General features: G+C 37.5%; 2 protein-coding genes across 2 annotated transcripts; one reads left to right on the forward strand and one right to left on the reverse strand.

Annotated features, from left to right (window-relative positions):
- Nucleotides 1–4651: 4651 nt before the first annotated feature.
- On the forward strand, nucleotides 4652–37255 carry SACS (sacsin molecular chaperone; the record flags this gene model as incomplete). Its single annotated transcript, XM_080364334.1, has 9 exons — nucleotides 4652–5632; nucleotides 8496–8583; nucleotides 11640–11725; nucleotides 15320–15431; nucleotides 16688–16834; nucleotides 17793–19275; nucleotides 21618–21709; nucleotides 24351–24377; nucleotides 25695–37255. 9 exons carry the CDS (start codon nucleotides 4652–4654, stop codon nucleotides 37253–37255), a joined length of 14577 nt encoding a protein of 4858 aa, XP_080220460.1.
- Nucleotides 37256–44640: 7385 nt separating this feature from the next.
- Nucleotides 44641–107390, reverse strand: SGCG (sarcoglycan gamma; the record flags this gene model as incomplete). Its single annotated transcript, XM_080363934.1, has 7 exons — nucleotides 44641–44814; nucleotides 46367–46490; nucleotides 67446–67518; nucleotides 74864–74983; nucleotides 84497–84584; nucleotides 88597–88698; nucleotides 107196–107390. The coding sequence occupies 7 exons, from the start codon at nucleotides 107388–107390 to the stop codon at nucleotides 44641–44643; spliced, it is 876 nt and encodes a 291-aa protein (XP_080220060.1).
- Between the last annotated feature and the right edge of the window lie 36789 nt (nucleotides 107391–144179).

Consider the following 144179-nt stretch of genomic DNA (forward strand, 5'->3'; position numbering starts at 1 on the left):
AGTAAGGGGTGGCTTTTCAACGAGTAGCACGTGTCATCAGCAAATGGCAGATTTATTCTCAAACTTCTTGAAAAGGCATTAGCAAGCAAGGATAAAGCAAACTCCTGCCAGTGACGACAAACCAATTCAACCCCTGGTCTCCAGCTAATGTGAAATATATACAACATAGTGTTAAAAACATCTACTAGAAACTCTTAAGGAATTAAGAATGAAGGTAAGTGCTTGCTGTGTCACAGCAAGTTTTGATTTCACGTTCGGTGTGCCCTGTCTCATGTCTAGCGGTGGTTGTTGAGTCACTGCTGCTGGGCTGCCAGCTCTGCAGGCTCTTCTGTGCTGCACTGAAGTGTGTTTCCTCCCACTTTACTGACCTAGTAACGCTTGTTTCTTATCACACCGCTCCTCTTGCAGACTCCATTCCACCTTTCTAAGCACAGTGATAAGGGACTTACATCCACCTCTTTTTGCTACTACACACTTATTTTAAATTACTGGAAATATGAGGTCACCCCACAACACAGTATTTTCTGTTTTCAAGAAAACGTCACTATGAAAATGGCTTTCATTTCATTTTATAAAAATAGTTTAATGTTGCAGAGACTCTTTCATTTTTTATTTTTAATTGCACATCCCTTCTTGTTGAGGTTATATGACCTCATTCTGAACACTTGTTTATAGCCACGGGAAAATTTTCCATATATATTTTTAAATCTAAATACTGTTCTGCTTGGAAAAATAGTTATAAAAATTATATCATAGGAATTTCTATATGTAGTATTTAAAAATTCTGAACTTAGTCCCAATCATTTTAGATTTAAAAGATGCTTTTTTTTCTAACTGCCATGGCTACAAAATTCTCACCTAGTCAGGTCAAATGGAATGTTTTACATTGTCATGTACAATCATTAATATTAGAGTAGTTCACATACAAATATGTATGTGATATATTTAACTTCACTAGGATTACACAGCTTCTGTAGTTCTGTTTCCTAAAGGCATAAGCAAGATTAAAAATTAAAAGAAAAAATTGTTTTTTGTTATGAAAATCTGCAGACTGGAACATGTACTCCTTTTTGGTCAGACAGTGTAATTTCTATATAATCACTTTTCTAGGACATTTTTATTTAGATATCAGGAAAAAAATAAGGTTTACAAAGGTCACTGTAGTAAGCTGTAAAAAAAGACAAAGGATAAGAGGATATGTATAAATCACTTCGTAATAAAAAGGAGATTTATATTCTACATTCCTTGCCAGATAAATGGCCAGAATGTTGCTGATAGAAATCAGCATTATAATTAATGCTATAGGAGTGGCTTTAAATTCCAATTATCTTTCTGCAAATAGGCTTCTACTGAAACTGTACTTGGAATACTTCTGCTTTTTGTGTCTGTTTGTTTGTAGAGTTTGAGAAGAGCTTGTTTTTCCCCAGCAGTGTTCACTTCACTCATCTTTGTTACTTAAATCAGTGCCTCCTCTTGTTAGGAGGCTATGCCATTAAATTGGTAATTTGCAATTTTAGCATCACTGAAATCAGTGTGTCTTGCTTATTATCATCATCAGCAACATCAAGCCAATAACTAAAATGGGATGTTGCCCCATGGAAGGGGCCAAAACTTGAAGGGTAAAGGCACAGCTCATGTCTAAAACACTTAACAGCCTTTGGCCCTCAAACAAAATGTCCTTGTCCATTCTGCCTGTGGGGAGTTGTGCCTGGTTTATGAACCATGCCTGATCATCATCCTGAAGACCGGTGGTGGTTATGGGACAAACTGTGCCAAGAAGCATGCCAACAATTAAACACTGCGGCTGATCAAAGGGCTGCATTGGAAAACATGCCCTAGTCATGCTTGCTCTATTAATACAGAGGTATTAAGAGGATGAGCATCTTTCATCTATCTGGATGGACAGGGAAAAAAACAACCCGAAGGCAGGAATTATTAAAAGGGGAAAATAGAATAGACAATGCATGATAAAAGAGAGGCAAATGAAAGATGCCCCATAGTAAATAGGAATGGGACATTCATTCCTGCCAGTATGAAAAAAATAGTCTCCCTTGTAACAAGAGGATCAGATTTATAAGTGGAACAGGTATGGCTAATTTTCAGGAGCTCAGGAGTTCAACTCCTTTGTCCAGAACCTTGCACAGTTTCAGTTCTTTATCACTGGTTCCTCCCAACTCCTCCACCTCTACAGCAGAGGTTCACATACTAGAGAGAAACTGTGGTACCCAGAGTTTTTTCCTCCAATATTAATGTTAAATCACCACAGGACATAATTTGGGAGTATTGCCTTGTCATATGATGTGACAAGGCTTGATGAACTTAAGCCAATCATTGACAGCACAATTGTTTAGGCCCCTGAATGTCCCACCATTTGAGATGTTCAGTATAGAGAGGTGGCTGTTAGGTGAGATGGCTGTTTCTCACCAGGGTCCCACTCAAACAACTATGCATGCTTCATTAAATGCTAAATCACTCCTGTGATCTCAGCTGGCAAAGAAGAACTTGATTTTGCCAGTGTGGCTTGGAGGTTCAACTGGTCTGGAGACTGTTTTAGTAGCTGATAGGGATCAGTCTGCATCAGGTTTCACCCCTTCCATCTGGTCCAGTCATCCACACTTGTACCTCTCCTCCCACACCCTTCTGCAGGCAGTATATTCCCTTGGTATCAAGACACAAAAGACCCCAAACCAACCAACCAACCACCAAAAACCCCACATTAAAGACTGGAAAGCAGCCTTCTCATTCACTTGGACATAGTATGAAAAAATCCATGATGACAGACTCTGAAGGGAATGTAACGATATGCGAAGTTAAAAAATGAAATGGTGCAAAATTGAAGGAAGCCCTAAAGTAAAGCAAACAGTTATATCCATCTTGTTTAAGTTAAAAAAGTTTTTATATTATTTCTGGTGAAGGCAAGATCAGACCCACAAAATTTCTAACATTTTCTTATAATCCTGTAGTATTCAATATACACATATTGCTGATTAATGAAATAAGATGTTGCAGCTCTGGCAAAGCTCAGATTCTGTAGACAGTAGATATTATGCCGGATCCTGATTAACCTGACCTTGGTGAGTTTTAAGCTTCCTTCCATTTTAGTGGCTCTTTTTTTCCTAGCTTGATACACTTTCTGCGAACAGGTACATTTTGTCTTTTCCCACCTCCACAGAAACTCTGCTGTCTGTTGCTGCCAAGTGGCAGTTTTAACTCCCTGACACTGAGTGAAGTCAAATGTTTTAGTTTAGTTATGCACTGGAACTGAGGACCTGTTGGAATTAAATTGAATTGTTGGCTGGAGGTCTGTAGTCCATCTTCTTGCTCAAAGCAGAAGGATCACCAATACTGGATCAGGTCAGTCACGGCTAAGTCTTGAAAATCCCATATGAAGAGTGCTTCTGGACAACTCATGCCAGTACTGTGCTACTCTCTCAGTGACAGGTTTTTTCCTATTGTCCAGTGTGAAACTCCCAAGCTGCACTTTGTTGCCACTGACCCGTGCTAGTCTTGCACTACTAAGAAGAGTTCAGTTCCATTGCCTTTGTAACTGCTCTTAAGGTAGTTGTGAGTTGTTACTATATTACACCTTAGTTTCCTATTCATCAGTTTAAACAAGCCCAGCTCCTCCATCTTCTTCTTGTAAGTCACATACTTGGGTGCCTGACCACGTTAGTAGTTATCTGCTGGGATCTGGAACTGAGGAAGTACACAACATCACATTCTGGTCACAATATTCTAGATCCAGCCTCATCAGAACTGAGCAGAAGTTCACTACCCTTGATATGCTGGTCATCCTTCTTCTGGAGAGAGCACGTTGTTGACTCATCTTCAGCCTGGTATCCCCCAATTCCTTTGAAGCAGGGCTTTTATTCAGCCCATCACTGATGCACAACCCATGGTCCCAGGTGCAGAACTTTACACACAATGAAGCTTGGAGGTTCCTGTTTCTCAAGGTTGCCTTAGCTCATTGAGATCACAGATAGATTAAAGCTCTGTTTTTCAGGAGAGAGCACACTTTCCACAAGTCTTGAATGGCATGAGGACATACCATACACCTTATGAGCCAAAGTAGAAGACAGAATCACAGAATGGTTGGGGTTGGAAGGGACCTCTGGAGATCATTTAGTCCAACCCACCTGCTAAAGCAGGTTCACCCAGAGCAGATCACACAGGAATGTGTCCAGGCAGGTTCTGAACATCTCCAGAGAAGGAAACTCCACAACCTCTCTGAGCAGCCTGTTCCAGTGCTCTGGCACTCTCAAAGTAGTTTTTCCTCACACTCAGACAGAAGCTCCTATACTTCAGTCTGTGCCCATAGCCCCTCATCCTATCGTTGGGCACCACTGAAAGGAGTCTGGTCCCATCCTCTTGATATCCACCCTTGAGGTATTTATCAACATTGATAAGATCCCCTCTCAGGCTTCTCTTCTCCAGGCTGAACAGACCCAGCTCTCTCAGTCTCTCTTCACAGGACAGGTGCTCTAGGCCCTTAACCACCTTCGTAGCCTGAATGCATGCCAATAAATATTCATGATCAATCAAATGACAGACAAAAGAGCAGAAAAATGAGGTTTCCTTCTGTGTTCTGCATACTTGAAAAACAAAAGGTTTATCAGGTGTAACTTCGCGTGCCCCATGCGGTGGTGCCTGAATGCCGAGAACTACGTGCAGTGTCAGCGCCGGCCTGCCTGGCTGCAGGAGGAACGCGGCTGCGGTAACGCCTCTGGCTCCCAGCGTTAGTCACGGCTCCGGCAGCCCCACGGCACACACGCACCGCCGGCCAAACCAAGACACCCCCTCTCCCGCCCGTGGAGCCCCGGCTCGCTCCGCCGAGAGCTCCGCAGGCAGCGGGAGCGACGAGTCCCACGAACCGGGCCGCAGGAAGCCGCCCCCAGCTCCGCGCAGCCGGGAAACTCCGTCTGCAGGGTCTCCCAGCGCAGAGGCAGAGCCCAGGGCGGCGGCCGGGCCAGGCCGCCATCCGCTGCGGGGACCCGCTGAGACCGGACCGGGGGCATCTGTCAGCCGCTGCCCCTGCTTTCACGGCTGCCTTTCCCTCCGCCCACCGTTTCCTCTTCCTCCGCGGCGCAGCCCCCGGGGCCGGCCCCTCCCTTTCGCCGTGTGCAGCCCCACCCCTTCCCCATGTGGGGAGCGGCGGCGGCCGCAGCGGCAGCGGCTAACGGTTCTTTGTGTGCCGCGGCGGGCATGTGAGTGCCGGCGGGGTGGGATGGGATGGGATGGGGCGGGAGGCTGCGGGCGTGCGGCGCTGCGGGAGCGGCTGGGCGCGCAGGCCCGGCTGGGCTCGCAGGCCGGGCGGCTCTTTCCCCGCGGAGAGCGGGCAGGCGCCCGCCCGCCCATCCCGGTACCCGCGCGTGCTCCGGTGCCCGCCTCGGGCCTCCCGGATGCCCGAGGGGGCGGGCGAGCAGGCGGCGGGACAGGGCGCTGCGTGTCTCTCCTCAGCTGGTGTCTCTCGTTTTGTCGCAGGCTGGCCCGGGTGACCGTCCTCCATGACTGCCTGGGCTGCAGGACCTTCGAGCTGCCGCCTTCCGCGGCGGTGCGGGACGTGAAGGCGCGGATCGAGGCAGAAGGCGGCTTCCCCCGCGCCGAGCAGCGGCTGTGGCACCGCGGGAGAGAGGTGAGGAGGGGCAGCGGGGACACCTCCGCTCAGCTGGTGGCCTCTCACACCGCCGTGGTGCTGGAAGTCCCCACCGGCTGCCGTTCGCATCCTGCCGGGTGCTCTGCTGTGCGTGGCCTCAGGTGTGAGCCTGTATTGCAAAGGAAGGAGGTCGTTTGAACAAGCAGCTAACCTTCCCTTGTAGTCGATGGTGCCAGCTTTAATAATTTGAGTTTATGTGACTTTTTCTGACATATAATCCATGTGCTTTATCCTTATTTCTTTTGGGGGTCAGCAGAAGATTCACGTGAGAGTGCTTATGTGCTTGTTCTGGCTTCCTTTTGGTCTTTAGTTGATTTTCTACCTGCTCACCAGCTTCAACAGCAGAGTTGACATCACCATGACATGTAAAAAATTGAGATCTGGATACAGGCGACAGAGTCAAGTGAATGACCTTGTTCTGTTGAAGGCATCAGCCCGGGGTTACTGTTTCAGTACTGCTTGGCATTCTTCTAGACACTCTTTTGGGAAACGGGAACCTGGAGATGTTGGTGGGATGGGATGAGTAGAGGCAAGAAAGGGAAAGGAGGTTGAAAATTAGGGTTAAATAGGGCAAGAGGACTTGCAAATGTGTAAAGGCAAATGGTTTTGTGGCCTTTCAATATATAAAGGGGGTTTATAAGAAAGGAGAGAGATTTTAAATTAAGACCTCTAGTGATGGGATAAGGGGCAATGGTTTTAAACTGAAAGAGGGTAAGTTTAGTTTGGATATTTTTATCATGAAGGTGGTGAAACTCTGTAACAGGCTGCCCAGAGAAGCTGTGGATGTTCCATCCGTGCAAGTGTTCGAGGCCAGGCTGGACGGGGCTTTGAGCAACATTGTCTAGGGCAAGGTGTCCCTGCCCATGGCAGGGGGCTTGGACTAGGTAATCTTTAAAGATCCAACCCAAACCATTCTATTATGCTAGGAAAGAACTAAATGTTAGTAGTTGTATTGCTCAAGAACTTAGATGGGGAACACAAGTAATCTTTGAGTGCTCAGGTTTTCAAACAAACCGTCCACATAGTTTATCTTTTATTTTCTTGCCTGGTTTGGTGTGTCCTTGAATTTGTTCTCTTCAGGCCTACCTGTTTTGGGAAGAATGAGATCTGTACGTCACTTTCTAAAATTCGTCTGAAAGCAAAGATCAGAACAGCACTCTGGCACAGAAAACTATATTTTGGCAGGGAACAGTCAGTAAGCAGACTGCAACAGCTATTCTGATTATTTTTTTTTTTTTTTTTAAAGATTAAACTAAGATACATATGGTAATATTTGTACCATATTAATTTTGAAAATATTTTATAAACTTTTGAACTTTTGATCAAATTATTTTTTAGTTTACTGAGGTAACAAAATCATCATCAGTAAATGTTTTTCCCTTAAAGCTACTGCATGCAATTTACAGATATTAAGTAAAATCCAGTATATTGTTCTCTCATAGTTCAAGTGTTGGATTATTAATTTGAATCTATTGATTCTCCTACTTTCTGCCAGTGTTTTGCTACAAGAATCCTACCTGAGAAAACTCAGGTATTGTATCCCTTTAATACTTGATGATGGATTACAGCGTTCTGTGGATTCTTTTTCATTTTAATGAGTCTGGAGTGGGTGGTATGCCCAGTTTAAGCTATGTTACACCTTGAGAAGATAATCTTAAAGAGTAACATTTCTGTAGGAACTTAAAATAAACACACTGTTGTTGTAAGTACTATTTAAAACTGGATTAAGCAAAAAGGAATATGACTTCTTTATTATTAATGTTTTTAAATTATGACTACATACTGTGGACTAGGACAGTCTTTTGCTTATTGAATGTAGTTAGATTCTAAGCATCAACATCTGTGTAAGCACCAGCTTCTCTCTAGTGATCTGCTTTTACCTGTTGAAGTGAGGAAGTAATCCTGAACTTTGTTATAAACGGAGACTAATAAAATAATATAATTTAACACAATAAAATTTTAATATAGTTTACTATAAGTGGAAACTCGTTTGGATTGGTTAAGTTTCTAATTAGCACAGCACAGCTTCTAATTCTACATTTGTTTTTGTGGTATGTGGTATCACATCACATTGTACCTGACTGTTTTAGCATCACATCATGACTGGGACACACATATAATATGAAACTAGAATTGCAACAAAACCATAATGTGCTATGATTACTGAATAGCTTTTCCTGTTAGGGAATTTATTGCTTAGTTTGCCCCAGTTTCTCTGTGGTCTTCCTGGTGAAGTCCGTAGGTCTGCATGGAGAGGTAGTGGAGAGATGAGGCTGTCCAAGTTTTCAGAGGTGTTTCTGTGACATACTTTTGTCTCTACGCATTCTGTATTACTAGCTGCTTTGAGCTGATACTACTTGTTTTAAAACTCCTATGAAATTGCACACTCCTATGTACTTTTTTGGAGTACATAGACCACATACTTCCTGTGTATCTTTATTTTTTTTAATGTACGTGCACCTTAGAACAGTATCTGCTTTAGTCGTATGCTTCCAGAAGTTCCCAGAACATAGAACTTTTCAAATGTGAAAACAGGAGGTCATGCCTTGCTCTTGATATGCTTCTATAGGTATTTTTTCCACCTGATTTGTTTGTGGCTGGTTTCTTTTGGTCCTGTAACTGACAAACTGATACTTCCTCTGAGGACTATCAATAGGCAAGGGAGACCAACCTAGACATGGACAAATGAAAGTGCTGCTCAAACTGAGTACTGAATGTATCAGAGTATTTGTGTACTTCTAGATAAAACCAAACTTAATAGAAAATATATATAGGAAATGAAGCTACAGTAAACTATGCTGCAGAATGTTCTGATCAAGATCCATCTTATTTTTTATTACAGTTATCTGATGGTATCAAGATTGTGGATCTTCAGAAGTCTCAAAATCAAGTTTTTCTGAATCTTCAGTCAAAAGGGTTAAAAGGAGGAGGTAGGAAAAATACTTGTCTCTGTTTATCAAAGCATTTTGTAGTGTAGTCTGGAGTTCATTGAAACTATTCTTCTCTTTAAATTGGAAACAATTTTCTCGCAGATCTTAGGTATCGTTTCACTTGTTCTTTTCATTCTGCTCCAGGAAAATCAAACTTCTCTTTTTAAGTGCCTTGGTGCTTTTAGTTTCTTTGTGATTTCATGTGTGCAAATTAGAATATTGCTCTCCTTTGCCACTAATGAAACTTGCCTCGCAGTAGTATTAATAGCTGCCTTGTCTCATATAAAATAAGTGAAGTACTTATAAGCAATTCAGATACTGAAAGGGTAGCTTTTCAGTAACCACTGTGTAGAAAACGATAGCATTAATAAAAAGCTTTTGATTTCTTCTGATTTTTTTGTTTGTTTTTATTTTAATTCTGTATGTTTAGTTACATTTTTATTACAAAAATTGCTGATATATCTGTATGATATCCTGGATTAGATTATGATACCTGAATATCTTCAGAAATGCTCTAATTAAAGTCTGCAATGATTGTGTTACTTGTTTGCTAATGCTAATATTCTTTTAATGATAAATTTATTATAAGGGAATGAAAGAAATGCTAATGAGATGGTAGGCTGAAGAAAGAGACCCTTTTCATGCAGATATGTTGTTTGATACCACAAAATGTTGGTGTTTTTTAGACTGTGTAAGTCATGAATGCACTGCCTGGTGGTTTTCTAGTGACAGAGAGTAAACAAGTGTCTGTATATTAGCCAGAAATTAATGTTCACATTCTCTAGAATGTGCAATGGTTAGAAAATATCTATGGAAATGGACCTCACGGTTCTATGGATCAAACATTTTTCTTCCATTCTTGACTGTATGATCTGATAATTTTTTGCTGTATATAAGCTGTGCTAGACTAAACAAGGGTTTTTTTCTTTCGTGAGCTGCTTTTTGCTGTGCAAGTATAGGGATAAGATAGTGTAGTAGTGCTAAGAAATCTTTAATGGGAGAGAAAAAATGTTGCTGTTTTTCATGCCTATGAGTGGAGTATTTGACTGAGATTTTCTTAGAGATATCACTCTAAGCAGTCCATGTTTAGGTAAAGCACTTAACTTTTTCTGGCCCACAGCTCTGATGTAAGTCAATGTAAAACCTCTGAAGGCTTTAGTACCACCAGCCTTTTGTGTTTCTTCTGGAGTCTGTCAGTTCTGAGATTTTTCCTTACAGCAGATAAATCAAGGAAGGCCCTGAATTTTGAACTGCAGGAAGTGCATGGTCAGCAGAGCCAAGCACATTGTTTGCAGAATTAATCTGAAGATCACCCATGTCACCTCTGTGTTCATTCATCACTGGTGGCTGTCACATAATGCATGATCTTTTCATAAGATCGCAGAATAATTCATGCTAGAAGGGACAACAGGAGGTCTCTATTCCAACCTTCAGCACCAAGCAGGGTCAGCTCTGAGGTCAGACCGGGCTGCTCAGGGCTTGGTCTGGTCCAATTTGGAAAGCCTCCATGAATGGAGACTGCACAGGCTCTCTGGGCTGCAGTTCCAATGCTTAACTGTACTTACTGTGGAAAATGTTTCTCCTTCAGATGTGTGGCAGAAGTTTTGTGTGAAATATGGTAAGCTCTAACACTTAACAAAAATCAGTTCAGCCTTTGACAGGGTGTAGTAAGTCATGATCTCATGATAAAGTAATTTTTGTGACATACATAGAACAGCTCTGCTATTAGATGTAAAGAGTTACAATAATGTCTATCTTAAGTGCTATCACTTAAAAGTTAGTTGTCTGGTTTTGTGGTTCCCATAGTGAAATGTGTTGTAGTTTCCATAGTGAAATGTGTTGTTCAAACACTTCCTCCTGCCTGCCCAATTCGGACTTAGAGAAGATTGGTTTCTTGATTTTAGAGAATTTCTCCTAAGAAAAGAAACACCAAAACTTTCTTACTATTCATCAGCTCACCTTATTTTGGAAGCTTGCATGTTGACTTACATGTACTTCTGTGTAATGTAAAAATAATAGGAGAACTTATAAATACTTCCAGCTGTGAATTGTCTCTTTTTTTTTTTTTTTTTAATTGATACTATTAAGCTACTTTAAATAAAGAGTGATAAGAAAATTTTGGAAAGAAAAGATGTTGGGTGTTTTCTCAGCAAATAGAACTCTCGTATCTGTTTCATTTTTTCTGCATTGCTGAGGATTCTGTGGAGGGGGTTTTTGTTTGTTTTATTCTACAATATATATAATGTATGTGTGTTTGAATCTATAGTTCATAAACACACGTATGCAGAAGGGGAGGTATGAATAACTTTAAAGGGAAGTGATGCAGCACCAGTAGAGTCAGTTTTCTTTGTGGGGATTGCATCATTAATATTTGTTTGAAGCACGTTTTAGAGGTTTGGAATTAGGGAGCTGCTCTTCAGTCTCAGACTGGAGTTTGAATTGAATCCTTTTATTCTGTGATAGACTCTTTCTCTTAGAGCAGAACTTCATAATGCTTGGTAGTACCTTTCTGAGACTCTTCCCTCCTGTGCTGAGCCCAGGGAACACCAAAGCCAGCACCAGGCCCAACATCACCATGTGCCAAAAGAGGAGGTGTCCAGTGGAGCCAAACTGTACTGTGCCTCTCTGTAGCTGTCAGGAGGGATTGTCACTGGCTACAAAAACATTACAGCCACTGCTGCCCTAGAATACTGTCCTGCTACTTAAAAAGTAGTAGTCCTTTACAAGTTGCTATATTTAACCTCCAGTAGTTGGAGCTGAGATATAACAAATGCAAAGACTTAGCCCCCAAATTTTTTTCATCCAGATATGAAATGGTATGCTGACATTAACATCAAGACTGCTATTTTATTTTTAATTCAAATGTTTATAATGTAGTGTTTTTGCAGTCGATTTTGGAAATAGCAAAGTTGTACAATATCAGCCCTTCAGTTAATTAAAAAAAAAAAAAAAAAAAATCTCTAAAGTCACAGTAATTGTTCAGGGAGTATTTTTTTAACCTGGAACTAAATGCATAGTATCATAATACACAGATTAATTTTTGTTTGTTTTTTTAGGTCGTTTTGGACAAACAACTCCACCACTTGTTGATTTTCTTAAGGATATTTTAAGAAGATACCCAGAAGGAGGACAGATTCTTAAGGTATACAACAAATGGTATTTTTAGCAGTCCTTTCGTATGCCTTACATAATATCATTAGTTTAACACTTTCCAGGAAACCTTGCAGTTCTCATATCTCATTAGATATTCATATTAGTGCAGGAGAGACATGTTTCCATTTCTGTGGACAATGCAAGTTGAATTGTGTGGCGTTTTATTTTGTGTGTGTTTATCTTCTCTGAGTTTTCTTGTCACAGATGCCATTGTAATTTATTAAAAAACAGAGATAAAATGCAGATGTTATAATTAAGTCAGGCTTTGTGCGGTACTTTCTGTAAGCAAGCTATCTAAAATGTTTATTTTGCTTGTTACTTTATTATTCATCTCTTCTACAAGCTATGGTAAACCCACATGATAATACATACAAATTTTTGGGAGAGGTTATCCTAGGATAAGATTGGGAGAAAATGAAGGCTTTAATACAAGATTTTGCTGTAGAGATTATTGGTAGCTAAATATATTTTCCCCAGTGAACTATGACAGTGTCACAAAGTTTTATCATTAGACTAAGAACACTTTTTAAATGAGAATCTTTGAGTAGCTTTTGAGAGACTTGCTCTAGAGTGATAAGAATAACAAACCCATCAGTTTTATGTGGCCTGAAAAACATTTTTAGTTTAGATATTGGTTCTTATAACAAAAGAATGTCACAGGATTTTCTGAACTGAGGTTGGTGTTCTTTATGGTGTTTTATCGTGGATCCAGGAGACTTCAAATTATGCAACAGTAGCGCATGTTATGTTGTGATGGTCCACATTTGAATGTTATGTGTACAAGCCTGACAATGGAAGTGACGACCTTGATTTAAGCACTAAAATTTTTTTTGGTAAATAGAATGGTGCACTGGTAGACTGCTGTTCCCCCCACCTTTACACATGGCTGGAGCACATCTCCTGTGAATAAAGGCTGAGAGAGTGGAGGTTGTTCAGCCTGGAGAAAAGAAGGCTCTGGGAACACCTTACTGTGGCCTTTCAGCATACAAAGTGGCCTATAAGAAAGATGGAGAGAGGCTTTATACCAAGGCCTGTAGTGACAGGACAAGGGGCAATGGTTTTAAACTGAAAGAGGGTAGGTTTAGATTGGACATAAGGGAAAAATATTTTTACAATGAAGGCAGTGAGACACAGGAACAAGTTGCCCAGAGAAGCTGTGGATACCCCATCATTGGAAGTGTTCAGGGCCAGGTTTTATGGGGCTTTGAGTGACCTGGTCTAGCAAAAGATGTCTCTACCCAAGAGAGAGAGGGGAGGTTGGACAAGATTATCTTTAAAGGTCGCTTCCAACACAAACTGTTCTATGATTCTATGATCTGAAACAATACAGATCATCTTAAATTCATCAGGTCCTGCAAGGGGAAAGACAGGTATCTGTAGAAGATGATTTGTTTTGTTTATCGTAGCTTCCTATGATAACATCTGGAAGTGTCAATTTGATTTTTTTGAAGAGCATCTGAGGTGGTTAGTTCATAGTTGGATATTAAACTTCTCATCCAGAATGCTTCACCACATGGATGTTAGGAGATTCATTTCCTTAATGTATGGGAACACTAGGCTCTAACTAATGGGGTTTGGTACAGATATAAGTGTGTATCTATTTGTATATATAAAACACACCCATACAAATGGTGACAGATGATGAGAGTTCCTGCTATATCTTGGAAGAGTGTATTTGCAACTGTGGAACTAGAAGTTGATTATTTTTAGTGTGAATGCTTAAGATAAGCATAACTTCAATTGTTTTGGCAAGCTGCTTCCTGGATGTGTTCTGAGCAGTGTCCGTTCATAGGATGGGTGCTTACATTTTTACTGTTTCCCAGTGCTAGTTAAATCTCTAAGATGTGTTTGAATCATCAAGGGTTCAGGCTTTCGTAACAACTTAAATCCAATTTTTCATTCCAATGTGAAGAAATAAGATAACATCTTTAGAAATCAGATAGGTACATTGAAAAGTAAAAATATTCTTGTTTTCATTATTTATAATTTAGAATTAAGAGACTTTTAGGGAGGGGTTGCTGTCAGGAATTTTGCTGATCTGTTAAAATGAATTTCACTGTTTGGAGTCTTCAACTATAATGCTATTACAGCTGAATGTACCAGATGCTCCGTGTGCCACAGCATGAATGCAAGTCTCTCACTACATGGTGGTTTCTGTACCTATTATTTAATGTTTCTAGAGGCTTTGTCTATCTTTTCTTGAATGATTATTCTAATTACTTTAGAAGAGTTGCATATTTTTTGTAATTAAGTACTTCATGGAGATCCTTTAAAATGTATTATGTATGCTGAACTGTGGGTATATTTCTTGCTATCTCATCTTGCTTAAAAATTATGTAGAAGTAATAATATAAATGTATTTTGGTTAGTTGTGTGATGTGCTTTATAGACTGAACACACTGTTACAAAGTGAAAAATTGAGGGGTTATAGTTTTGAAACCAGGTATTAGATAACAATGAACTTATTTTACTGTCAACAGTAGATTAGAATGCAGCCTAGTCTGAAATAACTGCTACTATTTGATGTATTTTTAAAGTAAATGTTCATCTTGCTTGGAAGTCTTTTATTTTTGTGCATAATTGAATGAAATTTATGTTGTATTAATACATTGGATGTGTTGTGATGTACCTACATAGCTTTTCAATTCAGCTGAGATACTTTCTTGAGTCAAACTTAAATATACTCCCACAAGCACACACAGGTGTATGTGTATATACGTATGTATAGATGTGCATCTTTGGAGCCCTGGTACACCTTGATTCAATGTAAACAGAGCACTTTGTGAATGTATTTTTAATCATGCTTGCATGTCTGCATTGTATAGTGCTATTTATATAAATGGGACTGGATAGCCATATTTTCTTAATGATACTATTTACAGAACTAGTTTATTGTCATTTTAGTTCCTAGAGTTCTCCATAGCTCTTACCACTACTAATTCTGTTTAACATAATCCTCTTCCCAGTCTATGGGCTTCATTCAACTGGTGATCTCTCTTGGTTCATGATTTATAGAGTTACTGTTCAGAACTGTTCTGCAGACCTTTGCTGAAAGGGTGCCGGGAATGGGCACTGTGGCTCTTGAACAACTGGTTCATACTGTGAAATGTTAACTTAAATGTAATCGAGTTGATGTAAAGCAGAGTGCTGTGTATTACCTTTTTATGACTTGTTGCCTCAGTTGTCTTAAGGCTGTTTTGTGGGCTTAACATTAAACTTTGATTTTTTTTTTTTGTCTTTTGCCATTTTGCACTGTTTTGAGAGTTGTACAACTCTGATTTGGGATAATATATTTATAGTAGTAACAGTTTAGTAGCTTATTTCTAAAGTATAACTACTGATTATGTATGGTATTGGAGCTCCAAATTCAAATCACTTTTATACTATTTATCTGAATATTCCTTTTATAATTATTTCTGTTTTCATTGAGGTAAACCAGATAAAATTATTTTGGTTGAAAAGTAGGAAAACAGTTACACCTGAGACAATTGCTTTATTATTTTCTACTGTTTAAGTTGGAAATCCATTGCTAGGATCTGTACAACATTACTGCATTATACTTTCTTTTTTTTCCCTGTCTCAGGAACTGATACAGAATGCAGAGGATGCTGGTGCCACAGAGGTTAGGTTTTTATATGATGAAACTCAGTATGGAACAGAAACGCTATGGTCAAAGGACATGGCACAATATCAGGGTAAGTAAAATCTGTATTAATTTTGGCCATTATTCTTCAATATGCATGTAGTTCTGTTTGTTTTCTCCTTTCCTTATGGAGATTACTTCATTGCTACTTCTACCTTACTAGGTGCGTATTTTGTCTGTGTTCTAATGTTGATAATTCTTTTCCAAAGCCACTGTTTCATATTGAAGGCCTTATGCTGTCTTCTTGCAGGTTGTCAGTAGCGTTTTTCCAGCTACTTCCAGTTAATGTTGGTTGAGAAGGAGTAAAACAGAACGTGAAGACTAAGTCAATTCTCCCAGGGTGACTGTGTGTCCTATAGTTCACTCTATATCCCAAAATACAGGAAAGGATTTATAGTAGAGCAAGTAAACAAGATTTAATAAGTAAGACCTAGGATAAAAGAATTCTTGGGGCATTAGACAACCATTTTCAGATTTTTTACATATTAACCTATCTCCAGTTCTTAATGTAAAAATGACCCTACCTCTCTACATTTCAGCACTTTCCAGGCAGTTCTGTTCTCTTCCCCATCTTTCATTCTCTCACCCTTATACCAAACTTTTCTCCATGCAAAGGTTTTTACATAATCTAATACAGCTTTGTGTGATAAGTGTCCATTATGTATTTATCAAACAAATTAATTTGCATAATAATCCCAAAAGGCATTCAGTTGTGATATGAAGATTTCAATGATGAATGACCCAATAGTTCTTTTTCTCTAGCTTTGTTTTTTTTCAGTTGTTAATCAGCCTCATTATGTCTTTTAATTTGAATCTGTCTGTCTTACTTTCTAGACACAGGTTATTGTCATATCTTGCCATGTATTCCCTTCCAGTGGAGGTATTAATAGACTGTGATGAGTACATCTTTCAACATCCTTTGATAGACTGAACAGATTGAGTTTAAGCCTTGTGCCACAGGACATGTATTCTTTCAGAAGTTCTGTTGGTTTCTGCTTTCTGTTCAGTTTTTCAGAATAATTCTTTTAAAATGTGGACACCAGAACTAGATACCACATCAGAATATAAACCTCTTAAGTACCTACCATATACAGATATAAATCCATCTTCTTGCTTCGGTTTTTGCTGCTACCCTATACCTCCCTTTCATCACTAAGCATAATTTGATGTCAGCTTGAGACATAGCTTCCCCATTGAATTTGCACATGCATAGTTTAGAGACATAATTTCTCAGTTCATTTCCTAGAAATTTTTAACAGTAAATAGTTTTCTTCTGTCATCTTTTTAATGCTTGCCTATTTATTATAGGGCCAGCATTTTATGCATACAATGATGCAGTTTTCACCCCTGAGGACTGGCATGGTATACAGGAAATAGCAAGAAGCAGGAAGAAAGATGATCCCCTGAAAGTTGGAAGATTTGGAATTGGCTTTAATTCAGTTTATCATATAACAGGTACTCTCAGTAGATATTTTAAAATGAAAATGTTGAAGCTTTAAATTGGTTAATTATTTTAGATATTCATCAAGCACTTAATATTTTCTCAATAGTGCATTTTTAAATTAGATCCTTGGCTAAGTTTCCTTAAGAAATGTTCTTATTTTTCTAAAAGTCTGTAAGGTGTCCTTTGGATTTTGAAGGTTTTTGGAGGAGATTTGTTTCTTCTAGTAACATCCTTATGTACTTAGTTCCTTATATTGAAATGAACATTCCTTTACACTGTTATTTCAGTTACGTACAGTTGTTCATTTTACAGAGACCCATAATACAGAGTAGGTATGCAAGTAGACATGAAACTTTAGACTAGACTCAAGTTTTATGCAGGTTCTTTGTGTAATTAGCAGGTATTGTATTTCATGCTAGAAAAGATATTCCATAATAGAGCTGTATGTACATTTACATTTTAGATAGTCCATACTTTTTCACAAGCTGGTAGTATTAAGTCTTGAAACCTATTATTCTGTCAAAATGCTTTACTGCTATACAGAAGAACCATATAGCATAAACTGCTTGGAGTCTATGTAGTAATTATAATAGTACAGGGTAAGCGGCAAATTTTTGCCATAATAACATCTTTAACTTGTGAAGTGAGTTTAAGACACAAGATGTATTTTTTTCACAATATTTTATATAGTAGAGAATAGAGTTGAAAAAAAAAATACTTCTTGTTGCTCACTGTTTGCTAAAATTCAAGTAGGTGAATGACTATTTATATATTTAATTGCAGAATAGGGATGTGCTTGTTTCTTCCTGTCAATAAGCACTGAACTATGTGTTTTCAGAATTATACTAAGTTCATCACAATTGTGTAACATTTGTTTTTCTTGCCCTTTTAAAATTTGTTCTCTAAGACTGTATTTGAAAAGTATATTGTCATAGGGTTATTAATGATTGTTGGTTTTTATGTATACAGATGTCCCAAGTATTTTCAGTGGTGACCAGATTGGAATGCTTGATCCCCATCAAACCCTTTTTGGACCTCATGAATCAGGCCAGTGTTGGAATCTAAAGGAAGACAGCAAGGAAATCAGTGAACTTACAGACCAATTTGCACCATTCATTGGTGTATTTGGCAGCACTAAAGAAACCTTTAAGAATGGAAACTTTCCCGGTACCTTTTTTCGTTTCCCACTTCGTCTGCAGCCTTCCCAACTGAGCAGCAATGTTTACGACAAACAGAAGGTTTTGGAGCTGTTTGAATCCTTCAGAGCAGATGCAGACACAGTGTTGCTCTTCTTGAAGAGTGTTCAGGATGTTTCGTTGCATGTTAGGGAAGCTGATGGAACTGAGAGACTGATTTTCAGAGTAACTGCTAGTGAGAACAAGGCCTTGAAACATGAAAGACCCAATTCTATCAAAATCTTAGGAACTGCAATAAATCAGTATTGTAAGAGAGTTCCAAGCAATAGCATAACCTGTGTGACGTACCATGTAAATATAGTTGTAGAAGATGAGAGTGTTAAGGATGCACAGAAAACATCTTGGTTAGTATGTAATTGTGTAGGTGGTCGAGGCATGTGTACTGAACTGGATTGTTTAGCTGATGACTTGAAATTTGTTCCTACTATTGGAATAGCCATGTCTTTGTCAGCTAATGGGGCAGAAGAAGGAGCCGTAGCAGATTTTTCAGGAAGAGCATTTTGTTTTCTGCCTTTGCCTCCAGGTGAAGAAAGCAAAACTGGACTCCCAGTTCATGTTAGTGGTTTCTTTGGTCTCACAGACAATAGGAGGAGTATCAAATGGCGAGAGCTGGATCAATGGAGAGATCCAGCAGCTTTGTGGAATGATCTTCTTGTGGTGAATATAGTGCCAAAGGCATATGCCACACTTATTTCGGAAGCGATCAAACGCATGGAGACTGAAAAGAATTCAGATTTTCCGTTGTCAGCTGAAAGAATTTATAGGTTATGGCCTGATGAGAGCAAAATCAGGGTACCTTGGAAACCAGTTGTAGTACCTCTATTTAAAGAGCTGCTCCAGCATACAGTTATTTACTCAATGAGTAATCAGTGGATAAAGGTGGAACAGGTGCACTTTTCTGAAATGGATGAGAGTTTGGAGTACACGCAGTCTGTTCTCAGCTACCTCCAGAATTCAGGGAAGCAGATTGCCAAGGTACCAGCAAATATTGCTAGTGCAGTGCATCTTACTATTTCTACTGCTAAAGCTGTGAAAAAAGTGACTCCTGCTGTGGTACGGCAAGTATTAAGGAAATCTGGACACAGTGGACCTGCTGAAGAAAAGCTTCATCTTTTAGAATTCGTGCTTTCTGATGGAGTCTACAGTGAACTGATTGGATTGGAGCTTTTGCCATTACAGAATGGAAATTTTATTCCTTTTTCCTCATCTGTATCAGAACAGGATGTAGTTTACATAACCTCAGAAGAATATCCCAGGTATACTTAATATTTTAAATACTGCTTTTTTTAGTTTAAATGCTAAACCAGAACTTCAGATTGTTATTTGCTTATTGGCAAACAAGATGATATGCAGCAGCCTGTAATATAATGAAATAATGCACAGATAAAACTTGGTTTTCTGTGTGTATGTACATGTTTGTGTGCATATGTCTCATTTGAAAAGTTTGACAGCTACTTGCCATTATAACTTTATAAAGAATCATGGGATCCAGGCTTTAGGGGAATACCTCAAGATGTATTTCAAATTGGCTTTCTTCTGAGAATTATAAATAGGAGAAGGTTAGAAACCTGATAAGTGCTTTTATTAAACTTAAAGCTTGAGATTACTTGGACTTTTTTATATAACACAGTTTCAGTGAAGGCTTTAATATTAATACTAAACACTTGCTGCTTTTAGGAAGTAAGTAGGTACTACCCTGGAAAGAAGTTGGCTTGTCTTCTGCATCTGCTTTCTCTTTGTTCTTTCCAGTTTCTCTCCAATAATTTCTTTTCCTTGCTTATTTCACAGCTGCATCAATATTCCCATAAAGTTCGCCTTTCTTTTGCCAAAAAAGCTTGCACGGACACTGGGCAGGGAATAGGAAAGAGCAGGGTAGCTCGAATAAGTGACCTTGGGGTCACTGGGGAGAAAGCATGACTACTGCTTTTTATGTCTGTACGGGGTTATGCATGTATAGAAGATCTCTTAAATCTGGACCCTCCTCCAAGCAGTCTCTGACGAGGTACTTCCTGAAGTCACTCAGACACACTGGATGTCCTACCTGGAGCTGTTCTTAGTGATGAAGTGTTACCTGTATGCATGGTCACAACCACCCCTCCTCTCCTTTCCCTCAAAGTTCCACTGGTTTTCAGATGCTCAACTTGAGAGAATGTGACACTTGGCATGTGTTTTGCTGCTTTTACTGCCCTATGGACTGGTTATAAGGGAAGTAGGGGCAGGTTGGTGCCAATATAGATATTATTAAGGTAAGAAGTGCTCCATATAAGGTCCTTATGTAAATTGTGGTTTGAATTTATTTATAGACAGCATATCTTCACAAAAAGCAGTTGGATGCAGGTAACTGGTCTCCCATGTTGCTTGAGAGGAGTTTCTTTTTTTTTTTTTCAGGTCTGCTACTAATCTTTTTCTATTATATTCTAAACCCACCATCTTTCTTGTTCTAGACAATGATGCAGTTAATTTATCAGGGAATTGACACTACTCAGAGCCTGTGATTCTAGTGTGTTCTTTAAAAATTTCTCTGGTGTCTGTTGTGAGATGATTCATCTTTTGCTATTTTTTCACTTTGTTAAGCCAGTACACTAATACCGAAAACATTCCCACAAGGACTAACAGATCACAGCCCTGCTTCAGACTAGTCATAAGACACTTTTTGGGGAATTTAATTATACCACTAATGGACTTAGTTTGGTTAGTCTTGTCAAACTGATACAAAAGCATGCTATACAAGGCATAAATCTACTTGATAGCTGTGATAATACAGAAATTTGAAATAGTAACGCTTTATTTTCCTCTATTCTTCCCTACAGTAATTATTTTTAATTCTAATTTTATAAATATGCTAAATGTTTTAAACCCTTTCAGCTTAAGAATTTGACTCTTTGTGTATTCAAATTTGGAATCTGCTTAAAAAGCTGAAATACGGTCTTATAAATTTCTTTCTGTTAACACTTGAAGGAGAATAGGAAAGATTCCATGTTGATTTATGTATAACTGACGTGCCTGCTCTCAGAATTTAACTGGATAGTTATTTTTGATTTCAGGAAGACCAAAGCCCTAAAAAACTGTTTAAAGTGCTAACAGAAAGGGGAGGGATGGGCAGGATGAGACTGACACTTGGCTACAATAATCTTAACCACTCTCTGCAGATCTTTTGGGATACATAGATCTGCATGAAGTCCTGTAACTACGTGTTTTATTTTTTGTATGCTTTTAAATAGAATCTTTATGAAACATAGAATAGTAGGCACTATTTTACCTCTTTTTTTGGTTAGAATACAAATAGATGAAAATAATTTTCTAATTCCAGTTTTTCTATCAAAAGAAAACTTGCTTAGAGCTTCTTTGAAAAGAAGAGTAGTTGGAAAAACTAGTTTCTTACTACTCTCTGCTTCTAAATGTATGATTTTCTTATTTATAAGCAAACTGCCCACTGAAAGCCCAATTCTGCATATGTAAGCAATTGCTTTGCATGCGACTGTCTTACCATGATGATTACTGTGCTGATAATTTCTATGCAGCAACATAAATAAATTAGATGCTTTGCTAAAGCATGTTCTGGGGTTTTTTGTTTTCTTTTTTTTTACGATGTGCTTAGATCACTCTTTCCTGGCCTGGAAGGAAGGTTACTTTCTGATGACCTGAAGCCTGAGGTCCTAGCTGCTTTGAAAGAAGCTGCCAAAAGCCGAGGTAATATGTCTTTTGTGTTCTCGTACAGTGAAACAGATTGCTAATGACTGAACAGGTGAATTCTAAACTCAAGTTCAAAGTAATGTTTTTTTGAAATGGAGTTCACATAAATAAGTTGGTAATCTAAAAAAATATTTAACATATGATAGACTGTTGTTTGAATTGGAAATGACACAAATGAAAATTATAAATGAGCAAAAGTGCAAAGGCAAGGGAAGAAGGATGAAAATGTACCATAAAATAGTAGATATTCACTTAGTAAACATGTATTGAAGGTTCAGTAATTTTGTGCAAATAGTATTCCTCCACTTAAGACAGTCTGAATTCTATTTTGCCTTCGTAGTATCGGCACATGCAGCAGTTATGTCATGGTTTTAGTATTATGAATCATTTTTTATCTCAGTATCACAAGTGTTCAAATCAATGCATTTTTAAAAAATCAGATGAAACTAGCTCAAGCATCTAGCCTCAAGCATGCTGTAGACCATATAATTTCATCCAGTGTTCCCTGAGTCTTAATTCATAGCTTATGTTTGTGTCAATGTGGGCCTACTGGAATACTTCCAATCATGACCAAAATGATTGGTGAAGTTTGCTGCATCTGTAGATACGATGCTTATTAAGACAATATTTTTGCCTTTTTTCTACTTGGAGTTTGTATTCACCCTTCCACTGTTGCATTTCATTATGCATTTGATTGGTGAATTTGAAGTCTGAAGTCTCAGAAGTCTTTTCATGTAAACACAATTTGCAAACAAGTCACTCTTCAGCTTATTTTAAAATAGTATATGGTGGGCAATTTTACTCTTCAATGTCTAGAAAATGTACTTTTGAGAAAAAGATCCTTGTCTCTTGTTCTTAAGTTGCTTAATGTATCAGAATTCTTTTTTAGACTGAAGACGTTAGAACCAGACATAGAATACTCTAAATCATTGTAATGATTTGGTTTTCTTGATACCCTTTATCATGGTCTTCATTCAGTTACAGTCTCTATTTCTTCATTCTACGTTGTGGCCCCTTCTTCCCCTTCAATCTTTTATATGTTCTGTTTATTATTCTTTCTGTTAAGTTGTAAACCCCCTCCTTCTCCGTTGTTTGATCATTACGTCATTATAAAAAATAATAGAAAAATAGGGTAATTCTGAGGCTATTCAGTGATAAATTTTTAAATTATGGTAAAAGATCTATGAAAAGATTTTAAGAATTGGGAGCGACTTATTGCACAGTGTAAACAGTGTAGATATTTAAATAATATTCATTGTATAGAAGATAATGCAATCAGTGCTGAAACTTTCATTCCGTATGAAGAACAGCAAGTCTGAAACCGCTATAAAGAAAAACTTCGTTCTAAAAGGTAGAATTGTCAAAGCCTTATTGCCGTATTATATGATGGGCATTGTGTTTATTGGTGCAGTAGAATATGCTTAGTTTACTTTTTCATGGTTAATTTCCCCCAGTACAGTTTTTAATTTATTTTGTTTTGCTTTAATACAGATAAGAAACTATTGAAAGTAATGACTACTTTAAATTGTGTATCCAAGCAATGAATATTCTTAATCTAGGGTAGAACAATAAAGAACTACTGTTCAGTCTAGTAGTAGTTGCTGAGACTTTAAAAGAACGGAAATATACAGGGATCGAGACAGCCATAGTGAGATTAAATGGATGAAAAATTGTTTGTAAGCCAGGAATGCTAGCTTTGAAAAATGTCATTTCCTTGTGATGATACCTTAAACTGACTTCGAAGATGTTTGTCCAGGGAATTTTCTCCACGTGAACATCACAAAGCTGTCCAAACGCATGCTTAAATTCAAAAAAATCAGAGCAAACCAACCAAAACAGAATACAGGTTTCATAGACTATTTGCTTGAATACATCTTAAACAGAAAAAAAGAGGTGACTGAAATGAAAAAACCCTGTATATTCATAGAGCAATCCCTTGCTGAGTTGTAGGACATTCTTTCATTTCTGGGCTTGGTCTATGGCTTGCAAAAAAGTCTATCTAGTATTTTAGTTCCTGGGAAGATTTTTGGTCACATTTAAGGTCTTGCTTCTGACTCTATTATTCCTCTGGCAGTTTCTTTGAACATTTTTCTAGGTACTTGTTCTTGTTACTCATTGATTCGAAGAACATTTGTTTAGTAAATGAATATGACAAGTATAATTCTTCTATATCTTCTAGAAATGCCTAAGGACTTTTAGATTATCCATTGCAAGATTGTAGTGGCCTACTTTTCATTCTACCTCCTCCTAAATTGTTCTCCATTCTAAGGTTTTGCATAATCATAAAGTAGAACTGCGGTACCATCAGAGTTGTGTGTTATTATAAATAATAAATATTAGAGGGGTTTGGGGCAGGTTTTGAAACCTTGCCTGGCAAGAACTTTTCTTATATAGCTGTAGAAATTGTATCAGGGAGATTCCTGATACAGTTGCAGAAATAAACAATTTCTTGTATTATTTCTTTGAGAAGATGGGATGCAATTTTTTTCTATTGTGTTGTGCAAAGACAACCAGATCTCATTTTTTTCTCTCCTAAAATGCCTACTGTATTTTTCTAGTTAATAACTGTTTCTATATCTAGTGTATTAATGTGTAACTCACAAGACTATTACTAAAAATAGATTTGATTATATTCTAGCCCAACAGCTTCTCTGGGGATTTTCAGGTATGGTTATTAACTAAAGATGTACTGATTTGGACTGAAGCTTGATATTTGTGTGAATTTGATGATTAACTGTTCTCTTTACCCCAGCTTTCTTGTAAACAAAACTTGCCAAATAGATAGCTACCAAAGATAATTAGGAAAAAAGTTCTAAACACAGTTGAGGGGAAAATTCATATTGATGAAAAAAGCCTTGTACTTATGTTACACAGAAATTATCACTATTTTCATTGTTTTAAAATATATTTTTAATAAATTCCCATGCCGTAGGAAGATTTCCAGTATTTTCAGATCACATGTATAGATTTTCAAACAGTATTTCTGAAGTTCTGTAATGGGATTTAAGCTTAGTTTATCAGTAGATTCTGCTCTTGCTGGCCCACTGCTGCAAATATTTCTCACTTCCACAAGGCTGCTGTGTTTCCCTGTGTTTTCTTTTAAGTAGAACTAACAATGTGTAGGTCCATAGGCATGAACTGAAACTTTTTTTTTTCTGAAGGATGTCTTACTACCAATTTCTAGCAGAGCAGGGACAGTAGATAACACCTTTAATTGGACTGTTGCTATCTAGATGGAAGAAAGATCTGAAATCCAAATAGATGTCTTGCTTCCATTTGTCTCATTGTTTTTGATGTTGGCAGGTAGTGGTATTTTTATATTCTATTCTATTTTCATACCCCCAGACATCTTGTAGTTTTTAAGTATAAGCTGTCTAAATCATAGAATGATTTTGGTTGGAAGAGACCCTTAAGATCATGGAGTCCCACCATAAGCTAATAATGATAATTAAGACACGAGAGTTAACGTTCGTTCTTTTAATGAAGATTTTTATTATAAGAATAAAAGCATATACTTCTAAACTTAGTTTCAGCATGCCGTGTACAACCAAGTTTTGTTGCTTGTCAGTTTTGCAATTATAGACAAACAAATAATGGACTAGATTCTTATTTACTGCTAGGCAAATAAGTAGTGCAAAGAATCAAACAAACAAAAAAATGTTTGAAGCTGCTTCTTTGATTGTAAATCAGTAGTTGCTACATATGCCTGAGAACTCGTGTCAAACTAACAAATGAGATAACATATTGATGATTTTCAATTTGTTTTTATTTTTATACTAATATGGAATGTATTCACTTGTTATTAACTCCTAAAAGCAAGGGCAGTTGGTATCTGCATTTCTATTTAACAAACTTTTTTTTTCCACAAAAAGAAAAGGCAGGGCACAAGTTAAATTCCTCCCCTTGGCCCACAAGCAAAAGCACTTTGTTATGTAACTCTGCTCTGTGATTTTCATGGCTTGCCCTTTTGCTGTAATTTCAGGAAGGCCATGCACTCAGCTGCAGCTTCTGAATCCAGAAAGATTTGCCCGCCTGATTAAAGAAGTTATGAATAGCACATGGCCTGGCAGAGACATGGTGGTACAGTGGTATCCAGGTTTGGAAGACAAAAATCACCCTTCAGTTTCCTGGCTTAAGATGGTCTGGAAGAACCTATATATACATTTTTCTGATGACTTGAGTGTGTTTGATGACATGCCACTTATCCCCAAGATGCTGCTGGAGGAAAACCAAACATCAGTGGAACTGGTTAGATTTAGGAATCCATCACCTATCATTCTGGAAGATGAATCTGAGACTCAGCTCCCGGAATATTTAGCTGATATTATTCAGAAAGTTGGTGGAGTCGTACTTAAGAAACTGGATATTTCTATCCAACATCCACTTATAAAAAAATATGTACATCCACCATTGCCAAGTGCTGTTTTACAAATAATGGAAAAAATGTCTTTACAGAAGCTATGCAGTCAGGTTGCATCGTTCCCGTCAACACATAAAGAAGCTCTTAGGGCATTCTTAGCTAGTTTAACTGATGCAAGTGAAAAAGAGAAAAGAATTATTCAGGAATTACCAATATTTAAAAAAATCGAAAAATCATCTGATGAAAGCGTCCCTGTTTTTACTGGGCTAAAAGGTAGTAAGGTATTACACCACACTGCCAAAATTCCTCCTGGTGTACGATTTTCTGTGCCAATAATTGATAGCAGTGATGAAGCTACTATTCGCTTAGCTAACCTGCTGAAAATAGAACAGCTAAAGAGCACAGATTGCTTGAAGTTTGTTATAGAAGACATAAGAAATGATTTTTATTCATATGATGAAACAACACAGATATTGCAATGGGTTCTTGAAAATCTGACTTTTCTGAAAAATGAGAATACAGATGTGATAGATTGGCTGACATCACTAAAGTTTATTAAGATTTCACAGGAAAAGATAATGTCAGCAAATGAACTCTTTGATCCTGAGGTAGAACTTCTGCAGGATTTGTTTTATGCTGAGGAGGAAGTTTGCTTCCCCCCTGTTATTTTTACATCTTCAGATATTCTTCACTCTCTGAGACAAATAGGCTTAAAAAATGAAGCTAATCTTGAGGAAAGTGATATTATAAGAGTGGCAAATAAAATTGAAAGTTTGCATGCTAACTCCAACACCAATCATGATTTACTGCTAAGAAAAGCCAGAACTCTCTTAATGATTTTGAACAAAAGCCATACTCTGCTTCACTCATCTGAAACAAAAACTGTGCTGAAAAAAATCAAATGGATTCCTGCATGTAAGGAAAGACCTCCAAATTATCCAGGATCCCTAGTTTGGAAAGGAGATACTTGTAATCTGTGTTCACCACCAGAAATGTGTGAAATATCTCACGCAATTTTAGTTGGTTCATCAGTTCCTCTTGTGGAAAATGTGCTATTGGATACAGCTAAAGCCCTTGGCATCCCCACCAAGCCCAGCATAAAAGCAGTCTTAAAACATTTCAAGGTGGTGGTCGATTGGCATGGTTCTAAAACCTTCAGTGATGAGGACTATTATCAATTTCAGCATATCTTGCTTGAGATTTATGGATTTATGCATGATCATCTAGAAGAAGGCAAAGAAGCTTTCAAAGCCCTGAAATTTCCCTGGGTTTGGACGGGCAAAACGTTCTGTTCCCTCTCACAAGCAGTAATAAAGTCAGTACCTGACCTTGATCTGCAGCCTTATCTACATTATGTACCAAAAACTATGGCGAAGTTTCACCAGTTGTTTAAGTGTTGTGGTTCAATTGAGCAGTTAACACCAGACCACGTTTCTATGGTCATTCAGAAAATATATCTAAAAAGTGAGCAGTCTCTCTCAGAACAAGAGAGTAAACAAAACCTTCACATTATGTTGAGCATCATCAGGTGGCTGTACAGCAATCAGATTCCTGCTAGTCTGCATACGCCGATGCCGCTCTACACCGGGAAACTTCCTTATAAACTTGCAATGAGGCCAATTCATGAGTGCTGTTATTGTGATATCAAAGTTGATGACTTAAACGATTTGATTGAAGATTCTGTTGAACCAATAATTTTGGTGCATGAAGACATACCGATGAAAACCGCTGAGTGGTTAAATGTCCCATGCCTTAGCACAAGATTGATTAATCCAGAAAATATGGGATTTGAGCAATCTGGGCAAAGAGAGCCTCTGACTGTAAGAATTAAAAACATATTGGAAGAATACCCTTCCATTTCAGATATCTTTAAAGAGCTGCTTCAAAATGCTGATGACGCTAATGCAACGGAATGCAATTTCTTGATTGACATGAGAAGAAATATGGATATAAGAGAGAATCTTCTGGATCCAGGAATGGCAGCATGTCATGGTCCAGCTTTGTGGTCATTCAATAATTCTGAATTTTCTGACTCTGATTTCCTAAATATAACTCGATTAGGAGAGTCTTTAAAAAGGAGTGAAGTTGACAAAGTAGGAAAATTTGGACTGGGATTCAATTCTGTCTATCATATCACTGATGTTCCCATTATTTTGAGCCGGGAGTTCATGATTATGTTTGATCCAAATGTTAACCATATCAGTAAACATATTCGAGATAAATCTAATCCTGGGATCAAAATCAACTGGAGTAAACAACAGAAGAGGCTCCGAAAATTTCCCAATCAATTTAAGCCTTTTATAGGAGTTTTTGGTTGCCAGCTGCCACTGACTGTAGAATCTCCGTACAGCTACAAAGGAACGCTTTTCAGGCTGTCCTTTAGAACTCAGCAGGAAGCTAAAGTAAGTGAAGTCAGCAGCACGTGTTACAATACAGCAGACATATACACTCTTGTGGATGAATTTAGCCTTTGTGGTCACAGACTGATAATATTTGCTCAGAGTGTAAATTCAATGGTTTTGAAATACTTGAAAATTGAGGCAGATGATCCTGGGATGGCACAAGATGTTGTCACTATAAAAAAAAATCTGTGTTCCTCCAAAGCCTTGACTGCTCCAAATGTATGCGTTTTAAAGGAAGCAGCTAAACTCATGAAGGTCTGCAGCAGCAGTAATAAAAAGCCTCCCACTGAAACACCAAAGTCCTCGTGTATCTTACAGATAGTAGTAGAAGAATTTCACCATGTATTTAGGCGGATCGCGGATTTACAGTCTCCACTTTTCAGAGGTACGGAAGATGATCCCGCTTCTCTATTTGAAATGGCTAAATCAGGACAGATAAAAAGATCAGCTGATGAATTACCGCAGAAGACAGTAGATTCAACAACATGGCTTATATGTTCTTGCATGGACACTGGAGATGCTTTAAAATTTTCATTGCATGAAAGTGGACGAAGACTAGGTCTTGTTCCCTGTGGTGGAGTAGCAGTGTTGCTGTCTGAAACCCAGGATCAAAAGTGGATTGTGAAACCTAATTGCAACAACATAGGTGAAATATTCTGCTATTTACCTCTACGAATAAAAACAGGCTTACCTCTTCATATAAATGGCTGCTTTGCAGTTACTTCAAATCGGAAAGAGATCTGGAAAACAGATACTAAAGGAAGATGGAATACAGTATTCATGAGGCATGTTATTGTAAAAGCTTACATAGAAGCACTTTGTGTTCTACGTGACATGGCCATCAATGGTGAGCTAGTTGACTACAGTTACTGTGCAGTGTGGCCAGATCCTGATTCAGTTCATGATGATTTTTCTATTATTTGTCAAGGGTTTTATGAAGACATAGCTCATATGAAAAGCAAAGAAGGGATCAGAGTGTTTTCTGATGGTTCCTCTTGGGTTTCCATGAAGAATGTAAGGTTTTTAGATGACTCCATTCTGAAACGACCAGATGTTGGACCATCAGCCTTTAAGATCTTTCTGAAGTACCTTAAAAAAACTGGTTCCAAAAATCTGTGTGCTGTAGATCTCCCATCCTGGGTAAAGACAGGATTTGAAGAAGCAGGATGCAAATACATATTATTGGAGAATACTTTCTCTGAGAAACAGTTCTTTTCTGAAGTATTTTTCCCCAATGTTCAGGAGATTGATGCAGAACTGCGTGATCCTTTGATGCGTTATGTTCTCAATGAAAAAGTTGAGGAGTTCTCAGGAATTCTTCGTGTTACTCCATGCATTCCCTGTTCATTGGATGGACATCCGTTAGTTACACCGTCAAGACTGATCCATCCTGAAGGAAGAGTTGCAAAGTTATACGATGCTGAAGATGGAAGATTTCCTTATGGCACCACTCAGGATTATCTTAATCCAGTTATTTTGGTTAAACTTGTTCAGTTGGGAATGGCTAAAGATGATATTTTATGGGAAGATCTGATAGAACGTGCTGAGTCAGTAGCTGAGATTAACAAGATTGATCATACTGCAGCTTGTCTCAGAAGCAGTATTATATTGAGTCTTATTGATGAAAAACTAAAATCTAGGGACCCTAGAGCTAAAGAATTCGCTTCAAAATGTCAAACCATCCCTTTCCTTCCTTTCCTTAGCAAACCAGCAGGCTTCTCACTGCATTGGAAAGGCAGTGATTTTCAGCCTGAAGCCATGTTTTCAGCAACTGATCTTTTCACTGCTGATCATCAAGATATAGTTTGTCTTATAGAACCAATCCTTAATGAAAACTCCCACTCCTTTAAAGGTTGTGGTGCTTTGTCATTAGCTGTCAAAGAATTTTTGGGTTTACTGAAGAAACCAGCTGTTGATTTGGTCATAAATCAGTTAGAAGAAGTTGCAAAGTCGTTTGATGGAATCACGTTGTATCAGGAAAATATCACTAATGCTTGTTACAAATATCTACACGAAGCAATGTTACAGAATGAATCAACAAAAGCTATGATAATTGAACAGCTGACAAACTGTAGTTTTATTCTGGTTGAGAATGTGTATGTTGATCCAACAAAAGTGTCTTTTCATTTGAATTTTGAAGCAGCACCCTATCTCTATCAGTTGCCTAATAAATACAAAAATAGTTTCCGTGAGCTATTTGAAAGTGTGGGTGTAAGACAGGCTTTTACAGTTGAAGATTTTGCTGTAGTTTTGGAACTAATAAATCAAGAAAGAGGGACCAAACAACTAACAGAAGACAACTTTCAGCTTTGCAGGAGAATAATTAGTGAAGGAATATGGGGCCTCATTAGAGAGAAGAAGCAGGAATTTTGTGAGAAAAAGTATGGTGGGATTCTGTTACCTGATACTCGTCTTGCACTTCTGCCTGCAAAATCTTTGTGTTACAATGACTGTCCATGGATTAAAGTTAAAGACACAACCGTTAAATATTGTCACGGTGATATTCCAAGAGAAGTTGCAGTAAAGCTTGGAGCAATACCAAAACGCCATAAAGCTTTAGAAAGATACGCATCCAATATCTGCTTTACTACTCTTGGAACAGAATTTGGCCAGAAAGAAAAACTGACAAGTAGAATTAAAAGCATTCTTAATGCCTACCCTTCAGAAAAAGAAATGCTGAAAGAGCTCCTTCAGAATGCAGATGATGCAAAAGCTACGGAGATCTGTTTTGTGTTTGATCCTAGGCAGCATCCAGCTGATAGAATATTTGATGAGAAATGGGCACCACTTCAAGGACCAGCACTCTGTGTTTACAACAATCAACCTTTCACAGAAGATGATATTAGAGGAATTCAGAACCTTGGAAAAGGTACGAAAGTAGGAAATCCCTGTAAAACTGGACAATATGGTATAGGTTTCAATTCTGTTTATCACATTACTGATTGCCCTTCTTTCATATCTGGCAATGATATACTTTGTATTTTTGATCCTCATGCTAGATATGCACCAGGTTCAACATCAACAAGTCCTGGCCGCATGTTTAGAGACTTGGATGCAGATTTCAGAACGCAGTTCTCAGATGTACTGGACCTCTACTTAGGAAATCACTTTAAACTGGATAATTGCACAATGTTTAGGTTTCCTCTTCGAAATGGAGAAATGGCAAAAGTGTCTGAAATTTCGTCAGTTCCCTGCTCAGATAGAATGGTCCAAAATCTTTTAGATAAGCTGCGTACAGATGGAGCAGAACTCTTGATGTTTTTGAACCATATGGAAAAAATTTCTATTTGTGAGATAGAAAAGACAACAGGAGCCCTGAATGTGTTGTATTCTGTGCAAGGCAAAATCACCGATGGAGACCGACTGAAACGAAAGCAATTCCACGCGTCCGTAATTGACAGCGTAACTAAAAAAAAGCAGCTAAGTGAAATACCTGTGCAACAGATTACTTACACAATGGATACTGAGGACTCTGAAGGAAATCTTACAACTTGGTTAATTTGTAACAGGTCAGGCTTTTCTGCCATGGAAAAGGTTTCCAAAAGTGTGGTTTCAGCTCACAAGAATGAGGACATTACTCTTTTTCCACGTGGAGGGGTAGCAGCTTGCATTACTCATAATTACAAAAAACCCCACAGAGCATTCTGTTTCCTACCGTTATCGTTAGAAACTGGATTACCTTTTCATGTCAATGGACACTTTGCTCTGGATTCTGCAAGAAGAAATCTGTGGCGTGATGATAATGGTGTTGGAGTAAGAAGTGACTGGAATAGTAGCCTAATGACGGCGCTGATAGCACCGGCCTACGTTGAACTGCTGCTTCAGCTGAAGAAACGGTATTTTCCAGGCACTGATCCTACAGTATCAGTGCTGCAAAACACACCTATTCATGTTGTGAAAGACACTTTAAAGAAATTTTTATCATTTTTTCCCGTTAATAGACTTGATATTCAGCCAGATTGGTATTGTTTAGTGAAAGCAGTTTACAGTTGCATTTATGAAGATTTGAAACGTCTTTTACCTGTTATGCAAGCTCCCAATATTGATGGTTCTGATCTGCATTCTGCCGTTATCATCACATGGGTTAACATGTCTACTGTGAACAAAGGCAGACCATTCTTTGACAATTTACTACAAGATGAGTTGCAACATCTCAAGAATACAGAATACAACATTACAACACGGAAGACAGTGGCTGAAAATGTTTACAGACTCAAGCATTTACTCTTAGAAATTGGATTTAATTTGGTATATAACTGTGATGAAACTGCAAATCTCTACCACTGTTTGGTAGATGCAGATATTCCTGTCACCTACGTGACACCTGCTGATGTACGATTATTTTTGATGACATTTTCTTTTCCAGACTCTAATTGCCACATTGGAAAGTTACCCTGTCGTCTTCAGCAGACAAATTTGAAACTCTTCCATAGTCTCAAACTTCTGGTTGACTACTGTTTTAAAGATGCAGAAGAAAATGAAATCCAGATTGAGGGCTTACCACTCCTTCTTACCCTTGACAATGTTTTGCAAATTTTTGATTCAAAACGACCCAAGTTCTTAACAACATACCATGAACTGATTCCATCTCGCAAGGATCTCTTTATGAACACATTGTATTTGAGATACAACAATATTTTACTTAGCAGCGAAGTAGCAAAAGTCTTTGATATCAGAAGTTTTTCTGAATTGTTATCATCTGTGTTGCCTAGAGAATATAAAACTAGAAATTGTATGAAATGGAAGGAAAACTTCGCAAGTGAATCTTGGCTTAAAAATGCCTGGAATTTTATTAGTGAGTCTATAAATGTTAAGGAAGAACAAGAAGATGCGCAAGCAAAATTCGATGATGTTGTTGAAACTTTGAAGGACTGGACTTTGCTCCCAGGTGTAAGGTTTACTGTCTCAGCTAATCACCTTGTTGTGCCGGAGTGCGATGTTTTGCTGCCCCTCAGCATTATGCATATAGCTGTTTTTCCAAATGCTCAGAGTGATAAAGTCTTCCATGCTCTAATGAAAACAGGCTGTATCCAGCTGGCATTGAACAAAATTTGCTCCAAAGACAGTGCTTTAGTGCCTTTGTTGTCAGGATGTACAGCAAATATAGATAATCCTTCAAGCATTCTGAAAGCCATACAACACATGGTACAGACGTCAGCTTTTAGGACTGAAAAGTTAGCAGAAAGTGACTTTGAGGCTCTCTTAATGTACTTCAATTGCAATTTATGTCATTTGACATCTCAGGAGGACATTAAAATTTTAAAGTCTCTTCCATGCTATAAATCGATTAGTGGCCGATACATCAGCATTTCAAAATATGGGACGTGTTATGTCCTCACAAAAAGCATCCCATCAGTAGAAGTAGACAGATGGACACAGTCGACTTCATCAGCTTTTCTTGAAGAGAAGGTTCATTTGACAGATCTGTATACTCTGCTTGGCTGTGTCTCTGTGGATGATCTTGAAGTGTACTTGAAACATCTTTTGCCAAAAATTGAAAGTCTGTCTTACGATGCAAAATTAGAACACTTGATCTACTTAAAGAATCGGCTAACTAGCATTGAAGAAACTTCAGAAATGAAAGAACAGCTGTTTGAAAAGCTTGAAAGCATTTTGATCATTCATGATGCAAGCAATAGATTAAAACCTGCAAAATATTTTTACGACAGGACTGTAAAAGTCTTTGAAGTTATGCTTCCTGAAAAATTCTTTATACCTCAAGACTTTTTTAAGAAACTGGAGCAACTTACAAAACCAAAAAATCCAGCTGCATTCCTTCCATCATGGGTAACTTTTCTACGACATATCGGATTGAAGTTCATCATTTCACAGCAACAGTTATTGCAGTTTGCTAAGGAGATCAGCATGCGAGCAAATACAGAAAACTGGTCTAAAGAAACACTACAGAATACTGTTGATGTCCTCCTTCATCACATCTTTCAAGAAAGAACTGACCTTTTCTCAGGAAATTTTCTGAAAGAATTGTCATTAATTCCTTTCCTGTGCCCTGAACGAGCTCCAGCAGAATTTGTCAGATTCCATCCTCAGTATCAAGAAGTTAATGGGACACTTCCTCTTATACGATTCAATGGGGCACAGGTGAATCCCAAATTCAAACAGACTGATGTGTTGCAGTTGCTGTGGACTTCATGTCCCATTCTTCCTGAAAAAGCAACACCTTTAAGCATCAAAGAGCAAGAGGGAAGTAGTCTTGGTGCGCAAGAACAACTTGAGCAAGTTTTAACTATGCTGAATGTTAATTTGGACCCTCCCCTGGACAAAGTTATCAATAACTGCAGGAACATATGCAATATAACAACTTTGGATGAGGACATGGTGAAAACTAGGGCCAAGGTCCTAAGAAGCATTTATGAATTTCTTAGTACTGAGAAAAGAGAATTCCGCTTTCAGCTTCGAGGAGTCTCTTTTGTAATGGTGGAAGAAGGTTGGAAGCTCCTTAAGCCTGAAGAAGTGGTAATAAACCTTGAGTATGAATCTGACTTTAAACCTTATCTTTACAAGCTTCCTTTAGAACTTGGCACTTTCCATCAGTTATTTAAGCATTTGGGTACTGAAGATATTATTTCAACAAAGCAGTATGTTGAAGTTCTAGGTCGCATATTCAAGAACTCTGAAGGAAAGCAATTGGATCCTAATGAAATGCGCACAGTTAAAAGAGTAGTTTCTGGCCTCTTCAAAAGTCTTCAGAATGATTCTGTTAAGGTTAGGAATGACCTTGAGAATATGAGGGATTTTGCCCTTTACCTTCCCAGTCAAGACGGTAGGTTGGTAAAGTCTAGTATCTTAGTTTTTGATGATGCACCCCACTACAAAAGCAGAATCCAGGGTAACATTGGCGTGCAAATGCTTGTCGATCTTAGCCAGTGTTACTTGGGCAAAGACCATGGTTTTCACACTAAATTGATAATGTTATTCCCTCAGAAGCTGAGGCCTCGCTTACTTAGCAGTATTCTTGAAGAACAGTTGGATGAAGAGTCCCCCAAAATTTGTCAGTTTGGAGCCTTATGTTCTTTGCAGGGAAGGTTACAGTTACTGTTGTCTTCAGAACAGTTCATCACAGGACTCATTAGGATCATGAAGCATGAAAACGACAATGCTTTCTTAGCTAATGAAGAAAAAGCAATAAGACTTTGCAAAGCTTTGCGAGAAGGTTTGAAAGTTTCCTGTTTTGAGAAGTTGCAAACAACATTAAGAGTTAAAGGTTTTGCTCCTATTCCCCACAGCAAAAGTGAAACGTTTGCTTTCCTGAAGAGATACGGAAATGCAGTAATATTGCTTTACATACAGCATTCTGACAGCAAAGACATAAATTTCCTGTTAGCATTAGCAATGACCTTAAAATCTGCAACTGACAACTTGATTTCTGATACCTCGTATTTAATTGCCATGCTGGGTTGTAATGACATTTACCGGATCAGTGAGAAGCTTGACAGTTTAGGAGTGAAGTATGACTCTTCTGAGCCATCAAAACTTGAACTACCAACACCTGGCACCCCTATACCAGCTGAAATTCACTATACGCTTCTTATGGATCCAATGAATGTATTTTATCCTGGTGAATATGTTGGTTACCTTGTCGATGCTGAAGGCGGTGATATATATGGATCATATCAACCAACCTATACCTATGCAATCATTGTACAAGAAGTAGAAAGAGAAGATGATGAAAGTCACAGTTTTCTAGGGAAGATTTACCAGATTGATATTGGGTATAGTGAATATAAAATAGTGAGCTCTCTTGACTTGTACAAATTTTCAAGACCGGAGGAAAGCTCTCAAAGCAGGGATAGCACACCTTCCACCCCAACCAGTCCTACAGAATTTCCAGCACATGGACCGAGGATGATTCCACCTCTCTTCACTGGTAGAGAGAGCCACAAACCAGTGCCCCCAAAACATCACTCTCCAAAAAAGATAAAGTCAAACTCATTGCCAGAAATATTAAGAGAAGTGACATCTGTGATTGAACAGGCTTGGAAGCTTCCAGAATCTGAAAGAAAAAAGATTATTAGGAGGCTGTATCTTAAATGGCATCCAGATAAAAATGCAGAGAATCTTGATATAGCTAATGAAGTTTTCAAACATCTACAGAATGAGATTAACAGGCTAGAAAAACAGGCCTTTATGGATCAAAATATGGACAGAGCCTCAAGAAGGCCATTTTCATCTTCAGCTTCTCGATTCCAGTCAGATAAATTTTCATTTCAGAGATTTTATACTTCATGGAATCAAGAAGCAACAAGCCACAAATCTGAAAGGCAACAGTATAAAGAAAAGTGTCCATCTTCCACAGGGCCATCTTACTCACAACGCTTTTTTGTCCCACCTACCTTCAGGTCTGTTGGCAATCCCGTAGAGGCACGTCGATGGCTTAGGCAGGCCCGAGCTAACTTCTCAGCTGCAAGAAATGACCTTCATAAAAATGCCAATGAATGGGTCTGCTTTAAGTGCTACCTTTCTACTAAACTAGCCTTGATTGCAGCTGACTACGCTGTGAAGGGCAAATCAGACAAAGATGTAAAACCAGCAGCCCTTGCTCAAAAAATAGAGGAGTACAGTCAACAACTTGAAGGGCTTACAAATGATGTACAGACACTGGAAGCTTATGGAGTAGACAGCTTAAAAACTAGGTATCCCGACTTACTTCCTTTCCCGCAGATTCCCAATGACAGGTTTACTTCAGAAGTTGCGATGAGAGTCATGGAATGTACTGCTTGCATCATAATAAAACTTGAAAACTTTATACAACAAAAATTGTAAGAGATTTGAAGAGGTCAGGGAACTGTTTTGTCAAGAGCTTGGGGGTTTGATGTGATGGCATACAAATGCGATTGTGCAGGTTACTGAACATCCAAGAGGTTACACATTGCCAAGCAGTTTAGAAGCATAGTGCACAAAGGCGGATAGTACTGAAGTACTTAGAAGTGAAATTTATTTAAACAGGATTTTTTAAAAAACTGAGCCTACTGTATAAGCAAACTATAAACCATGAATATTTTTTAAAATTTGCAAGGAAACTGAGCTGCAAAAATTAGCTGTATGTACAATATTGTGATTAATTGGCATATTATTGAACTGCACTTTATATAACCAAAGCTTAGCTTTCTGTTAGATGAAGTCTGTAATTATAACTCCTTATTAGATTTTATTTCATTTAATATAATATTTCCAAAACCATTATGTCCATTTTCAATGTACTAATCTTAAGACTGGAGATAGAATGAAATGGGAGGTGGGATGGAAATTAAGATAACTTTGGAGGTTATTGCTCCAAAGCATTTCTGTGTTCTTTTGTGTTCTGTGGACATTCTGTCACTCAGTAATACTCTTATCAGCTGGATCTGATTATAAATTTGCTGCAGCATCACATTGTGAACATTTAAAGGATAGTTTAGTACCTATGAACTGGTACTGGTATTTTCATGCTGAATAATGATACTTGATTTAACACGCAACTTCATGTCATGCATTGATTGCATTTACTGTATTATAAAGTAATTAAATATTTAATTTACTCTTTTTTTTTTTTTCTTTTTCCTAGAGCCTGTCATCTTTTGTTTAATGAATAATGCATGTGAATGATATAAAAATGGTGAACATTATATGGTGGTTTATGATTTTTGTTTTAAACACCAAAACTCAGTTTTCAGATGTCTAAATGCTTGACTTCTTTTTTTTTTCCTGTGTCTGTGCCTTTGTGTGTGTACATATATACATATATTTTTCCACAAACAAACATTGATAGTAGTACAGTTCAGTAACCCATTTTTGGTGTACACTGAGCACTGTTTTTTGTTACATGTTTAAAGGTGCTGCAATGTAATGCTCTTTTTATTTTGTTGTTCACTACAGCCCCAGAGAAGTCTGATTTTTAGTTCACACTCTTATAGTTTGTAATACTTTTGGTAATGTCATGCAATATGTTCAACATCAGCTATTTGTAAAAAAAAATAAAAAATAAAAAAATATGGAAGGATAATGCTATATGGAAGGATTTTTCTTTGCTGGATCAGACATATTTAACATAAACGTTAAAAGACTTTCCAGTGACATACTATCACAATGTTTACTTGACTGCACAGTGAAACTGTAATATAACTTAAAATAAACAACAGTGAGCTTGCAGGGCTGATAAAACTGCAGTAGTGTTGTAATCCCCAAGTAAAAAATCATGCTGGAGGCTTCTTCAGTTTTGTGCAAATTAGAAAGGGCTTGTTCTCTTCTGAAAAATCTTGCAAATGGTAGTGGGAAGAAATGTGATGTTTGGAAAACAATACTGCTGCTCATTGTGAAGGCCTATTATTATTTCTGCTATGAAATATTAAGTGCCATACTTTTAATAAAGAAAAATGCAAACATGTTTCAGTTTAATGTGTTTTGGTTTTCTAAAGGAGACCATATTTACCTATTATTTCAAGCCTTCTTTTATAAATACACAATTTCGTTTCAATTCATTCTAAAGAACTGTACAAATATTAAAATATTATTTAAAAGGAAAAATTATTTTTTCTTGCAATAACAAATGTTTGCAGTTTTCTCCAAGAAATGGTATATTTTGCTGATTTTTTGCAATAATTAGCATGTAAGTAAAACAGAAATCCAAGTGTGCCATGAAATAAATCAGTTTAGTTCATTTCCTATGTTTTTGAAACAGATTCCTTCGTGGCTCTTTGTGCATGAAGTCAGGTGAATAGTATTCAGGGTAAGCAAAATACTAAAAGAAACCATTCTCCTGTTTTTCAGTTTAAATGGAGCTAAAATGTAAGGCAGGACAGTAGCATGAAAAGAAATAACAGAGAAGCAACATGAACACTTTCCTGGTTGTAGGTGAGATCTTGAGGAAGGAAATCTTTTAAGCACATATCTGTGTTTTCTAAGCAATTTATGTTGCCTTCCCAATATTATTAAGAACCATTAAAATGACTGTGCAGAACTACTGAACTAGTTTGTTTTATTTTGTTTATTTTGCATATACTGTTGAGTGCTGACACTGTGAGAAGGAAAATGGTCCCAGAAGCTAATGGTCTGAAGTAACTTTAAATATTGAATTAAAGTGAGCAAGAAAACCTGAATGACAGAGAAAAAAATCATGTATTCTATTATTGCGGGGTTGATACTGTCGATCAGTTACAATAAAATTTACACATGGAGCAGAGACAGTCAACTGGAAGTCTCTTATTTTCTTTTCTTATTTGCTTACCTCGCTGTAGCAGCCCAAATAAAGAGGCCTTATGAGACCAGGAAGCCATATTGTGATAGAAATTGATTTTTTAAGTGCCCTTTAATCCCTATTTGAAAAGAAATAAATAAAATGCTTAGTTCATGCTTCCTTTTGGCTCAGCTGGGAGTCTTGGGCAGCGCAGAATAACATATTTGTTCCTAAGTTGGGCATAGCTCAGAGCAATGTGTGATGATTTCTAAGGGTCTGTAGAAGTAAGTAACGTGTAGGTTCCACGGAAGTGCGTGTTACAAGTAATTCTGCACATTACACAAGCTCACATGAGAAAATAGGTCTTTTCAGCCAGTTATGTGTCACAGTTACCTTCAACAGGTGCCAGTAATGTGTCCAGGAAAAGCAGCTTCAGCAATCCTGGCTCCTAGGACCAGAGCTGTGCGACTTAGCGACGATCAGTGGAACAAGAAGCTGATTTAACTGTAGGTTTAATAGCTTAAATCTGAGGAACTGTGGTTGTAACAAGCCTTGGCAGGTTTGTTACTATTTATGTTCTTGTGGAAGCTTCATATTTTTCCTCCAAACCAATGGCATTAGCATCTGTTCTAGAAAGCCTTGGTCACTTGCCTCAGCAATTAGTGACAAGACCTTTTTTTTAATCTCTCGAGGAAATAGATTTTTGTGTAACCAATCACCAAAAAAAGAGAAATGGTTTGTTGTATGAAGAAAAGCAATTTTGCGTTATTTGTACTCAAAATATCATCAAAACAAAGTTACTACGGTGATTTGAAGGATTTAAGAACTATTAGTATAAGGACTGCATTCATTTGGTGCTTGGGTTGCTTTAAATGAAGCTTTAATAAAATCTATTGTAATTGCTCCAGTTAAAGCAAAGGAGGGGTAGTATAAACTTCGAGATTTCCTGTTGCTAGATCTGAACACCTTGAGGATGGCTGGATTGCTATTGTGGAACATGGGCAGAAGTAATAGTTCAAAAATAGTTAACTTGACAGCCAAAGTAGATGATTTCATTGGAAGCAGCACATGGTTTTTGTCACAGGGAGGTGCTTGTCAATGAGTTTTTCATCAAAACGATTTATAGTTTCTTTGTTTTGCTTTCCGGTTGATTAATTCAGGAGCACTGGCATAATTTTTGGCTTACTTTCACCTACTAGAGATGAAGACAAGAGAATTCTATATGTCCAATGAAACCTAACTGTAAAGCATTTTCTAAATTCTGGAAAGTAGATTTTCAGTTGGGGCCAAGATTTTAATATTTTTAAATAATGTGCATTTCACATTCTTAAGAGTGTTGGGAAGATAATTGTGTTTTAAAAATGAAAACATTCATTTAAGCTGTGTTTTGTTCTAACACAAAAGGAGAAGCAGACTTTTCAAAATGTATAAAGTTTATTCAAGAACTCAGTTTTCAGTCAATTCTTGCAATTTCCTTTTTCATAAAGCTATATAAAGACAGACAAAAAGTCAATACTAAAGGACTGTGGAATGGAAACAAAGAGGGTTGTGTTCGAGCAGTCACCAATAAAGATTTACTATTATTTTGATATTTTTACTTTCCAGTGTATAACAATCCCAACAAGAACTGCTGTAAATAGTTATTTTTGAGGGAAAAAAATGCAAACAGTACAGTTCACTGTGCTGGGTAGTGTTTTGTTTTGTTTTTTTCTCCATTTGGATAACACTCCTGAAAATAAACTAGAGAAGTGTGTATTCTCACTTTCCTGTGCCATAATCTTCTGTTACTCTGTAACTTTACTAAACTTTGATTCAAGTTGAAACAGTAATTTTGGAGTATTGAAGAGAGATGGAAAGACATCCATATGGAGATAATCAGAAATGACAATTTAGTGGTGTATGAACTATATTGAGATGAACAATTCAGATTACAACATCAGCTGATTACACTGGTAATTCTAGCATAAACTTTGTTTCTCCACTAACCACAACTAAAAGAAAAAATCCCAAAAACATTCTTCATTGACAAGAAGTTGCTATCAATAGTTTAAAAAAATCTGCACAACTTACATAATGCAACACTATTTTCGATGTCAGTTTTGTAGCACGATGACAAGAAGAATTAAGTTTAAACAAAGAAGAGGGGGAAGTTGGTGACTTGGATCACAGCAGCGCTGAGGATGCAGCAGACCTGTTTAGTTTTTGGTACTATTCATAACCCACCTGTGGACTGAGGCAAGTCCAAGACGATCATCTCCACCAGAAAGGCAGTAATTACTGCAGTGTCTAACTGAGGTGCCATAATGCTTAGTTGTGTGCTGAGCCAGGGAACTGCACCCTGATTTTCCTAGCTGTACACCACAGCTTTGTAAAAATGTTAACTAAACCAGAGCGACTTCAATGCCAGAAATTGTAACAGAAGTGGCTTTCAAATACCCAGTAGTTTAGGGGTTACGTTAATCTTGCACTACAGGGAAAGTATGGATGTACAGTCCCTTGCTCTGTACTAACTGGCAAATCACATTTGAAAGTGTGCCTCCAAAACACAAGCTTGAAATGCATAACTTAAAATGCTGTTTCCATTGCCAGCATAATAAGCAGATTGTAACTAATGTACTTATTTACAGTATCTGGGTAACATGTAGGGATTAGATTAGGTGAATGAATAGTTTGGTACCACATGGAAGTGGACACATGTTCCTTGATGTCACACACATAGGTACGATGGCAATTGAAATGCCTTCGAAACTAGAATTCTCTAAGGACTGAGTCCCAGTTTTGCTGTTGTACATCCATAAAAGACTGTAGATGTCACAGCCCTCCAGGTAACTTGTAGCAGCGGTTTTTAGATATCTGGCACATGCAATGGAATTTGCAGTCCTTTATTTTAATACACAGACTTTCTACCCAATAAATAAGACAAGGCTATTAATAATTTGGATTGTAAAGCCTTGCACATGGAGCTGGAACCACCTAGGCTGACTTCAAAGGAATGCTAAAGACAGGTTTCTGTTTAAGCCTGTTTTGGCTGAGGGTTTAGCTGTAGAGACACAATTGAGAGATATAGTTGTACAATAGAGAGAGATTATTCTCTTTAGGGCCAACAGCCCCGGACTCATTCCTGAAGGTGAATGTCTACGCCCAGGAGAAGGCAATTTCAGAAATGGAAGTTGTGTGGCCTTCTACTTTGCCCTTAGGCAATATGTCACTAATCAGAGCACTTTCCAAATAACATGAGACACCTCCATTCCCTTGCCTCCTTTGCCTGAAGGGACCCAAAAGCTCAGCTTAAGCATGTCTTCTACTTTTCCTATTGAAACTTTTCCAGCCTGCATTAATTGTTGAAGGCAACACCCTGCTAATGAAGGGCAATTTCAGCATTGTACATTAGACTCGCTGGATAAATCGCAAAGGCAGCCCTTGAGGCAGGGACTACACAGGAGTTTATTACAATAGCAGTGGATGCTGTTAACTGGGGGGTCTTTCTCAACTCAGTATTTTGTGGTTATCTGGGATCATAACTGAGTGATGGTTTCTTTGTTTGTCCATCAGCACTGAAGTAGCGAGTTTAAAAACCGGCATAGTCTTAGTCATCCTTTTGTTCTGATTCTTCTGTCTTAAGGATGATGGTTCTTTTCTCTAAAGAATGGAAATTCTGTTGTTTAATAATGATTATAGGTAAATTTTTTCCTGTAAATAGACACCAAGGCACTATGTGATAGTAGCTCCCACCTGGTCAATAATATCATCAAGTATATACAAAACATCATCAAAGGAGTTAAAAACCCATGAGGTTTAAACAACAGACTACTAAATACAAATCCTGCTACCCAGAGATGTGCAAACAATTTATTTGTGTTCAGTGCAACACTGTACAGGGGAATGGGTCTCCAGACGTGTTTCTCTACAAGGTCAATAAATGGTTTGTCAACTCTGGTGAGCATTTACTTTGTATCCAAACTCCTAATGTAAAAAATAATCGAGAGTAGTTTTACTCTCTCAGTTTGTGATGGAGTCCCACTCTGACAGGACCAGAAATATCACTCAACAGCTGCAGATGTAAATGAAATAATCCTCTTAATTGAATCCTGTGGGCTGTACAAAAGTATTTTTTCCCACTGCCCGAACAGTTCCTTGTGTCAGACAATCTGGAGCCACAGTAAGGATTTTTTTTCTTTATACTTATCCAGCTGGCAGAGCAAATTGCCTTGTTGAATTAGCGTGTCCTAAAATATAAAGGGGTTTAAATGAGCATGATGGCACAGGCAGTACAACGAACTATTGCTATTATAAAATATGCTAACATATTTCTCTGTTGTATAGTGAACAGCTTTGAGACACTGGGAGGTGTAAATGACTCCTGGAGTTTTTTCTATTAGTTATTGTCATAGGAATATCAGTAATAAGCAAATCAGCATATATGTTGCCAAATTAAAAACAGAAAGCCATTAGCAAATTAACACCTTTTACACAGAACTTATACAAATCCATATTTTTCATATCTTGTGTTATTGCAAGAATGAAATTGCATAGACCATTTGCTGGCACTTCCTGAATTTCCCAAATAATGCTTTGTCTTAGCAAATAGTTCAAGTGGTTTCCTCAATTTAATTTCACCCACTAATGCAGTGTTTACATGTAGTGAGAGAAAAAAACCACAGAGCTCAAAAATGTTAACAATGACATAATCATCTGACGGAATAACAGTTGAGAAAGGAAACGTATTCCTTTTATTGTTTTTTATGCTCTCTGTAAGGCTGTTTTCAAAGTGACACTGACAGAACATATAATTTGATTCAAGTCATTCTTCTGAAGTTGAAATGTCATTTGTGCTTCTTCCCCTTTCACCCTGTAGTCCAGAATTGTAGACACAGATTTGTTTCCTAAAGTGAAGTACTTTGTTTTTCAAATTATTAAAATTCTGCTTTCAGTAATTCGCTTCAGCAATCATATAAAACTCAGACTAGCAAGGGGGTGTGTGGCCTGTTCCGGTGCCTCACTGGCAGACACGGCTGTATTCTTGGCAAGTGGAGCCCACACCGGCCACTGACAAGTAGAGCTTTCCGTCTGGACACACGCAGATTTCGTAGAGCCCCTGAGAAATCCCGGATCCACCCCTTGTACCCTCGGGCAGTTTGGGCAGTCGCACAGTTTCAGCATCAAGCAACAGCTGCATGGGAAAAAGCAGGATAAATGGGCTCATTAGAGATAATAATGCAATAGCGTGCCACAAAACAACTTGACTTTGTCTAGGCAGTGGTTTAAGAATAGCCTTCTGCCCAGACTTGTTATATACAAAGCTGGTCTGAGGCTTAGGGTTGGCAGACATGGGACATGGGAGAGGGATAAGCTGGTGCCCATCTTCTTCCTCAGCAGAGACCTCATGAAGTTCAACAAGGCCAAGTGCAAGGACCTGCACATGGGTGGGGGCAACCCCCAGTATCAATACAAGCTGTGCGGAGAATGGATTGAAAGCAGCCCTGAGCAGAAGGACTTGGGGATGTTGGCTGATGAGAAGCTCAACATGAGCTGGCAATGTGCGCTTGCAGCCCAGAAAGTCAAGTGTATGCCGGGCGGCATCAAAAGAAGTGTGGCCAGCAGGTCAAGGGAGGTGACTGTCTCTCTGCTCCAACCGGAGTGCTGCATCCAGCCCTGGGGCCCCCAACATAAGAGAGACATGAACCTGTTGGGGAGAGTTCAGAGGAGGGCCACGAAGATGGTCAGAGGGCTGGAGCACCTCTCCTGTGAAGACAGGCTGAGAGAGCTGAGGTTGTTGAGCCTGGAGAAGAGAAGGCCCTGGGGAGACCTGATAGCAGCCTTCGAGTACCTAAAGGGCGGCTACAGGAAAGATGGGGAGGGACTTTTTACAAGGATATCTAGTGATAGGGCAAAGGGAAATGGCTTTAAACTGAGAGTAGATTTAGAATAGATATAAGGAAGAAACTCTTTATCATGAAGGTGTTGAGGTGCTTGGACGGGTTGCCAAGGAGAAGTTGTGGATGCTCCAAACCTGGAAGCGTTCAGAGACAGTCTGGATGTGGCTTTGCACAGTCTGATCTAGTGGAAGGTGTTCCTGCCCATAACAGGGAGAGTGGAGCTAAATGATCTTTAGGGACTCTTGTAACCCAAACCATTCTATGATTCTATGGTAAGAGACAAGGATCGTGCCCATACACCACAGTGGGGCATGGGACCCAGATCTGTCCTGGCCTGAGTGCTGAATTCTCGCAGCCATGCCAGCTGGTTAAGGATGGACATACAGGTTGGTCTGGAGCCCCTCTGTGGAAGAACTGGCTTTGTACAGCCCCGCAGAGGGCATAAACCTACTGCTCCATGTTGCGTGCTGTTGCTCATGGGGCAGCTCTTAGTGATGGCAGCAGAGCTTCGCTCCTTGATTTAGCAGCTCTGGGGCTGAATGTCCACTCTGGCCAAGGTCCCCCCTGGGGTGCCTGAGGATCACTGTGCTACTGGGGAGCTGAGCACTATCAGAGTTTTATTAGAAAGCATTTCTTTAAGCTTATCCAACATTATGGCAGTCGGTAGTATTATTTAATCAGAGCCATAAATAAATGTCTTATTACTGGCACCATGAATTTTAATATCCCGCCTCCTAAATTGTGAGGAATTAAATTAACAGAACTTGAAAAAAGACTTGAAGTTATTAATTATAATTGGACAGCAAGATCAACCATAGTTATGGAAACAGAAGGGCTTGTACTCACCACACCATCACTGCTGTGAAGTTTGATATCCATCTGTGAAAGAGCTTCAATATTCCCAGCTTGCGCTTTCATATTGATTCCTCGAGGTGCATCCATGCTCAAAGATCGAGTCGGTGATTCCAGCCTGCAAGCAGGAAATCTGACAGTAGCACATTCTCATATGGTCCTTTATTTTTGAAAAATAAGTAAACTTTGAACAAGCACTCGAAGGATCTTGCCCAAAGTCACATATAAGATGCAGCTCCTTTTTTCTTCAGGCAGGCTTCAAAAAGGAGGTGGCTATTTAACAACAGCAAAGTTTCCCAAATGAAAAATATAGATGAATTCGTAACAGAAACGCAAGGTATTATTTCAGAGATAACTTCATATTATTTCAGTAAAATGGTAATTTATTCTTTACAACTGAAACCCATTTTTACATTCTTTAGTTTGAATTCATTTTCATTTTTGACATAATAAGTTATTGAAATTAATATAATTAGTGCAGTTTGGAAGTTTTTAATCAACATGAGTTTTGACACTATCAGTCAGATCAAGATTTCACTCTGTGTATGTTTTTTTAGCTAGATGACATTTGAAACTTAAAAACCGACAACTTCATTTGAAATAAAAACTATACAATATAGCAGAAAGTTGCAAACCCTACAGTGCCACAAGGTGGCAGGAAGGTACTGCATTAGCTGAGCAATCACCTTGTCAAGTCAGCTGTGCAGGATTAATGACTTTTATTTTCCAAAGAGATAAGGCTTTGTTTCTTCAGAATTTTGGTATCATTTCCATGATAAGTGGCAGAGAAGTACTAATTAGAAATCATGAGAAGGAAAGAAAAAGCCCAAGCTTAGCAACAAGCTAGTTGTTATATTGCTTCTTTTGACCATCACCTAGAACTGCTTCATGTGGAGGCGCTGGGAACACCACAGGATCAGAGTTGATACATACTGGGCTTTGCTCCTCTTTCCTGATGTCACCAGCCTGAATCTTACACTCTCAGCCAAAATTAAACAGGTGAATATTGAGGCTAGAGGAAATCAGCCAGCTGGTGGTCCCACTTTATTTACATGCATGTTACCTTCTCTATTCTGTACATTCCCTGGACACAGATAAAATAATGTGGGCTTCATCCATAACACAGAATTCAGACACGGGTCCCTGTTCCCAGGTCTGCAAGTGCTCTCGAACTGTGTCTTCTGGAAATGCAGGGGTGTGTGTTCGCACAAGTGTGTGTGTGCACACTCCCAGCAGGTGCTGTGCTGGCTCCACGCGTGCTCAGCAGCTGCTGCCCTGGGCGAGGGCAGGACTGTGCCCCAGCAGGTCCTTCCCTAGGTACGTGTCACACAGTGAGTCCAGATGCTGACTGCCAGTCACGCTAAAGGAATGCAACGATTTCACACACGATCCTGATGTAGCCGTCTAAAGGGTTTCATTTACTCAGACTGCTGCTCTTCTTTCTTTTTTTTTCACAGTTACTTGATTAAAACTAGAATTTAAAAGAAGTCAGTTTTCTGCTTGTGGGAAACTTCAGTTGTACCTTGGAGTTCTGAAGAAGATAAAGCCAGCTGATATCTCAAAACCTAAACCCATGATATATGAGCACAGTCAGGCACAGCCACTGAAGCTTTACTTTTTATCCCCAAATCTGAAAATAACTCAGGCAATATTGGCTTATCACTGCTGACCAGAGGTAACAGGAGATTTCTATCTTGTTTGATCTTCAAAGGTCCCTTCCAACCCAAACCACTCTATGACTCTATGTTTCTATGATCTGCCTCTCCTCGACATCTTCTGGCTTAGTCACCTTTAATTAATTTAAACTCCAGACTGATAATTTGAATCCTAACAATGGATAACTGCATCATGGTCCCATATTATAGGACTACATCCATAAAATAATTAGATGTCTTATCCCATGACTCTGAGATGGCACCAGCTACTGTCATGATCAGGCTGAGTACAAGGGCATGAGTAAGAGTCTGTTGTGCATCAGCCATCTAACATAGTATTAGTAATCTTTATTAAGCAATGTTTGTGATTTAACAGCTTTTCTATGACTTTTTGCTTTAGATCCTTAGATGTACACTTTTAGGAAACTGGAAGTCAGTTTTTCCTTGAGTGATTTGTATGGGAGGCCTGCTTCAAGAGACTACTTTCCAATGCATATATGTATGCATTATATAATGAAAAATTAATCAAAGTTTGTATTTTTAATATTTAAAGTTTAATACATTTTCATAAGTCAGTGTCAGGGTAGTTGAATACAGTTGTTACCCTGGTTTGTTTTAGCAAAAAGCTATAAACATTTAAAAAAAGTATTTAATCTATATAAATAATCTATAGGTAGCCATAAATTTTTATTTTTAAGCTCTATTGAATATTACAAGAAGGCAGATTGTGACAGATTTTTGAAGAGCATATCAGACTTGGAGTTAGAAAAGCATTCAAACATCAGAGAAATATTTCTTACTTTCTACCAAAATTAATGCTGGCAAGAAGCCTACAGCCTTCGGAAGCATTTACAGATTTATTGTATGACTTACATATTATTTAAATTACATGGCAGAATTACATTTGCTATATTAATCACAATCCTAAATTTCTGCTGTTTATACAGGTCCTATTTCTAGATTAACTAAGGGTAGATTTACCTGATTAAGTCACTGGAGCTTCCTGGCAATGGAAAGTGCAGTGAAGCTTCAGCAATGATTTTAAAGCCTTCCGGAGCTATCGTGCGTGAGATTTTAGCAAAGGCAACATGGAGTAACACTAATAAGATATTTCTTCACACAGCATTCAAAGGTTCAGTGCCTCAAGTCCAGATGTAATAAAAGGGAAACAGGCTCCTAGTGCAGACATGACATGACTGAGTTGAACCTTGACTTTACACGTCCCTTTTCAGTCCCCACTTGGTCTCGGAAGACAAGTGACTTCCTCAGCCCCTTAGACATTGATCTTAAAGTCACCTAAAAATCTTCAGTGGTCCTGGCCCGGAGGCACTTCTAGTTTGTCACTGGTGGGCAGGTGTGAACTTCTGTATGCTGCAGGGGGGACAGAGAACTGCCCTAGCAGAAGAGTTGACTGATGGAGAAACTTGCATGAACTCAGGGTGTCCCAGAAAGATATGAATAGAGCACTGCAATTATTAACACTGATGGTGTTTTAAATAGACATTAATAAAGTAAAAGGTGCTCTTTTTTTATATCAGTGAACAGATGACAGGAGGAAGTTGCTCTGCACTGTGAATGATTTGGTCAGTCACAAAGAAGACACATGACTGTGTGCAGATAATGGCTGATAAGGAAGTTTCAAGATCTATTCCGTAGGCAATAGAAAGAGACAGAGAGTAGGTTGGGCAGAGCAAAATGCTGATGTGCATCCCTCAAAAGTCTTTGCAAAGTAAGAATTCAATATGCTTCCAAATGCTGGAGGGTGCATGGACACTCACAGGACAGAAGTTGATGTCTTAGAGTTTTTGGTCCTTTTTTAGCATTTGTTTGAATTCAGGCAGTAGACTAATGAGGAAGTCTATGGTTACCTGTCACTTTTATATAATATTTTTAAATTACAGGCATATAAATTATATTTAACAGAATGGAGTGAGAATCTTTATCATCTAGAGGAATTAATCTTTGTAATGTGCTTTCCTAAATGAGACATCTGTCACAGCCTGTATCTCATTTGGGAAGATGGATTCTGTACTTCTATAGCTTTTAGGTACTGTGCAAGTGGTGTGGGGCAAGAGGAATTGATTGGGACAGCACAATATTTGATGTGAAGGACCTGACATCCCCATTATATGTGTTCTGAGGAGCACTCTGGACTAGTTGTTGCCTGAATTCAAAGACTGGACACCCAGAAAGGCTGAGCATGTTAGGTATTCTCCAGGAGAGCACAGCCTTCAGGTTCATTTAATCCAAATATAATCCAGTTCATGCGTCTCAAACACTTCCACAATGAGAAAAAATATTTGATGTGCTCAGGCAGTTGGGAGATTTCCCTCAAAAGTGTATTCCTCATTTTAAATTAAAACACTCATTTAGCCATATCCATGGAACATGAAGCAATGGAAACCATACCTCGGTCAACTCGCAGAGTAGGTGCTTTGCCTTTCTCTCCTCCACCCTGATCCCTGCAGCCACCTGGAGGTTTGTTGGCAAAGTGCAGGGAAACCACCTGAGCTAATGAAGAGCAGGGAGGGGTGGGGGAGTAAGTGGTTCCTCCTCCAGAGCAATTTCATAGCTCTGTCATCTGCTGGATATTGGTCCATTACAACTAAAGCAAATGATCACAAGGAAGATAATATTTTTATTGGTGTCTTCTTCCTTGTTGGTAAGATAGTTCCAGAAGTTGACTATACTGTCTTGGATGGCTGCCAAAGAAATTTGGTACTGAAGTGTGCAGAATAGTTTATGAAGGATTGTGTGAAAGTCTTCTGAGGGAATGTGGACAGCATCCCGGCTCTGGATCTGAAACTGTCCCAACAACCTACAACAGGGGTGTCAAACCCATTTTCACTGGGGGCCACATCAGCCTCATGGTTACTTTCAAAGGGCCAAATGAAATTTTAGGACTGTATAAATGTAACTACTCCTAGTTTGACACCTCTGACCTATAAGGAGATTCTCACCCTTTCCTATAGACATGTTGCTAGCTTGTGAAGATACCAGGTCACCAGAAATTGCTCAGCTGGCTGTGTTTAGGAGGATGTGAGAGGAGTGATAATCTGCTATGGCTGTGGTAAACAAGCAGCTGAGTTGAACCCTGACTTTGAATGTCCCTTCTGAGCTGGTGCACGCTGCAGGAATATCAATTTCTTCTTTCATCCTGTCCTGGCAGGAGATGGAAGAGTACCTTGTTGATATTATAAGTACCACAATTGTAAGTACCACTAAAACCTGTTTTTAGTACTGCAGAAAGAGTACCACAGTCTTACGGAGCCCAAGTTTCCTACTCCAGTGTGGCATAGTTTGACTCTTAGAGCAGGACAGAGGAACCAGCTTGCTCTTGTGAATTTGGGGTACAGTTTATTCCTTCCTTCTGGTCACTTCTTGTCCTTTCCATTTTATGAGTCAGCATCTCTCCTCAATTCAATGGGGACAGAATTCCTGGGTATGACTTTAGACAGAAGTTCCCCAAATGTATGAACTCCTCCCAGCACCTACCTGAGGAAGACCAGGGTTACTGTAAGTCGACTGGACAGATAGATGGACACTGCCTTTGAAATTGTGGTGCACCCCACTGGAGTGCCCACACATATATACAGTTGTTTGGGTTTTTTTGTTTGCTTGTTTGTTTGGTTTTTTTCCCCCCTTGCTTTTTGGTTAAAATAGCCTGATAAACCTTACCATACAGAGAAGATTTATGAAATGTAAACATGGCACTAAAGTTTTAAAGGCACAGTAAAGAATTCAGCAGTGTATAGTGTATTAAGTTAAATGTGTTCTTATATCAGTAAAAGAGAAACACCTAGGGCCCTTGTACACAGGAGAAAATAAAATGTCAAATATACTAGACTCGATTTATTTTACTTTATAGCAGATGATTATTTCACAGCAGTAAGTTTGTTTAGGTCATTAACAAGATACTTGTCTGGTGTTCACCTATATGGTGGGATTTTTGTGTGAAGCCCTTTTAAGCAACGAAATATCATGTGATGGGTCCAGATAGAACCTAAATGCTGGCTAGTTCAGAATGCCTTTTCATTAAAAGTTTTTCACAAAGCTCGCTAGTATTGATTTTTATGAGTTCATAAAATATACTAATCCATCACTTCCACTTCTCTAATACACTCAATCTTCCTCCCATAGCGCTTTAGTATAATTAAAATAAATGGATCCATGCAAAAGGGTCAAATAAACATCTATATTAAGGTTTGATTTAAGAACAAAGTCATATGAGGGGGCAGAAGATGGTGACAGATCTCATGCCCCTTTCTGTCATTCGGTATTTGTAGAATTGAAGATACTGCTTCAAACTTTTTCCTAAGCATTGGCGTGGGACCATGCACGAGAAATACACTATTAAATACTGAAGAATGTGAAGAAAAAAGAGGAGATTTAGAAAACGTAATTCAGAAGAGCTGGAGCTGGAATAACGGTACAGGCTTCACTAGTGTGTTTTTGCATATTGTTCTTATTTCCCTTGAACTTCCATGAAGATGCTAAAATCAAACCTGAATACTGTATAAAGATGTCCCCTACTCTTTTTTTTTGAGTATGTGGCTGTTAGACCCACCTCTCAGCAAACAATCTCTGTGACTTCCCAGAGTTAGAAAACATTTAAAAAAAAATGAAGTAGTTTGACTAATCTGTTCCGGGGCAAAATAAAGGCACTACAGTGAGCCTGCATTCCTGTGAAAGCACACACCATGTGCACATGTACTTCCAAGACTAGGCTCACCTTTTTCTGAGATGATGAATATATGGAACTTTTCTGTCCTACTTTATTTGCTTGAGAGAAATGTGAAGAGAGTCAGGAGAGCAATGGTGACAGGTCTTATCACAGTCTATGAAGATGCAGAAGTTCTGAGGCTGCATAGGGGACAAGCTGTGAAAATGGGGCACAGAGCATCAGATGCTGTTGGCACATAACCAAACCAGCTTTTTCACATTGTTAAGTATGGAAGAAACCCTCATATGCCTTTGGTGTGCAGGAAAGAGCCCTGTCATGAACACCTGTCCTTGAGTTCAAGTCCACTCGAAAGGTGAAAGGGGAACAGAAAGGAAATTAGGCAGTATTTGGAGGTCATGGAGCAGAGAAGGAATAGAAAAGGTAAGAAATAAAGGGAAAAAAAAAAGAAAAAGAGGGAAAAAAGGGTGGAAAGGAGAATCTTTAACTTGTCAAGAAACTAATTTCTTGAAAGTTAAAAAGCAACCTAGAGGATTCTGTGGGCTTAATTGGCCTTGGCTCTCTGTAGGTGTTTGCTTTCAGCTCTGCTCTTTGAATGCATGTTAACCTTTAAAAGGCAATAGGAGCATATTGGCTTTTCGATTAGTCTAAGAGCAGTCTAATTCACTGGCAATGAGGCTAGACATTGCAAGGGAGTAAACCATAGCCAGAGCATGCCCTAGTTACACAGGAAGAAGAGATTGTCAGCATTTATTTACGGGCCAATATACAGAATTTCAAACCATATTCTTTCTTTATGAGGAAGCTGATTCTTGTTGACATGATCTGAGCAAAAGTAAGCTGGAGCTGTGGAGGTGAATAGTGAGCAGCAGGCATGCACTAATGCCAGTTCCCACCAATATTCAATTCACTTATCTCCCAGTAGCCCACTGTTCTGAGGTCAGGCAAGTGGGGAGGGTGATCAGGGTGGGAGAAGAACACGATTACCCAGAGCTGTGGATTTTAGTGTTCTGCCTTGTTGCTTTTGGTTATTTGCCAGCAGGTCCAAAGGCAAAGAAGGCCAAAACAACAGGACTAAGATCTCAAAACTCAGTATATGCCTCATTTCTGGTTTGGTTTGTAAAATTATTCTATTTGGAATGGCTCCTAAAATTACATCTTCTTGCAAACAGGAAAGATGAGTTTTGCAGCCTGTTACAACAACCATGTATATCTTAAGGACATGGAAGTATTAATATTCAACAGTAAACTCTGATAGCTCTTACTGAATGCCCCAAAATACAAAATACTAATGACTCATTAAAGCTTCTGCCCTGATCAACTTCTGCACGGTAATGGAAACACAGCAGTTGCTTAGTTGAGCCTTGGCACAAAATTCTGATTTGACATAACTAATGTAAATCTTTCAAATGCTGATTTTTCTTTCTAAAATTTCCCATTTTGCATGACACATATTGAATTTCTTCATTTAAAGGTGGAATAATTGCTTCCTACCTGGATGATGCTGTCTTCCATATTTCTTCCTTTCACTTTGATACTCTGAGCTTCACTGAGTTAAACTAAATGAAGTATAATGAAAAAAATTTGACTGAAAACCAGCATCCATTTTCCTCTGGCAAGTCTATTAGTTGGTCAATGGTTATATTACACCATCCCAATTTTTGCAACTTAGTTCAAAGAAACCATTTTCCAAAGGCTATTGCTCCTGGGAGTTGCCTGCACTAGGACACATGTTCTGTTTCAGTAAGACTAATGTCAATATCTACAGCTCCCTTATACTGAATCCCATGTTAGTCTATTATTTGCACCACAATAAAATGTAATATGCAAAACAGTACACAATTTGAATAACAATTACTTAAAATGAAAAAAAGAACTTTTAATGCAGTTTCTTCCAAGTGCATCTGGCTACTTCACTGCAGACAAATTCATAGGAAAACTTATAATAGCACAAAATAGAGCTTAATATTAGAATTGTACTTTGAACTTAAGTATGCTAAAGCTAATACCTCTCCAGAATACAGTTACTGTCCCAGAAATGAAAAAGCAGATCACTGGCATCTTTTGAAATACAGAAAAGTTGTCTGATAATATCAGAAGAGAATGAATATGGTAAAATTTAATTCAGAGAAACATACTACAAGGGTGTCTGTTGAAAGGCAAGTGCACATACACAGGAACTGCATTAAACAAAACTTATTTGGCTGGAATGAAGCAGCTGTACATAAAGCAATTCCTTTTTCTAGTAATTATGAAGCTTTTTAAAATCTTCAGTGGCACTACATTGCAATTTAGAGGTGATAAAATAATCAAGCAATTTGTTGTAATTTGATTTCAAAAGTAACTTCTTTCTTGACTCTCTTCTGCATACTGCTTAAATGAGTTAATGAAAAAGTAATTTTGGAAGGTCTATCATTTTGTCTGCAATCACTCTGGAAAGTCTCAAGATGTGCTGGGCTTTGCTGGCAGTTTGTAACATCTCTGACCTCTAAAAAGCAGACACAAATGCGTATTGTAATGCACTGAAACATCCCAAATACCTCAATAACAGGACAGCTACTCCGAAATAATTACACAAGTATGTGAGGTTCTGCTTTTTCTGGTAGCCTTCTTTCTTGGGACAATAATATACATATATTGACAGTTCTAATGTGTGAAGCACTAGCAGTTGCTACAAGAGTGCTACTAATAGCAGGACAGGACTTTTGTATGGCATGTATCATATTGCTGTAGGAGTGCTTTAAAAAATCATTTTGGAAAATAATAAGATTAAACAGATTATTTTTGTCTGATATCAACAAGGCATAAAGTGTTATTAGTGTGTTGTTACTGAGCTCAAAAAACAAACTCTCAAATCTATAATGGATTTTATATGATCAAGGAAAAAAATGTCTTCTAAAAAGCTGCTGTTACTTTTATAGCTAGAATTTCTGGAGGGCACAAAGTTTATTAGTTTTTTCCCCCAGATGTCTGTGCCAGTAAGGACTAGGAGCACTTCATTACTCAACCACTTCAGGGCTGAGTTCTCAGCTCTGTAGGGGAAAAAAAGACCATTGCACCCCTTTCATGTTTCCCTTTCTGCCAGCTCTCAGGAAGGAGCTGTGCATGACGCATATATACAGATATACATGACACAGCTGGGTTTATTGTGCTGGGCTGGAATGAAGGGGAGCCACAGTGAAATGACAAAATCCCATTGACACCAATGGCATCGACACTTCATGAAGAGCCATATGATGGATGGAATTGAGAGACCAAGAATTCAGATCAGAAAAAAATCACTAGGCTCAAATAAGCATAGCTCACCTATAGGGAATGCATTTTCTAAAGCTAAAATAATCTTTTAATGACCTCATAGAATCATGAGCTGCTGCAGTAATGGATTCTTAGACCATGTGTTTTACACTAAACAGAAATTAAATCAGAATTAATCAGGCTCTGTGGATAAATTCATTTGTCCATAGATACATCTATCCATGGAGTCAAGTCCGTTACTTGCTCTAGTGCTGAATCATGGTCCTAAATTTTAAGACTTGCAACATCACAGAGTCATAGAATCATAGCATAGTTTTGGCTGGAAGGGATCTTCAAAAATTTAGTCCAACTCCCCTGCAATAAGCAGGAACATCTTCAAATAGATCAGGTTGCTTAGAGCCCCATCCGACCTGGAGGGGCCTCTGAGCTGAAGGACCCAAGAAACCAAAATGGATTGTGGTCCTCTAATGACTTATTTGTTAAGAAATCCATGAAAGGAAAACACAATATAAGGTTGTTTCATCCTCTCTTGTCCTTCAGGTTGTGGGCAACCTGAGGATCCAAGATTAGAAGAAAAGAGATTGTGCTGTTTTCCTCATACAAACTTGCAGACTTGTAAGCTTTAAGAAAGAAGTAAATTACAGGAAGACAGTGGAGGTGATTGGTGCAGAGCAGTTCAGAAAATCAGAAAAACCCTCAAAACAGGAATTTCTGGAATCAAGGGAACAGCTATAGAAGATAATAAATATACATGTAATTACAAGCATGGGAGGCTGACGCACAAGTATTAAGATTACTATGGAAAATGTCTGAATTTGCTGCAGAAGATATGCAGAAGGTTTTGAAGAAAGAAGGGATTCATCAAATTGATAGCAATGACAACATTAAGACCGTTTTTGAAATTCTCCGTGTCTTTAGAGAGTATAAGATGACTATGGATTTTTACCAACTTAGAAAGAAAAGACACATCCTTTAGGTAAATATGATGGTGTTATGATTTTCCTGAAAAGATAAAGTTCTAGCACGGCCAGGGACTCCAAGCTATTTATTAGCCTGGAAGGACTCATTATCTCATGCCTGATATCAACCAAGAGCCAGTAATTGGCAGCATTTGATAATCCTAGGCACAAGGTTATATAAACTATGAGTAACGATTTAGATGAATTTACGGAATATAGGGTTACAAGTGGAAAAGCTTTACTCTGGGATTTGAACATTTCCCAGCACAGTGCACAGCTTTGTTTCTTATGATGAATTTTTGTTTCTTCAGAGCTTAAGCAACCACGGCATAGTCGATAAGTGCGTGATTCCTCTAAACCTATGTAAATGCCTATAGAAAGGAGTGTAGGTGGTCCCCCGTGCACCTTTCAGAATGAATGGGGAGAAATAGGCACTACTAGGACAAAATTAATCTGATCTATTTTAGTTGTTTCTGTTAGGATAACGTGTAACGTGCTCTAACAGCACCTGTTGCCTTCCACCAAAATGGTGGGATCTGATGAAGATAGGTACGCTCTAGATGTCTAAATGAGTTGAATTAATTGCACCTGAACTCTTTGCCCGAGCAATTTTAAGCACTTAGGGTCATGCTCCAGGCATATTAGTGTCTCTGAAAAAAAAATGCATCTCTGTGGGAAGATTGTGGGAGGATGCCTTCCTACTTCAGTGAATGAATGGTGCATCAGTGCCTCTGCTTGCAGAGAGAAGGGAATTCTGAATCTGGATGAGCATCTGAGATGCATCTCCATATTCTGGGTACAAGGAAGTCCTCTGGGTTTGGACTCTGCTGTGTGAATGCAGCCTGAATATGGAAGAGCTGAAAGGTAACCAGAAGTGTGTGCTGAATTCTCAGCAGAATCACATGCAAGAATAATAAAGAAATCATTTAGGATCAGCTAAAGTGCTAGGCAGATACAGATGAGGTTTTTTGTTTGTATGTTTGGTTTTGGTTTTTTAACCCTACTCCATATGTATAAGAAGTGTGGCTGATTTTTAAACAAATAAGTCTATTTTTTTTATATTACCTTTTCTTATGCTAAAAATGATCAAGGATAAAGGGCAGATCCCTGAGGCACTCCACTGCTTTTGGGTGGCATTCTCAATTGTTGGGAGTATTTGCTGTTCTTGAAGATATCAGCTGGTATGTTCTTCAGCATATTTTCCTTTCCTTTAATTTAAACAAAAAAAATTCTCATAATAGTTTTATTTCTTGAAAGAGTCTGTGTTCCAAATTTGTTCCGTATTTATGTTCTAAATCTGAAATGAGTGGCAACAGATGATTCCAGTAAAGTTCAATTATGAGATTCTGGATTCAAGGGAATTGTTCAGCGTAAGCACGGCAGACACTGACTCTGCTTATGGCTTAGGGGGTGATCTCTGTGCACAAGCACAATTAAAAAAGCAGATTTGAGTAACAGATGTTTCCAGTTCCCAAGGTTTTAGTTAACAGAACTTATTTTATGTAAGCAATATAAAAGAAACGTTCAAAGTTCTAGGACAAATACACTTACATATTCCCTTAAAAAGAAAATAAAACAGTGCCTAGTTTTAATAGTACTTTGAAAAGACTATAAAAGCAATTGAAACCATCATTTATAACCTATTCAAAAACACAGTAGATGTGCTTATTACAGTGTAGTTATTTGTTTACCTATTCTCCATCCATCTTAAATATTGAGGTGTTTCTGCCTGTTTGTCCACTGTCACTCAATGCAGAGTTGTTAAAGGAATGAAGACTAAAGATCAGAACAAAGATATGATTAAAATAGAAGCTTCTCTCAAGACTGACAGTTGTGATAAAGAGTGGTAAGCAAAGCTAATTCAAAAGAGGTCTCTGTGATGACCTCGATTTTATGATGTGCTGACTCTCCAGGTAATTAAAAATGGCGAAGGCCCCAGTGAATGTGATTGAATGTGACTGAATCTGGCACATCACAGGTGTTTCCAGCATGGCTATCTTTTTCACATGACTTTAATGATATTATAAAACAACTTATTATATTATAAAATTTTACTCTTATAAAATAACACTTTTTGCACCACTGTTGTAAAAATCTGGTTAGTGTTTTCATTATGAGTCTTTATTTTCATAAAATTATCTTCCAGGTTGAAATTTGCCATGCATTTCTTTTATATATTTCAACCACATTTTACTTTCATATGCAGAAGCATAGAAATATTTCAAGTAAATGGAATTCTTCAGTAAGTGCTGCTCATAGTGTCCACTTGTTCTGCATGGAAAGAAACACTCAGGTGAAGAGGGCTTTGCTGACAAGCAGGTCCTACCCTTCCCCTCTTTCGATTATTAGTACAGTGGCTGAATGTGCCCAACTCCCATCAGTTTGCACACAACTGAAGTATCACGACTGCACACAGGCTGAGGGAGAGAGAGAATAGTGTGAGTAGCGACTGTGCACACGTACAATATACCCTGGAAGAATTACTGTTGTTAGGAAATGCTTCCTTTGCTTCTTCCAGTGTTTGCCACATGCACATCCCTATGGTGGGTGACTCCTGCTTCATGCCTCCCCCACAGCTCTCTTGATATAAGTGCAGACAGGTATGTAGGTGAAAGATAACGCAAAAGACGCTCTACCCAGCTCAACATTTCGTCTTAGACCAATGACAGGACAATCACAGACTCACAAATAGAGCTCCAGGTGGTCATCTGCAAGGTGTCTATAACTGCGACAGTCATTAATGAAGTTTTCACGGTAGCTTGCGCTCCAGTGCAGTATGCTATAATCACTGATGACAAGTTCACTTTAGCAATCTCACTGAGCAGTCTGACATTGTCAGGTACCTAGTTGAACAGTGTAGGCATAGAAATCATTACACTTTTGCACTACTGATATAAGCAACCACGGAAAAACAGGTAAATGGCTTCGTCCTGTACAAGCGGCAGAAACAACTATTGATTTTAATGTGTTAAGTGAAATCTGAAAAACTGAGGCTTTACACAGAATCACAGAATGGTTGAGGTTGGACGGGACCTCTGGAGATCATCTAGTCCAACCCACCTGCTAAAGCAGGTTCACCTAGAGCAGATCACACAGGAATGTGTCCAGGCGGGTTCTGAACATCTCCAGAGAAGGAGACTCCACAACCTCCCTGGGGCAGCCTGTTTCAGTGCTCTGGCACCCTCAAAGTAAAGAACCTTCTCCTCATACTCAGACAGAACCTTCTGTGCTTCAGTCTGTGCCTGTTGCCTCTCATCCCATCATTGGGTACCACGGAAAGGAGTCTGGTCCATCCTCTTGACATCCACCCCTGAGATATTTATAAACATTGATGAGATCCGCTCTCAGGCTTCTCTCCTCCAGGCTGAACAGACCCAGCTCTCAGTCTCTCTTTGTAAGAAAAGTGCTCTAGGCCCCTAATCATCTTTAGGAAGATCATCAGCGACCTGTCTGGCTTAAGGGAAGGTCAATGATGGCAGTGGGCAGAAACCTGACATCTGTTTTCAGGGAGATCTTACCTGGCAAAAGGGCCACTAACACTGGTGCATGGATTTCTTCTCCTCCTGTTACTGAGGTGTATTTCAATCTCTCACCGGTTTCAGAGGCCAGCAGTCTTTTGACACAGGAAAGGTGCTGCAGGTGCTCAGGAGAGCAGGTCTGACTGCCAACACATCTGACTGCCAACACAGGCTCACCAGGAGACCTGAGGCTCTGTTCCCACCCAATGTCCCTCCGACCTCAGGAGGGAAACATCATCTGTAAGAGCTGGGCAGAGTTCCTCTGCAGACTCAGAATTACAGAAGGGAGGATGATCTAAGTGGCAAAGGTGAGCCTGTGTCCTAAGGTCATATGGTCCATCCATACAATTACATATAAGCCCTGCAGCTGAAGCACTGTAGTTTGCAAACTCAACTGCAATGAACAAGATTTTGTAAGAACATGGGTGCACACGAATAGCTAGTAACACAAGACAGACAAAACAGATTGTATTTGGAAAATTCTTTTCACTTTAAGATTAGTATTTTCAACAAAAATCACTGCTTAAAAGATTACTAAATGTGAAGTATTACCCAATCCTTTGCTAATAAGGTATTTATAAATATCTGAGGAGTCAGAAGCATTTCTGAAATGTTGATAAACATGATGTCCTGTACCACATTCAATCCTTTTAATCTATGTCTTTTCATAGATTGAGTCCATAGGATGACTGGAAATAAATTTTTTAAGCTGGCAAGAGAAGTATTTGATTGTGTTCTTAGCTAACATGAATGCAGTAAAGTATATGAATGAAAATTTATACCTAGCAAATTAATGCCAGGGCTTATAAAATTACATTTCAGTAGAAATATCTCACTAGTCAGGGAGCAGAGATGCTTTACCGCCTCGGTTTTAGCTGGAGTAGAATTCATTTTCTTTCTACTATCTGGTACAGTGCTGTGTTTTAGATTTAGAATGAGAATAAAGTTGATAACATGCTGATGTTTTAGTTGCTGCTAAGTAGTCAAGGACTTTTCAGCTCCTCATGCTCTGCGAGCTGCACAAGAAGCTGGGAGGGAGCACAGCCAGGGCAGCTGACCCAAACTGTCCAAAGGGATATCCCATACCATATCATGTCATGCTCAATATATATTTTTTGGGAAGAAGGCGCCAGAGGAGGACGTTTGGAGTGATGGCGTTTGTCTTCCCATTACATGTGACGGAGCCCTGCCGTCCTGGAGGTGGCTGAACACCTGCCTGCCCATGCAAAGACGTGAATGAATTCTTTGTTTTGCTTTACTTGTGTGCGCAACTTTTGCTTTATCTATTGAACTGCCTTTATCTCAACCCACAAATTTTCTCACCTTTACTTTTCTGTTCCCCCCGCCATCGCATCTGGGAGGAATAAGTGAGTGGCTGGGTGGGGCTTAGTTGCTGGCTGGAGTTAAACCACGACATTTACAAATACTGACTCATAACTGTAGACTCAATTTTCTGTTACAAAATTCATTCTCTGCTGACTGACTGGGCTTTTTATTTGCATAATGAATGCAAATAAAAATCACTGTATTTCAATTAGTCAGATGGTATTTTTAGGCAATTAGCATGTAAGCATTAGTATTAGAAACATGATTAAGCAATGATTTAGCAAATGTTTTTACCCTGGTTGGCTTCTATACATCTCTTTCTAGATGTCCTTAATAATTTTTACTCGTATGCTCATAAAACCCCACAACTTCAGTTTCCAGCCTTTCTCTCTGTCTTATTATGCAGTTTACCGTAGCGAATCTATACTTTGAGTGCAAAAGGAACTCATATTATGAATGGGGAATGGAAAGGATAAAAGTAAAGCTTAGTAAAGAGAAGCAGAAGCTGTAAGAAAAGTGGAGCTATTGGATGCCACAGAAGCAAAAACTAAGTGAGACATATTAATTTTCAATATACAGATAGGGAGCTCTACTAGCAAGTAATCAGTACAGCAATTTACCTTAACCAAATATCCAGAAGGCATATAAGAATGCTGTAAAACTAATAATATTCTATAACACAGAGTTCACAAGCTAGCAAATATATATTTTAATGCTTTTCAGTGTTGGACATAGTTATTTCATTAAAATATGAAACAATGCTTCTTAAATAATATATTTAAAGTTTTGGTCAATGTCAATACTACACATTTGTTTATAATAGGTCTATTTCCCTAGGAAATACTGAAATCTTTCCAGAATATACCCATAAGCTGTTAAATGAGAGTATTTTATATATATTTATAATCATAGTCTGACAAATGTTGACTGTCTGGAACATCATTCCTGCTATAGTGCTTTGCAAATGCAAAAAGGGTGAAATGATGTGGGTCACTTTTGAACTTGGATGTAAACTCTCAGTTGAACTGGCAAAATACCATGAACTGACTGTACTAGAAGTGATTGCCCATGGGATTTGTGCTCAGAAGGTAGAGTTGCTGGCTGTCAGACATCCATTTATGGCAAATACAAGAACAAAGCTAGCACACATCTATGAACATTTTGTTAATTACACATAGTATACGGAGAGTTAATATATAGAAAGATGTCACTTTTGTAAGCACATTTCCTTTAGTTTGGGAAATTTGAGTCCTCAGTTCAAAAACGTTGAGATTTACACAGGTTTGCTGACCCATTGCTTTCTCTTAGAAAACCTCAAAACGTGTAGATCACAAGAAGCAAACAATATCAAAATCACAAAACTATGTATGAGATACATGTTATTTAAGAATATGAAATATAAATGAATAGAATAATATGCTAGATCATATTCTAAACTTCTATAAATTATTAGAAAAATATGTTACCATCAGACTGGAAAAATGTCTAAACTGAAACACTAATTTTTCCACAAAGAGATAACTGAGGACAAAAGGGTATACGTACTGGTCTGAAATTTTGGGTAATATCAGAAGAGGCTTCTTCCAGTACCTAAGATGGAACCTGGGGAGAAGCTGGCTTTTAGGGAATTGCTAAAAATGACTACAGCAGCTAGTTCCACTAGTAGTTGTTATACATTTCCCACTTATATTTTAGGTCACAAGTTACATGTCTGAATATGGGCTTCTATAATACTGTTTAAATTCCTTCTTTTGGAAAGCAAGGCATCTAGTTTCCATTAAAGCTCTGCTATGATCCAGTTAGAATCGTCAGCTAAAGTTCATGGAAGCCCCTAGAAGATCTGATTGAGGCAAGTTCTCAACATGCCAAATACATATCAAAGCATAAGGGCTGTGGCCACTTTCATGGAAATATATTAATATATATTACCTGTATTTACAAGACTACAAAACAGCTTGGAGGGAGTAAAGAGCTGGATTATGGCCATCCCTGGGTTGACTGTCAGTCTTTGCAAAACCAAGTAATATGTCAAGAAACAGAGCAAATAAAGAGTAGGTATCCTAGTTGTCAGGACATTCATCTGGTTCTTTTTCCAGGATTCCTTTTGAAACCGTAACTGCAAACCCCTGGTCTCCTTCTATTCTTGGATGAATGCCCTGAACACAAGATTAACTTGTGCTTCCTCTTGCTTGCTCTCTGGTGGTCCCATGACCACACAGAAGAACAGGATCAGCCAAAGGAAAGGAGAAATGTCCCAACAGATAGGTGCTTGCTGTCAAAGAAGCGCTCCTGCACCTGGACACTGTGTAACCACTTGACTATACCAGGCAACTGAATTGCACATAGAAGTAAGAGTTCAGACATATTTCTGTTCTCACTAGTTACAGTTGGCTCATTTTAACCAGGTACATCCTCAGTGGTGTTTGTCTCAGGAGGATACTTCCTGGATATACCCAAATCTGCACATTGACTGTAAATATGCCACTGAGATGTTTGCTGGATGTTTCTTACATGTAAGACCCTGTTTTTAGGTCTCCACTACGCCCTAAACTCTTAAGAAATTTTGTAAATGGAAACTAGGTAACTTACACAGAGACAGGAACTCCAGGAAAGGAATTCAAAGTAGGCAATGTTATTTTAAGCCTAGGAATGCTTCAATTTTGAAATGTAGATTTTGTTATTGTAATTCTTCCTGCCAGTTGGAAGTGCAAGCACATCTGTGTTTCTTTATGGGTGAGTCATGAATTCAATCTATTAGACAGAAAAGGACTCTATATATTTCCTTGAAATTATGGGATGAAAAGAGAGTTACTGACCACAATGTAATTGCATTGCTCTATCTCCATTACTTAGCTATAAAAAGATATGTTCTAACACACTTTCTCTTTGTTTCCAGAAAAGACATCTATCTTGAAATTTGGCATTTGGACAGGAAAGCCAGCAGAATGTGTAATTTAGAAGGCCATTTGTGTCAGCTTTGTTTGCGATCCTGCCCTAAATCTGAATGACAGAGAATGAATGTGGTCTCCGTTCATATGACAGAAGTTGAAAAGTTATGAACATTAACAGCTTTCTAGTCAGCTCCTTGAAACATGCAACTACATTTCTATTGGATGGATTTTCTTGAAGTGATATTCCCTATATTTAATGCTGCATATCGTGGCACCCGATATCATATTCACCCAGCATCTCACATTCACCCAGCACATCACATTCCCACGGCACAGCAAAACCACTGAAGGAAAAATAGAAGAAAAAATAGCAGAAGATTGACAGATGGAGAAAATGTGAAGATAAGGCTTGACGTGAGCAAATAAGTTCTATTACCTATAACCTGATACTACCTTAATCTGGAAAGGAAGCATTTTCAAATTTAAAATAGAAAAGTAATACCTAAAATAGCATTTAAGATTTTCATATTGAAGTGCTTTTCGGTAGGTAGCTTCCTGTACTTAACAGTGTGGAATGAAAGAGAATATTTATAAAGCATTACAAAACTGCCATTCATTGGTAAACTTGTCTCAGCCCTTTCACAACAGAATGCATGGATTTTGTTTGCACTGACGTTTAAGGTTACCCTTGAAAATAACCTTTTTCCAGCATGCAAATTGCTCATCTCTGTCTACATCTTAACTTAGCATCTGCAATGCAGACAACGCATTCGCTTCTCGATCCTCCCCAGAAATCCTCCATGCAATCATTGCCATCTCCGTTTTCAGACTTGACACTGATTACAGGTGGTAAAGATGGGGAAAAAAAAAGAAAACAAACAAAAAAAAGGAATGAGGCATTTTGAACTGCTCTGGGTGAGCATCATGTCTTGAGGGCCAGCTGGGACATGAGTGAGTGCTGCATTCATTGCACAGCTTCACGTCCTGATATTTAGCATTTTTCTTTGGGTGAAGCCGATTTGGTTTCTAGTGCAGCTTTTCAGCAGCTCTGGATTTATGTCAGATACTAATGTCAGTCACAAGTGCTAGTGTTGATGTGGCCATGTAGGTACTTTCCTGACATTATAATAATTACTAGCATAACTTCTGTATATTCTGGAAGAACCTGTACTTGTATTTTAGGTTAACTGGAGACAAAACTGAGTGGGCTTTTAACTGTTACATGCAAACTCTGCGAACAAACACCAACATTCTAGATCAAAATGTGCTTATAGTTAACAGGGTAAAAATTATAAAGAGATAAGCCATGAGTTAAACTCATCTATGCAGAAGAACTTTACAAACACTTTGAATTGATCTCAATGGTTTCCTTCAAACGATATCCTATTTCAAAAACAGATGAAAAATTTATAATAACAATAGTTTTATGTAATCTGAAACAGTGTAATTATTTTTAAACAAAATGTAGATAAGAACTTAAAATGTAACATAGCATAATGGCTTTAGGATAAAACTGCTGGCTTCAAGCTTATTAAAATATTATTAATAGATGATGCATTTGAAGCAAAGTAACAACCACAGAAAATAATGGATATGTTTCCTATTAAAATTGGCAGAGAGATTCTTGGCTTTGTAATTACAAAATTCGATGTCCTACTTTATTATAATTTAGATAATCACAGGAAATGACAAAATTGCAACATAATGAATCTAGTCCCTCCAAAACCAGACAATGTTCACTACCATGTAGAATCCTACTTATTGGTCAGTCACATCCAAATTCTACCATACTAGAAGAAACATCTTTTTGAAAGTGGAGATCAACATGTAACAATGAATGTCTTGCACTCATTCTGCCTTAAAATGCAAGCACAAGGTATCTTATTGTAAGTATATCTTATATATCAAGAAGAAAATTAAAAGAAGTATCTTAATAGTCTCTCTTTAATTTGCCATTCTTAATTTGAAAATTCAGTCACCAAGATACAGGCCATGTTCTTGAAAGCTTTAATCATCTTCTGCTACTCTCTAATAGTTATCCCCATTGGAAAAGAAACACTAAGAAGTGAAATTATGACAGAAAGTAGCAGACTGCCAAGGTATGAAAGGACAGAAGTATAATTGTTAAAGAGATTCTCTTTCATTTCAAATCTTTCTGTGAACTGGCTTATAAAATGAAACATAACATGTTCACGAACAGAGCATAAATTGAGTTTATTACCTCATCATAACCAACATATTATAAACTAATTTGGGATACTCTAAATTACATAGAATAATGCACAAAGAAATGCTATCCCAGAGTTAAGGGATTCTGAAGCATACAAGGTACTTTATAAATATTTTCTCACTCCAAGTAGCTTTTTAGTTATATAGACTTTTGCACGTTTCCAAATTTTTCTTGTTAGTCTGTTTCCTCAGATCGACAGTAGTTTCTAAAAATCTTCACTAATAATAGGCCGATGACCTACTGCAGACAAGCAACAATTATTGTAGAAAAAGTCATACTTAAATGTTTCAAGATTGAAAAGTAGAAGTTTACAGAAAAGCTCCACAGTATTTCATGTGGCTTTAAATATTCACCATCACCAATAAATCATTCATAATATACTTGAAAATTGCAGAGCAATGTATAATTTTCCCTCAAAACAATATTTTGTGACATAAAAAGGAAAAAAAGTTATTAGTAGTTCTGTAAATGCTGTTGAAAATCCCTTGTTTGGAAAAATACAGACATACCAAACAACATTTACTTACAAGATTTATGTTTTTATATGTAAATTCTTACCTAAGCTGTTTAAAAGCTTCTGCCTTTACAAGCGGTGTTTCTACAGAGTGTTCAAAAAGTGCCCCTTCAGGCCCTGAAAAGAAGAAAAATACTATATTGTAACAAGTTCAAATGTACAAAAAAAATAGCAACAGTGATTTATATGGCCACATTGATACCAGAAATTAAGATACAAATATATATATAAACAATTAATGAGATAATTGAAATACATATACAGTCCTACTATTACAGTATTGACTAGAACAACATTATACGCAGGTAATGTAACATATAGGTGTAAATTCTTAAAATGAAATCTAAAAAGTCTGAAGACAGCATAGTTTTAAAGTAGCTGGGACAACTAAATAAATAAATAAGACTTTTACAATGTAACTTTCATTAGACTTAATAATTAAAATCCCACAAAATCTTTGCAAATATTACAGACTTAAAACATCATATTTATACACAACACAAATTCTGGGATATAGCTTCAAAGCTTTTCCCCTATTTTAGGGCAGACTGCTGATTACAGAATTATATTTATGCACATTAAATGGTAAAGACTCTGGGCTAAGATAGTTTCCATCTTGAAATAAGAGTAGTTTCATCCCAACAGGGAAGATACAGTGATCACCTCTGTGTGGTGGGGCAAAGCAAGTCATTGAAGTCCTTGAAAAGCCTCTATCTCAGTGAAGTATTTTGAGTGGTACATTTGTAAAGCACCTTAACTGTTTGCATGTTATAGTGTGTCATTACTGTAGATGCAATCCTCAGATTGAAAGCACTGAAATAGCCAGTGCAGGCTGGAGTAGCTCCATGGAACCTAATGGTATGACACTGTTTTACTGCTGTAAAAAAATCTAGTCTTATGATTGCATTTTTATAGATTTTTCCTGTTATGTCCATGTGCAAAAAATCCTTTTTTAAAAATTTCATCCACTTGCTATAAACCATATAGTTTCAATTATTAGAAAGATTAAGGAAGGAAAAAATCACTTCCATTTATATTTTGCAAATGTAGCATTAATGGCTATTCCCAGAATAATGAAATGGTGTATCCAGCTATCAGAGTGATGATCAGAGTAATAAAAGGTAAGTGGAGCCTAGTAGTTTAACTATATGAACACAGTCTATTATCTGCTAACACCGACAAATTAATAAATAATTACTTCAAAAGGAAAAGACATGTCTCTAAAGCTCAGCTGTTGACTTTTGTCTCCACATTTGATGTCACCAGAACGAGCAGACTCCACTCTGTGCTCTGCCCAATTTTCATATAATTCCTCTGTCATCTTTAGGGTCCATACAATCACTATAGCTCATCATTATTAATTTGTAGTTTCAAAACTGATTAAAAATTGAATTAAAGGTTGTAAGTATTTGTATCAGTGGCTTCAGGGAAAAACATGAGAAATCCCGTTGCACTCTTTCTCACATACACTAAGGTGAAATTCAAGAAACCGAGGTACCAGAACATGAAAGGTAAGCACAACATACTAAAGTCCTCCAGCAGATTAATTAAACATAATCTTCTGTACTTCTTGCAGCTTTTTTGTATGAAATATAGCACTGGGTATGGCATTATTAAATTAATTTATATCTTTAAATTGATAATGCGATGACAAGCTTGGCTGATAAAGGTAATAGTATGGGTGTAATAAAATTCAGTAGGCATTTCCTTTGCTATCGCATCACATTTTGATTAAGAGATTGAAGCAATACAAATCAGCCTGGAATGCATTATTGACTGATAGGTCTTAAAACATAATTGCAAACAGAGGACTATGAGTGAGGTGATGAGTTACTAGTGGGGCCAAATGTGATGTAACATTTTATCATGGACTTGGAGGAAAAATTGTAATTACCGATTACTTCAGATGGTACAGACAGTGGGAAAGAGGTGATAGGAATGAAAAGGACAAGTCACTAATAAAGGGTTATCTCAATTATTTTGCAAATATGACTATCAGGTCAGCCAGGTTTAGGCTTACCTCTCCGTGCATGAGTTCCTGTCTCAATTATTTAAGCTCAAACTAACTTGTCCAATAATATTTTCTAATCCTGATTGCTTTGCTTTGACAACATTCCTGAGCTTTATTACTCAGAAGTCTTCTTCTCTTCTAACTAAAATTCAGAATGCCCTACTGAGTCTTGAGGTCACTTTTAAAACTGTTCTCAAGACTAGATCTCACAAGATCTCACAGTGCCAGGGCACCTGACAGCACACATGGGATGCCATGGCCAAAGGTGCCCTCAGGGTGTCTTGATATGGGACGTACAGAGCTGCAAGGTGCAAGCAAGGAAGAGTTCCTGGCAGTGGAGTTAACTCTTCCATCTCACAGGCTTTCCTAATTTCACTCTGAGACCTGTTGTCAGGCACTGGAACAGGCTGCCCAGGGAAGTGGTGGAGTCACCATCCCTGGAGGTGTTTAAAAGGCATTTAGACGAGGTTCTTAGGGACATGGGTTAGTGCTAGAGTTAGGCTAGGTTATGGTTGGACTTGATGATCCTGAGGGTCTCTTCCAACAGAAATGATTCTATGATTTTATAAAGGTCTGCAAAAGATGCAGGACATTGCTGAAATAATATTAAAGAGTATGTAACTGGAGTACAGCCTCCTACAGCACCTTTAAGACATCTGTTCACATTTGGTGACAGAAAAAAAAACCTCTTTGCTTGCAATTGAGATGTAGCTTAATGAGATTACAAAAGAAATTATATGAACTACTTGTCTCTCTATGAAAGGGATGTGAGCTGATAGATCAGATGCCTCTTCTCGTCCAACTTTGACATTCCTATCAAGGTTTGGACTCCTTGTGTTAAAGATGACTAGATACACACAGAGGTGTCATCAAGAAGAGCCTGGCAAAACTGAGTGAAGGAGAGGAGCACACATCTCTGCAAAGATACATTTGTGAGGTAATCATAGCTGCTGGGGCCTTGTGTGAAATAAAGCAGATCCTTGTTTTAGGGATCTGCTCCTCTCTATAGGTTCCAGATGGCATGTCTCTTGGTGTGAGCACCACTGTGCCTCAGAAACAAGGCAGAGAGACCAGAGAGAGATCAGAGAGACCAAAATCCCCAGAGAAGCCCAATTGTAATGCTGGTTCTCAGCGTGTGCAAACAAAGAGCACTGGAGTCATCAACAAAATTAGAGCAAAAATAATCTTCCTGAAAGCCTTTATAAAACAGCATTGCCATTGGAGCATTCCCTTCTCACTGGAGGAGACTGAAGTCCATGCTCAGCACTGAACAACTCCAGTGATCTCACCCACCCTCTTCTCGTTTTGAAGGCGAGCCCTGAAAGAGGAAGAAATGAGGGATCTTGTAGCCAGAGGCAGAGCTTCACTTTGCTGGCAGACATCAAGAGCGCTTGCTCCCAGCTGTACCCTCATGCTGGGCACCCAACATTTTGTACACTGAGCACTGACCTGGGAGGTGGGACTGCAGGATTGAAGTCTCCTGGGCCAAGGAGGGAATTCAACCCAGGCCTCTCACTTTCTAAAACAGGTGCCCTGCTCTGACAGACGGGGAAGTGGTAACAGAGACGGTGTGATTTGCATGGTAATGGAGGCTAATGGAAGAAAGTCAACTGGAAACACCAGTGTTAATGGTGTCACGGGTGGGGTGTGGTGTAAGAGGGAATGAGAAGGCTTCTTTATGTATTCTAGAGCTGTCATGTTTAAGCAAGTAAACTTGCCTTCCTGTGAGATAAATTCCTTCATCAAACAGCATTAAGATTGAACAGTATGACCCTAAAAAAAAAACCTCAGGGCAAATTATTTTGGAAAATGACCCTAAATTAATTTCACATCTTCATTACCTACTTTATATTTTAAACTTTAAAGATACAACATTAATTATTATATGCATATTCCTATATTTACTATTTTCTATACTATTGTTTATAAATATAACAAAATTTAATCCTGAAATATACAAGATCAGTATATTAATTTTCTTAATAAGAAGACTGAAGTCAGCAAGTTTCATTAACACTCCCCACACACATTATCATGCAAGAACTACCTGCCTCTTCAAAGTCTAACAGAATGTTTATTCATACCTTCAAATTGTCTCCTACTTAGCTTCTGAGCAGAAGTGTTTAAATTAAACACACATCTTCACATTGTGCTTCAGCGTTAGCTACTCAAACTGAAAAACCCTTCCTTAGAGTGCTAGAAAATCAACGACAATACTCAGCAAAATCTGTAAGAGATTATGAAATACAAGCAAGCAGATGGACAAGTAGTAACCTGGAGAAAGGGTGATATAAGATGCTTCTCCCTGAAGATACTGATCCCCTCTGCCTTGCCAGCTTTTCCTCAAGAAGAGGGAAGGGTAAACAGCTGCCTTCTCTTAATTTGTTATGCCCTCGTCACCAAAATATTACCTGATACAACAGTCATGATATATAAATTATTATTTATACTTGTTTAAAAAAAAATCGTACAGTAGTTGTGACCATTTTATAGCTGCTGAATGCCATTTATTGTTGCTTTGTATATAATTTTAGCTAATTAAGCCTGTTTTCTGCCTTCTATGGACAGTCTTCTAGTTGGCAAGTTTGCAGACAGTGCAAGGGAGTAGAAAAACAGGACTCCTGCAGTCATGGATTCTAGCCATTTGTGCAGAACTTTGTTTCCAGCCAGGGCTGTGACCCCACTCCTTCTGCCATGACTATATTTTTAGTTATAAAGCAATAGACTCTTTGCCACCTGTTACAAGGTGGATTTGACTGTCACCAATGCCAACTGAATATATAAAACCCTACCAGAACAAAATGCTGATGTTTGATACCTCTGTAGCAGTCTGTTCAGTCTGGAGACAAGGAGGCTGAGGGGAGACCTTATCGCTGTCTACAGCTACCTGAAAGGAGGTTGTAGCATGAAGGGTGTTGGTCTCTTTTCTCCAGCAACAAGTAAAAGGACAAGAGGAAGTGGCCTCAAGTTGTGCCAAGAGACGTTCAGATTGGATATTAGGAAAAAATTCTTGACAAAAAGGGTTGTCGGGCATTGGAACAGGCTGCTCAGGGAAGTGGTTGGGTCATCATCCCTGAAGGTGTTTAAAAGATGTATAGATGAGGTTTAGTGCTAGAGTTAGGTTATGGTTGGACTTGATGATCCTGAAGGTCTCTTCCAACCAAAATGATTCTATGATTCTATAAATGTCTGCAAAAGATGCAGGACATTGCCGAAATAATATTAAAGAGGATGTAATTGGAGCACACGCTCCTTCAGGTAGCATTGTCATGAAGAGTTAAGCTTCAGTTTCATACACTTAAATATCTGTGATGTAGGTGTCACAGATAAGCAATACACAGAATTTAGTTGCCTAATTATATGTACCTATTGTCATCTAAAATACCCTTGTACATCCTGCCATGTGGCATCTCACATACTCTATGGTGTTTCAAACACCACTGAGTGCTTACGTTTAAGCATCTGAACTCAGTCACTGTATTCAAGAGAGCTGAGCCAACCATTGAGCTCATCCTAAAGCGGACAACAGCATTTGGTTGGCAGAAGAGCTCTCTACAAGAGACTAGGTGACTCTTTCAAGGTGAGATGAATCATGCTCTAGGCTGTATTGACTGCGGGTTGAATTCACTTGTGTGAACATGGGCACCTGGACCCGTCTGTGACTCTGAGGAGTAGCCGAGACACTGCTGATCATGGCTTTCCCCAGCCATTTGCTCTTCTTAGGAGAGCAGAGAGAGTCTGCCACAATTCTGTTCTACCGTGTGGGCCAGAAAATGTCTCAACTGCAATAGTATGAGGTCAAACATACCAAATGTTGGAAAATGACAATTCCTGAGGTGTTGGGTTGGATTAGCTTATTCTTCGACTTTTCATTTTTCCTGAAGTACCATAAATTACATACATTTGCACTCTTCTGTATTATATTTTAGTTGAAAACTGTCAGATTTTCTTACAGATTGTTACTGAGCTTTTCATAATTCACATAAATAAGGAGAAGTAAAATCAAATAGTCTACTATATTGTACATAAAAACCTGCAAAATATTCTTTGTGTATTTTAAGCCTGAGGAAGTCTGTAGAACTTATCAAAATTTATTTCACATCGATCGTGTTCTCTATCTAAAATGTTTAAAAAATTCTCTCAGCAGCCTAAGTATTACTAATTTATCCTTCATGTGAATAGTATCATTTAAATCACAATTTTAATAAATTAATTTGAAGCAAAGTAGGCATGAATCTCCTCTCACTTGTATTAATTTTACACTGAAATAACCTCAATGACTTTAATGGATGTGCTTTCGAATTGTACTACAGTGTGAAAAAGAGGCAGGCGATGTGTCTTTCTGCAATATCTGCTAAAGTAAACAATTATCCTTGCAGCATAAAGATTAATATTGGACAAGTCGGAATACACATTTTAGCATAACAATTTCAACTCATGTATGAATGATTTTTACTTACTTTGAGCATAGATAGACCTTTTCCAAATCAGTTAATAATTACGCAGTTTTTCATATCTTTGTTAAACATGCTTTTCTATTAAAGTTTAGCATCCCTTGGGCAAACAATAATTATATGATATGGTTTCCTGGTTAAACAAAGTTGTAATTTCAATTAGGTTAAAAAGTAAAAAACCGAAGATAAGACCCTCAGGCGTAAACAAAATTTATTAACACATTTATCATAACTTAACTTCGTCTTTGAGACACTAATTGTATAGTTACTACCACATTCGTCGTTTTGCACAGTGAAAAAATATGAACATATCCATCCAAATTAAGACCTTAAGATTTCAGAGGACCCATAATTAGCAAAAGTTAAACATGATATTTGCAATCAGGATAAAAATATTAAAAATGTAACTGAAAACAAGTTACAGGATAATTTAAGCATTTCCTTTAATGGATTCTTCTGCTTAAAGAGAAATCACACCTTGATGTTATCTGTTTTAGCACAATCTTACACTTAGAGAGTGAAGGTTGACTTTATCAGGTCATATGAAAGGAAATACCTTTCATGTGATAACTTTGACATCTTACTTTGTAAATGAGTACTTTGGTGAGTTGCAGAAATAGCCTAAGACAAACTTGCCTTTTGACAGATGACATTTAAAATATACTACAAATACCATCCTGTGACATATGTGCTACACACAGAGCAGAAATACAACGTCTTTCACTTTGAAAGATAAAACTATAAAAAAATATCAGAGGAAGTCTAAAAAGTTTTCACAAATAAAACTCAATACAACTCAAACTGGAATATTTAGAATTTTTTCAGTGTCAGTTAATAGTGTGCACTGGAAACATTAAATAATTCAGAAAAATGCACCAGTACTAATGGTTTTAAAATAAAATACAATACACACAAACAGACATGCGAGTCTGTATATACATTTTTATTGTGCTTTTCTTATGGCTATTATTTGGGCATCTCTTAAACTGTTACAAACCTGTGACTCGAAGTTTATCTGTGCCAATTACAACCTCATTTTCATCCACTGTAAAAAGCGGCTTGCCATCCTTTGAGTTGATCTGAAATTGCTGACCGTGGAATTCTACCATTTTAGGACCTGTAAAGCACAGTAGAATAATGGAATAATTACATCAGTTTTCTTCAACTTCCTAAATAAATTGCTAATAATTTGAATCGTGGTCTTAATAATTTAGTGACTCATTTAAGTACATTAAGGATCATGAAGCACAGCTATTCTAAGGACAGTGGCCATGTAAGTACTTAAGTCTGATAAGTCTATTTACATGATCTGATTTGTTTTTCAAACTCTGCCTGGAGTCATAACTTCAAATTGGGTTTCCAGGGAATTTAGGAGATCCCTCATGAATTTATCAATGCAAACATTCATGTTCTTGGTGTTGAAACATCTAAGATCCTTTTATCAGTATGAGTCTATAATTTCTTTTTTTTTAACATAGAAACTAATTATCAAAATCTTCACAGCATTTTCCCTTTTGATTCTGGAGGCTCAAATGCTTTAAAATTTACAAGCATCCCATGTAAGGGCAGGGCCCTCAGCTCTTCGTAACAAATGCCAGTTTAGCTCCAGTTTATCTACCAAATGTTACCGATCATGTTCTTAGGAGAGTTCCAAAAAGCTGCAATGCTATTTACAATTGAATCTAGTACTCAAAAAATTAAAGTAATTGTATGCAAGAGAGTCTTTCCATATTATTAGATCCTAAATTCAGTAAATCATTCTGTTCTACAGTACTGTCTTGGTAGCAGGTATAAATCAAATCCTTAATATGCTACTTTCTGACTAGCTGATCAATTAAAAATTCGCGTCACATGAGTCTGAATGTCTATTGGATAGAATAATCATCTAAATCTATGTTCAGAATTAAAATTACAGAGAATGGTCAAAGCAGTTGAGATTATCTAGTGGAGTGCCTCAGGGGTCAGTACTGGGGCCAATATTATTCAATATATTCATTAACAATTTGGACGAGGGAATTGAGTGTACTATCAGCAAGTTTGCTGATGACACTAAGCTGGGAGGAGTGGCTGACACGCCAGAAGGCTGTGCTGCCATCCACCGGGACCTGGACAGGCTGGAGAGTTGGGCAGGGAATAACCTGATGAAATTTAACAAGGGAAAGTGTAGAGTCCTGCATCTGGGCAGGAACAACCCCAGGTTCCAGTATAGGTTGGGAAATTACATATTAGAGAGTAGTGTAGGGGAAAGGGACCTGAGAGTCCTGGTGGACAACAGGATGACCATGAGCCAGCACTGTGCCCTTGTGGCCAGGAAGGCCAATGGCATCCTGGGATGTATTAGAAGGGGGGTGGTTAGCAGATCGAGAGAGGTTGTCCTTCTCCTCTACTCCGCCCTGGTGAGACCACATCTGGAATATTGTGTCCAGTTCTGGGCCCCTCAGTTCAAGAAGGACAGGGAACTGCTGGAGAGAGTCCAGCGTAGGGCAATGAAGATGATTAAGGGAGTGGAGCACCTCCGTTATGAAGAAAGGCTGAGGGAGCTGGGTCTCTTTAGTCTGGAGAAGAGGAGACTAAGGGGGGATCTTATTAATGTTTATAAATATATAAAGGGTGAGTGCCATGAGGATGGAGCCAGGCTCTTCTCGGTGGCAAACAATGATAGGACAAGGGGTAATGGGATCAAGCTGGAACACAAGAGGTTCCACTTAAATTTGAGAAAAAACTTCTTCTCAGTAAGGGTGACAGACACTGGAACAGGCTGCCCAGGGAGGTTGTGGAGTCTCCTTCTCTGGAGACATTCAAGACCTGCCTGGACATGTTCCTGTGCGACCTCACCCAGGCGTTCCTGCTCCAGCAGGGGGATTGGACTAGATGATCTTTTGAGGTCCCTTCCGATCCCAAACATACTGTGATACTGTGATACTTTTCAGCACTTTTTAAAAAGGTAATCCACAGACGATCCACGGGGTCGAGAGGCACTGAGCTGCCTTCTGCCCAGGAAGAACCTGTCTTACCATGTGTACTCCCATAAACATTAAATATCTTCCAGGCAGTAATTCTCACAGCAAATAGGATATTTTATTAGCTTTTATGTTAAAATGGCATTAGGTGATGGATGATTGATCCTGCTAAGAAATACATTCAGGTACTTCCTAAAATCTGCATAGTAAGCTGATGCAAGAGATAAACAGCATAAGGTCCTATACAAATTGCTTACTACTTCACTCAGTAGACGCAAATTATTGCTTTTCATTGCTCGTCAAGCATGGAAAGGGTTATAGAGGCCATAATGTCCCAAACTAGGCCAGAGAGCCCAATCCCGATTCTACTTGAAAATGACGAGGGCAGAGGGCAGAACTCTTCAGCACATTATACTCTGTTGGACATGTGCACCCAGGCACCACCTCACCAATCTCCATGCAGCTGTTCTCTACAGCCCCTCCAAAGCACATGGCTTTATTTCTGAGAACTGTATTACAAAAAGTGAGCTGTGAAAACATCTTCATTCAGTGAAAACGTGTTATGCATTTTTTTTTAATTTTTTTTTTAGTGAAAGAAGCAGTTCTGGTTAAGTGAAGAAAGGATGGATCACTACCAATGCTTTCCTAGAAAATCTTGGTTAAGGTGTTTTGTTGTTTCTATTTCTGCCCAGCAGCAGTAATCAAACTGCCCATGTATGTAGTGTAGGTAGATCTTTGTTTATTCAAACAAATGAAAGACCTAAGTAAACTGGCTGTTATCGACTTCCCTGGTGCTGCAGGGTCCGGTTCCTCTTCTCATCCTTCCCATTCATCCAACACCATGATTACAGTGCTCACTATGAGTGTGAGAAACACAAATTAAAGCCTCTGCTGCCCAATATAGCACAGGTTGAGAGGTTCAGGCACACTGAGGGTACCACATGTTGGCCAGAAAGGATTTAAGGACTGATTCTCAGTCTCTTCTGTTGAAGATGTTTTATACTGGATAGAAAAGGAAGGTACTATTTGGAGTCTTGATTTCCTCCACAGGAAGGGACCTCAAGTGTCTGGTTTCCAGGGTCAATACGCTGGCTGTAGGACTGCTGGAGAAAAGTTGCTCTACCATCTCTTCTCCTGATGCTGCTTACTGTCAGAGCTCATTCTAAAAAGCAGGCAATTAAAATATCTGCTGGATTAGACCCAGTAGATGAGACAGAAATGAGAATGCTTACTCCGTAGGCTCTGACAAGGTTAAGTATTTTTCTTTTGAGAGCTGTCAATATTTTAGTAGGTCTGGCATGCCAGAAGTGAATATTTTTATATAGCAATAGAACATTTATTGATTAACATCATTAATAACTGAGTAAGAATCCTGAAGACTTACATTTTAGGTATATGTACTTTAAAGTAAAGTAGGTGCCCAAGAACTTCCGCAGACTCAGTTCTAAGCTGAGAGGTTTTATAGTGCGGGTAATCTAATTAAGAAATGCTGTAAGTATGTTTGTGCAAGCCTGTGTAAACAATAGGCAGCATATAATATCTCTAAAAGACAACTAAGAAATAGATATTGTTAGTTTATGTATAATTGCTAATTATTTGCACATGATCACAGAAAAATACTTTACTATGATAAAATATTTTATGTTTAGAAGGAATGCCTCTACTGACTTCCTCGGTACAAAAGCTTTGAAAATAAATTGCTGGACCTGAATAGCAGCACTTCTGTTCTTTCCTTCTCAGTACCTTGGTAGACACTGAAGTTTTAACTGATCATAAAGCATTGGAAAGAACAATGGGTTTAAAAGAACTGGAGAAGTGTGACATGATATGCACCAGCCCTAGCTTGATGTCATCTAGGAGTACATTTATCTTCCTGATATATGCTAATTTGCAGAATCTATTTTAGAAACAGTCTTGTCAAAGGAAGATTTTTCATGTTTCTCATAGTTAGAACAGGGAAGAACTACCTCAAACAGCACTAATCAATTAATTCAATTTTTACATCTGCATATTGCCAGAAAATTGACAGGTTTTTTTTGTTAATTGCATTGTTACAGAATGTAGATTAATTCACAGAGAGATGTGACATGACAAAAGAAAGAAGTTATGGGATAAAGGATCTGCTTTAACTGTTTGAATTAAGACGCATATATACACACTAAATAGCATTTACATACCTTGGACCAAATTATTTTCCTTTCACCTAACCAAAGTAAACAACGCATGTTGTGCAGACTGATTTTCTCAGCTGTCCTCTCAAATGCAAGTTTCAAGCATGGTATCCATACAGAACACCATACTGATACAACAGGAGATGCAATCTATACAAGTTTAATTAAATTGGTACATGCATGCACTAACCCCATTCCAACAGTGACTAGAACAAGGCTGGGATCCAGCCTTTCCACTCCCAGCTAATTGTTTTTATCATTAGACCACCTAAGCCCATCCTTGGACTTTCCTCTGTTCTTCTGCTCAATATCTCATTACGCCAGGCAAAGCAGAACACCTTTACCCAGATAAATTGAGGGAGTCCTAGTGAGACAGGGGAAAAACAGAGAAAAATCTCCTTAGAAGGGGAACAACAGGTATAAAGGATTTGTAGAAAAGTGCTCATCCTGGCTGAGCAGTAAGCTTTAGCAAACTAATCAATACATCTCTATCAACAAATTAGAGAAAGTCAAGGCAGAGGAGACACAAGCACTGCCAATCTCTGCTAATCTTGTGGCATGCACCTTGGCACAATCTCAACCTGTGCCACACAGTGGCCTCCCAGACCGTGTCCCTGACCTGGGGCTGTTCCTCGCAGACGGGATGGATGAAGCTCTCCAGCTCAGGAGGGCAGCACGCTGAGCTGTGTCCTGATTGCTGTGCCACACTGTGGGGCCTGGCCTGGCCTGGTCGCTAAGGCAGATGTAGTCTATTTGACCCGCTAAACACTTCCCTACTTTAGATGTCTCTGCTCATGCACTGAGTGAGTCATTAAAGTATGTAGGGGTTGTTATTGCTTAAGAAAAGTTTGGTGCCTATTGCTCTTGACACTTTTTATTTTTTTCCTTCACAAGAGTTAGGATAATCTAAACATTGAACTTAAGCATGTAGAGGGGCAATTAGGTAGGATTTAAGATGGGTCCATTATGACCTATCTGTATTATATATTGAAGCTAGACTTATATAAGAAAAAGCACTACAAGCACTAACAGCACTCATTGCACACCATATGCTTGCCAAAGGAGTCTTACCTGGAGGCTCTTTGAAACTACAACTCACGGCCTTGCCCATGCTGGGTTTGCATCCATAGTTCTCTTCTGGTTTATCCTGGCCCTTGCAGACTTGCATACATCTTTTACAAGAATCTTGTAATAGTTTTCTCAACATGAATGCCTCAGTAAAGTGTGACAAGGATTGTCCTATAGATAATCATTATTATAAAAGGATAGTATGCATAACAAATGATGCATATTAGCTTTTTAGAGGGAATGCTAGGGTAAACTGAATTCAAGCGTATGTGTTATTCATGCTAGAGATGAGACATCTCAGTATATGTGGAACAACTTTCAAAAACTAAAAATAGGCTTTCAAAGAAACGCAGATAAATTTAGGTAACCAAAATTAGCCATTAATTTCTCTTTGTTGTATTTCACAATACACATGCATTAGCTATATTGCAATAACATTAATTGTATTGTGACCCCAGTAAGACTAATTTTCAGCTCATAAGCAGCAGACAAATTCCATATCTGAAACTTTAATCTCCTAATTCCTAAATGCATTTTGTTTACAACCCTACTATACTAACGGCATGTAAATCAACTAATACTGTGTAATACTTGTTGATAAAATCCTACAATTAAAAACATAACACGACTGAATGCAGGTTATAGAGAGCATTTGAACTGTTTTCCCATTGCTGCCTGAGGCATCACAGGAATTCCCAGGACAATCAGTTATCCTCACTAATCAGGGTGACCAGTAATTGCTCATTGTTTCTTTTCACTTCCTTCTTTAACATGTGTAGTTCTGATACAGACCTCATATGTGACCATCACATCACACACCTGTTGACACTGAGGATGTCACTTTAAATGCTGAAAAATTGTTCCAAAACCAAATGACCTACTGCTTGCAAAAAAGCACACTGCTAAACAGCAGTATACTTTTCATTTGAGTCTAAATATTAAACTAAAGCTGTAATGACTAAATTACTTTTTTTCATAAATAAGTTTTCATAGTGATATGCTTAGCTAGTTTTAAATTAAATGTATAGTGATTTGCTACTTACTTTTTTCTGCGATTTGTTTAAGTTCTTTTCAATACTACATCCATTTAAATACACAATTGTCTCACAAAAAGATTAACAGCGTACGCATTTAATATAAAACAAAACATAACTGTGAATCAAACCAGGAAATTAGAGAAGAGGATCTGTTTAGAAGTCTGTAGGAAGTTTTAGCAGCCACTTGTCATTCTCTAAATTTTGCTTGATCTGAATCAACTAAATTTCACTATAAAATAAAACTAGCATTTATGTTTTGATATGATCAGATTCATGGATACCTAAATTTTATACTTCCAGAAGTAAAAATCCCTACTTTAATACCCTTGGAACAAATATTGTAAATTCTTGATCATAGGAAGACTTAATCACCTCAAAAATACTTCAATGAAGTTTCCAATTTATCTTTCTATTAATTACTCCTATGTTGTATCTTTCCTTCTTATAATCCAGTTGGAGAGCAATTAAAGTTGTGCAAATAATCATCTTCCTGCAGTACAAAGATCTTCAAGAAATATGTCCTGGCTTTTATCTTAAAGATAAAAAGTAACTTATTTGGACAAAAATGGAGTTTTTAATGAAAGCCTTCTGGGAAAAATAAAAGCTAAATGATTTTACAATGTCATTAATTAAGTCAAGTTTATGAAACTGGCTTCAGGGTTTTCCATGTAAAAACATCATCAAACTCTTCTTGCATACATCATGCTTCATTAACACTGTTCTCTTCCTATTATGCCTCTGATGAAAAAATACCGTCACTTGAAAATGAAATGTCAAAGCGCTGAGAAGAAAACTAGAAATTATTTGACATTGGAAAGTAGTAGTTTATAGACGGCAATTAATGCTAATGAAGCAATATATTAGGCACTGACATCTGTTTCCTTAGAATGTTGTTCTAGTTTGAAAAAAGAGGGGTGGGATAGCACAAATAGTCTCATTGTAACAGCTGTTCAGATTAATGTGATGGACCTGAAAACAGTCTCTAGGCAGAGTTTTGACTGTAATTGTGTTTTAGGCTACATAAAGCATTTTGACTTTTACCATATTCCCATGCTTTCTGAGTGGTGCTGATTTCATGTTTTCAAAGTGCAGAACAGCTTCATAATACAGCTGGATCTAAAAACTGATGTTACTGTTCCTTGGTGTAAATGATTGAACTAGAAAAGGACCAGCAGCCCACTGTATGGGATCTATTCTCACAGACCTTGCATGACTTTGGAAGACTCTTGGTGCATGTGGTGGTGCTGGTTTTGTTTGTTTTAAATTTTTGTTGTTGTTGTGTCTTTTTTTTTTTCCCTGTTTTGTTTTGGTTTTTCTCCTGAAAAAGACATATTTCAAGCAGAACTTAGGGTCTTCTGTAAGTTGAAGCTTCCTTACATAATCCTTGAATAACATATATTTTCGAAAACTGGTCCTACTTTTCAGTAAAGATAGTTGGAAACATGCTGCTTCCTTAATATGAGGCACTGCAACGCCATAGCAAAATTTTACTCTATTATATTAATCTGCTGGGAGGCTGTATATGTAAATATGCTTAGATGAAGAATCACTTACTGTTTGATATCAATGTTGTTCTTAAGTATTTGAAAACTAACTATATAGTCTATATGTTTCTTTTATACATATTATATATTTGTTATCATTCATTATTGAAAAAGTTTGATAATATTTTAAACTAAGTTGCTTTTATGACCCAGGGTATAAATCAGAGTTGCTGCATTTCTTTTTTATTCTAGGATTGAATAAGGCTTTGAAGCGGTAAGAACAGGAATCCTGGACGACAGTTAGCAGCTTTCTTCAACCGCTTGCTTGGATTATCAAAGAAAGTTCTAGACATTTCAGTTTTGAGGGCTGATGAGCAAGCTGTGATAATGACATCTGAATCTTATTCATTATTTTAAAGACAGGAGCTATTCTAATGAAAATAGTTACCATCTGTTCTGTAGACATCCTTGCCTTGCCTATAGGCATCTCTCTCCATGGCTTTCTTAATTCCCTCTGACTCTCCATCCTGAACCTTCCCACATCTGTGCCTTGTTTAGATCGCTTCCTTGCTCTTGGTTGGCCAACACCCTTTTTTGAAGCCCCATTTATCTCAGAAATATTCCCAAAGCAATCATATCCCTGTAATCCCTTAACTAAAAGTCCCTTCTTTTTTTTTGCTTTAAATTATTATTTTAATTATTTACTTGGTTTTTAATATGAATTTCTTTGGTCATATGTGAATTTCAAATGATTTTAAAGAGTAACTCAAAAATGGGCACCTTTGTCATCCAGAGCCAAGTCAAAAAAGAGTAAACCATGGAATTAGTTATTTTTTTAGTTATTTTCCCTATTATTTTGAAAGTATTCTCTTCCTGGAAAGCAGATAAATGCATTTGCATTAAGTGAAGCTGCTGAATGCAGAGTAATTATGGAACGCTGTCCAAAACACAACAAAATCCACAGCATTTTTCAAGAGCTACAATGTCCAGATAACTCCTGCAAGAGGTATGTCATGCAGGTAAACTGAGGAGAATGTAGAGACTTTAAAACAAGAGTGCTTATGGTGGAAGTTGCTCGCATTTTATATCATTTTACTGTATCTGTGATTCATGAGGAAAACCTTTTTCATTCTTGTGTAATATGTGCCTGTTATCCTCATGTGAGGAATTTCATAGAAACTCCTCAAGGAAAGATTAGTTTCACATCTCCCTTGTGAATTACTTCTGTTGAAGACTGGGTATTTAAATCACTCTTAGTAACTTATTAAAGTATTTTAACAGATCATTTGAATCACAATTTTCCATGAGCTAAAAGGTATTTTTGTTATGATCTTATGAGTGATATTATATTATATTGTCGCCTTTGGCATGATCCCAAACTTATCTGTACAGCTCCTTCACAATGGCAACTATTCATATTTATAAGATGAATAGAGTATTGAGACATAATTCCAGCATGCTGGCAACTGTGGAAGGCATTAATTCTTTAGCAAAGGCTTGTGCATATGAAGTTTTTAGGACATCTGCTTAAATGTGTTAGTTTCTGAAATACTAGGAAATTAAGAGAGACATACAGATCTCTCCAGCCATGTTCTCCTGTTGCATTTTCTTAGAAAATGATTCACAACTATCAACTGATATTTACACAAGAAAAAGAGTAACTTCTGCAGTGACCTTTTGTACATGACTCTGCAATAAAACAGTGCTTTAAATATTTACAGAACTAATGCTTAACTGAGAAACTGAAAATATATTGTTGGTTCATATTGAGTGGCAGCTGGACTACTCAAATCTGGCCACAGCAGTAAAAAAAATCATGTGCATAGTGCTTTATATCCTCAAATGTTCCTTGCAAATATTCATTACAATGTTTCCAAAACAGTGAATAAGGGAAAATCACTTAGACTTACCCACATTTAATCTCCCTGTGACTTCCCCATTTGAATTGCGAGCATTTACAGTCACATTGTGAGTAGACTGGAGAAGCAGTGATGAGTCCTGAAGTGTAGAGCAAAAAAAAAGCAGATACAGCACAGTAATTAGAATTGTTAACAATTTAAAAAATTTAGTCTAGTGTTTATATTAACTCAGTCACTGAAATAGCTTTGCAGCTACAAACCATCCACAGATGTCATCAAATAATTTGGGCAGAGATTTTTTTATTACTTCTACTATATCAGAGTTAAAATAAGAAAAAAAATTATAGAGAATACTTTGGGTAAACAAGGTCTGTGTTTTTGGCCCAACTAACATGGTTGCCAACATTTTATCATTTGGAAAAAATGTTTAAGTACTAGATTTACTATATTTCAATACACAGTTGTATGACAGATATTTAATTGAAGTGAGACATTTAAGACAGACATTTAATTAAAGTGAGAGTACCCCACTTTGAACATTTATACTGTCATACTAACTTGGTGAGAAACATGCATTTGCATTCTGCTTCCTCAACCTTCAATGTAGCCTATATGCTTTGGCTTGATTTGGGCACCTGGCATTGATCTCCTGGCAAGAAAACTCAGACAGTGGGTGATAACAAAAGTGAGACGCTGAGTAGCTCAAAGCTGACTCTAACAGGTGACAGTATAGATTAGGGTGTCACTCTAAATTAAATTGTCTCCCTGTCCTGCACTCAGAAGGATGACAGAAGTATAACAACAGACTAAACAGCGTCACCTGCTTGTCCACATCCCTGCACCACGACTTGAGGCTAACACATTCTGCACTCTTCCATATCTGGTGTCCCAGTACACAAAAACACCTGCAGGTCACAAAGCAATGGCACTCGCATTCAGTTTAACTCTCCTCACAGGTTGCATCACAGCTGGGACATCTGCAGAGCCTCAGGCCTACTCATTGCTTTGTGCTACTTAAGGAAGCCAGGGCACGTCAAGCAGGTGTAGTCAGTATCTTCATTCATCCCTACGACGATCCAGACTAGCTGGGGTAGGCAGTTCAAAATTTCATGTCATTCTTAGACTGCAGCCAGCAAGGAATTACTTCACCAAAACATCCCCTGGTGTTAACTCATGACTTGGGTGTTGTGCTTATTCAACTCCTTCCAGGTGATGCAATTTCCATTACTTATTCCGAGACCCTCCAACTCAAACTCCCTGTATTTCAGGCCCATTGGAGCCTCTCCAAACTGCTCCTTGTCTTGAAGAGCAGATGAATAACTGTTTTGAAAGACCTAAATGCCCTCTGATCTGTCAGACCAGATTTATGGACAGTAGTGAAACAGGCTCACGGCAAGAGATCTGGCAGGGGTCATTTGGAAGTGTCCCAAAAGTTTGTGAGGAGTGCATTGAGTGGGCTCTTCTTGTGTTTTTCTTCAATCTACCACATTAATTATCTTTAAATGCAGATGATTTTCAGGGAGATCATACTGGCCATTATCTTTACTTGATTTTAAGTATCAGAAGATAACCTGGGGTAAAAAAGGTCTGCTCACATTCATTTGGATCGGCCAATTGAGCCACATGGGCAGATCTAAAAAGAGGGGAGGAAGTTTTTTGCAGTACAGGTGCTTTCATACTAAAACATACTTTATATCTAAAGGACAGGAACCTAGTAACCGATAAGAGTGCCTAAGCAGATCTCAGTTTCTTACATGAGGATCAGGTAACATGTGATATGAAGAGAGTATTATCAAGCTGCTTGCAACCTCAGAGGGGATGCTCATTCCTAGATAAATGAGTTTTTAACTACTGGAATCTTCTTAAGATCAGTCTCTTTCACATATATGGCTTCTGGTACTTTTTCTGGACTCAAGAGAGACTATGCAGCACCTTGAAGGGCTAATCACTGAAAATCCCTCCCAAGTCATGTTCCCATCATAATTTAATGCTTAGAGTATAAGAGAACCTGAGAATTTTACGTGTGGAATTTTGCTACAAACACTTATCTAATAACAGTGATAGAAACAATACACAACTTGGAATCCAACATATGTTTTGTTTTGGTTTTTTTTAAAGGTATCTTACAAGCAGGAAGACAGGCTATCTCAAAAGAAGTCACTAAGTGACTGATATATTGTAAATTATATCAGGAAAAAGTGAAAGCTAACAGAATTAACACAAATAATGAAAAGTCTTAGGAAAAAAGTAAGCAGTGTGTCAGATTGAATATTAATGTTAATAAGTTAGTATGAAGTAGAAAAGGAAGGTCAAAGATCAGATAAATATATTGCATCTAAGTTCATGTGCTAAATGACCCATAAATCGGGGCATCTTTATTACACTTACTTGTCTACTGTTGGTTGATTTAGAAAAATAAATTAGTTATTTGTGATATCAAATGGAAGTGCAAATAAACTGTATTCTACACCTGCAGCTTTCACATGTCTGTTGTTGACTAATTAAAATCTAGTAACATATTTATAAATGCCCGTCTTTTATCTTTCCATGAATATTTATTAGCTAAGATGCAACAGTGTTGCCCGTAACTGTGTGTTGGACTCATAATGAAGGCATAAACTTGTAATAGGCTCCAGAGATGAGGCACAGCAAGTAGATTTTCTGCCACATATTTTCTCAGCACTTTGGAGACCTCATTAGGTGAGAAAAGCTGTTAGGAGACTGCAAGGGGAACACCAGTCAGGCAAGGGAGAAAGCTGCTCTGGTAGCTATGAGTGCCCCAATTCTTTAACAGACAAACTTAGAAATCATACCAAATAAGCAACTTTATGAGAATAAATACATAGATGGCACTCAGGAGATCAAGCTACAGGCAATGAAGCCTCTAGAGAGCTCAAGTATTTTTAAAAAGCAGGCAAACAAACAAAAAATTTGATGGACTATCAGTTCATAGGGGGCAGAGCTATGCAGTAGCCCGAAGGCTCTAATTAATGCATGCTACTAATGATCACAATGGGTGATTAGACAGCTAAGCTTATACTAGATGCTGCCACACCTCTTTATTCTGATTTTGTGCTAAATACATTAGGAGCTGGAAGGAATATTAAAAGAACACAAAGCGTAGCTTAACACTGCACAATGATTTTTTGGGACAGGAGGAGTTCTTAAGTATTAGCTATGCTGGTCTTAAAATGTTACATGTCTTATTGGATAAAAAACCTCTAGGGAAAGCCACTAAAAGACATAAATAGTATTCCCACTGCCTACGAGGCAGGAAAGAATACAGCATAAGAAATAAAATGGAAATATAGATTTAGCAATGGAATTTCACCATCTAAGGAGGAGCTGTTCCTGCTACTGGAAATACTGAGTAAGTTTCAGAGTTCACCTGGATAATTAAAAACCAATTCAGTTTCTCTCTTTCTTCCTCTAAACACTGTACTTCAATAAAAATCTTTCATACCATACCCATTCTCAGGGCTATTTTGAAGTTAGTTTGATGTTTCGAAGCTTGATAAATATTTTCTTTCTTTTTATTGATAAATATTTTCTTTGACCACGTATGTTATTTTTTTTTTAGCCCAATAATAATATTTTCTGTCTATGTAAAAAACATTCAATCCTAAATATTCCCTTTTAGTCTTGTATATTTTGTATACATAAATAAAGATATGATACGTCTATTGTTCTAGAAGTGACAAAAACTGAACTTATTAGTAAAATTCTAACTTTTCCAAAAAGATCCATTAATTTTAGAGATATTTAAACTATTCTGGAATGGATGAACAAACACAACAAGCAGTTTCATAGGGAAGCCTGCATTAAAAAATAATCTCAGTAAAAATAACAAACAATTTTCTACACACTCCTAAAATTTTAGCATCACTTACATATAATGACCTTTATTATTCCTTTTTGAGATATTTCTTATTGCATGCCTAAGAGAAAAACGTTAATTTTGCCATAGTATCAGACCAGCAGCCTAACGATCACGCTTATAAAGTAGGGAACAATATGTTTATGTACACACATATATACATACGCACACACATATATTTATTTCCATGATAGGTGTATGGACTTTGCCTAAATTCAAGTGTTCAGAAGTACATTAGTTTTATTTTAGCATTACTGAAAGATTATCTGCTTACCACTCGAGAATGGATTTCTTTGGCATAAAGAGGGAATAAGAATTCTGACTCCCCTTCCAGACGAAGGCCTTCTTTCGTAACACGCAGGTGACCCATTCCAGTCTGAGGAGAAGATGCAAGAATTACGCACATTTTATTATTATTCCAGCATTTAGTTTTTGTTCTTTTCATAAACTGGAAAATTCCAGAGCTGCCTGCCTCCAGTCTATCAATAAAGACATTAATGCACCTGAAATTTTGAGAATTCATCGTTTCTTCCAGTATTTTTCTTTAACAAATTGTAACTTTCAAGAAAAAACAAAAAGTTATTAAAGTGGTGTGCTTTTTTTTTTAATATACAAATACAGTATTACAGTCATTAACTTAAAAATAAATGCATCTGTATTGGCTGTGGTGAAATACAATTTGTACTTGCCTTCTAAAAGTGTCATGAACAATAAACGTTTACATGTAAGTACTCACATAAAACAAACCTTATGTTAACACCTCAAGGTTTATCTTATCAATAATGTATTTTACAAGGAATGTAATACTTTTATTTGCTTCTATTTTCAGTAATTACTGCTTTCTTTTAATTACATTTTTCAGTCCTTGGTTTATTTTTTTTCTTCTCTAATTGTAGTTCAAGGATCTATCACACTATCATCTCCTTTTTTCTCTTTCACCTGCTTCTGAGTTTTTGTACCTTCCTTATTCTCTCTTAGTTGCTCCCATCTGATTTTAGCCCAGTTGTGCTTTCCAGGCCATATCTTATCTTTTTTTTTCAATGTTTTCTAGAACTGATAATGTGAAAAATGAGTGAGGAATTACTAGAGTAAGTACATCTGAGGACCTGCAAGGTATTTCACAGCTATTTAGCTAATTTGTAAAGGATTCACCCCTCCCCCTGCCATAAAAAGTGAGAGAAAACTTGGTAAAAAATTTGCAGCCTTACAGCTCAGCCACACATGAAAATATTTTGAGTCGACTGCCTCAAACTACAAGTAATATGTGGGAGGACTAATTAATAAACAATAAATCCAAAAGTTATTTCCCCTCCAAATATTTTTTGGGTTACTCTCCATACAAGCAGAGAAGAAGAGATACATCACAGGCCACTGATGATATATCAATAACCTGTTCATCTAATGAATTACATCCATCACTGAAAAAAGTTGCAACTTTAAGAGACTGTAATTATTTTCAAATGTGGTATGTTCTCTCCAATGAGATTAAACATATGTTTTATATATACATATATAATGCAAATAATATGTTTAGCTATCCTTCAAAGAAAAGCTGTAGCTGTTTTCTTTCAACAGGCTTGAAGAGGGACAAAGAGAGAAACAAGCTTTGCTTGAATTCCATAAGGTAAGAAATATTCATGTCAGCAGTTCACTCCACTGGCAATTTGTCCTCAGTAAGGATTTATTTCAGGAAACAGGCTTTTAGAACAGCAATTTATAGAATCTGTTATTCAGTGTCAATTATTTAACTGCTCTGAAATACATAACGTACTGACTTTTCTCAGTGGAAGTGGATACAATTTCGAAATTCTAGACCATTGCAAAGCTTTTAAAAAGTATCTAGTATATACTGATATCTCATGAGGCAAAACCAAAATAACACCTATGATGAGCCCCTTATAGCTTTCATAATCACAGTTCTCAGGCTTAGTGATTTAGAAATATGTTTTTTCTAGTGAAGACTATGGACAGTTTTTTTCTAACCTGTAATACAAAACAAAGATCACTTCAACATCATAAATACATAAAGGTTTTAAAATAAACGCTTTTGAAAAAATATGACATGAAATATCAGGATATTCTAAAGAAATAACACTATCAAATGGGTCTCAATTAACTAAATTTAGGAATCTCATTATAGCTCTGATCCCATGCCTTTTCTCATCTGGTGAAAGTACATTATATTAACCATCAGGTTTAAACACAGTTTGCATATTTTTCTTGGAATATAAGGAACTAAATAAACAGTCTATTATAGAGTAAGTATAAAAATGATACTAAGATTAAAGAAGGCAGAGGAAGAAGTAGCAACTGATTCTTGCTCCGAAGCAGATCAGGGAAAATTAGAAAACCCCAGGGTGGCAGTCTCTATCCTGTCTTCGGCTTTGCCAGGAATAAATTCTTAGTAGAGGCAAAAAGCTATAATTGATTTTGAAAAAGAAGATTATTCCATTTACTTGGCATACTCTTTCTAATGGATTCAGATTTTTCAACAATGATTATTCTAAAAATGCCATATAGACAAAGGAATGTCGTTGACATCAAGAATAATCTGCCATGTCACAAAACTTAGCACTTCAACTTATAAATAAGTTCTTATTCTTCAGCAAATCCAGTCATATCACTCAGGATTATTTTGTATAAGTATGTTCTCAAGTATGTCCTATTTTCTTCCTCAAATATTTCATTTAAGCATGGACACAAAGCTCACATTCTCACATATTTGAATAAGAGCCTCATTATCCAATCTCATTGACCACTTGGCAAGTGCAAAAACAAGGAAATTTTGACTTGGGTTACTTGCAAAAGTGACTATCTGTGATGACAAACAGATAAACTCTGTAACATGCATGAGAACAACAAAAACGTGGATTTCGTATAATGAATCTCACTTCTATTACCATTGTGACTGTAAGCAATTATCATTTCCTTAGCATCATGATATTTGAGCACCTCAAGATTTCAAAAGTACTGAGTTATGCAGTACTGTGAGATAGGGAAATTCTATTATCTCCTGTTTATAACGGGCAAATTGAAGTTACATGGAATATAAAAGAGAGGGATTTAGGATAAACAACCACCCTAATGCACTGAGATTCAATGATAGGTTCCATAAAAGGAGGAGTATAATAGTTGCACATAATGTTCTCTCAACAACCACTATGCTTCTTACATTACCATTTAGGAGAAGCCAGATATTATTTCCTGAGTATTGCGACTCCCTCAGTGAGGAACAACCTTGATGCTTCCAGTTTCAAGGATCCGATTCTGTTCCTATTCTAATTGTTGAGTAAAAATATTTCTATTGACTGTAGGAAAGGGTCCAAATATCAGTTAGACATGAACTTTGATGCAGTTATACAATCAACTATTTTTTAGGGGAAAAAAAAAAAAGCTTCATTAAACATAGAAGATGTATGGCCAGTCTGGATTCTTGTTATCCTGATGCTGCTGCTTGAGTGTGCTTGGCCCTGAGTTGTAACACATTGTTGTGCATATAACCCCAAGATCAGTATTTTCTAATCACTCAAAGCTCCCAGTGAGGCAGAGACCGAACTGTATAGAAGAGGAGGATGAAATGGTCTCTCTGCAGACACTAAGCAGATTTTGCTATTGCTGCAAGGAGTTTACTGGCATGGGAACTACTGGCAGCTGCCAAACCCTTATGCACCAAAGATGCAATTTAGCATTAATGTTCACAAAGGTATGACCAGTCTTCATTTCAAAACTGCTAGGTGTATTCTAATTGGAGTAACAGGATGTCTTCAACTGCAGAAGCAGCATTTTTCATCATTTGAAAATGCTTTTGAGGAGGTAAGTGCTTGTAGAAACAGAGACCAGGCCTTCTACAAGGAATTCAAGCTCTTGGTGTGGGTTCAAGCCTCATAAAAGCTCAACAAAAGGCTCTTTGATTCAGAAATCATGGTCTAAAGGATATTTGACAGCTCTTCAGCAAATTGACTACATAGGGATACTCCAAACCACCTGCAACAAGTGAAACAAGCTACCACTACCAGAATCCCAGGCAAGATTAATTGTGCTGTGGAGCATCTGGATGGAAGGACCATCTTGGATGAGTTATCATTCTCTTAGGCTCTAGACAAAACAAATGTAAAATATTTTTCCTTTGAAAAAAGTAGTTCCTTTCTCCACGAAGCCAGTAGAGAATTGCGGTATGTCCACAAACTGTTGATAGGTCCTTAAGTTTCTTTCAGAGAGCTATGGAAGGACCAAGTCCTTCATCAGGACCAAAAAGTTCCAAACGCCATACTGCTGGGTCTGGTGGTATGGCTGCCTTCTTCTGGCTATGAGTATCTATGTTGAGGAAAATATAGGCAAGACTGGATAAAGCAAGTTTGACAGGATTGGTATAGCTAGTGTTAAAGACCTGTCTTCTTAAAACGAGATGCAAGACCTTTCCCTTTTTCACCTGTTGTCATAGTGGGACCTGCTGCTCTGTCTCAGGACCAGAAAAGTCACTTGGAAAGAGAGACACATTGCTGGGGGACTACCAAGAGTGGAAGTAAGCAGCTGTAGCTGTAGGGCTCTTGTGCTCACAGTGACTTGCTCTCAGGCAGCTGAGCCTCATGCTGTTTTTGACTTATGGAGTCAAAAGAGCATCAGATGATATATTTGGGATTTATCACCCAAGTCAATATAATACTATAGATGTCTGCTGCTGTAGGCATATGGTCCTTAGAAATTAGGATGAGGACAAGGAAGATTCATTCAGTTTATGATGAGTATTTCTAATCATCTAAATTCAATCAATAACTGTAGCTTGCGCATTTTATACCAACACAAAAACTGATCAAGGTGGGGGCTTCCTATATTGGATCAACAACGGTACTTATATCACCACTGTTTCTGCACCTTCTCACGTTAAGCAATTCCAGTCCTCAGACTCCTCTTAAAAATGGAAATTAAACATCTGGTCTATGTATCAGCTAGTAGCTGCACAGGAAGATGTGTATTTTCCTCTTCTGGGGAGAGAACAAATGCTGGAAAGACAGGCATATCCATATGTTAGCATGGTTCCAGCAACAAAGTTTCTAAATTTATTCAAGCATTCAGTTCGCATTGAACTAGCTCCTGACTCAGGAGTTAATAGCATGTTTGATTTGGAATACCTGCTACCTGAATATTCAAATTTTCCAAATAGTAGAAGCCTACACATACTGTAATTGCTGATTGGAACCAATAATGATATTAACTTCAGACTAGATAGGATGCAGCATTTCCACTCAGATAACACCTTTTCTTACTTACAGGATACTTACACCCTACTTTTAGGCCAGCCTAGGGAAAGACTTTGGCAAGTTCAGACCAAGGTATCATTTGTTGTGCCCCAAAGCTAGTTCAATTAATGGCTTTACAGATCCGGCTTTCACTGCAGTACTTCTTGCAGCAACTACTATTTAGAGAACTTGCTTTGCAAACAAGAGCATACTGTTTCATTGAGATAATAGGGCTGTGGGTTGAGATTGTTAAAGAGCAATCAGCAAAACAGGATTGGTAATGAATCTGATGAAACCCTCTGTTTGACTTACAATATCTATTTTGGAGCTAAGTACGTGCTTGGTATAATAACATTACTGACGCCTCATCTCATTTTGTGTTGCAAGGACTCTATTTCCTGGGCTCAGGCTGAGAAGGTTATCAGACTCCTCTACTTAGGCGACAGCAGAGTCTTTTCTGTCAAAGACATTGGTCAAATCAGAGCCGTAGCAACAGCAAGCACTCCCGGTATAGAAGTAGGTCTCAGATGGCTTTAGGGCTGGACACAGACTAAAACACTCTTTGCGTATATGACTAGAAAGTGGGTAGGTAATATTCCACGATCTAGAAAAGTAGATGGCAGTCTTGAACGCAACAGGTTTGTAAGGAAATGTCTATGAAAGATGCAAATTCATAATACCATTACCATCTGTTTAGATGAGATTTCTTTCCTAAGACAGGATTCATATTTAAGATGCATACTTCCAAGAAATTTTCAGCTCCTCTTTGTCCTGATATATAGAATAACAGACTTTCTTAAATAACGATATTAATTACAATATGTATTATTAAAGAGGAAAAAATAGCTTCTCAAAACAGCTTTAGTTACAGCTTTGTTTCCTTGTTTGGCAAAGGACCAAATTCTGTATCTGTTTCTGTGCTGCACAGACAGACATTTCAAAGCTGGATAATACTCTGCTAATAAAAATACCATTACATCTGGCATTACAATTTCTGTGACTGATTTACTCAAGATTAGAAAAATGCACTGCTTCTCCCACTGTTACAAGTATTTGTTCAGGATTTGAGTTTTAATAAATTGGTTAATTAATTTCATTGTATTAACATTTATAGTTAAGCAACGTAGTTAAATAATGGAATTAAATATTTTTCTTTGATTTGTAGAAGTTGTGAAAACGAGTTTCTGCTGAACAACAGTGCATAATGTTTATTTCTTGAATTGCTGTGAGGAATCAGGGATATTTGCATGGTGTATATGATAACACAGACTATGTATTGATTCAATATTGTAAATCCTATCATTTGTACTAGAGAACATTTCATCTTATGGTCTCAGTGCTCTACGCCTTCTGTAAGCACACAGTGACAAGCATCTCAATCCTGACAGAACTGACTGTCTAAATAGTCAAGATGACAAAAATGTGAGATGGAAAAAGGACGAAGAGACATTTCAGCCCTCACAAAGCACTGCTGAGGACGTCTACAGCTCTGTGTGAAAAAGAATGACCTAAATACTTTACTTTATGTTTTGTTTTGCAGCTATCAAGCAAATTTATTTTAAAATGATATGATCATATTAAAAGTCAACCACTGCAGTACATTGCAGTAAAAGACAGATCATCTTCAGTAACAACCCAACCTCATTTTGAATTACGCAGCCTTTCTCTCATCTTAGTATTACTGATTAAATAAGGTCTAAAAGCAGAGTTTTGGTTACATCTACCAAATGCTATCATGACCATATTTTTATTCATGGTGCAAATATTTATAGTGACCAGAGAGATTTTACACATAAAAATATAATCACCTACTATGACAATTGTCTAGTGATATTATTGATAAGTGCATTTTTCTAAGTCTTATTAAGCAAAATGGAAAACACTTTTTCCATTTTCCCTATCACAGCAAGCTCTACTCTAGCACTGAAAATAATATAGTCTTTAAAACAATGGCATAAATATATTCTATACATCAACAAGTTGACAGCTTAACATGTATAAATTAATTATACAATATACCTAAAAAAGTAACATCAATGACAAAGAAATGAAATACGAAGTTGGAAAGGGTGAGAGCTATTTGCAATTCCTGTCACGTTACATTCAGAATTTTTGACAATTTCCAATCCATGCCCTAGTCTGTAGGTAGGACCTGATCCCACATTTTCAAAGATAGTATACTTTTTGTTTGGTTAAAGATGAAACAAGAATATTTTGAAAACTAACACTGTTTTGCACTCCTGAAATAGATTTTTCAACATAAAAAGTCAGGAGAAAATTTTAGGGGAATTCACATATTTCCCAGCACCGGTAATTGAGGAGTTTTTACTCAACTGCATTTTCATTCTTTATTATTATACCTCCATAAATTACAATTTGCCCACAACTTTCTGTATACAGAAATGTATATTTGAAAAAGTTCAGTAAGCAGTTGGTAGAGCTACATATTAGACAATTTCAGTATAGAGAAACATGACTTCTTACAGTCATTTTGTCTGAGCAGATACTGAGGCACAGACAGCTTTTAACTGGAAGAAATTTTAAAAGCTGAAAAATAAATATCTTAAAATACATGAGACCATTGTAAGATGTACAGAGAATATATAAGAAGTTGTCACCTGGATGCTTACTGAAAAGGAAGAAGGACAACTGTTAGAACAAAAAATGAACAGATAAAACAGGTGGGGGTTGGGTCATTAAGGAGGTAAAGGCACGAAGATCTGACATGGAACCGTGGAAGGCCTTTGAGGAATCAAGAATGTAAAAATTTTCCATTTAGTTCTGTGGCCAGGGCAGGTAGGTTTCTTAAGGTGAAGGACTAACAGTAGGAAAAAACATGCTAGATAAAAAGGAATGGAAGAAATCACAGGAGTGGTCAGGTGCTTCTAGAATTCACAGGCTTGGGGATTTGTAAAAACAGTTGTAAGGCTACTAGTAAGATATTTATTAAATATCTCAAAGTCTTTGAAGACCTGTAAAAGATCATAGAAACCACTGGATTTCTTGTTAGTTTACATCAAGGAAAACAAAAATGGTGGTACAGCTTAGACACAGGCTATTGTATGATTCTTTTGAGGAGTGATACATTCTGTTCTGACTCTGCATGTCTTCTACATACTGGTCCTCTATGAAAAGCCTATACGGAAACACAGGTTCTGTGTGGGGTAAGAAAGAACCAATAAAACAGCAAAACTCCAAAGGTATAATTCAATATTAATACTCCTGAGAGCAGCCAGATCTCTACATTTTAGAAGAATGGATTTTTAAGCTTGGACTAATATTATGAGAGGTTGAGTCTGTTCAATGGGAAACTGCTTGTTACTTAATATTTATAGTATTTATATTTATTATATAGTATTTATATTGTTCTTTCCTAATCTTATCACGCTCACAGGTCTCAATCTGGATGGAGGTCCTGTTGTGATGGATGTTGCAGGAACAAACAGAAGGCACTCATTAGCTGCAGCACAACAGACAAGACATGAACTGGAACATGACATACGAACCATGTAAACAACGTATGTCTTGGGCAGCCATTGAGAACAGTGGTGACTTTTCTGTCTCACTGATTTCCACCAGAGCTTGGCAGGCTCAGGTCATTCCAGTTTCAGTCTCAAAACTGATGCATCCTCTGTGTCCCACATGGAAAAATGGCAGTTGAGGAACTCCGCACAAAGTTTCTGACCAGGCGGCTGGATTTTGTACACAAATACATATGCAATTATTTGTGTACGGAGCACAGAAATAGGAATTAAACCCAAGTTGTTAAATTTCTCCATATTGTGGTTGTTTCAGTAGGCTGGGCTTGACTCTAGGTACTAAACTGTAGAGTAGGCACATGACAGTGTGCCCCCATCACCAGCACTCCTAGGGAATGTGGCTTTGGAGCAGGAGAGGGCCAGCAGCACTGCCATGGGCACTTGGGCACCTGGGAAGTCCCTGGGTCTCACATTATGGAAATGCTGATTTGTTGTCATCAGCATCATTTGCTGTCTCCCATAATATACTCCTGCAAAAGCTGGTAGCCCGTGGCTTGGACAAGTGCACTCTACGCTGGGTTAAGAACTGGCTGGAGGGCCGGGCCCAGAGAGTGCAGGTGAATGGGGCTGCATCCAGCTGGCGGCCAGTCACTAGTGGTGTTCCCCAGGGGTCAGTGTTGGGTCCAGTCCTGTTTAACATCTTTATTGACGATTTAGATGAGGGGATTGAGACCATCATCAGCAAATTTGCTGATGACACCAAGTTGGGAGGGAGTGTCAACCTGCTGGAAGGCAGGAGGGCTCTGCAGAGGGATCTGGATAGACTGGAAAAGTGGGCTGATTCCAATGGGATGAAGTTCAATAAGGCCAAGTGCCGGGTGCTGCACTTTGGTCACAACAACCCCCTGCAGCACTCCAGGCTGGGCGCAGAGTGGCTGGAGAGCAGTCAGGCAGAAAGGGACCTGGGGGTACTAATTGACAGGAAGCTCAACATGAGCCAACAGTGTGCCCAGGTGGCCAAGAAGGCCAATGGTATCCTGTCCTGCATTAAAAATAGCATGGTCAGCAGGACAAGGGAAGTGATCCTTCCCCTGTACTCTGCATTGGTGAGGCCACACCTGGAGTATTGTGTTCAGTTCTGGGCTCCTCAGTTCAGGAGAGACATTGAAGTGCTGGAGCGGGTCCAGAGAAGAGCAACATGACTGGTGAAGGGACTTGAGCACAGGACCTATGGGGAGAGGCTGAGGGAGCTGGGGTTGTTTAGTCTGGAGAAGAGGAGGCTCAGAGGTGACCTCATCACTCTCTATAACTACCTGAAGGGAAGTTATAGCCAGGTGGGGATTGGTCTCTTCTCCCAGGCAGTCAGCAATGGGACAAGGGGGCATGGGCTTAAACTCTGCCAGGGGAAATTTAGACTGGATATTAGGAAGAAATTCTTTACGGAGAGAGTGGTCAGGCATTGGAACGGCCTGCCCAGGGAGGTGGTGGACTTGCCGTCCCTGGAGGTTTTTAAAGTGAGGTTGGACATGGCACTTAGTGCCATGATCTAGTAAACAGACTAGAGTAGGACCAAGGGTTGGACTCGATGATCTCTGAGGTCTTTTCCAACCCAGTCGATTCTGTGATTCTGTGTCCTCAACCTCAACCATTCTCTGTCAACTTATGCTATTCTAAGAAATGCTACAGTAGATTTTTTTTGAGTATGTGATTTTTGGTTAAAGTGTTGTTGAGTATATGATGATCTAAATATACATTAAAAATCTTTAGGGTGATTTAACTTCTTTTATGAAGTCAGGTCATAGCACTAGAAAAAACAGAATGAGTTTTATGGACAGAGAACTTTTTCAGGTCAGTCCTGAACTATACAAATTGTAAAATTCTCCATGTCTCTCACTCATCATTCCTATTTCCTACAGGACAACAGGTCTCCTGGCTCCTGGGAGCAAAAATATACACCAAAACCCCAGGAAAACACACAGCCGAATGTTAAAAAGTTACTGATTATGTCAAGGCTCAGAAAATAAGATGGTAGTCAGATCATAAGACCAGAACATCTGGTTTTCCTTTGGCAGATTTGCCAAAAGCAGCTTTGTTTAAGTTTCCACATAGAACTTAAAACTAGGAAAGCAGAATGAGAAGCCCTTCTGAGCTCACTGATCCAAAGTTCTTAAACTTGCATGTACATTATAATCTCACTGTATTTAGGCTTTTTAACTCTTTATCAATATAAATTATTCCAACAACAGCAAAGTTGTTGCTTTTTTTTTTTTTTTCATTTAAACAAGTGCTCTTCCACACTCTTTTACATACACGATTTGATTCATAAAATAATCCAGGTTAACCAAATGCTATAAGAAAATACATTATATATATGTAAGTATATATCATGGTACTGAGAAGTCTCACTTGCCTTGATAACAGATTTTCTGCAATAAGTATAGCAATATCTTTCTTTTCAGCTATTACTTTTTGCATTAAATATTTAAATATACACCATCTGATAGAGACAATGGGAAAAAATGTGGCCTAGTTGGAGGCAAATTTTGTTTTAACTTAATGGAAAAATAGCAAAATACAGCTGTTCAGGATTATTCAGAGTAGAAACTGGAATATTGCTATTCTGACATGAAAATATTTTAGTAAAATTTAAGATAAGAATATGCGAATAATTAAATAAATATTTTATTTCATTTGAGTATTTACAAATGTAACAATCTCAACTGACAACTAATTCCATGAAGCATACACTGTTAACGATAAAATGCATGGAAAGGCTGTACAAGTTCATTAGTGTATGTCTTTGCAGTGAAGGAGAACTCTTGCTGTGAAAGAGTGTTCTTTACCGTACATTTTTATTGCTGTCTAGTCTGGTTTTAAATGTTGCAAATGATTGGGCATCTCCAATTTAACAAGGCATGCTATTACACAGTCTGGTAAGTCTCACTGTCAGAAAGTATTACTTGATTTTCAGTTAAAATTTTGCTTTCTTTATTCATCACATTCATAGTTCCATATTTTTCATACTTCCTTAAGTAAGCCCATTCCACCTTTGGTGCCAGAACTTTTCATGTGCTTACATAGTTGTTTATGTTAGCTTCTGATTATAAAATCTATATAATATTTATAGATCTAGATGGGTATAATTATCAGCCTACTAATCACAGAATCACAGAATGTTAGGGATTGGAAGTGACCTCAAAAGATCATCTAGTCCAATCTTTAAGATTATATATCGTTAAGTTTTCAACATTTTCTTATATAATTAAACATAAATCAATTAGGATTGTCTTATGTAAAACTTTGGAAAATAATTAAAAATTATTTTTAATACTGTGTCTATATTAATTATTGTCCATGAGAACTCATGAAGATTAACAGAGTGATGTCTGTGATAAAAGTTTCTGGGAACGGGTATATGGGTATATACAGAGCACTCACTAATTACAAGTAAGCCATAAGAAAAAAATTGCTCTGAACAGTATTTGGAAAACCCCATTTGTATTTGTTTGTCCAACTGTAGCAACTGTCCTATTTATTCCAGCGCCAGAAACAGCTGTGCATAAAAGAGAAACTGCAAGTAAAGACGACTGGCTAGCCTAAATGTGCAGTGACCTTCCCAATTTTCATTGCCTATGTCTTTATGTCCAGCACAAGAGCAGGCTAAACATTCAAGGCCAGGCTGGACAGGGCCCTAAGCAACCTGATCTAGTTGAAGATGCCCCTGCTCATTGCAGGGGGGTTGGACTAGATGGGTTTTAAAGGGCTCTTCCAAACCAACCTATTCTATGATTCTCTGATTTGTGGTGTTCATAGGAAGGACATGCTTAGAATACGCATTGACAGACTGGACATTGTGTTTGTGGTCCTCCATGTACCAAGTTCATTCTTGTCATGATAAGGTGATCCACAGGCTATTCTAAGACTTAGAATTAGGGCTTGACTTTCCTCTTGTTAGTTACTCAAATCTAAGTAAGGTTTAACATGCATGGCAGAACATGGGATTGAGTGCAGATTGTTTGACTGACAGTGCATCTAAAACTATAACAACCTATCTGCCTCCTACTCATACTGTGCTTACAATCTTTTGTCAGAGAATAACCTTCATGCCAAACTCTGGACTGGAGAAAGGCAACTAGTTATCCTGGGAAACACCCCTGTTTAATGACTGCCTGTCCTAATCAACATGAAACAGGACAATTGCCTTGACCTTTCTCATTCCAGGAGACTGTGACAGCTGTGGTGTCCATGGAAATCTGGGTACCACCTTCAGAGGCTAAAAAAGTTAGCAATAATCTCTGGTACATTGCTGTTCTGGTGTTACGATAATGCAGCATAACTTGAATGATATAGCTGAATAAACATCGGGTTTCTGAACAAGATCTTCTGTTGACAAAAGCCTCTTGTTAATGCCTCCTACCAAGCAGCTAACCTCGATAAAGCTTTCATATGCTCACTGTTGTATCAAATATTATCACACAGATTAGCTGAACACTGTCCAGCTTTTCCAAATTGTTTGCCAGTTATGCAGCCTTGCACAGTCATGTCAATATGGAATTTGTATATTGGGCAGTTAGTATGGGAGCAACTTAAATAATTTAAGAATCAAATCCCAAAATATAGATCCTCAAATATTCTGCCTCACTTGTCCAACAGATCTAGGTATACTAATATTCTTGCACTCAAATTATCACCATTGGACACGAACACAACCAAAATTTCAAAAGTGACCGTCTTACGAATAAAGTCTACAACGATAAACAGTGACCATGTGAGGAGGTCCTGATGTCAACTAAGAACAAGTGGTTGCAGGACTCAGCAGGGCTGATGCAGTCCTGTATTAAAATTCCTCCTTTCTCTTCCTCCACAGTAACGATTTGGAAAAGGAATATGAGAGTAAGACATATTCTTGCATTCAATACATTCAGCATTTTACTAGTTAAATATTTTAGGATCTAATACTGTCTAGAAAGATGAATTTTCATCTCATATGATAGCATCTAGTCTAGTGTAACTGATGGACTTGAAATTAAAATGTTATACGCTAAGAGCCAGTGGACCATTTAAAAATTACAGAGTCATTTTAATGAATTAAGACAAGGTAAAAGAGGAAACGAATGTATTTTTTCCTGTGAAGTATTTCTGTTCTCTTTGTCAGAAGCATAAGAAAGATTAATAATGAGTTTTTCAGAGGAAATAATTAGTGTAATATTATTTATAGCAAAAAGGAGATTCTGTCTTAGCCAACATCAGATGGCCAACCAGGAGACAAAACTTAAAAACAAAAACTATACTAAAGTTTGTCAATATATGTCTTCTGTTGGGAGGCTCAAAACTGGAGGCTGTATTATACACGTGTCCAACGAGTGCTGTGTAAAGGCAGATGATCACTTCTCTTGTTCTCTGGCTCTGGTCCTGTTCAGGCAGCTCAAGATGCTGTTGGCCTTTGCTGCTGCCAGGGTCACTGCTGGCTCATGCCCATCTTGCTGCCCACCAATGCCCAGGGTCTTCTCCACAGAGCTGCCTCCTGCCAGGCAGAATCGGCATGTGCTGGTGCCAGGGGCTCTTCCTTTCCAGGAGCAGGATTGGCTTTTGTCCTCGAATTTCATAAGAATGGGCCATTCCTCCAGCCTGTCTAGGCTCCTCTAATGTCAGGCCAAGCCTTTAAAGTACTGAATGGCACACTCTAATTGGTATAATCTGCAAAGACTTGGCAAGCATTCTGTTACCTCTTATAAGTCACTGATAAAGTTGTTAAAAAGGGCCAGACCCAGGACAGACCCCTGTAACACTTATTACTGCCCTCCATGTAGAGTACGACACAGAATAACTACCTTCTGAGCCGGACCACCCAGCCATTTTTTTTTCACTTGTCTGGTTGTCCGCCACTCACAGCTGTACTATTCTAACTAGGGCACAAGAACATTGTAGGAGGCTGTCAAAAGTCTTGCTAAAGTCAAGGTAAATGGTATCTTGTGCCCTCTCATTGCCTACAAATCCAGACATTTTATCATAGAAGGTAATCACATTGGTCAGGCAACATTCACCCTTGGTAAATCCATGCTGACTGTTCCACATTACCCTGTTCTCCTTCTTGGACCTTGAAATGTCTTCCAAGAGGACTTGCTCCATCATTTTCCGAGGGACTGAAGTGAGGCTGAGCAGCCCATCATTTACTCGACTCTCCTTTTGGCCTCTTTGAAGACACGTGCAACACTTGCGTCCCCTTGCGTCCCCCCAGTCACTGAGGATCTCCCCAGTCTCCATAACATTCCAAACATGGCAGAGCGTGACTTTGCAGGAGAATCAGACAGTTCTTTTTTCACCCATGGATGCAGCCCACCTTGTAGACGTTGTTGTCCCTTTTAAGTCTTAACTAAAGCTAAGTTCTTGCTTTCCTGACACACGAAGCCTGGCACATTTCCTGGCCCAGATAATGTTTCCAAATCTCTTCTTTGTAGCGTGTTCTTGCTTCCAACTCTTCTATGCTGCTTTTTCCATTGTCCAGTATACAGATCCATAAGTTATCTGTGACACCCTCTAGAGATCTTCACTGCCACTACCCTGCCATGTTTGTCCTCTCAGCAGATGTCAGCGATGTTAAAAGTTCCACTCTTTCAGACCTACCAGACCCTATCTGGCATCCTCATGCTGCTGAAGCTGTAAATCCCTTAGGATTCTCGGTTTCTACACTCTTAGGACTAGCAGTCCCCTTTAGTTCTCAGAAAGCCTCAATACATTAAAAACAAAATCTGGAATTTCCATTTCATGCAAAGTTTTGATATGTTTTGGCCAGGGAAAAACCCAACCTCTTTTTTTTTTTTTTTTTTTTTCCCCCAAACTTTCTGGTTTTCATAAAAAACTAATTCTACTTTTAAAATTACTCTATTTCATTTTATTCACCAAGCTCAAGGCATAATTATTTGATCCCGTCTTCTGTAAAACAGCTGAATATAATGAATGAACAGCTTTCTTCTCTCACCCCCACAAAAACTTGAGAGCCCATTCCTCCAGACTCCTGGAGAAAAAAGGAAAAATGAGGCATATCTGATACCTGCAAATCAATGTACACAACTTGAGAATGCTCATATGTTACGTAACTGGGGTAGTATGAGAAAAGAAATATATTTTCTGTTCAGGTTGCTCCCTTTTAGTCTAGATTTTCTGAAATGATACAAAATTCTGCTCAATTTAGTCATGTTCAATTAATGCTGAAGGCCTCTTAAACAATGGAGTTTAGAAAAGCCTCCATCTTTCATCATCCACATTTCTACAAGGATATTAGAATTCATTTGTCTTGCAACATGACTATATCTGGTTCACGTTCTCCTTTATCAATTTAGCTTGTTTGCTAATATTTATCACATTGTCTATTTGCGTTGAGACAGTAGAAATGTGCATGGATTAATTCTATGCCAGATCTTGCTAAAACTCTCTTCATAGTTCGTTATTATTAATCTGGATCTATGAATAGACATAGCATGTGATTTTTGTATACTGCAAGTGATTATTTAGTGAAAGATTTAAGGATACTTTACAGAAAAAAACCCACATCATCCTATAAAATAAACTTTAAGGTCTAAATAACAATTTTGTCAGCTTTGAGTAGGCTCATGAAAAGGGTTGTGCTATAGTACTATGCTGATCAATCAGTAAAGCATCAATAACCCTACGCGGTACACTGCAAAACTATTTTTCTAATAAAAATGGATACTATAACACTGTTATAAGTTTTTTTTAGCATAAAATCTCTTCAGAATTGTACTATAAAGATACCTCTAAGAATCTTTATAATGTTTTTTTATAAATATATTTATCAACCTTAGAAAGAATACAACTTGTTTCTTGTATTACTTTACAGAGGAAAAGTTGTTAATATTTTATTAGCTATTAATATTCTAATATTGTTAATAGGGATAACATTTTACTGCATTTTTAAAAACTAGCACCAAATACTTTTAAAGTATTAGCTAAAAATACAATATCTATTACTAATATTAAACATAATAAGTAGTATAATTTCCACATAATATACCCAGAACACATAATTAATAAATGTAAAAAGTATTATCACAGCTGACAATAATATTTGCTAAATAACTGATGACTGCATAGGATAATATTTTGCAATTACTTTAAAACTCTTCCCAATAATGGGTGTGTTTAATTGCATAAGCAGGATACATATGAAACAATAGATTTCCTAAAAAGCAAATAGTTGTCGAGCTTGGAACTCAAGAACCCTAAAAATTTATTCCTGAGAATAAATCGTTACCTCTCCTTTTCAAACACTAACCAAAAACTTGGAGGCATAAATGCTGAATTCCATGAGGAAAAGGGTTTGATGATAGCGTTGGTAATTTCTACAACTGTTACCTTCATTCTTTACAAACAATGTTTCCTTAGACACAGGAAAGGACTGTGATGCTTCAATTATACTTCCAGACTTTAAACATGCAGTTAACCCATGTACTTTTTCTTAGAGGCTAGCAGTGCTTCTCTGGATGATATTTCTGGTATCTTCAGAGCGACTTCTTTTCTTGACAGATACACTATAAAAAATACCCAGCAAAAAAAGTTCTCTGTTCTTAATGATCTCTTACTTTTGCTGAGGATCGTGACATACACGTGTAATTTGCACAAATGTCCTTCTAGCTAATATTTATCTGAAATATAGATATTTCCCTAAAATTATCCCAAATGACCGAAGGCATTACAGTTAAGTCACTTTCTAACTAGGTATGTCAGAAATACAGATTATTTACCAGAGAATTTGGAAAACTCTTATAACCGTTCAATTCATATTCCACCCTGGGGGAGAATGTAAACCCGCGCTGCTTGAGCTGTTCACTGCTCTCGATGCCGAGGTAGGAGGACACTGAGCCTCAGCAGATCAAGGCATTTGGTGCCTTCCTCAGAGACAACTAGTAGGAGACAGGAGCTTCTACAAGTGGAGTTTCTGATGCTGTTTTTTAGACCTGACTGCTTTTGGAGAAGAAATACCCAGCTTTGTACAACGAAAACAAACCAATAGTAAATAATTTTTAAAACTCCTTAAAAAATATAAACCTGAGCCACACGGATAAACAATTTTAACAGTTATTCGTGTTCTTTGTGATTCACGATGTGCAGTCACTAAGTGCACATTTTCCATGCGAACTGCATAACAGAAAAATTATATGTGATCTAAGATGTTCTGCATTGTAATCTGTATGACAGTTACAGTGCTGAAAAGAATTTATGTGGAGGAAGAAACTTGATGGGAAGTCAAGCAGTAGTAACTACACTAGCAAGCAGCACTTAAAATTAACCTACTTTATAGTAAGAGAAAGTAGAGTACAGAAATGCTTCCATGAAGAAAAAAAGCCCTTTAATTTAGTGACAGAGGTACAATAACAACTGATAATGGGAACTTTAATATAGCACTTTATCCAGTAGCAGGGGTAGACCTGTAGGAATTTACTACTATTGTTTTCCTTGTAGCAAGTCTACATCATCTGTGTATCACACCTGCATGGTAGGAACAAATAACCTTAGCTTCAATATTCACTGATGCATTTTATCACATTCTGACTAAAGCCACACCTTGCAGACTTCTCAAAGTTATACTTTAATCTACTACATGCTAAATTACATTATAAAAATTAAAATATATAGCTGCTTAGCCTCAAGCACAGAGTAGTGATAATTATTAATACCTCTGAACTGTAATTAATTGGGCAAATGAATTGTTAAATTTTAGATGCTGATAAACAGTAGAAGGAAGCTACGAAAAACCAGCAAATGTCAGTAATATTTTAACACTAAGGAATTCTGCATGAGATAGAATGACAGAAACCAGATTTATAAAATATAAACTAAACACAAACTATGAGACAACAGTAAAACACATTATCTTAGAATGGTTAGAATTGACTTCAAGATAAGGTATCAACGGCAGTATTTTAAAGATTATTACGGGGATTACAGATCAGTAAATATGTTCAAAGATAGATATTTCTTATATACTTCCAATGAAACCAGAAATTACAGTTGAGAAGGAAGAAAAAAGAACGATCTATTACATACAGAGAAGCTGATGTACATATGAATTAAGTAAAGTGATGCAGCAGGGAAGAGAATATAGAAAAAAAAAAGGAAAATGAAAGGAAGGTACTTACTGGAGAAAACCACATCACTTTAAGAATCCAAATTGTCAAAGAAAAATTCACAACTAGGATGATAAGCAGGAGGAGAACAAACAGGTAGAGGCAACGCTTTCTCCAGCCATAAATTCCAATTTTGTAGATGTATTCATTCTTCGGCCTCTCTAGGCTAGTGCCTGGTGTTGTTGTAGTGTATTGTTCACGGACCATCTGCTATGTAAAGAAAGAAAAAAGAACATTTTAGTTGTTTGAGTTAAAGTAAAAATATTTATATAAAAACTCAAGGAAAATACAAAGATGTAATTATAACAGCAAGCTACTAGAAACTATAGGCTCTTATGAAGTTTTATCTGGAAAGCATTTTCATCATGTCCCATTCAAATTATATTTACATCTTATTTTTTGGTGCACACAATGTGATGTTTAAATATATGAACTGCATCAACTGCCATTTACAGGAGGCTTAAATTTATCCTACATAGAAAGGCAACACTTTCCTCCTGTTTTTCATAATATTCTAATTCTCCCATCACACAATATTTCATAGGATCATATAACAATCTGTGGCTCACAGAACAATATTATTTTACTGTAAAAATGGTTACAAGTGGTAATGGTACCTTGTAAGCACAGGTTTAAAAACACTTCTACATATTCTTTCCTTAATTCAGCAATAAAATGCATTGTTTTTGTTGTAAAACTTAACTGTGTATCATTGGAATGCCAAAATATATTAAACTTCAGAATCTGTATATAAAGAACTGAAACTGTTCTTAATAATGTAAAGGAAATAATGATTTCTTAATTTGTCTGCTATTCATATTTAAAGATATATTAGCAATAAAAACAACACTTACTGGGTTTAAACAACTTCCTTCACTTTATATTATACTATTTAAAGAAGCATTCTTTGAATTTGAAGAAATCTTACCAGCTTGTACTTCCTTAAAACATGACAATATTCACTAACTTTTGCCTTTACAGCACAGAGATTCAAATCATTGATTAAAGTTTACAGTTTCAGCCAAGAGGATAAAATCTCAGTGGCTGAAACTCTTTATCTAGAACAACAGTGAGCAACATCTGTCTCATTTCCACTGACACGAAACAAAGCAAAAAAACCCCAACCAACCAAGAAAATAGCCCAAAACCAACAAAACCACAAAAAAAGCTTACCCAACCAACCCAGTAATAGGTATTGGAATTTCAAGTACTTCCCATGAGACAGGTCTATCCACAGGCATCTTACACCCAAAAACTACAATAATAAGAGTGACTTCACATGGATTTCCCACAATGTCTCCTCTCAATACTGAATTTCCTTCTGGTAATGAGATCACTGGGCTCTGCACACAGCTTTCACGTCGTGATTAAATTACATCCTTGCCCAGCTGCTGAATTACTCCAAGTCATTAAAGAAGCTCTTTTCAAGTCTCCTAGAGAGCCAGCCTGTGTCTATAACAAGCTTGTGGCCCTCGGTTCTGTCTAACCCTCATCTTTGGAAATAGATCACATTTTTTGTTCCTGTAGCTTTTTATCGAACTACAAGACAGAGAATGCAATATAAGTTTACCATTGAACAGAAGTTCATGCATTATTGCTTGTCATATATGCAATCTTCATCTTATTTCTGCAGTTCCATTCAAAAATATTTTAATTTGTTATTTACTTATACTAAAAAAAGAGATGATCATCAGTAGTTCATAATGTAACTGCTACAGTATTATGGGATGACATTATAATAATTTGCTGCTGCTATCAGTCTCGGTTGCTCATGATAGTGTGTATATATATATTTTTTCATCTGCTGAAAATACAGATAATAGTGTAATGATTTATTAGTGGAGAATCCTAGATTCTGAAATAACTTGACATTACTGCTAAACTTTGTAAATTTACAAGATAGTACTTAATAGTCACCCCATGAACTACATTTAAAACTGTCAGATCATATTTTCAGTTCCATGTATTACTCAAGCACCTAGTACCGACTATAGGATACTCTTTTACTGTTTTCCCACTAATCATTGTATAATATACCATATCACTCACATAGAAGTTGCTTTTATTCTTAAACCTACTTTACCATGCTCTGCCAAGTAAAACACATGCTTGGAAAACATTTACCCTTACCTCCACACAGATTTCTCCTAAGCTTTGCTTGTTCCTTGTGTTGCTGTCCCATACATCTTCAAGGTAAATTTTTCAGTAGAAACACCATTTGATAAAGAGTAAATGAATTCTCAGATTTTCATGGTTTTATGTCAGCCTCATCAGAGGGGTCCCTGAGGTTGGGACTCATCTCACAGCGTTAGATACCAACAATTTAGCCTTCAATATCTGAGCCAGTCAGCCTGGACTCCCTTTATGGTTAATGGAGATAAACCTATCCCTGCTGGGAATTACTTATCTGACTTATTTTAGATGTATACTTTAGAAACCCAGTGAACTGCAACTTAAATGTGTTAAACTTTTCTCAATAAAAAGAGAAATAAATAGAGCCTGGTATTACTTTTTCAGATGTACATACATACACATTTTAAATGTAAGCATTTGGTCAAATTAATTCCAATGAGAATGATTTCCAGAAGCATGTACTTTATCAAGAAAATAGGATTCTTCTGATTCCTATTCTCATCTGTTCCATTTTTAGCCTGTTGGTAAAATGTTTATTGTGTGAGTACATAAGGTATGTACAAGCTGTTTAATGAGGCGAAATCAAAATCCATTACGTGTTTCACCAAAAAGCCTATGAGTTTCGTGATTGTTTTCAGCCCTTCAGAAATGCCACAGAGAACATCTGTGTGTTGCTCCCTGCACAAATTATTTTTTCCTGACAGAAAACAGTTCTGTTGTTCCTGAGCATTATTAATATTCCCCAAAATTGCTTTGGTCTTAGCAAATGGGTAATGCTGTCCTAGACAACCGACTCCTTTGAAAAGGATTCAACTTTTTTACTTAATATAATATTTCATTAATTTTAGGAGAATTAGTGGCCCAGTACCAAGTAATTATAGAGGAAACCCTTTAAGAATCAACACTGTTGGACTGTTTCTTCTGGAAGAATCACAGAATGGCTGGGGCTGGAAGGGACCTCTGGAGATCATCTTTCCAACCCAACTGCTAAAGCAGGTTCACCAGAGCAGATTGCACAGGAATGTGTCCAGGCAGGTCTTGAATGTTTCCAGAGAAGGAGACTCCACAACCTCTCTGGGCAGCCTGTTCCAGTGCTCTGGCACCCTTAAAGTAGAGAAGTTTCTCCTCATGTTCAGACAGAAGCTCCTATACTTCAGTCTGTGCCCGGTGCCCTTCATCCTATCGTTGGGCACCACTGAAAGGAGTCTGGTCCATCCTCTTGACACCCACCCTTGAGATATTTATAAACACGGATGAGATCCCCTCTCAGGCTTCTCTTCTCCAGGCTGAACAGACCCAGCTCTCTCAGTCTCTCTTCATAAGAAAGGTGCTATAGGCCCCTAATCATTCATGAGCTGAAAACACACAGAAGAATAATCTCAGACCTGCCTGAGGAAGTCAGAGCGAAATTCTTTTATAGGTTAGTGCTGTTTCAGGTAGCTGTGCTGAAAGGAAAGCCTTAGACAGGCAGATCTGACAGTTGGCTGGTGAAGTCTGCCAGGATTCAAGAGGGACAGAAGGAAAACAACAGATCTTTAGTACTATGATAAAAAATGTGATTTGTAAATGGAATAACTATGAAACTGCAGGCTGGTTGTGTAGGAGCACACTAAACAGACACCAAGAATGAAGTGGTTACTTAGACACTGGGCTGTACACAAGTTAACTGGAGAAGGAACAAGTCTGCACAATGAATGATGACTTCGGCCACTGTTCTCCTTATAGACTTTTACAAGGAGGCAGCACAGTGACCAGCTACAGAGAGTAAGAACAATCCTGGCAACCTATAGCATAGATAAAATGGCAATTTAGTTGCAGAACGAAAATTCTGACATAATTTAAATGGGCTGTGAAAACATGTATTATTTGGATCCTCTACTTAATTGAAAGCGTGATTTCTTGGTGTTCCTACTCAAGACCCACACAATCAGAAGTCAAATAGGATTAAGGTCACCAACTCGCATATTCCTTATGGATTTTTGTGTATGTGGCAATAATTCATGGGATTGAGCTCCATTATGGTACTTTGCTATTTGAAAGTATTTTCCAATTGTCATAATCTGTTTTATTGGGATCCATTTTTATCCAATTACTTCTTGCCCATTTACTACTGATACTGAAAGCTAATTAGCTGCCAAAAGATTTTTCATAGGTTTTGAATGACAGACATAACTTGTGAATTAGCTTGTACATTGCAGATAATTTGACCGTGTGAGATTTTCTAATGTATTCAGTGGTTACTTGTAAGTGTTGCACATAATGCATGGAATTCATGCCTACAGGAATATGCATATGAGCCGCCAATGAAAGAGCTCTACGTTATTTATATTGTGTTGCTAAAGCTGCCCTCTAAAAACATGTAGCTATGAGAGAACATTTGCTTGGATCTATTCTAGCTTTTTCCATGCAGAACTTGAAGACTGGCCTATGTGATTTGAATGATTCAGAGGTCCAGGAGATTTTTATATTAATACCTAGATATTGAGAAACTGTCCATCAATAACATTACTGTTGGATTTAGGTTAGTTTGAGCATCAAGTTCAAAAAGGTATTCTGACATCTCTGGCATATTCAGATAAGACAGCTGTGTTTTGAAGAAGGAATTTGCAAACCTATCAGTAAGCCTTCTTGGGAAAGCAAGCCTGAGTAGTAGCTTGTTAATTGCATTATTTTCAGGAATTATTTATCTGTAGGAATTACTGAAGACAGAACACTATTTCAACGAAATTTCATGACTAGATGAAAATTTTCTAATTCCTTTCAACCCTCCCTCATTCTAACATATTTAATCCCGCTCAACCTTGCTTTGCTGAGATTTGTCTATTATACAGTATATTAGAGTTTGAATTGTAAACTAGTGCCATCAGCTAGAAAGAGCTGGGTCCCTGCAGCATAATTTATGGAAAGCAGCAAAGAAATTCATATGGCCTAGTTAACTGTTTGCATACCCTGCAGTGCAAACTTACATAAAAACCATGACACAGTCACAATTAACACCTCTGCACAGCTTAAGTACCACTGTAATAGCTGAAAGGGAGTCACTGGCAGCATAGGAGGAAGTGCTATATTAAAAATGATTATTTGTCTAATATCTGTGTACTTTTGAATCTCATTTACAGTAAAAAATGGTTTTAAATTTTTGTTTTCAATCTTTCAACTTAACTAATTTTTCCACCTTTCACAAATTCCCAAAACATTAATCAGATCAGAAGAAAGTCATTTTCATGATACTTCCATCACAAGGACAAGTAAAAATACTACATAGATTTTTTTGTAAATTATTTCTAATTTTTGTATAATTTACAAATATTTTAAGAAGTCTGTTATGAGAAATCCCATGCCTTTCATGTGAAATGCCTTAAAATGCTCATTTTCTAAAAAAAAAAAGTGAACCTCCCATCTCTGAAACTCAGTCACCATAACAGGTAGGTTTCCTTGAGTGACCTTGAGTACTGTAATGCGCAAAAAAAATAAATCTCACAATTATTTACTTTCCTGAGATTTTCAACATGTTACTTTGCCTTGGTAGACAATAAAAATCTTTTCAAGAACACAAAGAGCTTAGAATATTTGATGTAAAAGTGATTTGATGAAGATGAGGGTGAGACACCCACAGACACAAGGCTACTGGCTACACCTCAGGGATCTCTCATTACTGTTACTGATCTTAGAAATAAGTCTTTCAGAAGAGAGAAAAGAGCAGGCTGTACAGCCATTGTTTTCACCTAACAATGAAAGACTGAGATCCAATAATGGTGTCAAGATCATTTAAGTGTTTACACAAAGGACTGCAAATCGACCAGGAGAATGGAAGATACATAATGTATTGCAGTCAATATCAGAACAGAGATCATTGCAGGCTCTTCTGGCCCTGAGGTTTCTCTTTCTCTTCCCTGGACTTAAAAATCTTTTCCATATGAAGCAGAAGCCAGAATAGATTAATTCCATTAGAGCCCTTTTTCCTTACTCATGCATTTAACAAACTGTTTATAATTAAGCTAGGTATAAACTAAATCACTCCCATTATGAGTAATTTAAATTCTTAGTTAAGGACTTCAACTAACACAAATAGACAAAGCAGAAGGAGACTGCTTAATTTGCTTTTTTGTCCTCTACAGTATGACAGAAGACAGGAATTTGTTATGGAATGATGGTATACATGTGTTACTGTGTTCAATTGTTCATGAGCTGATGAGAGGCAGGTCTTTGATTTATCATGTAACAGTTTTCCTAGAATAGAATCATAGAATCAGAAAACATGACAGTTGGAAGGGACCTGTGGAGATCATCTATTCCTATTCCCTGCTCAAAACAGGGTTAACTTTGACATCAGAACTGGTGCAACCATACATTACCATGAATTTCTTTTCCTCAATAGCCTTTGTGTCTCTGAATACTCTTGTTAAACTCTGAGTGTTTACAGTCTCTGTGGCACTCTTACATGCAATTTGAAAAACATACTTGAGTTTTTTTCCTAGTTCTTAAATACTGCTTGGGCTCCTGTACTGTGTTGTTACATTTAGCCTATTGGAGTTCTGATTCTTCTTACCCCATTTGACACAACTAACATGTTTTTGTGAATACCTTCCTGCTTTCAACAACTTATCTTGTCCTGCTTTTTAGCTATGCTGGTTTGGCCATGTCTTTTAAGTACATATTTTACTTCAGCATCTGATATTATATTTTGAAATAGTCACACACAAAAATTTGTTTTCTTTTCATAGGCTGCTTCCTTTCTACATAGTGCCCTTTTATAGGGGCTCTCGATACTCCATCAAAGATATTTACTCTAACATCAAAATGGCTGATGTTACAATACACTCCTCGACAACAACATGAAAGAGACTGTGTGCACTGCTCACAATTAAGTCAGGAAATTACTCTGCTTTCTGAGAAACTGCTCCCCAAAGCAGTCAATTATGGGATCTAAAAATGTGGTCTGAATGTTGGACCTAATTATGACTTTTATACTACAAAGGTAAAAGGAAAAAGAGTGTCGTAGTGCTTCTGATGCACTACAGTGAGTCACAGTCATTGTAATCACTCTGTTCACGTCATTAGCAATATAGTCCTTGATATTATCAATTTTATTTATACTATTACCATTATAATTATTATTCTGTTCAGAATGCATATTTCAGTCCATGACCACATTGATACAATTGCTGAGTAGTTGATGTAACTGCTTTATCAATCTGTCTGTACAATAAACTTCTGTTAACACATGGCACCACTTGCATGTCCTATTCTGTCTTTCCTGTATGTCCTTGGTGTTACTCACTGACTGCTTTCTTCTGTTGTGTTTTCAACATGACTAGCATGACTATTCAGGTTCATTTAGTTTCTTAGCTTCCTTAACACTAAGCATTTCAATTTTCCTATCTTATTTTGAGGCTACAGAAACACATATAATTTCCTTTTTTTCTGAGTCATCCACCTCCAATTTAAATAAGACTTTGTTTGTTCACCATCTCCTTCTGCCAGGGTTTTTTTTGGTACCTTGTAGCTGGGGATGTCTGCTTTTTATGACTTCTCTCTTCATATCATGCCAAATGTTCTCCTCTGCACTACTCAGCTTTCCCGCAAATTTAAGTTTAGAAAGCTCAAACCTCTTTTAAGTGTCAGCTGCCTGATTACATTGCTGCTAAAATGAAGATGTCATTCCTATTATTGGTTCTTTCTAGTTCAAAAATATTCCCTGCTCATGATGAATCTGAGCCCCCTTCCTTACTCATGTTATTTCTACATGGACTTGCATGTGGTAGTATAAATATCTCAGATTGCTGACATGGAGGTCCTGGTCTTCAGCTGCCCATATCTCAGTCTAAGCTTTGCCTTCAGAACCTCTTTGTTAGTTTTCTAGACTCTCAGTAGCTTTAGTGGTTCCCTCAATTTCAAGATTGCAGATTTGCACCCTTCTCCTCAGTGCAGTTGACTGAATCAGCAATTTTCCACAAAAGTCTCCTGCCTTCCTTCACCTATCAGCCAAATAGACAGAGTAAGGCTTCCTAGATTTTGATACTAGGTATTAATTATCACTAGTGTTACTCAACTTAAATCCAAGTCACTTGCGGAACAGCAGCTGCAACTATTTCTGACACAGCTTCTCCTGCCTTGCACGCAGTTCTGGAATTACTGGTGCTATAACCACATTCCAAGTCAAGAAAAGTGCTGCTTTCTTTCCATATTTGTTAAAATTCTAGATTATATGGCTCCCGCAGATCTGAAATCCAGTTGCCGCACCCAGATTTGGTAAAAAAAAAAGGAGCAAAAAAAGATAAATTAGCCAGCTATATATGGAACAGAGCTTAATAGGTGGTTCTGTTAAAGTCATAGAGGGATATGTTATTCCCATTCACTTGACTGAGATTCTATGCTTAATGACAAGTTCTGTTTCTAGAATAAAAATATACTACATTTCCTGAATCTGCAGAAAGTTTCATTCTACTTAAAGGTTACTAACATATATATAGATGATAAAATGGTGACTTCAAGTTTAGTATACTAACTTAACATGATCTTCACTCTCCTAAAATTTTCTTTCCTCTCCTCTCCCCCTCCAACTTCAGGACTTTACTAATGAAGGTTTTTTTTCTATCCCAAGACACTGCTGTATTTGATGATATTCTTGTCAAATTTGCCTTTTTGCGGGCTTGCAACTCATTTCTTCGAAGGCTGATTCTAGTAGCTGCCTCTCAAGGAAATCAAGAGGTTAGAAAAATGAATGAATCTGCCAAGACAGCATACGCAGAACTTGCCTGACATCCTCCTCTTTGTTCCTGCCCTCCTACTAAGGTACTATTTTAATTTAAGGTGCTTCTATTGTCTTGCAAATTGCACTGGGATATGATTAAATCATTCCAGCTCTCAAGTAACAGGGACTCTGGTACCAGTAATTTGTGTTAAGCCTTGCAGCACTCCTTAATATAAATTTCACTTCCTCTTAAATGGGGGAGGAGGAAACCAGGGATCTACACTTGTTCACTTCCCAGCTACAGAACATGCCGTACACTGGTGCTGTCTCCCAGTCAGGAATTCTTTAACTGTGCAGCTGCCAGGGAATTATGCTCTTTTGCAACTTGTCCATGATCCCTTTAAATAATATTTTAAGGAAATACTGCTTATAATTCAATCACCTGAAGGGTCAAGCTAGATGCCATCAACCATGCAAATTTTAGAAACTGAAATAAATAATTGTTTCCTTGAAGTATTTGCTCAGGATGGGAGAAAGCCAAGGGAACCTAGTGTAGTCCATTGAGACAAGAGGAGTCAAATCCAGGATAATAGTCATGCCTAGATTCTAAAAATCTCCTTAGCTCAGGATCCAGCAATAGCTCAACTGAAAGTGTGAATTCCAGTGAACTTCCGAGCTTGAAATTGCTTTCAGATTTTCTAGTCTAGGGTAGTTACACACAATGGATTCAGAAGTCATGCAAAGGCTGATAGTGGCAAGCACATAAAGACTGTCAATTCCACTGCCATAATTTGTATCCTTCACTCCCTGACTTGGTGCGTTTTCTCCCCTTCCCTCTTCATAATGATGAACAAGCCAAGAATTGAGGTTTCTGCTAAATAAGAAGGAAGGACAGTGTGAGGGTAGTGTGACACAGCTTGCAGGGTAAGAGGGAAAGGCAATTCCCACTGCTCATGCTGGGAAGTGGCGCCTGAAGCACAGGGAAGATGTTCCCGCGGTCACTGCTGCAGGAATACCTGCTCCACAAACTGAGGCCTGAAAGTTAAACATAGCAATTCACATACATTTATTATTTTAGCTGGTAAGAGTTGTAGAGCTCTGCATCTTAGCAGAATGAATTTTAAGGAGGTGGATTCGAAACGTTTGGAATTCACGGGGAAACAGTATAGACCAAAAGAGAGTTCCCTGTACAACTCCCTTACTTTTTCTTTCCTTTTTCTCCTGTATCAGGAGGAATACAAATGAAATATGAATGCAGAAAATGCTACTGTTTAAAAAAAAAAAAAAACAACACAACCTTTCTTGGTAGTGCTAATAGGCCTATTTTCTATAATTAAAACCACAAATGTGTTCCTGAATGATAAATAATATATCATATACTCTTAAAAAACCCCACAATAACAAATACCCTTTCTTAATATATAAACGATATATTTTGACATGGAAGTTACAAAACAAAAACAATCAAAGAAAACTAAATGGACTGGAAGAATAAGTAACATCATAGTTATATCCAACCCTGTTGTTAAGAGGAACTGTTTAACTGCCTGTGTTTACATGGACAGGCCTCTAAACGATTAGCTTGAGCCCTGCTGCACTTATCATGAGATGGGTGGAAGTAAGGATCAATTTTAGGCAAGGAATGCTGAGAGCTATGTTGCCCTTATGGAAAGGCTAGAGGAATCTCCCACTTCTTCTCCTTATAAGTTAATAAAAATACGGTCTTTATGGAAAATAAGAACAGTGTGGGTTTAGTCTACTGTGGAATAGGCTGACTCACTGAAGAGGACAAACCAAAATTAAGCACAGAGGGATGACTTGAGGTTCTAATAAGTTTTCCATCTATAATTTATAAAATGACTATAAATTACACAGAGAGCTGAATACTGTACACTCTCTTTTTCTGATCATTTGATCCTTCCGGGTATCAAAAGGCTTTTCTTCAGGTAGAAGTGGAAGGTTTCCCTTTGGGTTGTCTTTCTTCGCAAGTAGTATAGTTTTACAATGCAATCTAGGTATTATCTAACACTCCAAGAAGAGAAATGCAGAGAAGATGGAAGGCAAATTTACAGAAATTTTACTATAATGTACCAGAGGTAGGTTTTGTTCACTAGGATTTTAGTTCTTTTATTTAGTGACAGCTACATAATTCCTTTATTCAGAACAGACATGCACATTACCTTGAATACAGATAAGGCCTTTCTATTCTTATTACAGTAATTTACTGAAAAAGTCTGGCATTGAATTCCTAAGGTAGTTTGCAAGTAACTTGGTGAACAAAATTCTGAGTATAATATCAAATTATAGAATTTTGGACAATTTCAGAGATGTAGAATCCAACAATTGCTTTAGTTATCAGACAAGGCTGTGATAGTTACTGTCTATAGTACATAAATGATGTTCTTGTGATATGTGATACATCCCAGACATTCAATTTAAAATTATTATTAAAAAAAAATTAAATCAGGCAACACAAGAATCAGTTGAAATCAGAAGCTAAACATGACAATTAAAAGCACATATTTAGTCACACCAAGATTTAGCAACATCTTGCTGTGTATCTATCTACCTAAGTCAGTCAGTAATTAAAATTAATAACAGTACCAGTAGCTGTCAGCACAACTTGATGTAAAAAGTTGATTCAGTTCAGTACTTACCAACATCTTTGAAAGTATTCTGAATTTTTAATAATTACAGGGATTAAAATTCAAGGAAATTATTTTTAACTGGTTAACATTCATGGCAATAAAAAAAGGGAAAAAAAAGCAGAAATAATTCAGCACGAACTAAGAACTAGAATATGTGTCTAATGAAAAGATACTTCTTAGGATACAGTTGTATCTTGGAAATTGTTAAAGTATTGTAAAAAAATAAGTGATCCTTTTTATTTATTGATCTGCATCTTCATACGCTAATAATATTTCTAATACTAGTGTTAAAACTGTTCTCCTGTAATCTCCAAGATATATTACTTTTGTAGTTCCATGGCATTTGATAGTGAATTGTTTACTAAATGAGTGAACGCAATTTCTTACAAGTCAGGTCTTCAAGCATGTAAGTATAGAAGAAACAATTTCAGTATTTTTTCTGTAACAGAACACATTAAACCCCAGAAAACAAGCACTGAAGCAAATGGGAACACTGTAGTCTGACAGCTAGCAGTTTCTGAACTACACACAATGAGATGTTCTGTGAAAAGAACACAAATTAGCTCACAAGTAAGTCCTCTTCTCTCCTAAGAAAACTGTCATTCAAAAATAGATGGCGTAATTACAAATCTATGGAGAAGATTTCTTCACTGGTCCGCTGATCCCTGCTTGATGCCAATCAAGATATCATGTACATGGGCTGGAAGGCTGGGGTTTTGTAAATATTCAAATAAGATATTTAACATTGTCATTATTATGTTGTAATTAAGAAGGGATAGCATGGTTGTGGCTTCTCTGTTTTAGAGAATAAGGGAGTTTAATTGCATGAATGCCAGCCACTCTATTCCTGTTGGACTCCTCCATAGGCATGTTTAACTTAGCAGTACAGATGTAGCTCTTATTTTGGATTATTTTTAACATACTTGATTTTGCTACTTTTAGGATGCTCTAAAGTATAAAAATTTCTGTTTAATGTAACTTCCTAGATAAAAAAAATAAAAAAATAAATGCAAGAACCCCCCCAAACAAACAAACAAACAATCAATCTCCCCCCCCCCACCACCAAGAACATAAAAAGGAAATATGACCTACTATTCATATTGAACTGACTCATCTGTAGAGTCCGCATCTTTAGATCTATTAATATCACACAGACCTTGATAAAAGCAGTTGCAGCAGTAGATGTTAGTCTTCTCTATGGAACAGCACTAGGAGAGAATGAGATATTGTAGCAGTGCATTTCCTACTTATTTGTTTTTACAGCAGGACAGCAATAATACTAAGGAACCACAGATTCACTTCTATGCGCTGGGTGGAAGTATCTTATTTCTGTCCATCTGTCCCAGAAACTGGATCAGCTCTTCCCATGTAAAACAAACCTTATATCTGTTGTTTTCTTATTTATTTTAGCCAGCCCATCAGCTGATTTTCTCCCAGGTTTTGTTAAATCTCTTTCTGCTTCCCTACTTTCTTACAGTCTTAACATCTTTCTTTCACCTCTTGTACAATCTCAGTCTTCCTTCTCATCTCTTCTTTTCCACTTTCCATCTGCTCCAATTTTCTGACTCCTTCTCTCCAGCTATTTCATGTTTTCACTTATATCTTAAAAAGTTTCTTCTCCTTTAGCCTTCACATTTATTGGTAGCTCCAATCTCTTTGTCACATCTATCCCTAGCATTTCTTCCAAATCCAACATTCATAGCTCATCAGGCTAAGTTCCTCTGGAGGACTGACCCACTCTATTTATTTCCTATTCTTTCCTCTCTTTCTATGGCTTTTGTTCCTTCTGCTTTAAAATCAATTATTTCTCCATCTCCTTTGCAGACACTAGCAGAGGTGTAGGCAAACACCTCATTGAGTGTATAGATTCCTAGAGGAGACAAGATTAGGCCAACAAAGATGATTAAGGGAGTGGAACATCTCCTGTATGAGGAAAGGCTGAGGGAGCTGGGTCTCTTTAGCTTGGAGAAGGGGAGATTGAGGGGTGACCTCATTAATGTTTACAAATATATAAAGGGTGAGTGTCACGAGGATGGAGCCAGGCTCTTCTTGGTGACAACCAACGGTAGGACAAGGGGTAACGGGTTCAAATTGGAACACAAGAGGTTCCACTTAAATTTGAGAAGAAACTTCTCAGTGAGTGTGCCAGAGCACTGGAACAGGCTGCCCAGGGAGGTTGTGGAGTCTCCTACTCTGGAGACATTCAAAACCCGCCTGGACACTTTCCTGTGTAACCTCATCTGGGTGTTTCTCCTCCGGCAGGGGGATTGGACTAGATGATCTTTCGAGGTCCCTTCCAATCCTAAACATTCTGTGATTCTGTGATCTCAGCTCTCATTTCCCATTTCCAGACCCAAACCTATTGCAGGGAAAACGGTACTTCACCTCTGTATTCCTGGCAGGATTTTAACTAGTCATTCCATGGTGATGGCACATGATGATACAGTCTGGAGAATGGTTGCAAGAAAATAAAGTATAAGCAGAAACTTTAAAAGACTGACTGAAACTTTTCTCTTAGGGATGTGAAACTAACTGTGATTTTTAAGGTTAAAAAAATTGTTACATTTGGACAGATTTTTACAGGGTCATAAAAATGCATCCTTGATTTGTCAACCCAGGCCATTTTTTACGGAAAGAATTTTCCAACCTTACTTCTAGAATAATAAACTAAGCAAGGCCAAGGCGTGTGCTGTGAGTGCCGGTGCTGTGTCACTGACCGTGTGTGTCCTGGAGCAGCCCGGGCTCCCAAAGGGTTTTGCTGGGGATGAGAATTAGTCATACGGATGCAAGCTGAGTCATGCCATTTGTTGAGGATTAGCCTTTGCTAGCACATATGTGGCTTATACACACACAAAAAAAGAAAAAAAATAGAAAAAATATTCAACTCGGTTGAAGTGAACATTATGCTCATTTTCCACTTAAGCGAACTATTTCTCCTCCATTGGTTTGTGTTAATAAGAACTCGTGATACCATTTAAGTGGTCTTAATTAAATATATGGAACAGAATAGTAATGAGTTCTAAAATAGTAAGCGACACTCATTTTCCTATATAGATTAAATTTCATGAACATTTCAGTCTTTCTTTTGAGGAGATTACCAAGATTATGAAATCCCTGTGTGCTGAACAAGAATGCCATCTGTTTCACAGTTGCAAACCAACTTCTCAGAAAAATGTTCTTGCTTTTATAGAAGGGAATAATTAATCATTTGAAATAGAAAAAGTTTTCCCAAACTTGTGACAGTCCAGAGGAAGTGAACTGTTTTGCATCATGTGGTAGCTCCATTGGCCTATACAACAGAACTACAATTTATGTTTTTATTTAAATTTGCATGTAAGCACGAAAGATGGCGTTCTAACTGACAAAAATTCTGGAATATGCTCTGATATTTATAGATCCATTTTTCTTTCCTCCCAGCTACAGCATTTTAACAGCTACTCCAAATTGAAAATACTTGAAAATTCTACCAAAGGTGAAACAAGTTTGTGCTCTTTAAAGATATATTTCTCTTTTATATTAGAAATTGGAAGCCTGGCAAATAATTTGACTTTTATGATATTTCATGCAATTCAAATTCTTACTCTTGGTACTGTATTTTTATACCACAACCTGTTTTACCTGCAAAACCAATATATCCAGAGCTAGAAGAAAGTGCCAGACAAAAATACAAGAACATATGAGTCTGTAATTCATTTCCAGACTGCTCTACAGAACTATTCCTGTATTCTCAACTACAAATTAAAATCTCTACTGTCCTTTAGAGAAAACCTCTTTCACTTGGAATTACAACATTATTGACAAGTCTAGAAAACTACAGCACTTGTGAGACAACTATAGAAATACATATTTTTAAGACATTGCCTTTGTTGTTTCAGTAAAATGGTTTCATGTTGCATTACAATGGACTAGGAAGATGTCCACAATACCTTCAGAAGTCTAAGCTTGCAGGACTTTATCCTTTTATTCAAGGGTTGTAATGTAAAACATTCTTTCCCAATTGCTTGCATACATCGGATGGTGTTTATTTGCCTACTTTACATTTTACTTATTCATAAGAAACTCTTCCTTTAAAATCAATTTCTAAGCATTTTTAAACAAAATGAAGATCACATTTTGGCTTAAACTAACATTATTGCTCTTTCAAAATATCAAGAGAGGGATAATCTGCCTGGGGGTATTCTACCCACTCTGGCAATGCTGAAATTCTCCCTGAATACAAAAATTAATAGGAATTGCATAATATTTGAAGGTTTATTTGTGTTTCTCATCACTATTCTGCTCCGTACTGCAGCTCTTGGAATAACGGACAGTGTGAATATATTGTTTAAGCAAAGCTAGAATCGTGTAGTTAGCAATATCAAAACATATTGAAAGCTCTTGAGGCAGAAAATTAAGATGCTATCTTGCTTCTTTTACCAGAAAGGAACATAAAGAACATTTTTTTCTTCTGAACATGAGTGAATACAGAATCACAGAATGTCAGGGATTGGAAGGAACCTCAAAAGATCATCCAGTCCAATCCCCCTGCCGGAGCAGGAACACCCAGATGAGGTTACACAGGAAGGTGTCCAAGCAGGTTTTGAATGTCTCCAGAGAAGGAGACTCCACAACCCCCCTGGGCAGCCTGTTCCAGTGTCTGTCACCCTCACTGAGAAGTTTCTCCTCATATTTAAATGGAACCTCTTGTGTTCCAGTTTGTATCCACTGTCCCTTGCCCTATCATTGGTTGTCACCGAGAAGAGCCTGGCTCCATTTTCATGACACTCACCCTTCATATATTTGTAAACATTAATGAGGTCTCCCATCAGTCTCCTCTTCTCAGGAAGACGGCCCCAGTTCTCTCAGCCACTCCTCATCAGACTTGTGCTCCAGACCCCTCACCAGCCTTATCACCATGCCCTTCAGAGACGTAAAAAAAGACTGAGGTTGGCAACCTACACAGGCAGTTGGTAGGTGGTAGTCACTGGAGACTTCCTTTAGCAGGAGATAGAGGCACCCAGCTGCTGACTTTGATGTGTTAGGAGTTCTGCTGCTTGCTGAGTGATCAGATATAGGATATTCCAGAGACTTCTGAGGCTTATCCAGCCCTTGCTGCTCATCACACAGGCAGCAATGATACTCCTAAGGGTGAGCACATGAAGAGTGACTGTGGAGCTCTGGGGGAGGGGTAAAGGGGATAAAGGCCAGCTGCTTTTCTCCTCAGTCCTCCAAGTGAAAGTTTTGGACCAAAGTGAACATATCTGGCACATCCACATCTTACTAATTAGCTGGTGTCAGAGGCAGAGTTTTGGCTTTTATGACCACAGGAGCCTCTTTAGGGAATGAGAACTATTGACAAGACATGGGATCCATCAGACCAAGTTTGGCAAGGGCGTATTTGCTAACTTAGTGAGGAAAGCTTTAAACCAGGTACATCAGGAGAGGGTAGCTATAGTCTTAAGAGAAGTGAATGCATGGGGAGCAGCAAAGAAGCATCCAGGGAACAACATGATGGAGAAGGTCTTTTCCCTTTCCTGAGAAAAGCGGCGTGACTAGGGGCTCCATCTCCAGCGCCCATACATGAATTAACACAGCATGGCAGACGAGAGCAATTAGAAGTTTCATGCATAGATCCAGAGCAATGATCCCACCAGAAGTGCATTTGGACAGCTCACATGACGAGAGCGCTGCCATGGGGGGATACGAGCACTCGGGAGGGCAGGGAGGCAGGGGGCTGCAGGATGTGCCAAGGGCTGAGGCAAACGCACACCGTTTTGCGGTGAAACAGAAAAGGAGACATTCAGGAGCTTATGGGAAAGATCAAAGGACACGTGATGTTCTGCTAGGAGTCTCCTATAGATTCCCTGATCCAATACAGCAGGAGGATGGGCTAGTCAATCTCCAGCGGCCCTTTCCAATCTAAATTAATCTAGGATTCTGCAGTCTTCAGAACTGGCCTTCCATCACTATTAGTAGATGACTTATTTTATTCTTGAGTTCTTTCAGAGGTCTTTTGTCAATATCCTCTGATTTTGAAATATTACCAAACATTTTATCTGCAAGTCCCCTATAGATAAGCTTTTTCTATAGTCCTTTTAATCTCAAATAGACCCTTTGATGAGTATACCATAAAGTGGGGTTCTAGCACAGAAAGTGCTCCAGTTTCTTCCACAGTTAACAGAAACACAAATAATTCATTTTGCATACTTTTTATTTCCTTTCCTTCCCTTTTCTGATGACTCTTTTTACAGTCTTATCATTCATTTACCATACAAACTACCTGGCAGGTTTTGGTGGTTCTCCTGTGTGAAGAAAGATTTCTCATCACTTATGATGTTAATTGCTCCTTAAATATCTTTGCCCAGCTGGATTGTTTTTAGATTTAACCTGCCAGAGTTCACGATCTTTTCTATTTTGTCCATTTGCATACAACTTCAGATTTGGGAAATATGACTTCAAGCTTTTAATTACTACCCATAATCTGATGATTTGCGATGCTGAGTTACTTTCATCCTCTCTCAAACTTTTGTTGACAGAGAGCATATATCCAATCTGTCCTTCCAATATAATGCTCTAAATATTTCCTCAATACTTTCAGCTTTGTTTTTGGCAAGCATATTCATCATTACGAAGTTATTTTTGAAGCTAAGCACAAGCTGGGTGTGGATTTTGACTCTAACTGTACACACTAAGTACATTTTACATACTTGACACACATAATGAAATATCTTATTCTGTCTTGGTAAGAAGGTGAACCTAAATTAAATCTTAGATTAACTTTTGCTAATATAAAATATTGATAATTTTTTATTGCAATAACACCTTTCCATGAAGAATAGGTATTCTGCATTGTACATAATTTCACTAAAATTATTTTGCCTATAAACTTCAGAGTTTACATAGTTGTCCAAATGACAAACAGAATTTGCTATGTGTTTTTGACCACAATTTAAAGTGTTTCAAAGGATCTAACCTCTTTCTAGCAATGCTGTGCATTGCACCAAGTATTTCTGATAGTAGTTGAAAAAAACCTGTCTTCTCTAGATAAGCATAGTAAAATCATACTAATTGGAATTGAAATAATTTTCCTTCATGAAAAGATAAATAAAAACATCACAATTTTAAGAAACAAGAAATCTGGATTAATCTTAATACACTTCTCTTGCACTACAAGGTATACGGTTTTTTATTTATTTCAAGACTATTTTTTTAGCATACTTTGAATTCCTCCCTTATCATCAATGCACATTATCTTAAGAAAAGAAATACCACAAAGTTTTGCTTTAACACATGAAGTTAAACTTTGCAGACAGGATCTGGTAGTTTCTGAATTGCAGTGAAGATTAGGTTTCTGTGTACAAAATTTCATTTCTTAAGGACCATTAAATGCAACCAAGAATTGTTTTGTGGCATTCAGTTTTTCTTCCAGGAATCTCAAAACACTGGTAGGCATAAAACTTTTTAAATATTTTTTTTCTCATTTCTTGTGCTTTTTCTGGGTGTTTATATACTTAGGGGAAACGTGACAGATGTGCCAGAATTGCAAAGCTTCTCAGGAGGAGGAATGGGGAAATAATCTTCAATGGGGTTGCTGAACGTAATGAAAGGCTTGAAGTTCTTTAGAAATATGAAGGAAATGAAAGCAATCCCTCTGATGGAGAAATATCATTAAAGAATCTCTGCTATCATCATCTTCTGTGGATGTCTATCAGACAAAGAATAATTTCAGATACTTTAAAATAATACTTTTTTTTTTTAAAAAAAAAGCAATTACATGTTTTTTAAATTTAAAAATACTTTAAAAAATCTTTTTATTTTCTAGGTGTGTGATAGAGGATTCTTTTTATGATATAACAATGATAACCAGCAAAGTCAAAGTGATTCTTATATAAATACTGTTCCTAATGCAAGTCTTGCTTGGACAGAGCTTTTAGCAAAAGTCCTTTAACAATATCCTCGGTGTTGTTTGTTCTCAGGAAAAGTATTTTGTGTACTCAGTGCTTGCAGGGCATACTCTCTGTGAGAACAAAAAGAAACAGCTCTATTTAAGTATATAAAGACACAGGTGTTGGCATAAACCTTTCTCTTTTTCCTGTTCTTCCTGCTGCTTTTATGAAAGTGCTACTTGCAGGTCGCACTCTGTTATTTCCAGCTCACACAGTAGACTTCAGCACAATTGCAAAACAGATAACTTAACTCCTTTCTGCAGTGCTTTGGTTGAGGAACTTGAAAAGCTCTTTATTTAGCCTTGCTAAATGATTTCATGTAGTAAATGGAATCATACTGCTATTCTGTGACACTTTTTTTGAATAGTGAAGTGAAAATACACTAAAGAAACAAGAAATGGAACTAGATGCAGAGGCCGGAGATTAAAATTAATCCTCATGTTTTCCCTTCCACTTCAAGTGATTGATCATAGGTATGTTTTAAAAAATATGAAAGAACAATAACTTGACCTTGCATCTATGAAGTCACAACGGTACCTTGTTTGAAAAGTCACACAAAACTAAACTAAAAATTGAAAATTCACTTTGCTTTTCAGTAGCAAGGGAAGCAAAATGCTTTCCCATGTATACTGTGTCTCATTATATATTTTAAATCTCTGCCCTTTTCTGATGAATTTTAAACATCACTGAACACAAACTGATGTGCTTCTGTTGCACTGCAGTCCTGGTCACTCATTTTTACTTACACAGAGGAAAACCAGATAAATTTAAATGTGTATTAGACACATAAGGAAATCATCAAAAGAGATACTACGGCAGCCTTTTTTGGTGATGTTGACTTCAACTGCTTAGGCAGCAGCTGACTCCAAGTTTCTTCAGCAACCGTGACAAAGTAATAATGCAATGCAAGGAACACAGAACACAAAGAACATAGCAAAATGTATACTGGTTTTGATCAGTATGCCACTTCTTGGATTAAAACCAACAGGAAAGACACAGCTGATATTCCAATTAGCTGTAAATATAAATGAAGATTAAACAAAACAGAGAAGTACATGTGAAGCATATACACTCCTTAACTGGCAGTTGAAGAATAACCTTACACACATTTCTGGAAGGTAATAATGTGTCAGAAAGCTTTTAGATCAATATAAGGATAACTAAGACGTTTCCTTTCACCTCTAGTGTACAAAAGTAAAGAGTATCCTCATGGCTTTAAAATCTATTACTTCAATCTAAAAGAAAATACTCGATAACATTCAGCTGAAATTTAAAATCTTCTACCACAATGTTGAAATCTATTTCAGGACGTGAAAACCATCTTTGAAGTGTTCTCATTTCATTTAGCTGTGAACTAACAAAATATGACATCAGACATGTAACAAAGAAAGTCTCCACAGTATAATTTAAGTACACTCAATTAAATACTGTAAGTAGACTCTTGGGGATAAGAGAAAAAGGTTAAGTAGTGCATACACTCAGGAAAAAATGTGAAAGACTTATGTGGAGATTGTAAAATACAGGGAGAAAGTGCCCAAGAAATACTGAAGAAAGTCACAAAGAGAAGGGAGAGTTAGCAAAAGATGGAATCTTCTGATAAAGCAAAGAAAGAGAGAATAATTTTGCTTTCTGTTGCCTTTGTTTTCATTATTTTATATTCTAGCAATTTATATGCTTTACTTATTAAACAATCCCAAATCAAAGCTTATTTCTAGGTGTTTTTTTTGAATGTTAGTTTTGAATTTTCTCCTGAGTTAAAGTCAGATGTTACTAGATACCTGAGGATTTCTGATATAGGAAGATAAGTCATTTTAATGTTATTAATTTAAATAGCATTTTAGATGTTTTCAATATGGCTAAGGGGACATAGCTTTGTCTTCCATAAACATGACTAAACTCAGTTAAATTACCAACTGTGAATCACAACACCATCAGTTCAATAAATGTTCAACTAAAAGCAAGATTAGTAAAATATATTAATCTAAACCTAAAAAGGCAAGTGCTTTTCACAGATCATGAAAATTGTTACCAACAGAATTTGAATTAAATACACAATTAAAAAAGAATGTGTGGTACTCAGATAAACACAAACGGTAATATGTAGCTTACAAACTGCTTCTTCTCTGTTATAATACATTAATAAAGTCTTATACAATGTCATGAATATAAGAACTTTATTTCTGTTTGAAAGAATTATCTTCACACATGCATTGAACATAATTATTAAATGACTCATGAAACCATGCAGAATGAAATATACTATTATGTAATGCAGTTCTGTGTTTAAGCAAGATAACAGTTTTCAGAAGCCTTCTTCAGTACTTTCATTAAATGGAAAATACCTACCATAACACAACATAACTAAAAGTAGAATGTTACAGAGAATAAATGTTTTGTGGGCAAAAGAATTATCTTTCATTACACCGAACAGCAGGACTGAAAAGGTAGACAAGTTTTTTCACATATAGGATCTTCATCGAGTCTATTTGAACCTTTAAGCCTAGAAAAATAGCCTGAAAAGTAGCATGAGCAGCATAGGACTACCATCTACTGTCCAGATCTTGCTGCCCACCCTACATAAAGTTTGGCTCCATCTCCATAAAACTCTATACTACATCCATCCATACTACACAAAACTTGGCTCTAGGTGCCCTCTGGGGTAAACTTTCACCTCTTTAGCCCTCAAATATAACTGTCTTTTTGCAGAACCAGAACATAGACTAGAAGCCCTGAGGTGTAATATGGAGGTAGAAGCTTATCAGGATATTGTTACAGGAATATGGAGGGAACCAAACCTGGCACAGCCTGTCTGCCTCATCCATGCTGACTTTTGGGAGTGTTCACCATGTCACCTGGGCCAATCCCCAATCAATTTCTTTGTCCTCTACATTACGAAATCTATCTTATAATTTTCTTATCCCTAGTATGAAAACTTTCACTCAGGCAAACAGTCTTTTCTGCCAGTCTCTCAAATATCCTCCTGTGACTTTTCAGTTCACAAGGAATGCTGATATCAAAGTAATACTCACTGTTAATTCTTGGGATTTAAACTCTGAATTCATAATTTTCCTTCCTTTTATTTCCAAGTAAAATTAAATCCATTATTACAGTCAATTCTTACTGATTTACAGATACTTTATGGATGTCCATCAGTGACTTGAGAATACTGCTAGCAACCAAACTCCCCAGATATGTCTTATTTGGTAAACTGTGATGCCCTCCTCATACGGAAAGTGGACATTAAATCTGACACATTGCAGATTGGATCAGCTAGTAAGAGAAGCAGTGGAGTAATCAAGACCAGTAGGTAAATAATAATAGTAAGGGGAATATCCAGGAGAATATTTATGAACAAATTCTGGGAATGCCAAAAAAAAATTAGGCTGCAATGGACCTCTGCAGATCATCTATTCCAGTTCAAAGCTGGACTAGACCAGACCTTTGGATGCTGCTTTCAGCAGTCCAGAGTCACAAGAACATGTTTTTTACTTACCTATTATTGTCCCTCACTTCGATCTCTGTTTCCTCAAAACTGAGGAAATAAGGTGCAGCGGAACTTTGCAGACACATCTCCTTCCATCAGCAGCCATCAGTGACAGAGGCTGCACACTTGGAAATTCAAAGTAGGACCTATGTGAAACTTTGACAGAGGCTGATGGACACTACACAGCCAGCCTTTCCTGAAAGCCACTAGTATGCAGAACTAACGAGCCAATGATGCAAAAAGCCCATGTAAAATTTAGTATCTTGCACTACGGGAAAAAACTAATGTGAAGAAAATGTACTGAGTCTTCTTTTCTTCCTCAGAGTACTGACCACACAGCAAATAAACAAGGAGGAACTGAGGAGTTTCAACAAGCTTTACTACTACACGATTCCACCTCTACAGCCCATTATTGAAAATACATATAAACATGATTCTTACAGAAAACCTTCAGGATATACATACACAGGAATAAACATATTATATGTTTTAGTGAAAACCATACGGTTTTTGGCTAATACCAGCAATGTCCAACACTTAGCACATACCATACTCAATTTTTTTTTAAAAAATAATGTACTTTAATGTATATTCCTCTTCACTTTCTTATACAGTAGTAGTTTTCCATCCACCACAGAAACACAACCAACCATGGCATGAAATAAAGGAGCTGTTAAACAGCTTCTGGCAAATATACAGAAAGGTTTAATGAGAAGACTGGCCCAGGTAGCCAAAGCTACGGATGGATTAAATAGTGAGAATATTGTTACCCAAACTGAAAATTTGTCCAGGATATTGAACTAAACTGTTATCCAAACTGCCATAATGCTTTTAGCCTGGTTTAATAAACAAAAAAGCAACCACATTCTATATCACTGTCTAAATTGTCTGTCTCCCATTTATTTCCCTCTGTCCTACAGTATAGCTGTAGCTATACTGCCAAGAAGCTTTTGAGCTTCTTGGGCAATTTCAACCAAATTCAACAGACAAGCAGAGGTCTCAGAAACACTACATACCTACAAAGTTTCTGACAATGAGAGAGAACAGAGAAGAAGAAACGCTGTTTATGTCTCCACTGAGAGACTGCAGTGGGCAATAAAACCTTATTAGATATCAGAAAACCTGTATGAAAGACCTTGTAAATGTCTCTGCTACAGAAAACCTTCAGTCACTGCTCATTAAACATCTAAGACAATCAACCTTGTGAAATAAGTTCACAGGAAATCCAGCTTACTTAATTCCAAGTCATGAAAATAATTAAAACCTGTAAGAGGTCAGGACCTGGGATTATCATCTCATGTAAAAGGTATTACTTTTCACAGGAAGGAATAAATCTTAAAAGGCCATTCAAAAAAGAGGATCTTTGTACACCCAACATTTCTGTGCCTGTCGACAGAGGCTTGGGTTTGTGTGATACAATACATCCATTTCTTCCTTCCAACGGTTCCTCCAAAGCTCTTTCCCTTAGCTTAAAACATTCTTGCATGAGGATTCTCAACACAAAGTATAGTCACACATCTGTATAATTACCTATTACAGTAAGGATGAATATTGTATCTTCATATTGCTAGTAATATAAGCCTTAGGCTTATGAATGAAAACTAAAATATAACGTGCTTTTAACCAGGGAGAAGTTGCACGTTATTAGCAAAAGGGTAAAGGTTTAGAAAAGAGATTTTAAATGGCTTCCTCTAATGCTGGGCTTAATTTAGATCCTTTTATTTTTAATTTAACACCATGCAGTTGTTCTTACCCTTTGGTGGTATTCTAGGACCATTTGTTATTCATTACATAGTAGAAAGGAGGTCTATCTCTAATATGTGAATAGCACATTTGTTTAGAAGATAAACGGGCGTTCATTTCAGATGAAGTGGCATCAGTTGTGACTATGCATCACAACTAAAACTTCCAAAATCCTAACTGATTGCGAACTTTCATAACTCGATGGCACAAAGTTACTACTGTCACTCACACAGATTACTCATTTAGATGTGGCTACGCAGACCAGAATTCATCTTGCCAAACACAGACAACATCAGGGACATTTCCCTAGGACCCCTCCACAGAGGGTCAGTAACCCACTGATACCCAATTAGTAATTTGCTTTCAGTCAGTGAAATTATCCAAGAAAAAAAAATGTATTTGAATTCCAGGAGATTACAAAGTTGGAAAAGGAGTTCTGCATACACATAATTGGACGGTCCATATTAATGCAAGTATGCTTCACAGAACTTAGAACTGATTTTGGTCATAGCTCCTCAGACGGAAGGTCATTATCACACTGTCAAGCCAAAAAGTGTTGAGCAGAAGCATGAATCCATTCTTGACTAAATTTAACTTTCAGTATGTGATAGATAAACTGAGAAAAACTTAGACCTACAAACAACAGAGATTTGCTATTTCAAATATTTATAAAAGCACAGAAATATGATATTGCAAGATATTTTGAAAGTACTAAAAGTTAGCTTCTTAGTATTATACAAGTGCAAGTTTAAGCTATGCAAGTTAATACTGCATTTAATTGTAAAAATAAATACAATTAAACTGTCAGAATCTAAAATAATAATTGTATATAAGTATGAGCACTTAAATTTAGGTCCTAAAATAAATTACACAAGCATCAACATGATCCTTAAATGAGGAGAGAATCAGCCTGAAGTGCTGAACAGAAAATCAGATGGGGGAGAAGCTCAATACATCTATCTAATAAGAAAAGAACAAACGACACTCAATTCATCTATTAGTATGCTAATATTTTAATACAGATATAAAAAGAAACTTTAAAAATTGTTACTTACCTTAGAGATCTGAAACAATGTGGACTTCTGAATAAACTACAACCAGTCTCTTCCCAAGAGAGAATTGTCTAACTTTTCCACTACTTTCAAATCTGGAGTGGAAGATATTTTAGGCCTGGCCAAATATCACTGGAAGAAAATTCGTTCACATGTTTGGCTGTGTTTTGCATTCCATCTTGTTGCTCTGGCATACACACGCAGCTAATTATAATCTGTGACATAAGCGGCTAATTCTACTGCTAAAATGGTTGTGTACTGACTCCAGAAACGAACTGCCCCACTGTAAGACACAACCAATCCATAATTCATACTACAATGGCCCAACTGGTCACATAACACCAACTGCTTTATTAAAATCTGAGAATATGCAGCACTTCATAGAATTTGCACGTAAAACTCTTACCACAGTTAGTTACTGACAGAACACGATGCAAAACTAGAAACAAAAGATACGTCTGCTTTTATTTTCTGAGCCTATATGTAACATCCAACTCAATTTTAGTAGTTGTTTTTCTGAATACTTTTAATTTTAATGATAAAAATATTTTAACTATAATCTATACTAGCTGGTATTTGAAGTCTCTAAAAAAAGGAAACATATTAACACAGCTATAATAGCACATATAAATTTTATACAATAGCTACACTAACAATTATCAAACTTTCTAAAAAGTTAAGCCATCCTTAGTATATAAGAAAGACGCATACATATAGTAAGAAATATATTTAAAATGTTGCATGTATTACACATTTTAAGATGATTTTATAGAAATTATGAGACCTATTTTTTCAGTGCCATTTAAGCTTTGAGTTCTCAAATGCAGAAGCAAGAATTCCAGCCCAGCACTGCTTACATTAGACTGACTACACAATGACCAACAGACTTTTTGTTCAACCTACTATATTTTAGAGTCTATGCTGGTAGCTGTCCACAATTCAAAAAGCATTAAATCATACATCTGTAAGTTTTACAGAAAAAAGTTCAGTGCTATGTGAAGCATTGCAACCATCATTTATATGTTTGGACAATTTAATTTCTCAAAGCATAATGTTTCATTTTTTTCTAGCCATGTACTCACGTTGTTATCATGCTTTAAAAGATGAAGCTCCTATCAGACATTTAACAGCTGCAGATCATAAATTTAGGACTGACACAAATCCAACTGATCACAGGCTTACAAGATACTTTTTTCCCTTTATGAATTCTGTGGCCATTAATCCTTTATCAGACTCTGTTTACATATACAGATGCAGAAGTTCTTTTCTATACAAAGGAATTAATTCACAGGTATCTGACAAAAATGACAAATATTTTTCATAATAAAATATTTATCAATATCTTTAAAACAGCTTTTAAATTTAATCTCATGGATCTATTGAAGATAAACTAGGATGAAAGCATTTTTATATAGTGTTAACAGCAAAGCTTTTGTTTAATTGAAATTTCCTGTTAAGTATTAGAGGAAGAAAACTATAAATGCCAGATAATTTTGAACTGTTTGTTATTTGCCATTATTTTGGTGATTGCGTATTCATGTCCAGGGACTTCCTACAAAATCTTCTGTCCATTCTTGGAGAAAAGCAGACAATCAGATAAAACTAGAAGACCCCCAAACATTTAAACTCCATTTTAATATGTTTTCTTTTGTCATATTTGTAATTATTTGATTTCTCAATTTATAAAATAGTGCCCAGCTATAGAAAGAGGTTAGATTGTATCACCTGGTACCTCTCTTTATGGACAGAACTTTTGTGTTATTTTCCATGTATGATTACTCTTCTTGGCCTAGATTTGTGATGTCTGTTGTCTGCTCTTCTACCTATCTAATACCCGCAAAGTAGAAATTCTAAAAATGAAAAGAACAAATAAATACCTTAGTTAGTATCTTCTGAAGTTCTCATGAAGTAGGACTGAAGCAAGAGCAACTGTCAGTGAGTTCTGTATCATTTGAAGGCAGCTGTCTTCCTATTTAAACGCAAAGAATGGAAAGACAAAGAAAAAATTGTCATGAATATAGGCAAAGAACAAGATATATTCCTGAATTGCTCTCCTAATTGCTTTAACTGACATCATCTTACAAGTGATGGATTGAAATCCACTGTGGAACATAAATGAAACACTGGACATCCAACGCCTGTTTGAACTGCAAATATTCATGACAGCGCAGTTTACAGGAAATGAGAAATGAAAATTAGGCAAAAATCTCTGTGAAAAGTAATAAAAAAATATTTCTGTTGCAATGTTGAAATTCCATGTAGCATTACCATGCATTAGTACAATGAACAATGACTTAAATGATGGTGTTTCATTGCTTTCATACAAAACCTAAGTCTTTCTCTCCATCAAATAATTATCTTCACCACTCAAGAATGCTGATGTCCTATTCCTCATCAAAACCTGCCAACCTCCTTTTCAATTGGATTTTGAAAGTCAATGACTGACAGCTTAGTCCTGGAAAGGTAACTAAGAAAACGTATTTATCTTCCACATTGTCCGAGTCCACTCATACCAGCACCTGACTAACTAGAACTATTGGCAAACTTACATCATGAAAAAACAATGGAAAAAGATATTGTGGATTGAATATGCTGCCATTAAAAGATGTCGCTTTCTAGAGAAAAAAATACTAAATTTTGACAAAAAATTCTGTGTATACCTACAAGATTTTAAGAACACCTACTTATCCTTCAGAGTACAAGACAACACAATGGTAGACAAAGACTATCTGGAAGCCTGTTCCAGTATCTCACCACCCTCATGGTGAAAAAATGTCTTCCTTCTGTCTCATCTTAATCTCCCCTCTTTCAGTTTAAAGCCATTACCCCTTGTCCCACCACTACATGTCTTTCTCTCCAGCTTTCTTATAGATCCACTTTAGGTACTGGAATGCTGCTGTAAGGTCTCCCTGGAGCCTTCTCTAGCTTATTCATTTTTCAAGTCTGTGACAAGCTTAAAGAGTCTGATGAGGATTTGTTAAGCAAAGGGCATTTAGGGCAAAAGAAGAATATTCTAGCCTTTGTGGAAAACAGAGTTCATCTTAGAAATAAAGTACTACACAAGAATTTTACAGTTAATTATAAAAAGAAATTTTAGGAATAGAACATTTCATATGGACAGGACCCACAATGATCATCTAGTCCAACTGATTGACCACTCCATGGCTGATCAAAAGTTGAAAGCCTGTTGTTAAGGGCATTGTCCAAATGTCCCTTAATCACTGACAGGCTTGGGGCATCGACCACCTCTCCAGGAAGCCTGTTCCAGTGTTTGACCGCCCTCTTGGTAAAGAAATGCTTCCCAGTGTCCCATCTAAATCTCCCCAGTGCAACTTTGAACCATTCCCATGTGTCCTGTCACTGGATACCAGGGAAAAGAAGTCAGTAATTATTAAAATAAAAAATTAAATTATGCATGTTAGATTTTTCTCTATTTATCAAAAGGCAGTATGCTTCCATAGAGGCTTATATACTGTAGTCAGGAAATAGGTTATTAGATCATGTGTGCAGCCAGAAGAGTATCTGGCTAGAACTCAAATCATGCTCTTACTTCATTTGCAGCATCTTTCTCTTTGTGGTCTAAAACTAGTCACTCACACTCCCTCTTCAGAAAAACAAACAAACAAATCCAACCAACCAAAATAAAACAAAAAGCCCCAACAACAACAAAAAAACGCAATAAAACATGGAAGATACCCAAAGCCTCTTGTATCCCCAAATATTCATTGCAAGACATAGTTAATAATGGAGTTAACTAAGAAGTCTTCTAATCCTGCACAACTATAATTATGTGGCAAACAGTAAATATAGCTCAAATTAGGTTGTGTGGATGTGTAACTCCAGATGAAACTGAAGGTTTGCCATGTTAAATATTAAGATATCTTGATAAAGGTTCAGAAAGGTCAGGCATTACAGCAAAAGCAATTTATGTTAATGATAAAATGGGACATACTTTGGGAAAAAAGTAAAATTCACATGAAAATATATACCTATAATGATGCAACAAAATAATCACCATTCAAAATATTTTTTCCAGTTCTCCTGACTTCCCACTGTTGTTAGAGGCTCTAATATGACCTGAACTAAGAATTGTTGGAAACAATTTTTTGTTTCCGTCCAGACCATTTGGAGTTCACTATGTCCGATGTGCTTTTTAAATCTGTAAGGGATAGGACGGCAGGCCATTTATGGATTCAGAGCTATGGTGAACATCTAGAAAGGGATGTCATCTTCTAAACTTGAGCAAAACAGTGAACTAAAGGAGGATTTAATCTTTCACATATAAAAAGGAACATTTGAAAGTTACTGTCGCACCTATTAAAGCTATAAAAATGTAATTGTTTTAAAAAGTTACTGAAACAAGGTGGAAATTACTCCAATGGGAACCTTTTGGAATATAAGCACAGGACTCTCAGATATACAAGGCTTTAAGGGAGAGCTCTCCAGACTCTTTCCATTACAATGATATGTATAAGGAGATTCAAAACAGCTCCGAAACTCAGAATATTTGTTTTATTAGAGTATAAACAAACTAAACCAGGAAAACCTGAAAATGACTATGCAAGACAAGATAAAAATAAAAGGACTTATAAATAAGTATCCAACTACCCAACGTGTCAGTGCACAGCAGGTCCTTATGTCGTTTCTTGGAATTTTTTCCATCTGTGAGCACAAACAGCTGGCTGTGGGTCTGTTCCCTGTTCATCTCAGCAGTATTTCAATCTGCTTCAGCTGCCATCTCCCAGCTCCTGGCTCCCACACTCCTCTTTCTCTATCCCTTTTGTCACATTCTGTCATGTAGACTCTCCTCCCCAACACATTCAGTGGCTCTAGAACGGGAATCTTTTTCACCTCCTGTTCTCCAGCTCTGCTCACTCTCTTTTCAAAGTAACTTGGGCACAAAACAAATTCATATAAAACAGATTCCAACTGTCACAGAAAGCTAGGTGGTTTGTTGTTGTTGCTGCTTGCTTTGTTGTTGTTTGTTTGTTGGGGGGTATGTTAAACACTAACTTCTGCTTGGATTTGCATCTTCACACAATCTGATTAAAAACTATTTCATTTCTGTGGGTTTAATCCTTTAAAGAGGTTAAGTAGTGAGGCAGCCAGTGAAAAGCTGCGTATGTACTTTGTGCTCACTGCTATACTCTGTGCAAAGATGAGCCTGGCAGGTGAACTGGGATAGATGTAAGATGGGACAAATTGCTTTTCTAAAAGCAAACAACCAGGCCCAGGTTTGTTGACCCTTTCTAAGAGTTGAGGAGGGAAAGACTAATTTGGAGTCTGCAGCTTGCATGCAAACTGGAAGGCACAAGGGAGAGACCTTGCTATAGTAGTATCTTAAAGGCAGAAGATGTTGCCTAACTTAATACTGATGAGAAAAAAAAACCCACAAAACATTAAATGTCCAAGCAGATTTGGAATTATTTTATCCCATTGCATGGCTGGTACAATTTAAGCATTCTCCTAAGCATGAAATTCAACTACTGTTGGCTTGAGGAAGTTAATTGTTAGATTTTCTCAGGAAGTAAACAAGAAATGTGTACTTTGGTTTATATGAAACTCTACATTATTCTGGACAGTAGAGCAGAGTAAAGCACTTTAATAGGTTCATTGTTTTTGGATTGGGATTTTTATTTTAGGATATGTTTTACTGTGCACCTACTCACAGCTCCGTCTGCAAGCACTCTGTGACAGGCAGCATAGTATCTTTACAGTTGTATTCTGTACAGCATGTCAAATCATATCCATTATACAACAGATGCCAACAGGACTGACAATTAATAAAGAACCACGTTTCATGTTCTTTGGTCATAATATTTCCTTTTACATCACTTGTCCTTCACTAAAAACAAAAGCAAAAACCCCAACCCCATTAAACATCCCAAACAGGATAGTGTAGTCTTCTGCCTTCTGAACTCCGAAGCATTCCAGTGAAACACATGGCTGTAACCCAGTATAGGCAGCTGTATAAAACCAAACACTGAATGACTGTCCCTCCATGGCAGAATACGTTAAATAGGACTGCGTCTGTACCCATATTCTCATATTACATAAAGGTTTGTACAGATACAAACCCTAAAGAATATTACGAGTTTACCACTCTCTTTTCCTTCCTTTCTTTCTATTTCTTTGATCTCCTTTCATTTTTCTTGTTTGCTTCCCTACTCACAGATATATTAGAAGTACAGCTGATCGAGAGATAGAAAAGTGTCTCCATTTTCTTTTAGCATTAAATATTACTTTTCAGTAATATGATATATATTTAATTCTGGCATAATAAAGCAGGTGTATCTAATCTGCACTTGAAACAGAAGCATATAAAAGCATCTAAAACTCTGTTTAAATCCTCTGATTCAGAGTCTACTTCATTAGTTAGGATAGTTTTTCCATTCAGTACGAGCACGCATCTTCCCAGAGAGGAAGCATTAGAGTTAAGACACACAAGGAAATAGCTTCCTTTTCCAATAAGAAAATTACAATACTCTGGCCAGGACACTATAACAGGAACCACAGTCCCAGAGCTCATTCCCCAAAAGACTCAATGCCCAGAAAGTTTTAGTGGATTGCAATTTTATATTTGAAGCAACTGACTATTGAATTCTTTTCACAGAAGGAAAACTGCAGTCATCAATAACAGTGATAAAAAGATGGAACACTTATTCCCTGTTAAAAAACTGGAAAAAGTTATTGTAGGATGGTCACACTACAGAGCAGTATGCATGCTCCAACAGAGAGAATGAGTAAGACTGCCTGTTTAGCTAGTATAACTTAAACTAATACATTCTTAATCATTTGTTATGAGTTCTAAAGAGAAATTCTTTCATTTCTTTTGTTGCACAGGTACAGCTTTAAAAATGTCAGAAGTATTTCCAAATAATGAACTAAAATTTAAAATCTAACAGAACAAAACAGAAAAAAATAAAATTGAAGGAGGAGTTAACACACAGGTATGTCTTAGCTAATACATAAATGTGACCATTTACCCAACTAAATCTTGCTCCAAGAGAAATGGGGATGTTAGTATAAATCAAGAAGTGAGCAAAAGAAGCATATACAGATATTCTTATTTAGCAATTATCTAGACAAAAAGAAGTTTAAAATGTTTTTGTTTTATACGATTGCTTCCGTTCACATATTCTCACGAAAATTCAGTGTAAAAGAAAAATAGGAATAATGAAGACTTCAGCTGTATAAGAAAGTTACATGAGTTTACATGATCTATTTCTAAACAATTTGTCTTTATATTTACACATATAAACCAGAACTTTGAGGGGGGTCTGCTTAAAACCTTCCTTTACAGTGATCTCCTCCAAGTAAACCAGAAGTTTTAAAATCTCAATTACACTATAAAATATAACTTTTGTTTCTGTGTTTTTGTTAGAGAACCTGTAAGCAGCCAGGTGAGGCAGAATATAAACAGAAGACAGCTTATAAACAAGCCATTTCCTGTCTATTTCTCGTTGTTCAGAGAGAATCCTTGTTTTCAGGCCTGGTATCTGGCCCCTCCGTAATTTTATAAGTTGCAGAAAACTCTGAAGTTTCCTCCAGCATCAAGGTTTCCATTTTACCATCTGTGGATTGTTACTTGCAGCTCTGTGGCCTTTGCGGCAGCTTCTCCTCTTGCCTGCTCCTCTGGAGCTGCGGGCTCCCAGACCCTTGCTGACTTTCTCTGCCTTTTTACTCCTTGGTAAACTTCTGTTTTCTGAAATCAGTTTTTTTCTGGAGTATTTTCCTATGTCCTTAAAGCAATAACCAACCTTCTCTGCTTCCATAAGGTCTTACCTGATTCAGCCACTCTTAATAATAGAACACAGCAAGTAAGAAGAACAAAAAGCCCCACAAGTAAGGCAATCTGCTGATCCACCTCTGTTCATTCACATTCACACTGTATGCAGTACAATGAATTAGCTAACAGACAAAAGGATACACTTTGCTTCAACAGTTTGCACAGTATACACCACATTATAACCAAATCACCCGTTCTCTGAAATCAGATGTATTTCCACTGTTACTGAATGAAACAATTTCTTGTGGACAGTGTAGGAAAAGCTTTTATCCAATACTGATTATCTCCTGTGGTTTTTTTTTTGGTAGCTAAGAAAATGCCATTTTTCCCGAAGCATTTTACTTTTCCTTTAAAACCATGCTGTAAAACACTGAATGATTAATGGTTTTCCATTTTACAAGTCGCTATTGTAAAGTGTTCTGAAGTCAATTATTCTTAATTTTGCACTCAAAATCATGCTACACACTATGACTCACTAAAAGAATGTCAGGGGAAAAAAAATCGCAGTGTTTTAAAATACCAAAAATGAGGGAGAGAGTGAGAAAAGGCACAATGAAAAGCATTTTTAGTGCTATAAAGCAGCCTAAACCACATATACATTAGCTATTATTTTGGAAACTAGAAATACATGGTATTTTGTAGTGCTTCTATTTTTCACTCTGGAACCAAGTCCCTCACTTCTGAACTGCTAAGGTCAGTTCAGATCTGTACTGTACCAGTACAGAGTCAATCCAGCAAAACAGTTCACAGAAAGCATTCCTCACCTTGAAGGCCTGGGCAATGTTTGATTAACAAAATGAAGGTACATTTAAAAATTGATGATTTCCTCAGATCACTCCATGGAGGCTTTGTACTGAACCATATTTAAGAATGCCAGACTGATGTACTTAATCCAGAGTCACTTTTCTGGATCAAGATGATCGTCCTCATCAGACAGACTATGGAAGTTCAGTGTTTAGCTGAGGTTTTCCCCAATGGAAAGGAAGGAGAAGGACAAACAACTTTTCTCACCAACCACCATAATAAAGTAGCAATTTGTGCTCTGACCTTCTGTGGAAGAAACTCAATTTTAAAGAGCAAGAACAGAAGTGTAGGGCAAATAATTTTTAAGAAACTGGTTTGAAGATCTGAAATTGTACAGAAGTAGAGCCTTAGTACCAAAGGTTAAGTCACTGCCCTTGATCCAGCCAATCTTTTTGAATTATCATTCACCACAAACACTGGAAAAATAACAATTATTAATGTTAATAATATACCCCCAACAATCTGTTGGCCCTGCTGAGATTTTAGCTTTGCCAAAATGCAAGCAGAAAAATTAGGCACAGGAGAAGTGTATTTAATTAGGAACTTGCCATCTGGCATAAGCAAGTAAATTATAAATGTAACCCTTTTAGGATAGAAGAAGCTATAATCAACCAGGGAATAGACCATAAGCTATTTCTTATTTGATTGAAACACATAAATTAGGTATGGGAATAGTGTAATTATCTAGTATTTTGAAGGGTTATCCACAAGGCTGAGCTGTCGGCAACCACAGCAAGCAGAGTAACCATAGTAAAACTGTTGACTTAAAACTGACAGATGCAAACTAATGATCTTAGCAGCCTTTAAGAATCTGACACCCCACCTTATTAAGCAAATTTAGAAAATACTGGAAAATAATTAGCTGAATTATTTTAAACAAGGAATAAAAGCATGCTTAACATTCTTTCTGGAGTGCTATCTGGAACAATGTTTATTATAATTGGGCATCTCATTCTGACAGGCTGTTTTGAAAAAAATGAACAGAAGTCAAGTACAGAAATGGGCAATAAAATGAAGTAGGTTATATGCAGCTGATCTTGTAGTGCAAAACAGGAGAAAATTGCTTTGATTTTAGTAATAAACATCATCAACAAACGCCTAAGTTTCGCCTCTACTGAACTTGTGATTTGTAAAAAGGTTCAGAGCAACTAGTCAAAGTAACAGATGTTATGATTAAAAGCATTTTTCCCTGTTATTTAGTCAAAACATTTTACTTCACATGTTTACTCTTTACACTTAGTTAGATTTGCACTGGCTAAAATGAGAACAGCTGCATCGTACTTTGTATGATCACCTCATTTATGCTCTGGAACACTATGGTACTCAGGCAGGTTGTTTCATTTTCAGCTGCACAGTCAAACTCCCTGCCCATCACCTGCCAGCAAACGGCAGCAGGACCAAACAGAAAGCCAAGCCACAGACCGCCCCCTCCAGCAGGAAACAACTTCCAGAAATTCAATGGCCATTTCCTAAAATAAAGGTGTCTGACAGACTCTCACCTAATCTGTTATCGATTTTTAACCCCTCAAAGCAGTTAAGCATCAAAATCAGTGTAAAATAGTGCTGTCCTGGTCAGCTACTGCACAAAACAGATTAGACCCTTTTATTCACAGTATAATCACCTGCACAGCCAGTTTAACCATGACTTAGAGCTATCTGTACTGTGCGTAGCATTTTCTGAGGAAGTATCCTCCATGTTTCACAGAATCACAGAATGTCAGGGATTGGAAGGGACCTCAAAAGATCATGTACTTCAATCTCCCTGCCAGAGCAGGAACACCTAGATGAGGTTACATAGGAAGGTGTCCAGGTGGGTTTTGAATGTCTCCAGAGAAGGAGACTCCACAACCCCCCTGGACAGCCTGTTCCAGTGTTGTGTTACCCTCACTGAGAAGAAGTTTCTTCTCATATTTAAGTGGAACCTCTTGTGTTCCACTTTGAACCCATTACCCCTTGTCCTACCATTGGTTGTCATCGAGAAGAGCCTGGCTCCATCCTCGTGACACTCACCTTTTATGTATTTGTAAACATGAATAAGGTCACCCCTCAGTCTCCTGTTCTCCAAGCTAAAGAGACCCAGCTCCTGGAATACTGATAAGAAGTAGCCTTAAAGGATGACCAGTAACACACAAGTATTGAGTACCAAGCCTTTCAGATTTCCAGAGTGTGCAGATATCTTTGGGGCTCTTTAATTGTGGTTGTTGGACCTGAACTGATTTTACCTGCCTCATAGGATTCTTAAAATTCTGAGCTTGGTAAAAACATTAATACCAGACCATTTAATTTTTATATTCTCAAACAAGCTCTGGCAGATAATGTATTTTTCTTTTCTGATTAACTGTGCTTGATGTCCTTGGATTTTAAGCTTTTTCTAAAGTCAAGGACATATTGGTTTACTATGAATAGCTAGTAGTTCTTATTTCTTATATAATTTAATGTTCCTTGGCTGCTTTCTATGTAATAGCACCAGAAGAAGAAAAACAATGTATGAAGCTGCATTTGTCACTCCAGTCTTCAAAAAGGGCAAGAAGGAGGACCCGGGTAACTATAGACCAGTCAGCCTCACCTCCATCCCTGGGAAACTGATGAAACGACTTATCTTTAGTGCCATTTCAAGGCATATCAGGGATAAGAGGGTCGTTAGGGGCAGTCAGCATGGCTTCACCAAGGGTAAGTCATGCTTGACCAACCTCATTGACTTTTGAGGACATAACAAGACGGATG

The sequence above is a fragment of the Nesoenas mayeri genome, assembly GCF_963082525.1.
Source record: "Nesoenas mayeri genome assembly, chromosome: 1".
NCBI classification, from domain to species: Eukaryota; Metazoa; Chordata; class Aves; order Columbiformes; family Columbidae; genus Nesoenas; species Nesoenas mayeri.